Source organism: Triturus cristatus, chromosome 4_1, assembly GCF_964204655.1.
Source record: "Triturus cristatus chromosome 4_1, aTriCri1.1, whole genome shotgun sequence".
In the NCBI taxonomy this organism is placed as follows: domain Eukaryota; kingdom Metazoa; phylum Chordata; class Amphibia; order Caudata; family Salamandridae; genus Triturus; species Triturus cristatus.
In genome coordinates this window covers 4337484-4481662 of record NC_140585.1, presented here as the reverse complement: position 1 = coordinate 4481662, position 144179 = coordinate 4337484, and the positions used below count along the sequence as shown (strand labels likewise).

Sequence of the window (144179 nt, the reverse complement as noted above, 5' to 3'; positions counted from 1 at the left end):
CTGGGTCTAAAGTCGAATATATGCATGTTCACTCATGGTTATTTTTATAAACCCACTATCAAAGCATGTGCGCCCACGCCCAAGGCCCTTCCTTTGGTTAATCGCTTCTCAGCTTTGTCAGATTTAGATGTTCCCGACTGACAACCAAGAGTGAGTGCTGATCCCCCTGCCCTGTCACAGATTGAGGCTACTCCTGCTCTTTCCCCAGTACCAGTATTTGTTATTCAAAATAGCCTAGGGAGAGTTGTGTCAAAAGCGGGCACCTTAAATGTCTTAAGTTGGAACGTAGCAGGCCTCCAACAAAGGCTACGCGATCCCGGGTGGCTCAGCTTAATTTAGAGTCACGACATAATCATGCTACAGGAGACATGGGCCACTACGGAACTATATGTTAACGGGTTCCATTGCTATAACACCCTGGCAACCAAATCTAGAATGGGCCGTCCTTCGGGAGGCTTATCTGCCTGGGTTAACATCTCCGTCGGAGGCACTACCAGGGTTATACTAACGAATAACCAGAATTTCCAGGCCATATTATTCAACCAGAAAATAAGTTTCTTCCTGGTTAACTTTTATAATAATGATTTTAGTTCATCGCCAAATATAAATTTTATAAACCTTTTTAACTTTATTACTACTTTGGAATCTAGGCACGACTTTGATGATACTAGCGGGCTTGTGTTGTGAGGTGATTTTAATGCCAGACTCAATGTGGCTTGTCCACCAATGGGCCTCGGCTCTGGGTGTCAAAGGGGAGTGGAATTGATTTCCTTTTTGATCTCACACAATCTTGAGAATGCCATGGACATAATGGCTAATTGTTTGTCAACAGTCCCCCTAGTACCCACATTCAGAGGCAGAGATTGTTCATCTATTATTGACTACATTTTTATTTCTCCTGGGTTGGCCGACCGCATTAGTGAGGCTACAGTAATTCCCATGCCTCAAGGGGATCACAACCCCATTAAGGTCTGCCTAAAAGCAATCCACCGCCCGGTATACAACAAGGAATGTGGAGCTAGGAACCTCTCCATATGCTCAAATAATCTTAGATTAAAATGGAGGGGCATTAATATTAAGGGGACTTTTCAGACACTGGTTAGAGATAACTTACTCCTCTTTCTCTCATGTTTGTCTGATCTAAATCCGAATCCCGAGGCAGTGGAGGATTTTGTAAAGATCTGCTCAGCTTTCCGAGCCCAACTCATGACTCCGCGGCGCATATGTTATGTTATGTTATGTTATACAGGTTTTTTGTATAGCGTGCGGCTACTCGAAAGAGTGTCCCGACGCTTTAAATTGCACGCTAATCACAAAACACAACAGGGAAAATGAACAGAAACAGAAAAAGAAGAGACCTGATAGGACCTGAAACTAAGAAGTGAAAAGCCAAGTTTTAAGCCCCTTCCTAAAGGCCAACAGGTTGGTGGTGCTGCGCAGGGACACAGGCAATTTATTCCACAGCTGAGGCGCTAAAAATTTAAAAGAGCGGCCACCGATGCGAGCTCTCTTCACGCGGGGCACTACCGCAAAAAACAAGGCTTCAGACCTAAGCGATCTGGCAGGACGATAAAAGGACAGCCTTTTCTGGAGATATTTTGCTCCAGATGTGTGCAAGGCTTTGTGTGCCAGGGTGAGAGATTTAAAAACTATCCGCTTCCGGACAGGAAGCCAGTGCAGAGCCTCCAAAAGGCCCGAGGCTCTGGCACGGCGAGATAGTCCAAAAATAGCACGCGCTGCCGAATTCTGAACAACCTGTAATCGTTGAAGCAGGTATTCTGGCAGGCCGAGATAGAGAACGTTGGAATAGTCTATTCTCGAGCCTATCATCGCCTGCCCCGTGATCTTCCTGTGTTCCTCCGATAACAAGGGAAGGAACTTGCGGAGCATCCGGAGTAAGCCAAAGCAGGTCCCTGTGAGACCGATTACCTGCGAGCGTAGTGTGAGGCCATTGTCGATCTTAATCCCAAGGTTTTTCGCTACCTGGGACGAACTTGCTGGTGGAAACATGTTCTCAGGCCACCACACTTTCCAATCCGGGTCCGAGCTGCACCCAAAGAAGAGGACCTCGGATTTATCCGAGTTGCACTTGAGGCTGTTATGATGGAACCACTGAAACACAGCCTCAAGACAACCCTGGATCCTACCTCCATCGAAGTCCGCACCCCTTTCACAGGTAAAGAGGAGCTGGGTGTCATCAGCGTAAGAAATGATCTGGGCCCCGAAAGACTCCGACAGGGCCGCCAGAGGGGTCATGAAGATATTAAATAGAGTTGGGCTCAGGACAGAGCCCTGAGGAACTCCGACACCCAAAGGCGACATCTCGGCGGAGCAAGCAGAAGCCCAGACCGATTGTCGACGGCCTGCTAGGAAAGATCGAAACCACTGGAGCACCGTCCCTCGAAGACCAATCTCTGAGAATCTAGCAAGCAGACCCTCATGAGGGACGGTGTCAAAGGCCGCCGACAGGTCTAACATCACCAGCATCGCTCTCCCACCCGAATCCAACACCTCCTTTATCGCCTCCGAGACTTCCAGGAGGGCTGTTTCGGTGCTAAGATTGGCGCGAAAACCCGACTGGGTAGGGTGCAGTAGGTCGTGGGCCTCCAAGTAATCGGCAAGCACCTTATGCACGTGCTTTTCAATGACCTTCGCCAAAGCCGGCAGAAGCGAGATAGGTCTATAATTCGCTAACACCTCCACATCCAGACCTGGCTTTTTAAGCAGGGGAATGATCATTGCCTGCTTCCAGGACTGGGGAACCACACCCTGTGCAAGAGAACAGTTCAACAGGGGGTTCACAAGTGGATTAATGACAGCCGCCATTTTAGCCAGGAATTTTGCGGGGCAGGCATCCCGAGGGGAACCTGACTTCAGTCCCACCAACAGGTCAAATGAAGCTGTCAGCGAGAGAGGAGGGAAAGCTGCCAAGGCCACACCGGCGTTCAGTCGGGTAGCAGCGGCATTCTCCGCCAGACCTGATACCTCAGGATCCAACACAAGGAAGGAGTCCTGGATCCGCTGGATCTTGGAGGTGAAAAAGTCCGCAATCGCCCTGACCCAGGACGCAGGAGGGGGGGTCTGGGCGGGCGCTGCGCGAGAGGCTGTAAACTCCCGCACAATGGCGAAAAGCTCCTTACAGGAGTTGGAAGCGGCTTCAATTTTTCTAGCAAAATAAGCCTTCTTCTCCGCGAGGATGTTCCGATGGTACACTTTCGCCAGAGACCTGTAGGCGAGTTTCGCCGTCGCGTCGTATTTCACGCGCCAAGCTCTTTCCGCTACCTTGCATTGCCGACGAGAGGCCGCCAATGCTTCCGTAAACCAAGGGGCAGAGGCACCTTTTCCGGGTTTGCGGAGGGATCTCCGAGGAGCAAGCTCATTGAGCCTCTCTGAGAGCCAGGCCTGCAAACGCTCCACATCCTCCTCTAAGTTCCTGGTTAAGGCACAGGGGTGATCAGCGCAGGACTGTGCCAACAATTCCGGAGTAATCCGGTGAAGTGGCCTGAATCCCCCTGAAGTCTGCCGGGGGACCCCGGCAGGCTTCCCAGCATCTGAGAGATAAAATCTCACCAGCCTGTGGTCAGACCAAAGCACCTGGGTGGGGGCCAACATCTCTATAGGGATCGTAGAGAAGGTCAAATCCAGGGTATGTCCCTTCTCATGGGTCGGCCCAACATGATAAGGAACCAGGCCCATAGGGGCTGTGACCTCCAACATTTTCATCGCATCGGGGTCCGTTTCCACGTCCATATGGACGTTGAAGTCCCCGGCGACAATGCAATGTTCTGATGTAAGTAACAAAGAAGAGGTCACCAACTGGAACTCTTCAAAAAAAGAGCCCAAGGGCCCTGGCGGCCGATAGACTAGAAGACCCTTCATCGATTGGTGTGGTGAAAGGACGATGGCAAAGGCAAGGGATTCGCAATCCTTGATCGCGACCGATGGAATGATGGTGCACGTGACCCTTTTGTTAACTATTAATGCCACACCACCTCCACGCCCCTTCGGCCTATCCTGCCTGAAGATGTTATACTCAGGCGGGATAGCAGTGACAATATCTGGGTTAGACGCCTCGCCGAGCCACGTCTCAGTGAGCATTAGGAACAGGGGTTTTTCTGACTCTAGCAAATCAAAAACATCCCGAGCGTGCCGGCCCAGAGATCGAGTGTTGAGCAGTAGGCCCAGATGTTTAGCGCAAACCGCCGCCTTCTGTGGCACATCGCCAAGATGTTTCTGCGGGCGCCAGCCACACTCCGGGCAGCAATGCTTGCCCTTGTGGCGAGCAGGAAAAACCGTCCGGCAGAAACCATTAGTGTACTGCCAAGACCGAAGTTCCGGACCCGAGTAGAGTAGCATGGTGCTCAAAAAGCAAGCTAACTCGAGCCGAATGGTCGCGTCCTGCCCGTCGCCTCAAACGCCTCAGGAACGCTGACGGGCGCAGACGGGCAGGACTCCGGCACGACTCAGGCTAAGCGAGGGCTACCACCTGCGCGTACCGCTGCGCGGAGAAGGCGACTTTAAATAGGCTCTCCCGTCACCCTATGCGCGCGAGACCGCTCCAAGATGGCGTCCGCCGCTGAGAATGATGCCCCAAGCCAAAATGGCACCCAAGATCGATCCCCGGATCCCAGACCCACCAAAGTGGTGGTGCTTAGAGGCGCTAGGAGCGCTTTTTTAAATGCAGTAAGGGGCCAGAGGGCACGCGCTACAAACAGGCAGCAGCTCGAGGTAATGCAATTAAAAGCAGGGGTAAGCGCAACAACAAAATACAAACCCAAGATACAAAACGGGACAGTAGTTAAAAACACAGCGCTAGTGCAGCGCGAGCTATGCAGAGTGGTAGATGGTCGGTGGTAGGTAGTGGTAGGTGGCATAGTCTCGGATGGCCCGAGATGGTTCGACCATGAGTGTTCTCTAGCCAACCGTGACTTGCGGCGTGTTTTATCTTCCTGCCCGAGGAACCAGACCGATGTGAAAAATGCAAGGATTCGATATAAACTGGCCATTACTAGAAGGAAGGAGGAGATCCTAGAAGAGCGTTGGGAGGTGTTAGCGCGAACCGCTGATTGCGGAAGGGGGGATATCTTCTGGGCCGCGGTCAAAGACTTGCAATGCTCAGGCCAGCTTCTGACCCCAATGGGCTGCACCATTTCTGGTGCAGCCTGGGTAGACCATTTTTCTACGATCTATGCCGCCCCGCACTCAGTAATAGCTATCCCAATATTTAACAACCCCCCGTGGGTAGAAATATCATTGTCGGAGGTGGAAGAAGCTATAACCCAGAGCGCGAGGAATAAGGCCCCAGGCCCGGACGGCCTTCCTATTGATATCACTAAATCTTACCCCAACCTGTGGGGCCCTCTTTTGTTGAATGTTTTTAAAAATTTAACACTTACCTCCCCACCATCATCTTGGTCATCGAGCACAATAGTGCCTATCTTCAAGAAGGGAGATCGGTCCCAACCATCCTGTTACAGGCCTATCTCCCTCATTGACAACACCCTAAAAATACTAGGCAGAGTGCTGTATAATAAAATTTTGATCTGGGCTCAGGATAATCATATCTTAGAGAGTTGCCAGCTGGGTTTTCGAAATAAGGTTGGTACGGCAGAGCAGTGTCTTAACCTCAACCTGATTTTGGGTAAATATACTGTAGCTCGTAAATCCCCAATTTACCTCGCCTTCATGGACCTATCCACTGCCTTCGACCTCGTTAACAGGTCGATGCTTTGGAGGGCCTTACTGCAATATGGCCTGGATGAATCTTTGCTTCATTTCCTGGCCTATTTGCACAGAGATCTGAAGGCCTGCATTAGGATTAGCCAAGGGGGCGAGGTGACTGACGCGGTAAGAGTGCAGAGAGGGGTCAGACAGGGCTGTGTCTTAGCCCCTCTTTTATTTATCATTTATATTAATGGGTTACACAAGTTTTTTGTTTCTCTAGCTTGTGATGTCCCCAAAATAAAGGGCAATTACCTCCCTGCTCTGCTATATGCAGATGATGCGGTCCTTATGGGCCGCACCCCTAATGCGTTACGCACCCTAGTGAATGGTTTCGTCGACCATATGGACTCTTTGGACTTAAAGACCAATTTCAAGAAATCTTTTGTCACGTCCTGTGGCCCGAAGAAACGTCACATTGGAAGCATTGTTGTGGGGACAGAGAGATTGGGGTCTACTAGCAGTTTCCTGTATTTGGGAGTGGTCTTTGCTGCGAACAACTCCTGGAGTGGGCATATTGCCCACTCCAGGGGTAGGTTCTCAAAGGCCATTAACTCTATCCTGAGCCTCCCCCGCCCTAAAAAGACAGGCGCGTTGGCTGCCACCCTAAAAATATATAAGGCCCAATGCGTTCCGGTTGCAATGTATGGAGCTGAGGTTTGGGGAACTGCCAGATGCCCACACATTCTTGCTGAGGAAAATAGATTTTGCAGGAAGCTCCTCTGTGCCCCCATCTCCTCTCCCCACTACATATGTCATAAAGAATTGGGGTTGCACTTTATAGGGGATTTTATTAGTGCTCGCCCTGCTCTTTTTTGGCTGGCTATTTGGAAAAACCCTGCCGCTAAATTGACTAGGGACATCATAGAGGATTGCTTATGTTGTGATAGAGGCATGGCCATCCCTTGGCTTTCTGGGGTGCTGAGCGTTCTTTGTAGTGTGAACTTTCAAAATGTCTTTTCTGATCCTACCACTACCCAGCCCCCACCCAAGTCTGTACTCAAACAAGCTCTCTATACGTTGTTTAATGATGAAAGGGTTGCGAGAGAGTCCATGAAACCTAGTGTTACTAGATACCTAGCTCGCAATCTTCAAACCTATCCCACACCCAGCTATTTAACCCCTTCGCTGCCAGGCCTTTTCCCCCTCCTGTGCCAGGCCTTTTTTTGGCTATTTGGGGTAGTGCGTGCTTAGGCCCCTGTAACTTTTTGACCGCATTAGGTAGCCACACCAAATTTGCGTCCTTTTCTTCCAACATCATGGGGATTCTAAAGGTACTCAGGGTTTGTGGATTCCCCTGGAGGGGTCACAGAAAAGAGCCAAAATACAGCAAAATTTTGTTTTTTTTTGGAAAAATGGGAAAAACGGGCTGCAAATGAAAGCATCAACATTGCCCATCTCAAATGTCGCATCACTACGTTTTGGGCCCTTGCCTGTCGTGGGTACTTGGGCCTCCCACACAAGGGAGGCACCATTTTTACCGGGAGACCCAGGGTAACGCTGGGAGGTGTGAAATTTGAGTGAGCCCGGTGATGCCACAACTTTCCCACACAAAAAAGTGTGAAAAAAGTGATTTTTCCAGCTAAAATTGAGGTTTGCAGGGGATTCTGGGTAAGGAAACGTTGGGGGATCCACGCAAGCCATACCTCCCTGGAAGCCCCCGGGTGTCTAGTTTTCAGAAATGTATGGGTTTGGTGGGTTTCCCTAGATGGCCGCCGTGCCCCGGGCCAAAAAGCCAAGAGACCCCCCTTGCAAAACCAGGTGGTTTTGAGATAGGCAATGTTGATGTCGCCTCACTACGTTTTGGGCCCTTACCTGTCGCGGGTACTTGGGCCTCCCACACAAGTGAGGCACCATTTTTACCGGGAGACCCAGGGGAACGCTGGGAGGTGTGAAATTTGAGTGAGCCCGGTGATGCCACAACTTTCCCACACAAAAAAGTGTGAAAAAGGTGATTTTTTCAGCTAAAATTGAGGTTTGCAGGGGATTCTGGGAAAGGAAACGTTGGGGGATCCACACAAGCCATACCTCCCTGGAAGCCCCCGGGTGTCTAGTTTACAGAAATGTATGGGTTTGGTAGGTTTCCCTAGATGGCCGCCGTGCTCCGGGCCAAAAAGCCAAGGGACCCCCATTGCAAAACCAGGTGGTTTTGAGATAGGCAATGTTGATGTCGCCTCACTACGTTTTGGGCCCTTGCCTGTCGCGGGTACTTGGGCCTCCCACACAAGTGAGGCACCATTTTTACCGGGAGACCCAGGGGAACGCTGGGAGGTGTGAAATTTGAGTGAGCCCGGTGATGCCACAACTTTCCCACACAAAAAAGTGTGAAAAAAGTGATTTTTTCAGCTAAAATTGAGGTTTGCAGGGGATTCTAGGTAAGGAAACGTTGGGGGATCCACGCAAGCCATACCTCCCTGGAAGCCCCCGGGTGTCTAGTTTTCAGAAATGTATGGGTTTGGTGGGTTTCCCTAGATGGCCGCCGTGCCCCGGGCCAAAAAGCCAAGAGAGCCCCCTTGCAAAACCAGGTGGTTTTGAGATAGGCAATGTTGATGTCGCCTCACTACGTTTTGGGCCCTTGCCTGTCGCGGGTACTTGGGCCTCCCACACAAGTGAGGCACCATTTTTACCGGGAGACCCAGGGGAACGCTGGGAGGTGTGAAATTTGAGTGAGCCCGGAGATGCCACAACTTTCCCACACAAAAAAGTGTGAAAAAAGTGATTTTTTCATCTAAAATTGAGGTTTGCAGGGGATTCTGGGTAAGGAAACGTTGGGGGATCCACGCAAGCCATACCTCCCTGGAAGCCCCCGGGTGTCTAGTTTTCAGAAATGTATGGGTTTGGTAGGTTTCCCTAGATGGCCGCCGTGCCCCGGGCCAAAAAGCCAAGAGACCCCCCTTGCAAAACCAGGTGGTTTTGAGATAGGCAATGTTGATGTCGCCTCACTACGTTTTGGGCCCTTGCCTGTCGCGGGTACTTGGGCCTCCCACACAAGTGAGGCACCATTTTTACCGGGAGACCCAGGGGAACGCTGGGAGGTGTGAAATTTGAGTGAGCCCGGTGATGCCACAACTTTCCCACACAAAAAAGTGTGAAAAAAGTGATTTTTCCAGCTAAAATTGGGGTTTGCAGGGGATTCTGGGTAAGGAAACGTTGGGGGATCCACGCAAGCCATACCTCCCTGGAAGCCCCCGGGTGTCTAGTTTACAGAAATGTATGGGTTTGGTAGGTTTCCCTAGATGGCCGCCGTGCACCGGGCCAAAAAGCCAAGGGACCCCCATTGCAAAACCAGGTGGTTTTGAGATAGGCAATGTTGATGTCGCCTCACTACGTTTTGGGCCCTTGCCTGTCGCGGGTACTTGGGCCTCCCACAAAAGTGAAGCACCATTTTTACCGGGAGACCCAGGGGAACGCTGGGAGGTGTGAAATTTGAGTGAGCCCGGTGATGCCACAACTTTCCCACACAAAAAAGTGTGAAAAAGGTGATTTTTTCAGCTAAAATTGAGGTTTGCAGGGGATTCTGGGAAAGGAAACGTTGGGGGATCCACACAAGCCATACCTCCCTGGAAGCCCCCGGGTGTCTAGTTTACAGAAATGTATGGGTTTGGTAGGTTTCCCTAGATGGCCGCCGTGCACCGGGCCAAAAAGCCAAGGGACCCCCATTGCAAAAACAGGTGGTTTTGAGATAGGCAATGTTGATGTCGCCTCACTACGTTTTGGGCCCTTGCCTGTCGCGGGTACTTGGGCCTCCCACACAAGTGAGGCACCATTTTTACCGGGAGACCCAGGGGAACGCTGGGAGGTGTGAAATTTGAGTGAGCCCGGTGATGCCACAACCTTCCCACACAAAAAAGTGTGAAAAAAGTGATTTTTTCAGCTAAAATTTAGGTTTGCAGGAGATTCTGGGTAAGGAAACGTTGGGGGATCCACGCAAGCCATACCTCCCTGGAAGCCCCCGGGTGTCTAGTTTTCAGAAATGTATGGGTTTGGTAGGTTTCCCTAGATGGCCGCCGTGCCCCGGGCCAAAAAGCCAAGAGACCCCCCTTGCAAAACCAGGTGGTTTTGAGATAGGCAATGTTGATGTCGCCTCACTTCGTTTTGGGCCCTTGCCTGTCGCGGGTACTTGGGCCTCCCACACAAGTGAGGCACCATTTTTACCGGGAGACCCAGGGGAACGCTGGGAGGTGTGAAATTTGAGTGAGCCCGGTGATGCCACAACTTTCCCACACAAAAAAGTGTGAAAAAAGTGATTTTTCCAGCTAAAATTGAGGTTTGCAGGGGATTCTGGGTAAGGAAACGTTGGGGGATCCACGCAAGCCATACCTCCCTGGAAGCCCCCGGGTGTCTAGTTTTCAGAAATGTATGGGTTTGGTAGGTTTCCCTAGATGGCCGCCGTGCCCCGGGCCAAAAAGCCAAGAGACCCACATTGCAAAACCAGGTGGTTTTGAGATAGGCAATGTTGATGTCGCCTCACTACGTTTGGGGCCCTTGCCTGTCGCGGGTACTTGGGCCTCCCACACAAGTGAGGCACCATTTTTACCAGGAGACCCAGGGGAACGCTGGGAGGTGTGAAATTTGAGTGAGCCCGGTGATGCCACAACTTTCCCACACAAAAAAGTGTGAAAAAAGTGATTTTTTTCAGCTAAAATTGAGGTTTGCAGGGGATTCTGGGTAAGGAAACGTTGGGGGATCCACACAAGCCATACCTCCCTGGAAGCCCCCGGGTGTCTAGTTTTCAGAAATGTATGGGTTTGGTAGGTTTGCCTAGATGGCCGCCGAGCACAGGCCAAAAAGACAGTTGACCCCCTTGCAAAACCAGAACGTTTTGACATTGTTTCTACAACGTGAGAATTTCGGCACAATATTGCATGAACAATGTGACAGATATTGTGAGGTTTGCAGGACATTGAGGATAAAAAACTTTTTTGTAATGCACAAGAGAGACATCTCCATGAACTCCCATGGGTTTATGACAATATCTACAGTTGGTGGGTTATTTATACATGGAACATACACCTTGGCAGAGAAACTAAAAAGACCAAGAATCCTACACAGCCACCTATTCCTCAAACGCACGCACATACTGGTTGGATTTGGCACGAGGGCGAGTGATGGTTCAGTATATTAAATTTTATCAACAAGAGATTTCACAAAAATGAAATGCACTGTCAATAATTCAATAGAGAAAAAACTGAACCAATGACTCGCAGCTCGTGAGCTGTAAAGCCACGGCAAGGCACCAACCGCTTTACAGGCCATTCACACATCTTTCATACGTGATACACACAAGACCATTCGCACCAACAGGCACAAAAACAACACATTACAAAATTCACAAAAGGGACAAGGTACACCCTGCTTCAGAAAGGCAAATATTACTGCACAGCCATCTAATCCTCAAGCACGCACACATACTGGTTGGATTTGGCACGAGGGTGAGTGATGGTTCAGATTATACAATTGTATTAGCAAGTGATTTCACAAAAATGAAATGCACTGTTAATAATTGAAAGGGCGAGAAACTGAACCATTGACTCACAGCTCGTGAGCTGTAAAGCCACGACAAGGCACCAACCTCTTTACAGGCCATTCATACACCTTTCATACGCGTGAGACATACAAAACCATTCACACCGCCAGCCGCGGGCCCATCACATAACAAAACTCACACCAGCACACAGCGCCATTCAAGGGCCCATCACTTTCACACACCCACATTCCTGACGCAGCAACTACACAAGCAGATGGATTGCGTGGAGTGGCACTCAGCTAGCAGTGTGTGTAGTGACCAGCAGCAAGTCACTACTCACACACAGCCAGCCGAGCGCCAGTCCACGCACACCGCTAGCCGAGCACCAGTCCACGCACACCGCTAGCTAAACACCAGTCCACGCACACCGCTAGCCAAGCGCCAGTCCAGGCACACCACCAGCCAAGCGCCAGTCCAGGCACACCACCAGCCAAGCGCCAGTCCAGGCACACCACCAGCCAAGCGCCAGTCCAGGCACACCGCCAGCCAAGCACCAGTTCAACCAACACCGCCAGCCAAGCACCAGTCCACACACACCGCCAGCCAAGCACCAGTCCACGCACACCGCCAGCCAAGCACCAGTCCACGCACACCGCCAGCCAAGCACCAGTCCACGCACACCGCCAGCCAAGCACCAGTCCACGCACACCGCCAGCCAAGCACCAGTCCACGCACACCACCAGCCAAGCACCAGTCCATGCACACCGCCAGCCAAGCACAACTCCACGTACACCGCCAAAGACATGCCAGTCCACACACACTGCCAACACATTTAGGATTTTTTTAGACAAAAATAGAAACACAAACAAATCACAAATAGATACAAATCTACAAACACAAAATCAGAAACTAAACACATTGCACTAACGGCAACCTTGAAATAGAATCACATTTTTCTAAGACTACAAACCAATCAGTTAACTTTACCACTCATGAATGCTCCCAAAAATTCTTTTGAGTATGGTACGCTCTAAAACAAGCAGGGACACACAGCCCAGGTTTAGATGGACAGTCGGGGCAATACATACGAATCTCCTTCCGCGTACCTCTTTGCCAACAGACTCTGCATCTCCTAGTGGGAAAATCTTTTGCCGGTGTGGGAGGGATGAAATCAGGAAAGTGGCGATCTTTCAATCGAACCACATCCTCCACCACTCCAAATCTAGGAACACTTGCCTGTTCCACAACAACAAGGCTAGCTATCACAGAGTGCTGAAACTGAAGAAATGTCAACTTTGACGCAGGAGAACACTCCTTGAACACAATAAAAGCATTGAACATTGCTAATTCGAAGAAATGGATGGCCAACTTCTTATACCAAACATAAGCCTTCCGAATAGCAGAGTAAGGTTCCAACCTCTGATCTACTCTGTCAACACCACCCATGTGCTTATTGTAGTCTAGAATGCACACAGGTTTGCGCACTTCAGCAACCTGACCCCAAACAGTCACAGGTGAAGTTCTCTCATCATGGATGGTAGTCAGCATGTACACATCCCTCCTGTCCACAAATTTTACAGCTAGAAGTTCATCACTACGCAAGAAACTGCACTGCCCCCTCTGAAGTTTTTTGCAAACAAGCTCTTTCGGATAAGCCTTACGGTTAGAGCGGATTGTGCCACATGCAAAAGTGTCCACTTTATACAATTCCTTAAATAATTGCACAGCAGTATAGAAGTTATCAAGGTACAAATGGTGGCCTCTGTTAAACAGTCTCCTAGCAAGATCCCACACAATTTTCTCTGCAACTCCAAAAGTGGACGGACAACCTGGGGGGTCAATAGCAGAATCTCTACCAGTGTACACAAGAAAATTAAAAACATATCCTGTCCTACTCTCAGACAACATATACAGCTTAATTCCATAGCGTGCCCTCTTGCTAGGGATGTACTGCCTAAAAACCAAACGGCCCTTGAACAAGACCAAAGACACATCAATAGATATTTCTTTCCCTGGAGTATAGATCTCAGAAAATCGATCCACTAAGTGATCAAGAACGGGCCGAATCTTAAAAAGACGGTCACAGTCAGGGTGATCTCGTGGCAACGCCATAGAATTATCAACAAAATGCAGCATACGTAGCAAAAGTAAATACCGATTACGAGTCATAACTGCAGGAAATATGGCAGTTGCCAACAAGGGGCTAGTAGACCAATATGAAGCCAAGGTTGGCTTCCTTACCACACCCATCAATAAAGTCAAACCCAGAAACTTCTTCATCTCTTCCAGATATGTGGGAGTCCACCGGGTAGCTCTAGACTGGGGCCTAAGTTTGTCGCTGTTGTTCCTCAAAAACTGTTCAGCATACAAATTCGTCTGCTCAACAATCTCACCCAAAAATACATCATCCATAAACAACTGAAAAAACTGTATAGGCAAAAAGTTTTCACAATTCACTGTACACCCTGCATCACCGCTAAAGGCTGGCAACACCGGCTGCACCATGTTTGGATCAACCCAAAGTCCAGCACTTCCAGTAGGAAGCCTAGCAGCCTCAGACTGCAATCCAGATGCCTCTTGCACCATCGGCACAGCAGTTTCCTCCTCTAAGACAGGCACTTCATCCGCACTGAGAGTTGCTTCATCCACACCAAGAGTACCTTCATCTGCACTGAGAGTACCTTCATCATCCGATGATTCCATGTTGAGAGAAAACTCACTGCCAGAATCTTCCCCTCCCTCCTCTCCCTCAGACGCACTGTCAGTCTCATAATCATGCTCAGAGGAAGATTCAAGAAGCATACCAACCACCTGTTGAGCAGTCATTCTACGGCTAGCCATATTGCTTACTAATAAAGGTAACTTGTCAAACAAGTCAACAACAACAAACTCTGTAAAATAAGTAAAAAACAAAAAGCACCTTTATCAAAAACTCAAATATACTCCAAAACAATACCACTCACTTGCCAGAGGCAGCTAAACTACTCACCACCACCAACTCTGTACAGACACAGTATGGATCAACAATATCCCACTAAAAAAGAAAGAGAAAAGCAATTACACATAAGACTATGCAAAACACATCACAAAGAATTTCATGCTCAAACCACTAACTAAATATGCCGCCATTATGACATCACTTACAAAAAAATTCATTCAGACATTATATTATTACTCATTTGGTGTAAATACAACAACAAAAAATTTCTTACCAACACAATGCAACTACACAAAACTGCAGAACAGCCACCGTCGAAAAGCTTTAGACTAGAATAAAAAGAAAAAAAACGTTATTGTAACATATGCATATAATGCTCTAGACCATCACGTACTGCGCAAAATGTATTGCTTGACCCTCCCACTTTCAAAAAGGAAAGATCAATGGCCCAATCCTTTACAAGCAACGCGGCGAGAATGTGGAACTGAGCCTCAGCTCCGGACCACCCCCTCCCTCTTCCCAGTCCTTCAAAATTAACCTCAAAGTTCTCCTCCTGCAAAGACACTTCCAAACTTAATTCACACCCTCTCTATTGTGTGAAGGAAGTCTTTACATTATAGGAAATTCTGTTCTCCATGCCCGTAGAAGTGCCTACCCAGTGTGTTCCTGTGTTTTGCGTGTCTGCCATTTATTGCACTTTTATACCTCTACTTGTACTCTTTTGTAAGTTGACACCACTACAGTACACCTGCTTGTGCTAAGACATCAAGCCTTCTAAGGTCTAGTGGGGCCTTCTACGGTGTAGCATGGGAATGTGCTCCCTCAGTACAGTGGTGTGGTAGACTGGTCATGAATGCAGAACCCGGCTCCCCATTTCCAAATTCAACAGCTCCGGCAATAGGGCCACATCCCCACTGAACGCCATACTTGCCCACTGAGAGAAACTCGCACTGCCTTCAGCTATAACCTAATTGTGCCCGCTATAAACACTTGGATGTGGCTCAATTCAAATTATGCACTTGATAAGAGTAATACGCTGCCTAAAAAAACAAAAAACACTCCTAGGGAATGCAAAGCATGTGAAATGTAAGCAGAAACAACATGGTTACCTAAACGATCGCTCACTAACTATTCAGAAATCAGCGAGTGGTTTCACTGGAAAAGTTATGGACATGACTAGAGGGCCCTGAAGGGAACCGTTTCACTGTCCATTGCTTACATCCTTACAAAACATAAGCAGTATGGTAGACCACATCCATAAACACAGAACCATGGTGCACATTGTGTTTTCCAATTCACCCATCAACCAGGTATTGCAGTACCTCCAGAAATAGTACACTCTCCCACCCTGGAAACAACAATGCTGTTCAAAGGAAGACGAGAAAATGAAATTAGCAATACACTGGCAAACTCTGATGCTGGTGTACTTGGATGCAAATGAAATCAATCTGGCCACTTTGCAACCCCTCTGTCTTACTTTATTTCGCCCCCCCTGGGAACAACAATACTGTTCAAAGGAAGACAAGAAAACGAAAGAAGCACTTCACTGGCAAACTCTGATGCTGGTGTACTTGGATGCAAATAAAAACAATCTGGCCACTTAGCAACCCCTCTGTCTTACTTTATTTCGCCCCCCCTGGGAACAACAATACTGTTCAAAGGAAGACGAGAAAACGAAAGTAGAACTTCACTGGCAAACTCTGATGCTGGTGTACTTGGATGCAAATAAAATCAATCTGGCCACTTTGCAACCCCTCTGTCTTACTTTATTTCGCCCCCCCTGGGAACAACAATACTGTTCAAAGGAAGACAAGAAAACGAAAGAAGCACTTCACTGGCAAACTCTGATGCTGGTGTACTTGGATGCAAATAAAATCAATCTGGCCACTTTACAACCCCTCTGTCTTACTTTATTTCGCCCCCCCCCCCCTGGGAACAACAATGCTGTTCAAAGGAAGACGAGAAAACGAAAGTCGCACTGCACTGGCAAACTCTGATGCTGGTGTACTTGGATGCAAATAAAATCAATCTGGCCACTTTGCAACCCCTCTGTCTTACTTTATTTCGCACCCCCTGGGAACAACAATGCTGTTCAAAGTTAGACGAGTAAACGAAAGTAGCACTTCACTGGCAAACTCTGATGCTGGTGTACTTGGAAGCAAATAAAATCAATCTGGCCACTTTGCAACCCCTCTGTCTTACTTTATTTCGCCCCCCCTGGGAACAACAATGCTGTTCAAAGTTAGACGAGTAAACGAAAGTAGCACTTCACTGGCAAACTCTGATGCTGGTGTACTTGGAAGCAAATAAAATCAATCTGGCCACTTTGCAACCCCTCTGTCTCACTTTATTTCACCCCCCTGGGAACAACAATGCTCTTCAACGTTACACGAGTAAACTAAAGTAGCACTTCACTGGCAAACTCTGTGATGCTGGTGTATTTGCATACTAAAAAAAAAACAGGGCACTTTGCAACCCCTCTGACCTATTTTGTTTCACCCCCCACCCCCCTGCCAGCACCCACCGATCACAAGATGTAAAATAAATCAATCTGGCCACTTTGCAATCCCTCTGTCTAACTTTATTTTGCCCCCTGGGAAAAACAATGCTGTTCAAAAGAAGCCCAGAAAACGAATGTAGCACTACACTGGAAAACAAAATAATTCTGGTGTATTTGAATGCACATACAATCAATCTGGCCACTTTGCAACCCCTAATAATTACTTTATTTAGCCCCCCACCCCCATCCCACGCTAGCAGCACCCCTACGCTCGAAAACGACAAAGAAACGAAAACAAGCGTTTTTTTTTGTTGTAAATTGCACATAAAATCACCTGCGCTTGGACGATCCAAGCGCAGGAACAAAGCAGAGTGTTCCCAAAAACATTTCCAACCCCCCAACATTGTGCCCCCACCCTACCTACCCCACAGATGCACTAACACCCCCTCCCCAGCCCCAAAACTGACCTTTACTCTCCGACGCGCAGGAAGCAAATGGCTTCCAGCGCCTCGGAGAGCAAAGGGGAAGCCTCCGGTGACGTCAGCGCGGCTCCCAATGAGTCACTGGGAGCGAGGCCTTTTATTTCGTCTTCGGGCTGGTACTATTATATATGCTCTCAGTTTCCCGCTATGGAATTATAATGATCAAATTGCCGAGGCGTGCCCATGTGATTGCCGGAGCGATCAAACTATTTTACACTTTTTATTCTTTTGTAAATTTTATATCAAATATATTAAATGGTTTTTAACTCTGTATTTTAAAAAATCGAAACCAATTAGCCTGGACCTCGCATTTTCGATGATATTGACCCTGGATGATCATGAACTTGTTTTCCGTGTGGGCTCCATTTTAAAAACTGTGGTTCGTGCCCGTCTTAAATTACGCATGAATTGTTGTTTTTACTCTGTAAATATCCGCATATTGTATATTTGCAATGTTTACTGTATCTTGTGCTTTTATGGATTATTATTATCCGAATAAAGTTTTGAAACTTGAACTTGAATGGCTAGTAGAGTTCGACTCGCCAGTTTGATGCATTAACTCGCCGTGGATGTGAAGGAAGACTCCTTTGTTGTACATATATTTTGCTTCTCAGGGGATGTATGGTGCAGGGTTGGGGGGGAGGGGCGGGTTGTTCAGTCTGATGTTCCGCAGACCTCCTGGGGGAAAATGTTCAGTACCTACAGTCTATGAAATCTGTCATGTGCCTATATGATGCTTATTGGGTTCGGCCCACTTGGTGCTATGGAAAATCAATGAAATCTATTGTTAAAAAAAAAACTGATAACCCAGACTTTATAGTCCTATTTAGAAACGGGCTTGGCGGTGAATCCCCTACCTCAAACCTGCTAACCCAAAACCCCTGGTCTTCCAACCGTAACTTCAGATTTGCTCAAGCTAATGACCCTACCCTCCAGTTTGGATGGAAACAGGCCAAGAACAATAACTCTTGTCAATTGTATCCCTGTTTTCAGATACAGAATTACCTTCTTTATCGTATAGGGAAAAAGATCACTGCATCTCAGTTGGGTGTTCCAAAGAGTTTTCGGACCAGTCCTTTTCTTTGCCCATTCTCACCTTCTTGCAGGTCACAGCGGGACCGAGAAAACCTTACAGAACATCCTGAATTATTTTTCTGGCCAGGCATCATTGCTCACATAGTCAGGTATTGCCAGAAATGTGAAGTGTGCCAGAAGAAAAATACCTATAAACCCCCTGCTGTCCCTTTACAATCTCTTCCTATTATAGGAAAACCATTTGAAAGGGTGGGTATGAATCTTATAGGTCACCTTCCTAGGTCAAAGAAAGAGAATCAATATGCACTAGTTGTCGTGGACTATGCAACCAGATATCCCGATGCCTTTCCCCTAAGAGCCCATACTACAATAAAACATAGTAGAGAAACTGGTGCAGTTTTTCCCAGAGTGGGTTTTCCCAAGGAAATACTAACGGATCAAGGGATCCGCTTTTGTGTCACGCCTTATGAAACAGGTTTTCAAAACACTAAACATATCCCACATCAAAACCTATGTCTACCACCCACAAACCGATGGTCTGTGTGAAAGGTATAACTGAATCCTTAAGCTAACGCTGAAAAAGATGTTAGCCAGCAAAGGGAAAGAATGGTACTTACTCCTACCCCGCGTTCTATTTGTCATCCGAGGACAAGTACAGAGTAGCCTGGATTGTTCCTCTTTTAAATTGCTGTACGGGCGTCAGCCGAGAACGCTTCTAGAAATGACAAAAGAAACTTGGGAACAAGACAGGCCGGAACAAACACAAGACCTACTAGACTATACTAAGGGTCTGAGATCCTGGCTAGGAAAATTGATTGACCTAGCCTAGTCCAACTTAGAGAAGACCCAAAAGAAACAAAAGGCCTTTTACGAGAAGGGGAAGAAGTGGACACATCTCCAAGTCGGTGACTGGGTTTTAACACTCCTTCCCCCTTCTCTGACAAAAGGGAAAACCAAATGGAAGGGACCCTATAAACTAGTGGGGAAAATAGGGCAGACGTCCTATCTGGTACAAATAAAACCCAAAAAATCACCAAAAATATCACATTAACATATTAAAAAAACAGATAGGCCCCCTCCCTAAAACAACCAACCTTATCCAACCCACTCACCCTAGTGACCCCTCTACACTAGAGCACTTAGTAGTCAATGAAGACTTAACAGCCAAATAAGTGTCCGAACTATAGGAGGCTTTACGCCCTTTTTCTACCATCTTCTCAGATCTCCTGGGTAGAACATCTCTTGTAGAGCATATCATAATAACTTCCCCAGGAGAAGTGGTCAAACAACGACCTTACCGAATACCTGCTGCCAGAAGGAAGGCCATTGATGTTGAGATAGGCAACATGTTGAAAATGGGTGTCATATGCCCTTCTCAAAGTAACTGGTCTTCCCCAATAGTCGTAGTCCCAAAACCGGACAGTTTGATATGGTTTTGTATTGACTTCAGGGCTGTCAACTCCATTTCCAAATTCGACTCATATCCACTTCTCTGAATCTATGAGTTGATCGAAAAACTAGGGGAGGGACACTATATATCCACCAAAGACCTTACCAAAGGTTACTGGCAGGTTCCCCTTAGGAAAGAGGATCAAGAGAAAACCGCCTTCGCTACACCTAATGGTTTGTATGAGTTTACAGTACTCCCTTTGAGGTTACATGGGGCTCCTGCTACATTCAAGAGACTCATGGACAAAGTCCTTCATGATCACCAAAAGTACACCTCCGCATACTCAGATGATATTGTGATTTTCAGCCCCTCTTCGGAGGAGCATCTCGTACACTGTCAACGGGTTCTCAAAGCTCTTGAAATGGCTAGACTTCACATTAACGCAAGGAAGTCTAGAATAGCTTTTCAGAAAGTAATATATTGTGGTTTTATTTTTTATTTGCAGGTTTTTATAGCGCTAGAATCGACTCCAGCTGGAGTATCTCTGCGCTGCTGACGGGATAGTCCTTTATCAAGAGTGGAAGATGCGGAAGTCACTAGATCGCATTTGTGAACAACAAGGTTTGAAGTTGTTTCCTAAACATCAGGTGTTCGGAGCAGGAACGAATAGCTACAGGGAGACAATTCCACAATTTAGGTCCCAACACTGATAGTGCCTTACTTCCGTGCCTGGCCTTCTTGGCACGCGGCACTACCAGTAAATGCCCATTACTGGATCTGAGCATTCTGGATGGAATATATGGAATAAATTTCTTTTCCAGATATAGTGGACCTTGTCTATTTAGGCTCTTGTGTATTAGGCAGCAAGTTTTAAATTTTATCCTTTGGCGGATAGAGAGCCAGTGCAGTTCTTCTAAAAGTGGCTTTGATGCTGTTCTAGGAGGCGCATTAAGAACAAGGCGAGCCGCAGTATTTTGTATTACCTGAAGTCTATTCAATACTCCCTCATTTACCGAGAGCAGGGATCTCCCTGGTTATCTCCTAGGGAAGGGTGTTATAGAACCCCAAGTAGAGGAGGTCAAAGTCATTTTAAACACCCCTTTCCCTTCCATTAAACGGGCAGTTAGAGCATTTCTAGGCTGACTGGGCTACTAACGCAGGGTCATACCAGGATACTCAGATATAGCAAGTCCCCTGACTGATCTCTTAAAAAAAGAGGTGACAAGCAAAGACATGGCAAAATCCCCCCCCGAAGCCAATAGGGCGTTCACAGAATTAAAGAAAGCCATAACTTCCAGTCCCATTTTGGTATCTCTGAATTTAAACAAGCCTTTAAACCTACAAATGGATGCATCTGACATGGGTCTGGGAACCGTTCTCTCCCAGCTCTCTGATGAAGGAGTTGAATTCCCCATTTTATTTATCAGTCAGAAGCTCTTTCCCATGGAACAGAAATACCCCATTATAGAGAAAGAATGCCTTGCAATCAAGTGGGCCGTAGAGAAGATGCGCTACTATCTGGAAGGGTTCTTCTTTACGCTTTATACAGACCATGCCCCCCTTCTCTCCAACCCTTTCGGTTTGAAGTCCGTCATCGAATAGGTACTGCTAATAAAAATGCCGATTTCCTTTCCCATGTTCCCCATTTCCTCGAATGGGAAAAGTCTGGTGGTGAGGTGTGTCACGGAGTCACGGATCTCCCACAGGACACTGACCCTGATGAAACAGACGAAGACCCGTTGCCTCCTCATGCTATGCCGTTTGTTATTTTACAGCAGTTTCATCCGTTCACAGCTTCCTCCGTGCAGAACAAATATATCAGCGGGCCCTTTAAGGAGGAAGATTTCCTAGAATACAAACCTGTCCCCAAGGACTACACATCAATGTCCTCCGACCAACTTCATCCAATGACCAGCTGACGCGGAAGTCAAAGGCCGGAGTCTCCGAGGGACTGTGCGTTGCGAGAGGACTTGAGAAGACGCCGACGATTTCACTGAAGGAGACTCGCAGTACGGAAGGGAATGCCAAGACCGGGAGGACGCTTCCTGTATAGAGGACGTCAAGACCGGAAGACCCAACCCAACTTCCGGACAGACTACAGTGTTAACCGTTGCCGCAGTGAGAAGAGACAAGACAAACCAAAAACCCCACGCAGAAGCCAGCCACGTGGCTCACACAAGTACGAGACCGTTTAAGAGGTTTAGGCGGGAGGCGGGCGTCTAACGCCACTTGAGTTACCTTGGGGTAAAATACCCGAGTCAAAGACTCTATGACACTGATGAAGGTTATTGTAAGGTGTAGACATCCCATCACCCTCTCCGTGTTCCACTCCAGCCGCCGAAAGGTCACTGACTCCGGTCCCACTATTTCTGCATTTGTTTCCTGAGGCACTGAACAACGAGCACTCCAAGGAGAGACCACGCGATGCCTGTCAAGAGACAGAATCAAGACTGGCGAATTTCTTTTCTGTATTCTTAGTGAAATGAACTCACTCCATATGGTGCAATAAACTAGCAAGAAGAGAAAGAATCTTTTCGAACTTTCTCCTTATTTTGAGCCAACTTCCTACATATATGAATGTATCGTAAGTCATATTCACATCGACTTTCCCAATATTAACAAGTGAAGGAGGACTGTTAATGCATCATGATGTGATATTCTTTAAAGAGGAGCATTTTCATCTCTTTCCTATCACAATTTGCAGCTCTGACAATTTCACATATGTCTATATTATTATTCATATTACAGCGCTTTCAGCTTTGAGAATGCCCACGCGGGACCAGCGTGCTGACAAATCGAGAACAAAGGGATTTTGGCATGATCAAGGAAATCTAACAGCCGATCCTGTGTCAAACATCAGATGTTCAATTGATGGAGAGCAAAGCGCAATATAAAGTGATATATATTTAGTAATAAGTAACCGTAACCTACAGAATTGCTGCAAATTAACTTTAATTAAAAAAACTGATAAAGAACTACATAACCACAATTGTGTGACTTGGATGCTTATTATTTCTCAATATAGCCCTTTTTTGTGATTCTGTTGCAGTTCCTACATCACCACCCCCATTAAAGAAGATAAAAGCCTGGGGCGTCTGGTCACAGAGGCTCATTTACATACAAAGAGGTCGGGGCACAAGTCCAATCACAAAGCACAACGGTAACCTTTTCAGCTGGGTAGTTTGCTTCCTGGAATCAGCCTGCTTTGTTCCCATACTTAGGTCAACAAAGGTAAATTTGTTTTGCACTAAAGTGTTCTTGACTTTCCTTTAGTAAAGTGTCTTGAGCAGTAAGGCCACGCTCGAAGGTAAAGCAAAACAGTGGAAGTCACACATTTCAATACAGTGTCTTATAAAGAGACAAGGGGTTACAGATTCAAACCAAGTTTAGATAAACAAGAATATTTAATAATTAAAAGAAGTAAATGAAAAGCAGATCCAAGATTTAATGATTCATAATTTGCAAAAACAACTGTTCTAAAAAAATAAAAGACGGTCCTAGTGATGTATTCAAAACTACAAAAAAGATAAATTAGTTTTTAAAAAAAAGCAAAAAACAGATCCACTGAAACACTGTTGAACACACATAGAAAAAGGTACTTGACCGCACAAGCTATGCTCGAGGGGGCCTGTTAAGCCTATTCTCCGGTGATGATTAACACTGGATTTTGATACAAGGTTTTTGGCAGAACCAGTCGGAGAAGGTGATGAGATGCACAGAACTGGCATGAAGTGCAACATAGCCACAAAGAAGAGTTGAGTCATCAAGTCAAACCGGAATCGACAGCCATCAATATGCATCAAACGTCAGGCAATTAAAACAGCTGTACAGTTTTTGGGGTTTCCAGGTTATGGAGATGGTTCAAGGTTGATGATCCAAACCAACGCAGAGACCATGGTGAGAGAACAAGCAGCGTACAAGAGCTCACGCTGACAGTACAAACAAAATAATTGTGACCGCCAAGGTATAACACAGCAGGTTCAAAGGTCGATCCACAATTTGACCCCTATCTCAATTATGCAAGTGGAAAGGTGGAATACCAATAAAGGCAAATCAAGGTGCAGGGATTTCAGATTTTGGTCTCTCTGTGCCTACACTGTAGCCATGCAGTGAGGAAAAACAACTGTTCATCGTATAAAAAGGTACATGAAGAATAAGACCTCAGAACCATTCAACAGCAAAGTACATTTCAATGCCAATGTGGTGGTAAACACAACAAAATCAGGTGAAAGGAAGAGGAGAAGAGAAACTATAAAAGCAAATCATGATAACATGTTTAAAAACAGGGAGAAATTACCTGATCCTACTACTTCAGTATCAAATCCCTGCTACAAGAGGCCCTCAGGAGGCGAGAGATGTACTAAGTCCAGGAAAATTACATCAAGATATTCGTTGCCGCTCCTCTGTCAAACAAACACATTGGACGAGTGCCCTGGTGTTCGTGCAGGATCCTCCCATTCCCTAATAACAGCCCAAGAAACCGCGTCCACTTTAGCTTTACTACAAAAATGAAACACTCCGGTTGAGATGGGCGCCTCGAGGGCTGTTCACAAAGGTTTCTTACACCTGTGAGTACTCTATACATGCAAGGATGCTCCTAGAGTAACTTTGCTACTTTGTGCTATTCACCAATATGAGCATAAAAATAATTAAAAATGTAGACCTGCGCATCTCTATGCCTTTTAACTGAGGTGGGGCAAAAATTTACAAATGCAACTTACTACAGCTAAAGTTGAGCAATAGAAAGTGCAGCCCCACACATAGCCAACCAATGATAATGCAAAACCCTCCCTTAGAAAATACTGGAGACAGAGACTTAAAAATAGAACCCAATAGGAAATAAAGATACATTAAAATTATTTATTTAGCCTGCATATAAATTCAAAAAATGTTTACAAAATAAAAAAATAATTACTTCATGATAGCATTTTAAACTTGTAATTTAAAAAATATTGTAACTATTAAGAAAATAAGTTCAAATAATTCTATTCATAACTTTTTCTAAACAGATATGTGTAAGGCAATTTAGATATTCTGAGTACATAACAAAAAAATACAACAATTTCATTTTCGGTGTGATTTTTTACAACAAGTCTTTAAAGAAATTTTCATTTAACACATTTAAAATTAATTAAATATTTAATTAAAGTACAAATTATAAGTGTTGTAGCATTTTTCATTTTGTTCTACATTTGAAGTACATCAAATTAATTTACATTGATATTAAACATAAAAATATTTCATTTTTTTCAAGTTTAATAAACTTTTCAAATGTATCCTATGTTTTTACAGAGATAGCGCCACCCAAGTTGAATATATTAAAAATTATATATTTTATTGAGCTTAAATTAAACGTTTTTCACCTAAAGTAACATTTGCATTATGTATTAAGAACTATTAGATGAGTTGTAGAGAGATAATGATAATATGTTTAATTATACTTTATGAAGATCAGAAGGGAAGGGGAACATGGTGGCAGGTTGACGCCGGTCGCAGGGAGCTCCAGGGATTCATCCTGCTTGTCTCACACATTGCACTATCTACTACAGCTGGAGACCTACCTACATTTCCCTCCTCTCGACCATTCTCCCACCAGATCCTCACCTCTTCCTGGCCCATCAAATCTTAGAAGCTGTTGTTAACTTAATTTTTCTGATTTATTCATCTGCATCCTCTTCCCTCCCTAAGATTGAGCATCTCATTATTCCACATAACCTTCAACTTGGCGAGGTATATAAACTTAACAGAGGCTCCCAGAGCTCTTCGCTCCTCCTTTTTCATGCCCGCATAAATCCTCACCCAATTGACAGATCTCCTGCTTTGCTTTTCATTTTAAAACTTTTAGATCTTTAGCTAGGACGCTTGATCAGTCGCAGCTGGACCATATGTATTCTGCTGTGTTGACATCCCTGAGTGCTGAGAATTTTTTATGATTTGGAGAGCCAAAGTTCCCTAAACAAGTAAGGGAGAAAAGTCCCTTTGGCAGCACTCAAGGGTTGGGTGCACTAAATGAAGTCTCCTGGGATCCACTGCTATACAGACTCAGCTCCCATGGGACTCCCCTAGGACTCCTGCGTGGTTGAGGGATGAACTCAGTCTCCCACTACAAAAGGTAAACTCTAGTACCTGGGCGGATCTGAAGTCGAGACACACCTTTATTGCATGGTTGGACCTCCAGTTGTTAATGGGAAATGATATCTCCAAGTATAAATATCTGCAGCTCTGTTCATGGTGGTCAGCAAAGAGACTAGCAAAAATAGAGCCCTGGGAACACAAAACCCTCTTAAATGAGGATAAATGGTGTAAAAAGGAAGTATCTTTGCGGTGCTGAGACATGGTGGTTTCAGGGGACAAAAGAATATAGCCTCACACCAGATATGGGAGAAAGACCTGTCACAGCTGGCTGTGGAAGATCTCTGGCAAGTTTCTAGGAATCTTCTTGACAAAACAGTAAAGACTGCGAAACCATCTTTTCACTCTCCACAGAGCCTATTGGACGCCCCAGAGATTGGCTACGTTCTCCAAGGTGGCCCCAGGTTGGAAGAGGTGCGGTATGACGGGAGCAGATGACAAGCATAAATTCATGGATTGCCCTAAACTGGAACGTTAATGGAATAAAGTAGGTGACTATGTGGAGGAACTCACGGGCTGTGAAGTCAAGGTAAGGCACTCTCTGATATCCTTTGGGGTAGACTTGACATTGAATAACCTCAAAGAGCACCAAAAGGACCTTTTGTTCTTATTTGCAAGAACAGAAATTTGCAAACCCTGAATTTCTCTGGTTCTGCCACCTGAACTAGAGTGGATTAAGTCAGCAAGGTGTGTGAGTCAACTTGACCTAGTGTGTCACAATAAAGAAGCCGGAAAGCATAGCTCTCCTTTAGTAAACTGGCAAGCGAGTCCTGTTAGTCCAATGATTGCACCATAACTTTTCTGAGTTGTGGTCGGGCCGTATTGTGTATAATACCATTCAGCAAGACAAGCAGTCGTATCTACAGTAAGGAGTATCTCAGTCCGTCGTCTAGGATAACTAGAGTTGGGAAGTGACTGACCGTGGAATGAGGACAAAAAAGATAAATTATAATTTTCTAAAAATGAATGTTATATTAGGGTTTAATTTAACAAAACATCTTAAAATAATAAAATGCTTTCATTTTAGTTATTTTTGCCATCAAATTACATTTATTTAGATTTTTAGTTTATAATATTTAATGTGACATTGTTTCCTATGGGATTTTATTTGACGTCTCTACCTCCAATATTATTTAAGGAGGGTGTTGCAGTTCCAACAGATAGCCCTGAGTGATTTTGGAGTTACTCCAGCTCGGAGCTGCATTACATTTAAGACTGTTTTAGGTGCATTGTGGCTGTAGTAACTTTAGAAGTGTGCTTATAAATTGAAATGGGCTTCCTCCTTTGTCGGCGAATCTTTAGCCCGTCCCTAAACTTCTGCCTTAGCCTCTCCCCTTCATTCATAAGTATTTCCCATTTTACAACCACATCCTTCTGTCCCTCCTACATTTACTACTAAAAGGTATGCTAACATGTGGAAACTGGGCATTTGAGGCAGACAACTCCAACCAGAAAAAGATGGGAGACGTGGAACGTCCGCACGTAGGTTTGTGAACCGCATTTTGTAGTGCTTTAGTCGTCCTATTGTAGTTGATGAATAGGCCTGATTATCGGTGAGACTCTCTTGGATGTATCTGGTGTGATTCTAAAGCTCGTGAGACTGTCCCCAGCAGATGGAAAGCAGGTTTCATTTGTAGCAAAAAGGAAATGGTAAGAGGTCACTCAAGTGGATCTTTGTAATACGAGGGCGTGTCCCCTCAGAACAGAGGTGTTTAGGACTATTTATGGTGGGGTCAAGAAAGGTTTGCATAGGCCCTGTCTGTAGTTGCGCAAAGACTAGAGAATGATGTGGCAGGATGTTGCTGAGATTAACTAACAGTTGTTCCATCACCTTTAATTTATCTCAATGATTAGCACTTGGTGGCACAGGCAGTAACAGACGTTGGGCCTATACAGACCTACAACAAAGGAAGCCTTTTCTTCAGCTCCCTGGTGAGGCTCATTGAGGCTGATGACAGTTTGACGTTACTTCCATTCCAGATCATAGGGGCGTGGCCTCAAAGTTCAGGGTCAACTCGTCCTTGTGGGTTGGAGCCATAGCTGATTAATACATAGGGAGCAAAAGACACAGGATGGAATGAGTCCACAAATAGTCATAAAGAAATAAGGCTAATTCAAGCATTTCGATCCCTCGCGGTATGCTTTTCTCAGTACACAGATTGTTGGACAATCAATGGATTGATGTCTTTGTGGCTGCTTCATGTGAATGTTCTGCTATAGTGAAACCTCCTCCCCAGGGTTGACACTGAGCACCTTTTACTCTCCCGCATTGTCTTTCTCATGTACATAGGTTGCATTTATAACTGAAGTTTTCATTACATTTAGAGCACTGTTAATTTTCTTTTTTGCTGTGGGTTCTCTTATGTTGAATCAAACTGAATCTCCAGCAGACACCTCCCTGGCATTTAGAGCAATTACAATGTTTTGTCTAGTGTGAGTTCTCTCATGTTGAGCAAGAGTAGATTTTTGGCTGAAGCTTTTCTGGCATTCAGTGCACTGATAAGGTCTTTCGCCAGTGTGGTTTCTCTGGTGTTGAATGAGATGGAACTTACAAACAAAGTTTTTTTGGCACCCTGAGCACTGATATGGTTTGTCCCCCGTGTGTGTTTTCTTATGTTGAGTGAGATTACTTTTCTGACTGAATCTTTTCTGGCATTCAGTGCACTGATAAGGCCTTTCACCAGTGTGAGTTCTTTCATGTTGAGCAAAACTAGATTTCCAGATGAAGGTTTTCTGGCATTCGGAGCACTGATACGGTTTGTCCCCAGTGTGTTTTTTCTTATGTTGAGTGAGATGAATTTTCTGACTGAATCTTTTCTGGCATTCGCTGCACTGATACGGTCTTTCACCAGTGTGAGTTCTCTCATGTTTAATGAGACTGGCCTTATAACTAAAAATGTTTGGGCACTTTGAGCACTGATAAGGTTTGTACCCAGTGTGTGCTATCTCATGCTTAGTGAGATTACCTTTATGACTGAAGCTTTTCTGGCATTCAGAGCACTGATAAGGTCTTTCTCCAGTGTGAGTTCTCTCATGTTGAGCAAGACTAGATTTCTGGCTGAAGCTTTTCTGGCATTCAGAGCACTGATAAGGTTTTTGCCCAGTGTGGATTCTCTCGTGTATAATGAGATTGACTTTACAACTAAAACGTTTTTGACACTCTGAGCACTGATAAGTTTTGTAGCCAGTGTGTGTTATCTTATGTCGAGTGAGATGACTTCTCTGACTGAAACTTTTCTGGCATTCAGTGCACTGATACGGTTTTAGCCCAGTGTGAATGAGCTCATGTTGAATGAGACAGGATTTCCGCCTGAAGCTTTTCTGGCACTCTGAGCATTGATAAGGATTTAGCCAAGTGTGGATTTTCTCATGAGAAATAAGACTGACCTTATAACTAAAGCTTTTTTGGCACTCCGAGCACTGATAAGGTTTGTACCCACGGTGAATCCTTTCATGTTGTGTGAGATTACTTTTCTGACTGAATCTTTTCTGGCATTCAGTGCACTGATACGGTCTTTCACCAGTGTGAGTTCTCTCATGTTTAATGAGACTGGCCTTACAACTAAAAATGTTTGGGCACTTTGAGCACTGATAAGGTTTGTACCCAGTGTGTGTTATCTCATGCTTAGTGAGATTACTTTTCTGACTGAAGCTTTTCTGGCATTCAGTGCACTGATAAGGTCTTTCTCCAGTGTGAGTTCTCTCATGTTGAGCAAGACTAGATTTCTGGCTGAAGCTTTTCTGGCATTCAGAGCACTGATAAGGTTTTTGCCCAGTGTGGATTCTCTCGTGTGTAATGAGATTGACTTTACAACTAAAACGTTTTTGACACTCTGAGCACTGATAAGTTTTGTAGCCAGTGTGTGTTATCTTATGTCGAGTGAGGTGACTTCTCTGACTGAAACTTTTCTGGCATTCAGTGCACTGATACGGTTTTAGCCCAGTGTGAATGAGCTCATGTTGAATGAGACAGGATTTCCGCCTGAAGCTTTTCTGGCACTCTGAGCATTGATAAGGATTTAGCCCAGTGTGGATTTTTTCATGAGAAATAAGACTGACCTTATATCTAAAGCTTTTTTGGCACTCCGAGCACTGATAAGGTTTGTACCCACGGTGAATCCTTTCATGTTGTGTGAGATTTCCTTTTAGACTGAAGCTTTTCTGGCATTCAGTGCACTGATACGGTTTTAGCCCAGTGTGAATGTGCTCATGTTGGATGAGACAGGATTTCCACTTGAAGCTTTTCTGGCACTCCGAGCACTGATGAGGTTTGTGCCCAGTGTGGATTCTCACATGTTGAATGAGAGAGTATTTGTGAGTGAAGCATTTCTGGCATTCAGGACCCAGATACCGTTTTTGTCTAGTGTGAGTTCTCTCGTGTTTAGTGGGGTGGGATTGAGAACTAAAGCTGTTCTCACATCCATTACTCTTATTCGAGTTATGTGAATCTCCATGTTGCTCCTGGACACCGGCCATCTTAAGACTGAATCTGATTCCAGAGTCTGTACTTGTTTATGTTACACTCAGCATTAACTTCTAAAAAAAACTGCAGATGCTTTTATTAACATTTCTATTTAACTAATTATAGCTTTTATCTGGAGATTATTTCCGACTTTTAAAGGCAGCCTGTCTAACCTGTTTTATAAACTTTCACTGAGGAGCCCCTTGTATTTGGTGAGCTGGATTCATTTTCTCCAAGTTATGCCTGCGTGAGTTCTCTCAAGTTGAATTAACTCATTTTGTCACTCCAGTTTATCAGATTTGATTTAGGAGTTTTAAAGGTCTTTGGGGTTTAGTTTCTGCCGTTTAAGTATATTTGTTCATGCAAGTAATGACAGGTGATTAGGGCATGCCAGAGTGGCTTTATGAATTAGCAATACATAGCACTGTCCCCTTCTAAACTTTGTGCCAGTACATGCTTTGTAGCTCTTTGGCTAAGGCAGGTACATGATCGACTTTGGTGGTCCGGGACACTTTGAAACTACTCAGATCAACCCAAGAGACAGCGTTGGTGGGGATAATGTTTTGGTATTGGAAAGAATAATCCAGCGTCTTTGCTGAAATGAGAAAGAGCATTTACAATTAGTTTTTTCAAACAATGTATTCTCCCTAACAATCACTTGTGACGTAAACAAAAGCTCGCTTTTTTAAACTGCTGTTATTAGTCTTTCTGAAAATTCTGTCACATCACGGTCACGGATGCTGTTTTTTAGGAGGTGTTTGGGTCTCCAGGGCTTTTCTCATAAACCATCAGACAGAATTTACAACATTGATTATTCTCAAATGCACTGTGTGGGCATCGATTGTAGCCACTGTTCTTTGTTCAACCAATCTTGAAATGTTTCTTTTAAGTGAAAATATTTTTACAATTAGTAGATGCAGATTTTTAATTCACCTCTTAATTCCATTCATATTTCAGAGGCTCTTCAATCACAGTAACTGACTCTTCATAAACATTTATCGTAATTTTTCTTTAAATATTTGACAACTTTCACATTCAGCAGTTTCTTCCACTCCAAATTTATCATCATTCCTGGCACTTAGAATATGTTTTTCCTCTAGAGCTCGAGAATGTTTTAACTTTCCTTGAAATAATCCTTTTTATTGTGTTTCACAAAATTAAAACCTTCTTTTATCTATTCATGCTTCGGTCACCTGGAGAAATAGAGTTAGATATTGTAAATGAACACGAAGAACAAATATTTATGATTTTGTACTTTGCAGAAAGAAAGCATTTATAGAAGCAAGAAAGGAAATCAGTTTGAGTTGCATTTCTCATAGTGATGAAACAGATCTGGGACACAGTGTAGAAAGGGAGCTCGGAACCACTGGAACTCAAGGTTGTGAAAGCAAAACAAGTTAATATTTAAGACAGAATCACAAGTTAGACATATATTCTGACACAGATTATCAGACGCAGCCAACATATTTATAATACTTTTAATGAATTATCAGATGCTATTTATTCTACTGCACACTGGGAGTGTTCATTTATTATTTTTTTCCTGTGATCTAGGAAAGGGCATTTAATAGAACAAAGGAATTGCCCTATTTTAATCACTGCTTCAAATGCCACCATAGACTGAGGCCATGTCCAGTTAGCTCCGTGGAATTCACCATTTCAAATTGTGGGGATGATAAGGACTTACTTTGTGGCCTGGAACTCATCACACTCCTCCGACAGGGCCCAGGCACTGCAACACCTGACAAAGGAAAAACATCACAACATTAAAGGAAACCAAAATGGGCAAGAAAAGAAAAAACACAAAACAAACAGACGAATGAGAGAAAAAATAGACTATCTTCCACTCTCACCACAAGTACCCAACACAATCCCTGAAATGCCAAGACAGTAAAGGGCTGGATGGGAGGACATAAAGAGGTGGAAGTCAGATCCAGAGAGAAAAGACACAGAAAGAACAGACAGAGGGAGGATAGTATCACGTGGTGTAGAGGAAGAGACAAATGCACCAATTGTAAAGGAACTGCTGGGCAAAACAGGAGGCAAGTGCTCACAGCCCAGTGCATCCTGACCTGATAAGGAACCTGACCTGCACTAGGTGCCCAACATGTTCCATCAGGTTATTATTGGAAGTCTGATAGCAACAAGAATAGTGTATGGACGGAGTCAAATACTGAAGTTGGAGAGACATAAACCTAGATCGAGAGAGTGAAAAGAGAAAGAAGAAACAGGAAACTAGGAAACTTAGGGTGCTAGGAACACTACCTGACAGTTATTTGTTTCTTCCTCCAAGGGTGTCAGCCTCACCTCAAGCATTGCCTGATCATTCCAGAATACCTTGAAAGGAAGTAAAGAGAAGATTTTACATCAGACGACAATCGCACTTTATCCCATCTTATAAATTACTGTCCTGAAATAGCAAAACAAAATGAACTGTTGTTCTCTGAAAACCACTGTGAAGCAACTATTGTTATGAATATCCAGACCATGATCTATGATCCCACTGCTGGGAAAAGTCCCGGTGCATGTGGAGCGCACCCACAGTCTCAGAGAACAGACCCCAACAACTCAGACCCTTCTTCATAACTCCCATCTGTCCATTTACAGTTCATGAAACTTGCGAAGCAGAACAATCTGGTTCACAAACGGCATGCTAAAGTCCTTCTACATAATTCTGCCCACAGTCCATAAGTCGGTCAACCGCACTCTTAGATTTATACAAACCATGCTCCCTGAGAAACAGCAACTCAAGGTCAAGCTGATGTAGTGTGGGAATACTGAGAAATGGAAAAGCAACAAGGCATCAATGTGTTGGCGCTTTTTATTTATAAATTATCTAAAGGGATGATGTGGAGGGTCGGTGTCTTGTGAGCCCCAAAGGATGGCGACTCAAGAGCTGGAATTTGGACTCAAACCTTCGCAGGACAAAGCTTAGAACATTGGAATGTTGAGATCTCCATTGAACACAAGGAGCAGCAGCCTCTAAAACCAGATACAGGCCCGCTGCACTCAACATTAAAGTGTCTTCATACACGGCCTCTCTCTTTCCCCTGCCTCTCCGAAATATATGGATTGGGCAGAGAAAAGCAAAAGATAGTGCCTGTGCTGTCGGGCCCCAGGAGCCTTCCACCCTTCTTCTTCCCGTAGCTCGTAGTGTCACTGGTGCTTCAGAAGGAGAGAGGGATTACTGCTCAGCTCCTGCATCTCCCTGGATCACCTGAACGACGAAAAGCAGTTTAGCCGAGCCCAGGGAGAACAAGGTGTGGACTCCAGCCCCTTTCATAGCTACTGCTGTTAATGTTCAATAATTAACCACCGTGGCATTGCACGCAGCTCCTAACTGTTGAACATTCACATCAACAGCTGTCAAACGAAGGTTTGGAGTCGCAGGGGTATCTCATCCCCCTCGGTCTTGGTCCCCTTTGTTTTATTAATTAACACATTCTGCCCACCTTAATCAAGTGATGTAATGGACCTATAGTTCCCCTGCAGCAGGCTATACCAGCCATTAAAGGACCGCTCCCTAGTTAAAGGCCTTTGCCTTTGGAGCTGTAAGGCCATATTAAAGAATTAAAGATATAAAATATTAACAGTAGTCAGAAACATGGTTACTCTTTCAGAGAAATAATCATTATAGTATTTGCAAGAGGATCACATAAAGTATATCAATAGACAGACTAACACAACAACTGTCTGCTAAGAAATGGAAAAAGGTTCTTCTATAACATCAAATAGCAAATTGACAGAGTCTGCTTAGTTAAAATGAAAGAATAGTTCTTAAGTATAAAATTAGGGGTGGGGCGTAAACTCCACTCAGCCTGCAGATTTCACAGAGTTTTGCCTTTCCACGTGACAGAGTTTACTGGCACCCATCCTTACTTTTCAGATGATTTCAAGGCAAGGAGGCCCGCTGATGTGTCCAAAGCAAGGCGGTCCAGATTGATGATACTTGCACCATATCTATTTTTGTGAATAGGACTTATTTATGCATTTGTTGCAGTGCACAGCTCCTCGGCCCCCAGCACAGGTACATGTGCCTCAAATGTTATCATTCCACCCAATACCAATCCAGTTCGTTATCAGAGTGGGAGTTTTCAGTGACAGATGGGCACAACAATGTAAACTCCTCGGCCAGAAGCGAAAGGGCTACTTCTCCAACGAGAGGGGATAGCCAGTGTGTGGGAGCCCCGTACCACTTGCTGCCCATCCCAGCCAACCAGAAAGTCCATTTGGGATCACATGCCTCAGAGTTCTCAGACAAAGAAGATTTCACCCCCATCCTCTTTCCTTGAGTCTACCGTCCGCCACCTTGCAATATCCCAACAAAGCCAAAGAAGGGGGCAGCTGGCACTTGAGTGGACTGTGAAGCTCCAGGGTATATGAGCAGGTCCCTTCTTTACCTCACTCGGTGTCTAGCTGGCGCTGTGCAGGCAGAATGCTGGGACTAAGACTGCCGCTGCTCGATGTAATTTTTGCTGTCAGATCTGTGCTGCTGCTTGGGTCATCTCCCTGCTGCGAGGAGTGGGAGCCCTAATCATCCCCAATCAATCTCTGGAGAGCTGGGCTTCTACGGAGATGGGGGTAGGGAGAGACACGTCCTGCACAGCCAAAGAGAAGTACTGGAGTGCTGTGGTAGTTATGGGCTTAGAGCTGGAGTTTGTTTCCATGTCACATATTGTGCTTTCTCCATTCTGTCCAGAACACAGTATATTTTGCGGGATGGCACTTTCATTTTGAGTGGGTAAGGCTTACAGTGGTTCGTGAACATGGGGTAAGAATTTTTATTTGGGGGTGAGCCTTTGTTGAGGTTTATTTTGTTTGACTCACATGGGGCTGTTGCTGTCAGTGCCCCTAAAGGGCCATTTGTTGAAACTGCTGGGCAGGGAAGTGTGAAAAAGATTGTTTGTTTGTAAATCGCACTGCCCCGCATGTTACTCTTTGAGGTTTTGCTACCAGTTCTTAAGGGTCAGTCTCTGCAAAGGTGAGGGGTGTTAGTCGAATAAATTGTGAGGTTGAGTCGATGGTATGCATGCTTCTGTTAAATTCTATGTAGAGTGCTATTTGAGCTCCTCCTCACGGTTACAGAACGTTTTCAGAATCCTGGAGCCCCCACTTTGGCACCAGCATATGTTCTTTGCAGAGGGACTAAACTTTCTTGCCCTTTGGAGCCATCAGAAAACGTTGGAGTCAAAATTGTGAGTTTTCAGAAGTTTCTAAAGGTTATTTTAAAAAAAGTTAAAGGGTTCCATAGCGATCCTTCCTGCAAGGAGACAGGCTACACTCCCTATGTTGACAATGTCTTGCGGTGCCTTAGCCCCTGAAATGGAAGGGGTTGGGGGCAGGATTGAATGATTAAAAGATCTAAAGATGTGCCCTTAACACATGGTGTCCCAGCGATTTCTACCCAGAACAGTGACGCGCCTACTGTGCGTAGGCTAAATGTGCAACCTTCGTACGTCTTTGGGCTTAGAGTTGGACTTACCGATGAGTGTACTCATACAGAAAAGAATCGGCCCTCTAATGTCCCCTTGCTCTCAACACCTCTTGGGAGAATGGGTGTGAGGCACCAGGATTCTACCACTTGCACTGACATCAGGTGTCCAGCTTTTGGTTCCTTTCGTCTGTTGTATGGTTATCAGGTAGGACACAGGGTGTTCCCTAATGGCCTCATTTTTGTCATGTTGTTCCCTAGCAGCTCTCTGCTTCCCACCGAAAGCAAGACTTATTATACAGGGAAAGGCAGGTTTTCCCCTCTGATTCATGCAGTATTTTATTCCAGCCATATCTTTATTGTGTTTAGGTGCTGGTCTGCAGCATGGTGTCCTTGCAGCTTCTGGCGTGTCAGGCAGCATGCAGACATGCAGTAAATCACAGGTAACAGACTATGGCAAGTGGACTGCTAGTTGGCCTTCTGTGTGAACCACGAAGCCCATGAGTCGGGGTAGGGGGCAACAACTCTTTGTTTCTTGGGTGGCACTGTGTCATAGTCAGGGTGGTTGAGTGGAACTCCCTGCAGAATCTCGCAGAGTTTTTGTAAATCTCACCGGAATCCCGTGGAGAAAAACTCAGTGAGTTTCGCCCACCACTATAAAAAATCTGTAAGAGGACTGGCATGAAGTCCACCTCTTGGAAAAGGGTACAAACATTCCAGCAAATATCCCAAAAACAGTACATTTTAGAAGTTTTCACATTATTGACAGGCTTCATGATGAGGCAATAATAACAACAACCAATTAAAGTTCATGAAAAGATAGCGACACAAATTGCAGTTATACAAAACAAACCTACAAAATTAATAATTAATTGTGACTAAAAGCAAGGGGATGACAATGGATATTGCATGGTCTACAATACAATATATCAACACAGGACAACAATATTACTTTTCTCAGGTGCTGTATTATCCTCAATTTCCCACTTCTTTTTTTAAATTCCCATGATTGCAAGGGCTCCCTAACACTCCTTTTAGAATGCCCTGCTCAATCATTTTATCAAGCAGAGGTAGACTTCCCTCCTCTACTTCTCTTGTAAGGTTGAACTGAGGTGTGTGTTGATACACTGCAGTAGGTTTCACTGTGGTTGCACTGAGGAGTGTGTGGATACACTGCAGTCGGTTTCACCGTGGTTGCACTGAGGAGTGTGTGGATACACTGCATTCGGTTTCACCAGGGTTGCACTGAGGAGTGTGCAGATACACTGCATTCAGTTTCACTGTGGTTGCACTGAGGAGTGTGTGGATACACTGCAGTCGGATTCACAGTGGTTGCACTGGAGAGTGTGTGGATACACTGCAGTTGGTTTGACCGTGGTTATACTGAGGAGTGTGTGGATACACTGCAGTCGGTTTCACAGTGGTTGCACTGGGGAGTGTGTGGATACAATGCATCCGGTTTCACCCTGGTTGCACAGAGGAGTGTGTGGACACACTGCGGTCGGTTTCACCGTGGTTACACTGAGGAGCGTGTGGATACACATAAGTCGGTTTCACCGTGGTTGCACTGAGGAGTGTGTGGATACACTGCAGTCGGTTTCACAGTGGTTGCACTGGGGAGTGTGTGGATACACTGCATCCGGTTTCACCCTGGTTGCAATGAGGAGTGTGTGGATACACTGCGGTCGGTTTCAACGTGGTTGCACTGAGGAGTGTGTGGATACACTGCGGTCGGTTTCATCATGGTTGCACTGAGGAGTGTGTGGATACACTGCGGTTGGTTTCACCGTGGTTGCACTGAGGAGTGTGTGGATACACTGCGGTCAGTTTCACCGTTGTTGCACTGAGGAGTGTGCGGATACACTGCGGTCAGTTTCACCGTGGTTGCACTGAGGAGTGTGTGGATACACTGCATTCGGTTTCACCGTGGTTGCACTGAGGAGTGTGTGGATACACTGCGGTTGGTTTCACCATGGTTGCACTGAGGAGTGTGTGGATACACTGCGGTCGGTTTCACCATGGTTGCACTGAGGAGTGTGTGGATACACTGCAGTCGGTTTCACAGTGGTTGCACTGAGGAGTGTGTGGATACACTGCGGTCGGTTTCACCATGGTTGCACTGAGGAGTGTGTGGATACACTGCGGTCGGTTTCACCATGGTTGCACTGAGGAGTGTGTGGATACACTGCGGTCGGTTTCACCGTGGTTGCACTGAGGAGTGTGTGGATACACTGCAGTCGGTTTCACAGTGGTTGCACTGAGGAGTGTGTGGATACACTGCAGTCAGTTTCATCGTGGTTGCACTGGGGAGTGTGTGGATACACTGCAGTCGGTTTCACCATGGTTGCACTGAGGAGTGTGTGGATACACTGCAGTCGGTTTCACCATGGTTGCACTGAGGAGTGTGTGGATACACTGCATTCAGTTTAACCGTGGTTGCACTGAGAAGTGCGTGGATACACTGCAGTCGGTTTCACTGTGGTTGCACTGAAGAATGTGCGGATTCACTACAGTCAATTTCACTGTGGTTGCACTGGCTCTGCACTGTCAACCAATCCAGTTTATTTTCCTGTAAAATTCCAGGCCTCTTACTTTACTGTGTAATTTTAATCTAGAGGTAAATCCTCTCTTGTAAAGACTGGGAACAAATGAACTCTTGACTTCTGTGATTGTAATATAGTCTCCATTTTGTGTCTGATTGACAACAACATCCGGTGTACAGTAAATTACACAATTCATGCAAAGAAGGTAACGCCCTGACAAAAACACTAGACTTGTCTCACTTAGTATAAATTTGTGGGCATTCATTATCGACCCAATTTGTACAGGAACATTTGCTGACAGCTCATTAGTCATCTGTAGGTCGAAGTGCCTACAACTTGTACTTCTTTTCCCAAGAGGAGTAGGTTGGGAGCTTCCGGCAGTCTGACTGTGAAACGAAGGAGCACCTTCACAGATTAAAAGTTCTGCTAGATGCTTCCACAAAAGGTTCACTCTGGTGTGCCTCTAGGACTGCACCAAGCATGCAATCCTTCGCCCATCTCAGGCACCGTCATTGTGTCTGATTCTGTTCAGTAGTAATTCCCAGTGTAGGTGTAAATTGAGCAAAATCATTATTAATAACTGAAGGAATTTTTTTAAATCTTAAATTTGTTGAGAATTCGGCATTCTATATTGCATTAGGCTGTGGGGTCTCGGGAATGAAGGCATGTTTCAATTTAACTGCCTTTGATTCTGCATGTTCGACACAGAGGCCAGTTAGGCTGGGGCCATTGTCTAAGACCCCCCACTCTGTGCCATCTGATTCATGTTCTGTGAATCACTCTGAAACCAACACTCCCAGTTACTGCAAATATGGCAGGGAGTGTTCCTTATTCTGCACATTATTAGTATTTGGGGTGAATACTCCTCATGCACTGCTAATTACCCCACATATTACATCACTTATGACATCATCTATCACATTTTTAATAATATCAGTGCAACATTTGTTGTAAAATTATTGATTAGAAAACTGTGCATGGTGGGGGCGAGAGTTATAGTTACCCTAGAGCACAAGTTATAGTTATTTGGCAATTTCCTAAGTTTAATGTCCCTGTAACCTTTGTTTTTTTTCAGTGAATTTCTACATTTTTAATGCTATTTTTGGGAGGGAGTTTTCTATAGCGTGAACTCGACCCGAAGGCATCAGAGCACTTTACATGAGCACCGGTTGCATTACAGATGGACACATTCACTCTGTTAAGCACAGAAGGATTAAGTGATTTGCCCAGAATCACAGGATGTTGAGTGCCCTTCATGAGACTTGAACCCGGTTCCCCAGCTTCCAGGTCGACAGCTCTAGCTGTTAAGCCACATCCGCATCCTAACTATAATCTCCCTGTAACCTTTGTATTTTTTAGTGAATAAATGTATATGAATATCCAAACAATGTGATTCAATCTCGGCTCGCATAGCAGCGGGTGCAGGCGTGGGGCTTAACCAAAGCCCAAATTCTATTTTGTAAACAAAAATACACAGCACTCGGTAAATCCTACCAATCTATAAGATCTGGGTGCTTGTTGGACAACATAAACTAAGGGCCTGGTGTCAAGACTGATTTCACACAACCCCACAGGATATGTTGGCCTATGTACCAGCTAGCTCACAGTGCTGCCATAACCCCCTAACCATACCGGGAAATGAATGGTTTCTGGCAACCACTGAACATGACAACCCTGACCCCTCACGGATCGTGGAAACAGTACAGTACCTTTCGCTCAGTCACTCAAGCTCACTTATTTTCAGAGAGGTATACAGAATACACAGTGGGGTGGTTCAATATATTTATTGAGCCAATATTATTCTTGTATAAAATGCATGTGCTGCGATAATCAGGAGACAGAAGCAAATGAAAGTGATTACGAGCACCAAAAGAGTGGACAGTAGATACATTTCTACTATGGTGTTAAAACATTAAATATGTGCAGGCATATTAAAAGACAGTAATCAAGTGGACTCCTACGATGCGAACGCTACTCTAAGTGCTTTTAGAGTGTGTGTAGGTGTGTAGCCAAGAATCCTGCCTAGGAACGATTCGACCCCATTACCTAATGGAAGAGAATGAAGGACCCTGTCTTGGTCACAAGTTGGACACCCCTCACGGAATGTCAGACCGCTGTGTGGTGAAGTCTCAGCATGCAGGGACCCTCGAAGTCAGCGGAAGTGCCGCCTCTGCTAATCTATCAAGTGCTTGGTCCCAGGACCTCACTCTCCCCGGCAGCTCCGTGGTGCTCTGCTTCGCCTTGAAGCCAGCCAACACCTCCGCACAGGGTTCGAGGCCACCCTCGATCCCGTTTTTGGTCTAAGTTGTTTTTTTCCCGCAAACTGTGTTCTCTGAGCGTCTTTTTCTCGCTGTTATCTGCCTGCTTATTGTTATTGTGTTATGTACAGTATTGTGCTCGTCTTTGCTCTCTAACTTGTTCAGCTGTGTCCCTGTCTCCCCCAACGTTTGCCCTCCGCCACTGACCCTCCCCTTCCGCCCTGCTCCCGCCTCACTGCTGCTCGTCCCTCCCCCCCCCCCTACAAATGCCGGCCGCTACGTGGTCGCGCATTGGGCGGGCCGCCGGCATGCCGTAGGCGTGCAAAGGCAAGCCCGTCTGCGCCCATCCGTGCCAGGCCCACGCCCAGCACCAGACCCCCTGGCTTCCACGAGCTCTACAGGACCCAACGCTGCTATGACGCAAAGACACTCCACACACTCAACGCCGGCCGAAATCCCACATGCTTCCAAGCCACCTCAAAGCTCACCCACGGACCCTTCACCTGCTGGAAATGCAACTACATGAGCCAGCGCACACCAGCACGTCCTGCCCACCCCAACAACGCAGACCACAACCATCTCAGCTGCATACTACTCAACACCCGCTCAGTCCACAAGCACGCCGTCGAACTCTGGGACCTGCTCGACTCCTCCGCCCTGGACGTTGCCTTCCTGACGGAGACCTGGATGAACACCTCATCGACTCCGGACACAGCCATAGCTATCCCGGACGCCTACAAGATTACATGCAGGGACAGGAACAACAACAAACCTGGAGGAGGAAACGCCATCGTCCACAGGAACACCAGCAGAATCTCAACCAGCACCAAAGACGCCCTCAGCATGGCCGAACACCTACACTTCCAGATCCACGTCAATCGCAACACCACCCTCAGAGGAACCCTCGTCTACAGACCCCCGGGACCCTGACTACAGTTCAGCGAATCCATCGCCGACCTCATCAGCACTCACGCCCTCGCCTGCAGACTACATCATCCTCGGAGACCTGAATTTCAACCTCGAGAACGCCAATGACAACTCCACAACACTGATTGACAACCTCGCCAACCTCGGACTCAAACAGCTCGTCACGACACCCACCAACTCCGCTGGACACACACTCGACCCCATCTTCTCCGCCAGCAACCACGTCACCTTCAGCCACACCACCGAACTCCACAGGACCGACCACCATTGCATCCACTTCTCCTTCAAGAAATGCACCGCACACAACCAACCGCTACGCATCCCACACCACAACTGGAAAAAAAGTCACCGAAGACCAGCTCATGACCACACTCACCCGAGACCCACCACAGGAGCTCACCGAGACAGACCCAGCAGCCCACAACTTCAGACAATGGATCGACGACTGCACCAACACCCTCGCCCCGATCAGGAAACCCTCCAACAGGTGCACCAACACGAGAGCCATCTGGTTCAACGCCAACCTCCAGAATTCTAAGCACACCTGCAGAAGACTTGAGAAGCAATGGCGCAATGACCAGACACCAAACAACCACGCAGCCCTCATGAACACAAACACCACCAACTCATCCGATCCGCCAAAAGAACCTCCTTCAAGGAACGCATCGACAACAACGCACACAACAGCAAAGAGCTCTTCAACATTGTGAAAGAACTCGCCACCCCCAGCTCCAGCTCAAATGACGTACCGCCGTCGCAAGAACTCTGTGACTCCCTGGCTACCTTCTTCCACCGCAAGACTGCAGACATCCACAGTAGCTTCAACACCCAGACGCCAACGACAGACGCTGACACCCCGACTCAACACCCACCAAACACATCGACCTTCTGCTCTCCTGGAACAACGTCAACAACAAAGACACCATCAAAATCATGAACACCATCCACTCCGGTTCACCGTTCGACCCATGCCCCCACCACATCTTCAACAAGGCTAGCTCCATCATCGCACCCCAACTCAGGAAGATCATCAACAGCTCCTTCGAGACCGCCACCTTCCCGGAGAGCTGGAAACATGCCGAGATCAACGCCCTCCTCAAGAAACCCAAGGCAGGCCCAAAGGACCTCAAGAACTTCTGATCCATCTTCCTACTCCTGTTCCCGGCAAAAATCATTGAGAAGACAGCCAACAGACAACTGACCCACTTCCTGGAGGAGAACAATGTCCTGGACTCCTCCCAATCCGGCTTCTGCAGCAACCACAGCACCGAAACTGCCCTTATCCCCCCACTGACAACAAAAGGGCCATACTGGGCAAGGGCAAAACCGTGGCCCTCATCCTCCTGGACCTCTCGGCCGCCTTCGACACCGTTTGCCACCACACCCTGTGCACACGTCTCCACGATGCAGGGATCCGAGGCAAAACCCTGGACTGGGTTACCTCCTTCCTCGCCGGCAGAACCCAGAGAGTCCGCCTTCCCCGTTCCGATCCGAAGCCACCACGATCACCTGCGGCGTACCCCAAGGATCATCCCTCAGCCCGATCCTGTTTAACATCTACATGGCACCGCTCGCCAACATCGTCCGAGCACACCACCTCAACATCGTCTCATACGCCGACGACACCCAGCTGATCCTCTCCCTCACCAAGGACCCGGCCACCGCCAAATCCAACCTCCACGAAGGAATGAAGGCCGTCGCAGATTGGATGAAGACCAGCCGACTGAAACTGAACTCAGACAAGATGGAGGTCCTCATCCTCGGCTCCACCCCCTCTGCATGGGATGACTCCTGGTGGCCGACCACGCTAGTAGTTGCCCCGACACCCATGAACCACGCACGCAATCTGGAATTCATCCTGGACTCAACGCTCTCTATGACCAAGCAAGTCAACGCTGTTTCCTCCTCCTGCTTCAACACCCTCTGCATGCTCTGCAAGATCTTCAGATGGATCCCCACCGAGACCAGAAGAACAGTCACCCAAGCACTCGTCAGCAGCAGGCTGGACTATGGCAACGCCCTCTACGTAGGAACAATGGCTACACTCCAGAAGAGACACGTGGAGAAGTGTGGCTCAATGGTTAGAGCGGCAGATCCTGATGCAGAGTTCTGGCCCGGGACCAGAGTTCAATTCCCCGCCTCGGCGGGTCTTGGATTCAACTTCCTCGGACCTGATAATTCTTGCCTCGGTGCCTATTCTAATCATGGGTCCCATGCTGCAACTCTGGGCAATAGCTTGCTTAATCTCCACAATGGCCCCAGTAGCGCTGGGATGCCTGGCTTCACCATGGGGGTGCCCAGGAGTGGAAATTTCACAGGGAAAGGCCAGGAAGGGTTCCACAGCGGTATGAGTAAAAGCACCAGGATACCCCCGTTGGGGGTGGCAGTGCACTATACAAGTACAAACACATTTACACCAACGCAAACAAACTGCCTCCCCACGCCTCATTCTCGGACTCCCTCGCCACAGCCACATCACCACCCACCTAAGAGATCTGCATTGGCTCCCGGTCAACAAGACGATCACCTTCAAACTCCTTACCCACGCCCACAAAGCACTCCACAACGCCGGTCCAGCATACCTTAACGAACGACTGTCCTTCTACACCCCGAACTGCCTGCTTCGCTCCGCCGACTTCGCTCTCGCCACCATCCCACGCATCCGCCGAGCGACCACAGGTGGAAAATCCTTCTCCTGCCTCGTCAAAGAGACATGAAACACCCTCCCCGCCCACCTGTGCCGGACCCAGGACGTGCTGACCTTCAGGAGACTCCTCAAGACCTGGCTGTTCAACCAGTAGCTGCCTCCCCTTCCTCCCCAATTAGCGCCTTGAGACCCTCAGGGGTGAGTAGTGCGCTCTACAAATGTCTGATTGATTGATTGATTGATCAAAGCTGTTGATCTTTCATAGTAGAAAGTGGTCTTATGATGTGTTTATCGATTAGTGATGTTATGGATTGTGGATAGCCCTATCACCCTTGGATGAAGACAACAATGACATTTGTACATGGTGTGGCTAGATCTTCTACGCCATGTACAGGGGATTATGATAATGTTGTCAGAAGCCTTATGCATAATGAGTTTGGATTTGAAGCAACATTGTCAGGTACCTAACTGTGCAAAAGATCACCGCTGAAAAAGTTATTATGAAAAAGGCAGGCCTATGTTAGCAATAAGATGCTTCGCTGCACGGGCCTGACTAGGGGATATAACAGTATGAGTGGTTCTCTGACTCAGAGTAGATGTATCTGTGACTGTATGAGTATGTGAGAGGGTGTGCGAGTGGCTGTATGGATATGTGACTGAATCTACGAGTATCTGTATGGGTGTGTGAGTGGTTTTCTGGGTATTTGAGAGGCTGTGAGAGTGGCTGTACAGGTGAGTAAGTGGTTGTGTGAGTGTGTAAGTTGGGGAAATTCGATTTTCGATCTCGATCGTATTCAGCAACCATTTTGTGTTCCGCCGCCATTTTGTGTTGCCCTCAATCAGGCAGCAGGGCGAACAAAGTTTTTCTGCTGGTCCTACTGCAGCATGTCAAATAACCTTCTGCCGCTGTTTACGAAACCGGTGTCAGGGACTGGCCGAGTCCACTAATCCTCATCTAGTTTGACTAATCCCTGTCTCGACTATCTGTTGGTTTGCACCATTCTTTCCTGACTTTATCTTATCTTCTGGCCTTCGCTATTCTCTCCTTGTATTCTCTCATTTCACAACTGTCCTTCGAGGCATACAAATGTGTCCCGCCACCTGCAAGCCAGATTGCAGATACAAACACTGATTAACTTGCAGGGTGGGGTGACAAACAGTTGGAAGAGGGGCTTATTTGGGTTACTTGATATCTTGTTTTCAAACTCTTCTCATTGGTTATATCTTGTTTTCAAACGTTTCTCATTGGGTAACCGTGTATGCATTGGGAGTGTTCTTCGTTAATCTTATACTATCTATGTGCTATAAAAGATTGTGCGCCACGGATTGAAGGGGCAGTCTCCTGAGAACATACTGTGTGTACTTCTGGGACAACTGTGCTTAGCTGCAGCTAATAAACCTGATCTTCTACGCCCAACAGAGTGTCCTGTGTCTCTGTTCAACAAGGCAGGTGAACTCAGGAGATTAAGGCGTACCCTGCGCCGCCAGGCCCATAAGGCCGTGGTTCTTTAACTGGCACCCAACGTAGGGCGGCTTCAGAGGTAGCGGTTCTGCCCGAGGGTCGTGAGGAGCCCCGCAAGAACATTCCGGAGGAATCGCGAACCACGTCAAGCGACCCCTGTATGTCGAAGTGGTCCAAAGGTCTTTTGGTTGGAACTCCCACTTATGAGCTTTATTCGAAACATGGTGTGGGCCCCATTGCCTTTAATGAGGCATGGATCCGATACACAAAGAACGATGGTGTTCTACAGTGGCCACAGAATGGCAGTTTTGAGCCTGATATATTAGATAATTTAGAGGCAATTTTGTTTAAAAGAAAAGCCCGGCCGGCAATGTTTGACTCTTTCCGCCTGGCGTAAGGAAGCCAAACAGAGAGATATTAAGCAAGCAAAACGAGATAGGAAAGCACAGGGTATGACGATTATACAGGCTGCCCAGCAGTTTAAAGATTATGAGATTGATCATGAAATGGAAATTTCAGAGAGACAGCATCGTATGGCGATAGATAAATGCTATCCGGTGTTGCCTACTTCCCCTCCTGATAAAAGTAAGGATCTGGAAGAAGATCCCTTGATGTCTCACCTATTGAGATTGCCTCCGCCCTATGTACAAGGTGCTAATGCACCCCCGTTATTACAGCCTGTTCAGCCGATAGTTACGCCTCCGCCTGCTCCGGTTCTTCCGCATTTGCCCCTTCCGGTGTTGCCGCCTCTACCTCCTTTGCCACCGACTTCTCTGCCTTCGTCCTCTGGACTACAATCTCCTTTGCCTTCTGCTCCCCCTATAATTACCAGTTCCTCTTCTGTTAGTCCGCCTAATACATTGTCCCCTATCCTTATGTCCAAATCTCCATCTGTACGTAAACGACTGACAGACACTGTCTCTGGTTTCTTGTCCCCTTTCTTTGAGGCTTTAAATGTGCCTCCAGCGTTTTCTCGAAGACAGTCTCGTAGTCAACTTCCAGATTCTGACGAACGGGTGGCGTTGGACTCTCTCGCTCGCAAATGGATCGAGAAGGGTTCCCAGTATAGTGTGCCCGATATTATGTCCACCTTTTGTCAGTGGAATGCGTCCACACAGAGATATGTTTTCAATGTTATGTGTGACACTCTCAGAATGGGAGGACATGGATTTGGGTTCAGTTCCCCAGGGTTTGTTAGATGTTCAGGCAAATTTCGATAAGGGACTCATTGTGGGTTCTAAGGTTGAGGACGCCGTAAGGACACTTGTTACTTTTAGATCCCTATTTTCCTCACAGACTTTTCATGATTCAGATCCTTCTGTTAGGCTGACATTGAAAAATGATCCAATGAGAGAGGTTCCTCCAATATGGAAAGAAGCGGTTGCGGCAGCAGCTGGTGTTCAAGCTGTTCCCGCTCACTTCCAGCGTATATGGGTACATGTTCCCTGGACGAGATCTGATGTTTTGGCTCTTAAACAGTCTCTACCGGATCCCCGTAAAAACCCTGCTGGTTATTATAAAGAGTTGTCCCAGACTGTTGATGCTTGTATTATGAATTTGGCTGATATCGACATGTTAATGGGAAATGTAGTTCCACAAGCATTATGGGCTCGGATTCGTAGAGAGGATCACGCTCAAGAATTGGGTGGTACTTGGGCAGCTATAATTGCAGCAGACGCAGCCCAAGTGGGTGGCGCTAAGCCTGAAGTGTTGGTTTCAGAACTCCCTGGTAGGATTATTACTTTAATGAAAACAATCATGCCCGCCTTGCGAGTTAATTGGGATAAACTAGCTGCGTGTAAACAGAAGAAAGATGAGAGTGTCTCTGATTTCTTCTCTCGTTTTGAGGAGACATTTATCGATCACAGTGGTCAGGATATGACTACGGAGGGTGGACAGCGATTATTTGTAGATAAATTCGTATTTAATTTGCTTCCAGAGTTGTCACATAAGTTGAAAGATTCCGAGAGTTCATGGGCTGTTTCTTCCTCTTCCCAGATATTGGCTACTGCTCAATATTACGAGAATAGGGACAAGGAAGAAAAAGAAAAGCAGGAGAAAAAGACTAAAGAATTGAAAACGAAGGTTCTTCTGCAGCAGGCTTATCCTCCTCGTTATGCTCTGCGCCAGTTTCAACAGCCTCCCCAGTTTCAGAGGGTGTTTCAAAAGCCTGAGCCTTTTATTCCGCGACCTTTGTTAGGCTTTAATCAATGTGCCTATTGCAGGGAGGAAGGTCATTTTAATAATGGCTGCCCGGTTTTATTACAGCGTAATGAAGGACTATCTGCTCCACGAGGCCGTGGTGGCCTCCAGTCAGCAAACAGGGGTAGAGGTCGAGGTGTTGCCTCAGGAACAGCGTGCCCTTCCCCCTCCAAATTTTACGAACTACTTTGATCAGCAAAATACTCAGTCTACACAGTACTACAATGATGACTGCTATGTTGAAGGTGAGAATGAAGGTCTTCACGCTAACTAGGACAGCCATAGACAAAGTGAGGGAGTTGTATCGATTCCAGTAGATCAGAATGGGCCTTATGTTAATGTCACTACAATGGGTGTTTCAGAGCCATTTCTTTTAGATACTGGGGCGATGAGAAGGTTTATCATTCATTCTAAACTCCCTGGGGCACCTTTGTCTGGCTTAACGAATTCATAATCCGTTCTCTTGCCCTTTGCCTATTTCAATTGGCCCTTATGATCTGGAAGCTCCGCTTCTTTTGACGAATGGGTGCGGCGAGAATCTATTGGGTTTAGACTTATTGAAAAGAATGCATGCAACGATATATTGTTCTCCTTCTGGTGTACATCTTACTTTGGGCCAGAAACTGACTTCCTCAATGTATCTGTCTAAAGATCAATTTCCACCTGAATTGCTCTCTCTCCCTGAAACGCTTTGGGCTACGGGTCTAAATAATGTTGGTTGTCTTGAGATCCCACCTTATGTTGTTATTCTCAAGCCCAATGTTAAATTGCCACGCATTCCTCAACACAGAATTTCCAATGAAGGTGAAAAAGCGCTTTTGGATATCATTTATGATTTGGTTCAGAAGGGTGCGATTGAGGAAATGAGAGGAAATATATGCAATAGTCCTATTCTTCCTGTTCTTAAACGCACCGATCCTTACAAACCTCCTGTGTATCGTTTTGTGATTGATCTTCGGGAGGTTAACAAAATTGTTGTACCTCAATTTCCTGTTGTCCCAGATATCACTGCCCTGTTAACTATGATACCTGCCTCAGCGGCTTGGTTTTCTGTTATTGATCTGAAAAATGCTTTCTTCAGTATTCCTATTGCCGCAGAGAGTAGGGATATTTTTGGCTTCTCTCTAGGAGGCCGAAGTTTCCGGTTCAAACGCGCACCCCAATGCTATTGCGAGAGCCCCTCCATTCATAGTCAAGCTCTGAAATGTCAGCTTGATACTTTTCCTTTGCCGCCAGGTGCTACTCTTATCCAGTATATGGACGATTTGTTAATTGCTGCTGATTCAGAGGATATCTGCAAGAATGTGACTGTTGCACTGTTGCGTCACTTGTCTGATCTTAATCATAAGGTTTCACCTTCTAAACTACAATATGTCTGCCAAGAAGTTACCTATTTGGGTAATCTCCTATCAAAGGAGGGAAGGCGATTAACCCCAGAACGTATCAAAGCAATTGCGCAAATGTCTGTGCCATCCACACAAAAAGAGGTGCGTGCTTTTCTGGGTATTACTTCTTATTGTAGGCAGTGGATTCCGAATTTTTCCTTGTAGGCCAAACCTTTGTTGGCACTCACTTTGAAAGACACACCCCAACCCCTTCCTTGGACTGACGAATGTCAGAAGAGTTTTTCTGATTTACGTACTGCTCTGTGCTCTGCTCCTGTGTTGGGTACTCCAGTTATTATGGGCAAAAATACAATCCCAACCAAAGGCCCTGCAAAGCATTATGGGATGAGATTAGCAGTGGGCAGTGAATATTATAGTATCTAATATCAAAAAAATTCTACAAAGAGCTGCAGTTCAACTCGCCGTTACTAGATCTCCCTCATGAGTCAAATGCAAAAGCATTGAAACCCTTTCATGAAGCTGCAGTTCAGCTCTTTGTAGAATTTATAGTATTAGCTCTCAGCTCAGGGTTTCAGTGCTTTTGCATTTGACTCCTTGAAAAGACGAGTTGAACTGCAGCTCTTTGTAGAATTATTTTGATATTGGATACTATAATATTCACTGCCCACTGCTAATCTCGTCCCATAATGCTTTGCAGGGCCTTTGGTTGGGATTGTATTTTTGCCCATAATAACTGTGCTTGGGTTGCTCCTAAGAGGATGGGACCATCGCTAAATCGTTCAGCAAGATGTGCTCTTTGTTTTCAAGGCATCTGCTTGGTTCTCTCCCTAGGTTAGGGAGGATCCCAAAATCATCACCTCTCTCACTGCTTGCTAAACTTTTATTTTCACTTTTGTGAAATGACTATATGCATTTTAGCATATAAAGAAAGAGATACTTGTAATTTTACCAAAAATATATGAAGTCTCTGTTCACGGAGCGAAGATGCGGAATTCACAGAATTTTTGTTCGTGGAGTTCTGCGTAGTAGTACTTCGCCAACTATGCCTACCCTTAGATCCGAGGATCCTTGTGAGTTAAAATTTAAATCTTTTTGCACAATTTCTTGCCCATAAGGGGTCCAACACAGACCTTTCCATCAGTCCATTGGGGTCAGGATACCTCTACTCTGATCCCTTATACACTATTTCTACTTTATTTCCATCCCCCGCCCCCGGAACCATGCCCCGATTCACGAAATGGCACGAAATGGCAGCTGCAACTTTTCACTCAGGTTGGATCTATTTCTCTAGATATAAATAATCCTTGTTTCTTTCAAAGCTCCAAAACTACAGAACAGATTTACACCACATTAAAACATGCATTGGCAAATCCAATAGGTCCCAGCAATGCCCATGCTTTGAGCTATTGGCGTTGTGAATTTGAATGCCACAATTAGAAGAAAGGCGCACATAGTGCAAAAAAATAGCGCTGTTACACAGGCCCAAGGTATAATAATGGGGTGCAATTGTTGGACACGCACGTTGTTTTACACAGAGCTGCATTAAAAATTATTAAAACCATGATATTTATAGACATGCTCGTCATTTTAGAAACAAAACATTTATGTCCACCAATGGGCACGTGTATGACTTAAGTCAAACGAAAGAATTCCATTGGATATTCTAATATCTAAAAAAATCTTAGCACACCAAATAATCAACAGTAATAAAGAAGAAAAGAAAATAGAAAGATACTAAGGTATTTTGCCTAAGCAATGAACTGAGCAACAAGTCACCAATGTAAATCAATACAAAATGTATTACCACAATTCATTTGTTGTACATACAGTCAATGAAACATAAATACAGTCAATTTATACAAGAATTTTTTTTTAAAAACAAATAAAAGCTACATAATTCATGCATATGTTGATGTGCTCAGTAAAAATGCAGAGAAGTCTTAAGAAAATATGTTAAAAACAATTCTTGAGAGAAAAGAAGATTAGACACTATATTAAGTCATTGTAAAGAACACATTCGTCTAGGAAAAATTATTTATTGGAGCTTGATACTTGTTCCTCCTGTAGTATCTAATGAACCAAGTCAAACAACGAATTGTGTATATAATTGCGTCGAAGTGTTACAATGGTATTAATAGATTTAGACCATCTTTATCAAGACATTTATATTATTCTCTCGATGTAATAATTCCTGTGTATAAAAAACATAAGTCAAAAATCCATAATCTATATTATTAAAACAAATTAAAAACACTGCCAATGTTATCTTATCTATATCACTCACAATTCATCATTGGTAAAGTATGCAGTACATTGATAGGGCTGGAGCAAAAGGAGATTTTAAGATAAGAGAGAAGAGAAAGATACAACATGCTCATACAAAAGTCTAGTATTAAAAACCCTCAGGCAAACAGGCATACCAATTCTAAATAGCCTGCTTATATTATTGATGACTTTATACTCTCCTCTATTTGAATGGCTCCTTCATTCTGTTACTGAAATGAGCCTCTATTTTTACTCTTAACAAGCTTTATAGAAATAAGCAGCTAAGGCAGTTTTGCCAGTATTACATCAATATATTAATTTACTTGATATAATATCAGGTAAGCCTGTCGAGTTATTTAAGGCTTAAAGCATAAAATGTATCTTTGCTGGCTATTATGATTCAGGTACTTCTAGACCAACAGCTAAGAAGATGGACTGATATGAACATTTATTTTGTATCTGTTATAGATTCAGATTCAAATTCTAATTGACTCCAAGGGAGAACAAGTTTATTCATCCTACCTTATATTGTGTCCGCTTATGTATAGAATACCACCATATGTCCAACAGCTATAGTTAAGCAATGGAAATGCCCCACTCAAACTGATCGTGTTGTTGTGTCTATGCTGACCAAGGAGGAAAAACGAAAGGAAATTTATAAGTTAATCCATCCCTCCTTTTATCCATTTAAATAGGTGGTATCCCCTTATAATTGTTGAGAAACACCTACCAAAAACATGCATGTCCGGCTGCATTTAGGATATCAAAGCAACGTTGTTCGGATATTTATAATATTCCCGCCTTAACCTTATATCATTGGGCACATAACTTCCAATGTCTATATGTAATTGTTAGGTTTCAGTTTGCGCCATTCATAAATTAGGCCTATATAAAGAAGGGGTAAACAAAAGAAAAACACGAGGAAATCCTCATTAGTTAAAGACTCTGGAAGTGTAGAATGTTTTAAAGAAAGCCTACTTGCGATTTTCCCTCTCTTACGTTGTATGCCTTTCGAAAAACTATATCACGTCCTCGAGGAACTCCTCTGAGTAGCCAGCCTTCTTTCCAAATGCGAGGATGGACTGCCTCTTTATATATGTTGCTTAATTAAGACCTAGTTGTCTAAATTAGAGCTAATTAGTAAGAGGGCATACCCATAATGCTATAGGTAAACACATTTTATTACGTTCTGTGCTGACGTTACTGGCTTCAACCCGGAAGTATAACCTGTTTGGTCTCTGGAAGCGATATGCTGCCAACAAAGACCCGGAAGTACACTGCTGCCATTGGTAAGAACCGGCCGAGTGGATCGTCAGGTTAAAACACCACTCGTAATGTTATCACTGAGTTGAATGTCACATTAAGTCACTGTGAATGAAATATAATTTAAGGCTGTTGTTTGTAACTATTATTTTTTGTTTATTGTTTAATATTGAATGTCTAATTTAATTACAGGCCAACTTAATAGGTACATTCGATTGAAGAGCAACAGTTCGTTTTAAGATAATATGCGCTAAATCTTCACAGGGAGTTGACTCGTGAATCAATAAAAGGAGAGAATTGTTTGCATGAAACAAGTCCTATTGATTTGGGATATGTGACAAGATTATGAACAAAGAAATTCTCAAAATTCTTTTACATGGCATAACAAATTATCTTCCATTGCCATAAGGACAATTTCTCTCATGGGCGGAATATTCACGGAACTTAACTGGCCTACTATCTAAATCCCACAAAAATGAGAGTATTAGATATAATCTTCCCAGTACACAGTCCTATTAGCAAGGGGTGCTAGAATGAATGTCATTTAAATATCAGACAATAAATTTCATCCATTCTTCTCTAGAGTTCAATCCTTTTTTAATTGTATTTAAAAAGCACATAAACCACTGCTCTCTCATTTTTCTTTTAAAATCAATATCACCGCCTCTTCTGTCTATTATAACTTTTTCTAGAATGAACCATTGAAATTACGTATGGTCGTGATTGGCCACCAAAAAATGTTCGGTCAAAGGTGCATTTTCTTTCTTGTTTCTTAATGCTGATCTATGTTCTGTTTATCTTGTTCTTAATTCACGACTCGTTTCCCCTACATAGCCCAGTCTGCATGGGCAAATAAGGAGGTATATCAAGTTTTTACTTCGACAGTTCTTAAAGGTGGTGGGCTTAAGTGTTTTACCATTGAAATCTAACTTCTTGGACTCAATACATTGAGGGCGTATAGTACATGTGCCACATTTGTAGTTGCCTGTTACTTTATTATTATCCAGTGTCATCTGATGACTTTCGTTAGAGTTTCTATAGGTCTTCACTAGAAGGTTCCGCAGATTTTTATTACATCTAAAGGAGAAAAGAGGTTTTTGAATGGGGTCAGTAAATCCATCATTTAGAACTTTCCAATTTCTATTGATAACATTTTTTTATTTTATTACTAGTATCAGAAAATTGACTGACGAAAACTATTCTATCTTTGTTGGCCTGTTTCTTTTCTTCAGACATATCCCATAAATGATCTCGATCATAGAAGCGAGCCCTTTTAAAAGAATGTTTGATAGGCTTTTTGGGATATCTTCTCTCTCTAAATTTTTTCTTTGTGTTTTCTGAGTGATGATAGAAATCCGCTAATGTCGTACAATTACGGCGAAGTCTCAAAAACTCACCAAAGAGAATGTTGTCCTTCTGAGACTTAGGATGATTACTTCCATAGTGAAGGAATGTATTCTTATCAGTGGGTTTAGTATAAAGTTCTACTTGCAATATTCCCTCTACATTCTTCACGCAGATGTCTAAAAAGTTTATACTAGTGTCGCTCCATTGGGCTGTAAACTTCAGATTCGGATCATCTAAATTAAGCCATTCAAGAAACTCGCCAAGACTACTGTCTTCACCATTCCATAAAAAGATGATGTCATCTATGAAGCGGAGCCAGCATGTCACATTTTCATAAAAAGGTGCCAGCTCATTATAAATATGTTTCTCCTCAAAATTATTTACATATAAACAGGCCAGACTTGGGGCACAAGTTGCCACCATGCTGGTACCCTTAATCTGTTGGAACAACTCGCCTCTAAAAAGGAAAACATTATTCTTAAGCACCATAGAGACACATGAGAGAATAAAATCTTTATTTCCCCCATTAAGTTCTTCATTGTCTAAGATGGTTGAGATAACTCTAATAGTATCATCTTGAGGTATATTAGTATATAAAGCTTCAATATCGAGGTTGACTAGAAGCTGCATCACCCAGTTGAAGCTCTGACCTTCCAGTATTGAGATTGCATGAGCAGAATCTCTAACAAAAGATTTCTGCTTCTGAACTAATGGTCTCAAGAAAAAGTCAGCATATTTACTTAAAGGTTCAAGAATTGATCCTATACTGCTCACTATAGGTTGCATCGGTGGGTCACTCACATCTTTATGTATCTTGGGCAACCCATATATCGCAGGAGTGACAGTATTGCTATTGAGCATGAATTTATATTCATTTTCACAAATATAGTCTTCTCTTATTCCTTCTTCTAAAAGTTGGTGTACTTCCCTTTTTAAATCCTCAAGTTTAGACATGTTGATTTGTTTATAATGTCATTGAGAAGCTTCCTCATTCTATTGTCGTAATCTGATGGATCCATAATCACTACTCCTCCGCCCTTGTCTGCTGGTTTAATCGTAATTAAGTGATCTTCTTGTAAAGCTTTCAGGGCTTTTCTATGTTCTACTGAGAACTTATTATTGTGATGCGATTCTGAGGTTAATATTTGTTTGACCTCTATATTTTTATTAACCTGGCCCAGAGTGGGAGTAAAGGTCGATTTTGGTCTGAAGCCAGAAATATTTGGTCCAGGTTCATATGTTTTATTTTCAAAGAAGTTATTTAACCTGATTTTCCTAAAAAATGATCTAAGATCTTTCTCTAACTCAAATTTGTTGACCGGAGAAGTTGTAGCAAAACTAAAACCTCTGCGTAATACTTCCTTTTCTGATGTAGTCAGGCATTTATGAGGCAAATTAATAATGGGAAGTTCTTCCCTTACTACCTCCAGTGTCTCTGGTTTATGGTTTTGAGATAATCCTGGGGTTGGTAGTTCCTTGTTTGTTCCTCTCTGCCAAAATTCCTGCGGTTCCTTTGTCCTCTTCTCTGTTGGCATGGGCCTAAAAAAGATTCACCCTCAATGTTTTGTATTGCTCTTATGGGTTGTTCACTTATTGGTTCATCTTCCCCACTACTGGAACCTGAAGTCTCAGAAAAAGTAACCCTTTTATTGCCCCCCCACGGGAGTAAATAGGTCTTTGGTATTGAGGTTTCTCCCATCCTTGATCCCTATGTGAAGTATAATAATCTTTCTCTAAATAGGGATATACTCGTTCTTGACTGAAGTTTTCTATATCTTTTTTTTAGTTTATTTGTCTTTTTATTGATCAAGTATTCCCTATATCCCTGTGTTTTTTGTTCTAATTCTTACCGCTTTTTTTAGCATCTTCTACAACTGAATTTTCTTTCAATAACATTTCTAATTCTTCAATCTGCTTTTTTTCTAAAATAATGATCTCTTGTGCTGTTTCAAATATTAACATTAGCCAGTCTCTACTGCACCTATTGGCTATTAGAGTCCAAACTTCTAAAAATGTTATGGCTTACACTTAAAGCAATACGTCCCTTACAAGCGTCCTGCGTGACGCTCTGATCCAAATAATACAATGGGAAACACTTTTTCAGGCAGCGGGAATCCAAATTAAAACACGCTTGTCACTCGAGAATACAGTCGAATAAAATAACCCAACCACAGAACGAGTAAATGAAATGAGGTAAACCGTTGTAACATCAATGAGAAACCCGCACACATACAAAACTACCCTTTATTTTCTGACTCGCCTGCCTCTCAGAATGTACGATGTTTGTCAAGGGATCTTATCTCTTTGTGCGAGAGACATTTAGTATGCAATTCCACTAGCTCCGATGCTGCATACTATAAGCTAGATTCATAGGCTGGGGGATGGGTGGGAACCTGCTGATTTAATTTTGTCACGATCAGCTAATGTGAAGCGTAGCCTCACTTCAGCCAAAATAAATGCGCACCTTAAAACATAGATCGGATTGTCGTGTAGTTCCTACAAATCTATAAAGGATCTGCACGTTTAGGCAACATAAACTAAGGTATTGGTGTCCAGACTGATTCCAGACACCCCAAGGATACTTTAGTCTGCAGACCAGCTATCTCACAGTGCCACTATGAGCCCCTCCTACCAAGGAGCAAATAGTTCCTTGCAATTATTGAATATAAAAACCCTGATTACTCAGGAATTGTGGCAACAGTACAGTACTTTTCGCTCAGTCACTCATGATCACTTGTCAGAAAGATATACATAATAAAATATGGGGACTTTTCAATAAGCATTTATTGAATCAGTGTCATGCTAGAATAAAATGCGTGTGCTGCAACAACCATAAGACAGTAACAGATGTATACGGTTATAAGCACCAATAAAGTAAATAGAAGGTGAAATTCTACCATAGTGCTAAAACAATGAATATATGCAGGCATATAGATACATAACTATAATAATGCGTACTCCTAAGAGGCAAACCTAACTAGATGTACCTAAGGGTACCTAGCATGTATGTGGGTGTATAGCCAAGAATCCCTCAGGAAAGAGCCAACCTTATTACCTGATGTGAGAGAGCAAAGGACCCCGTCTTGGTCTCTAATTGGACACCCCTTGAGAGATGTCAGAGATGTGCTGGAGTGTCTGCGGGCAGGGACTTCAGCTTCTCCTGTCCGCATGTCAACATGGAAGTTTCTTCTCCTATGGCTGCCTAGCAGAGATATGGTGCTTATATACCCAAACGGTACCCTCAGGGGTTCTACCTAGATGTGTCATGGTACTATGGGCATGTCGGCCAAGGATGACAATAGTGGTGACCCTTATACAGAGTTATTATGCAGAAGATGGTAATCCTGCTGTGATACTGAGAATCCTCATGCATAAAAACGAGGCTAGTTTTCGGAGAAAACCACACAACATTTATGCAGCACCTAACTAAGTAAAGGGTAAACACCAGTACCGTTATGTAGAACAATGGTAAGACAAATGTAGGTAAAAGGTCGTGCAACTACCTAGGCCTATATTGGGGTATATTGGGGTTCATAACAGGATCTGTTGGCGGCAGCAATAGAAGAAAAAAATATTCATGTAGATACGCCTCCAGAGCTTCCAATCCGGGAGATGTCATCGATTCCCAACTAAGGAAACAACAGTGGTGGAAGAAAAGCACAAGTGACAAAGACAATTAATCTATTTCGTGCAAATAGTTTATTTACCATACTCAGAGAAGAACATGATGTGTGATCATTTTTATTGACAATCGTGTTAAAATAATAAAGGATTGTTGAAGGGATTCTGCTCTGGAACAGAACGATGCTTGGGACCATTGAACATCAGCATGTAGAGACTGAGTCACCAAACCACCTCAGTATCATGTAATCATCTATATGATAGGACATGTGCACATAAACAACAGCTGCATTCTTGTGTTATATCTAGGTGCTAGTGCCTGGCCAGAAAGAATAACATGGGGCAATATTGTTTGGCCTTGTTGGTTGCATGCAGACTAAATCCCAGGAAAAGAACAGAATGCAAAAACATTTGCAGGTGCTGCATGAAAGTACAAGCAAGCATGTTTATATAGTAACGTGTGCAAAGGAAAATGAGGCCTATAAAGTTAGGCTAACATAGGGAAAAATAAAGTGTCCCATGCAGGAAAGACTTGAGAGGAAGAGAGGCTAGTTTTCACTTCCAGGGGTGAAAAAATATTTTCACATGCACTTGGAAAATATGACAAGTTGTTTCTGAAAACCGAAGTGTTCAACAAAGCAAATTTGTGCTGTTGTGGGTTGAAAACGCATTACTAAGCTGAGTCCTGCACATCTCCAAGCAACAGCCACATGGCGTGAGGGAGGGGATGAGGTCACGGAACAAGTGCCCTCTGAATACAGCATCTGACATTTGATCTCAGTGTTTGAATGCTCAGCAAATGTGAAGAGATAAGAACAAGCTTTACAGGCCTGTTCACAGAAACTGAATCGAGTAAGTGAAAACAGGACTGATCATGTAAACTGCAGTTCAACAAAGTTAAAAAGCAGTTCCTAAAACAATGCTAAAATTAAACAAGTGGATTGATATAGTGATTGCCCCATGCTCTGGGGGAGGGCTAAGCACAGGAAAAGGCATGACGCATGCATGCCATGGACAAATGGGGAGAAAGACAAGGAGGAGAGCCATGATGGAGCCAGCAAATGGGAAGCCTCTGGGCGAAGAGATAGCACAAGCTTTCTGGACCAAGATCTAGATTTCTGGAAACTGCATGGGGACCGCTCGAAATTTGGGATCCCTCCTTGCATGCATGAGTCGCTGCCACTATTGTACTTTTACAGCAAAGTTATCGGTGGCATGGTTTGCATCAGCAAACTCGCCGTTATGTCCTATGTTGTGACATTTGTCAACAGATTAAGTCTTCTACTGTGTCCCGTCCACCTGAAACACAGCTCTATCTTTCAAATCAGCCGTTTGGCTGTATTTATTTTGACCATTACAGTCCCCTTGTTTCCGATAATGCATGTTACTTGATGACATCCATGGGGGTGCAGGTGCAACTTTCATCTCCATATAGGCCTGAGGGCAATTCTGATGTAGAGGCAATGAACTGTGACTTAAAGCAGTCTTTAATGGCAAAGGTATTAGGTACGGGACGTGGCTGGTTGACTCATCTTTATGGGGGTCAACGTGCACTTAACAACCTCCCTAAAAGATTTCTGGGTGGGAGGAGCCCACATAAAATGCTCTTTGGCTTCGAGATGTATGTTCCAGACCTTGAAGGTCTAAACATTATGGCCGCAGCCGCACCCTTTGACAAAGATAATCACTGTACTGTCTTGCAGAATCTACAAAAATGTGGTGACTCTCTGGCGAATGCACATTTGCCTTCGACTCTCTCATCGGATGCAGCCGTTCTGATTCCTGTCTCTGGCTGGCTTCCTAAAGTTAGTGATCTGGTTCATGAAAAGGTGGCAATCAAGAAAGAATTTGGTCCATCTTACTGTGCTCCTGTTCCAGGGCTTGGTCTTCAGGGTACCCAAACTGTCATTCTACCTCCTCTTTCAGGATTCAAAGACAATTGTTTTGTTTCCATTCAACAGGTGAAGTTACACCATATGGCCGATTCTAAATAATATGCCTAGAAGTGTCCCACTACAGAATGTCGTTTTGCAGCAGTTAAACACCATCATCCCTGCTTCTCTCCGGCCACCAGAGGGAAACGTCGGGTCTTCAGTTGACCTGGTACCGGTTACATCTACTTCACATTCCACAATTGAAATAGTTTATTCTGATCCACCCCTCAAGACCCCTTCAGTTGTTCCGAGCTTCAAGTTCTTATCCAGACTCACAGCCTCCTCTATTCCAACTGAGTTCTTCAGGCTACTATATTGATCAAGATAAATTAACTTTCCACAGTTTTGCATCGTCCTCAGTTTTGCATCCCCACCAGTGTTGATTTGTGTTTTCATCTCCTGCTTAAAACGCACTTATCTGGTTCCACAGTGGATTTATATGTGGATAGTACTCTCCATGGTATTTCTGTTCATATGGATTGGATTCGTGACAGTTTTTTACCTTTCAATTAATGGCCATTACCCCCCAGAATGCTCTGTTACGAAACTGGTAGACAGGCTGTTGGCTCCACATTCATCCTTGCATAAAATGAAATGAGACTAGTCCCTTGTCAACATTTCAGCAGTCCCAGTCACTGATGGAATTGTATCAGATAAAATAATATTTGATGTGTTTGGTCCAACGGAGACCCTTCAGATACCCTATGTATTCAGGGTTTCCATGGGTGATGTTATAGTGCAAAGCTTGCAATCGGATGATTGGGACGTTGATAGTATAAATTTGATTTTTTTAGAATTAGAATATTACACCGTTTTTGAATCTGAAGATTTATTTTGGAATTCTGCTAACTATGCCGAGTTGTTCTGTTATCAACATTATAGACATCATTTTCTGCATAGAGCAAATGGACAGCGTCCCCAATATAACTAAACTCAATTGGAGCATTGCCCAACTCCGCCTCAGGTTAGCTCCGAAACACACAAGATGAAATATACATATTTCACGAGTTATGATGCTTCTGACCCAAGATCATACTATTTTAAATTGGTTCCCGCTACTTAAAAAAGTATATGTTTTTTTAAACTAAGTTACTATATACCGCCTTGACAACCTAGTCCTGAAAGTCTACAATTATTGGAAGGATAATATTGACTTGAAATCGATTTGGGGCACTAAGTCCTGGCAAGTCCAAGGTACAGAATCTCTATTTCATGCATGTCTGATTCCCAGGCAAATTATTTTTCTGAACGATACTGTCCGGCAAACAACTTTTCTGGGATTGGCAACAACTAAATACTTGAATACTCCCAATATTCCATCCCTAGCCCCCTTTCTGGTTGGCAGTCTTACACAAAATAAACTGAAGACCAAATAAATGTTACAATACAAAACAGTACCTTTAATTCTTCAATCATGGCTTCGGGTGAGTGGTTATTATGGCCAATAGACACAAATGTTTGTCAGTCTTGTTTTTTAAACAGAAAATCTGAATTCAAATTAAATAGACCTGGTCCCCGATATTCACAAGCCATACACTCTAACACTGTAACAGCATATTCTGTGTGTAAATTGTATCAACAGCAGTTAAAACATTACACTTTATCTGCAGTGAAACAACATCTTTCTCTCAAGTCTGAAAAATTGGATCTATCTGATTCCCTTTTGGGTCCAAAATCACCATGCTCTAAATGATTTATTTATGCTGCTTACAATGAACTTTGGAAGTTGTTGCAACTGGAGGCTGAAGTACGTTTACGTCAAATTGACAGAGATAATTTAGATATTGCTGTGGTGGACAATATTAATACATTGTCATCTCGTATTTATACTTTCCATAATATTGTATCATCTGTAATTGATGTTGTGCAAAATTGTATCATGGTCAGAATCAACTTAGATCAGTTATGCAATTTAGCTGGACATTACAAACACTTAAGAAAGGTCGCGTTGGAGGAGGAGCCTAGCGCGCACCCAAGATGGCCGCGTAGGTGCGAGGCTCCCGAGGACCTCAGCGACCTCCTGCATAAATCCTGACCGAATCCTGTCCTAGATGAGGGGACAGTGTTTGTGAACCCGAGTTGAGGTGACGCCCGTTTTCCGTTTTCAATTCGGACCTCGGACACCGGCGGGAGCACCGATTAAGGTTTGCGGCCTTCTCCACGCCGGCCCCCCGTACTGGAGTTGTGGGGCGATCCGGCGACAAAGTGAATAACAGCGGCGGGCAAGGCTGGGCGACTCGCGCACCCCGCACTTTCACTTTCGCTTTTGCGCCCTCCTTGCTGCCAGGCGAGGTAGGGTCGCGAAGCGGTGTGCGGTGGTGTGGCCTCATTGGGGTGCCCTGCCGGCCCGCCGGCTGCGGTCCGTCCTGCGGAGCGGTGGTCGCCCCCCCCGGAGCCCTTGAACGGGATTGTCTACCCCCTCTTTGAGGAGATTGGCTCGATTTGGGACCGCGACCATGGCCACAAAACAAGATGGCGACCGGGCTAAGGTGAAGTCGACCCGTCGTGGCGCGGCCCATCAATCCAACAGTATGGACCGCTACACCCTCCAGAAGGGATCTCCAGAGGCGCTGCGTAGATCCCCTACGGGCCCGACTGACGCTCCTGCTCTGCCCACGGACCTGACCCTCCGAGACGTCATGGGCGCCATCGCCGAGATGAAGGCCTCGGTGGACCAGCGCTTTGACACTCTGGCGCAGAAGATCGACTCGGTCCTCGTGGATGTGGGCCTCGTGAGAGCCGATCTCTCCAAAACAAATGACCGGGTCGATTCTTTGGCCCACTCTACCTCGGGCCTCACATCCGACGTGGCGGCCCTCCAACAGGAGGTGCGCAGGCTTGGCCAGGCGAGCGCCCTGATGCATCGTCGACTGGAGGATTCCGAGGGTCGGGCCCGGAGGAATAATGTCCGCATTATCGGGGTGCCGGAGGGACGCGAGGCAGAGGCAGCGGATCTGTTTGTGGAGGACTTGGTCCTCACCCATCTCCAGCCTCGGGGGCTGAGTAAATTCTTTGCAGTGGAACGTGCCCACAGGGTCCCCGGGGGTAGGCCCAAGGCCGGAGCCCCTCCGAGGCCTCTCATCGCCCGGATTTTCAATTTTCGGGACAGGGACGCTATCCTGCAGACCTCCAGGCTACAAGGGCCGGTCAGACTTGACAATATGGATATCAATTTCTATCCTGACTTTACTCCGGCGGTCCAAAAGCAGCGACTGAGTTTTCTCGGTGTCAAACGTCGCCTACGGGACCTGAATCTCAAATATGCGATGCTTTTTCCGGCTAAGCTGAGGGTGGAGGTGGATGGCCGCACGCGCTTTTTTGATCGTCCCGAGGCGGCCGGGGACTGGCTGGACACTCTGCCCGGAGATCGGGGCCGGGGGGGTGGGGGGGGAGCGGTTGGTGGGGAGGGCCCGCCGGATCAGGACTGAGGGACTAATGGTAGGCCTTGCTCTGGACTGTGTTATTGTCACCAGTGACTGTTAGGGTAAGTTCCCCTCCCGTGGAGGTCGTGTGGGGTCTCTTGGGGGATCTCCCTCCTCCTCTGGGGGACTAGTTAGTTTTCTTTCCATGGGGCGACAGGCACACTGCACTTTGGGGGGGCTGTTTGGGCTCATGCAGGGGTGCAGGGTGGGGGGAGTTCTGTTGGGATGGGTGGGTTGGGGTGGGGTGTGGTTCGTTTTTACCGCAAGGCAAACCCTTTATTGTATTGGATTTTTTGAGATGCTCTCGGGGGGACAAATGATGGCTTCTGTATGTGATGGGGGGTAGGGACTTGACTTTGTTGTCCTGGAACGTTAACGGACTGGGTGATAGGATTAAGCGGGGTGTGGTCCTGCAATATCTGAAACGGATTTCGCCTGATGTGGTCTTTTTGCAGGAGACACACCTCATTGGTAACTCCTATTGTGCCATGAACCGACGTGGTTATCGTTTGGTGGCCCACTCGGGCTTCACATCGGGCTCACGCGGGGTGGGCATTATGGTCAAGACCTCGCTCCCGCTAGAAATAGACGAGGTGCGCCATGATGAGAGGGGACGCTACACTGTCTTGGTGGGGAGAATGGAGGGCAAGGTAGTCGTCTTTGTCTCAGTGTACGTCCCACCGGGGTTACAGTCCACCACCTTTGCGGACCTGGGACGCCTCCTGCTTGACCTTCCGGGGGGGCTTCTGGTGGTTGGGGGGACTTCAATGCGGTGGCTTCTGGGACTCTGGATCGCTATCCCCCTAGGGACCTCCCCCGGGCACAAGCGTGGCTGTCTGGCCTTTTGGACACGCTGGGATTGGTGGACTGTTGGCGTCTAAAGCATCCCGATCGGCTGCAGTACACCTTCCACTCCGGGGCCCATGGTAGCCTTTCGCGGCTTGATTATGTCCTTGTCCCTGCGGCCTATGCCGGGAGAGTGGGGGAGGTGCGCCATCTGGCGCGGGGTATTTCAGATCATTCCCCACTCCTGTTGCACTTTGATGTCTTCCCGAGGGGGGAGGGCAGGGTAGCTCCAATCAATGCCTGGTACCTGCGCGACCCCACTATTCGTGCTGATTTGATTAAATCCTTGCAACGGTATTTTGAGGAGAATGTGGGGTCTGTCCCGTCTGCCATTTCCCTGTGGGAGGCTTTCAAGACTGTGCTTAGAGGGGAGGCCCTCTCCTTTATCTCCCATGCCCGGAGGCGCGCACAGGAGGAGGTGACCCGGGTGGAGGCCGAAATCACTGAACTGGAGGGTGATCTGGGGAGTGGGGTGACTGACGCTGCGCTGCACGTTCTACACCTTAAGCAGGCGGCCTATAGGTCCCTCGTCACGGAGGCGGCCAGGGGCCTCAGCAGAGAGCAACAGGGGCGATTGTATGATGTGGGCGATAAGGCTGGTAAGTTGATTGCGTGGTTGGATAAGAAGGAGAGAGCTAGTCGTGTGGTCCCGCTGATTGAAAGAATGGATGGTGTACGTGTCACTGAGCCGGAAGGCATTGTCTCTTGCTTCGCGGATTATTTCCGCGAGGTATATTCCCCGGTTTCTCCCTGCCCGGAGGAGGATTCCCATGCCCTGCTGCGTGACATCGCGCTGCCCTCCCTCTCAATGGAGGACAGGGAGTTGATGGATGCCGCCCCCACCTCGGACGAAATTGCCCTCGCCATCCGCTCGGTCGCTTCTGGCAAGGCCATGGGCCCGAACGGCATTCCTATCGAGTTGTATAAATTGCGACCGGACGTACTGGCACCCCACCTCCGCGCTATGTTCCTTGCGGCTCACTCGCGGGGCTCCCTCCCGCCGGACCAGCGTCTGGCTACCATCGTGGTTATCCACAAGGAGGGCAGACCGCGGGACCGGGTTACATCCTACCGGCCTATCTCGCTCTTAAACGCGGAGCCTAAAATCCTCGCCAAGGTGCTCGCTAACCGGCTGGTCGGCGTGGTGGGCGATTTGGTCCACCAAGACCAGTCCGGCTTCATTCCCCATCGCAATACGGCCCTTAATCTGCGGCGCTTGCACGGGGTGCTCGCGCGTGTTCCGTTCGTGCGGGAGCCGGCCGTCTTGGCGTCCCTGGACGCCACCATGGCGTTCGACACGCTCGAATGGCCCTACATCTGGGCGATGTTGGCGAAATTTGGATTTGGCCCGGGATTCATCAGTTGGGTCAAATTGTTGTACTCGGACCCATTGGCACAGGTGGTGGTGAATGGTCGAGTCTCGGCCCCATTCGTGCTGGGACGGGGCACGCGACAGGGTTGTCCCCTGTCGCCGCTCCTTTTTGCATTGGCCCTGGAACCCCTGGCGGAGTGGCTGCGGTGGCACCCTTCTATCCGAGGTCTCCGTTGGACCCCCGAGTATGAGGACCGCGTGTCCCTCTACGCTGACGATATCCTTTTGTACTTAGCCTCCCCGCGCAAATCACTGATTGTCCTGGTCGATGTTCTGCGCTCCTTTGGCCGTAATTCAGGCCTTGTTATCAACTGGGCTAAATCCTGTGTCTATGTGCTTTCCGGGGAGGCTCCTGTCCTCCCTCGGGGCTGTCCGATCCAGATTGCCTCGCAGGGATTTCGATACCTGGGGGTCTATATTACGCTGGACCCGGTGGCCCGCTACGAGCGCAACTTGCTTCCCCCCCTCCAGCGCTTGAAGGAGGACGTCGCGCGCTGGCGGCGCTTGCCGCTCTCGCCGCTCGGCCGGGCGGCATTGTTCAAGATGATGTCATTGCCGCGCTTTTTGTACGCTCTTCAGAACACTATGGACTTGGTCCCGGCGCGCTACTTCCGTGAGGTGGAAAGCTTACAGCGCCATCTGTTTTGGGACGGGCGGCCGCGTATAGCCCTGGCAAAATTGACGCTCCCGTGGTACGACGGAGGGATTGCCCTCCCGGATATTAAGCGGTATTACTGGGCCTCCCAATTAGCTGCAATTAATCACGGCTTCTATGGGCCCGCCCTAAACCCGGTATTTGAAATGGACAAAATGCTCCTGCCCGGTGGCGACTACAATCGAGCGCTCTACTCCAGCGTGCCCGATTCCCGCTTGACGGGACCCACGCGTGTCATGGTGCGAGTATGGCACGCGGCTAATGCAGCTATGGGATGGAAGGACCGTTTGACCCGGGCGTCACCGTTGTATGCGTCGGAGAGGCTTGGCTCCTTGTGGACCTCGAAGGGCTTCGAGAGGTGGGACATGATAGGCATCAGTACAGTGGGAGATCTCTGGACGAGGGGAGGATTCAAGACATTCGAGACGCTGCAGGCGGAGTTTCAGCTGCAGGGCAGTGAATACTTTCGCTACCTGCAGGTCCGTCACGCACTGGGTTCCGTCTTCCCAGACGTGGCCTCCATCCCGGAGTCCTCCCCCCTGGAGGATAGAGTGCTAGATGGCCACGTTCCGGACAGCACGATCTCCCTCATTTATAAGAAATTGATAAATGAACGCTCGGGCTTACTGACTGGCCTCCGCGAGGCTTGGGTTGCCGATGGGCTGGAGTTGGACGACGAGGACTGGATTTCCGCGGTGGCCTCCCGAAGGAGGTGGCCATCCCGGCTCGCCTTCGCTTCGTCCAGCTTAAGATACTCCACCGGGTGTATATGACGGGGCCTAGGCTTCAGCGTATGGGCTATGCCGAGGATGGATTGTGTAAGCGTGGGTGTGGTGCTTTGGCGACTTTTTTACACATTCTGTGGGAATGTCCGAGGGTGGAGCGATTCTGGCGTGGTGTGCATGAGGTCCTGCGAGCGGTTACGCACGTCGCGCTGTTGCCTGAAGCGAGGAGATGCCTGCTGAATGTGTGGGAACCGACTGATTACTCGGTTCCGCAGACGCGATGGGTGACTCTGGGATATATGATAGCTAAACGTGACATTGCTCAGCTGTGGGGATCTCAGAGACCCCCGGCGGTGTCGGCTTGGAAAGAACATATGGATTGGTGCATGTTCCGAGAAAAGGTGGTATATGTGGCGCGGGGTAAGCCTGGGGCATGGGTGAAGATATGGGGCCCCTGGAACGCTTACCGCGGGGGTATTTGCGAGCCGCCGTTGTTGCCTCCCGCTTCACCAGCTCCATCCCCATAGTTGACCCCCTCCCTCAGCCCTGGGCACATGGTTCTCCCAGTCCCGGATCAGTTTCCCTCCCCCTCTCTGGATTTCTTTGGATGGTTGGGGTTCCCCACTTGAGGAGCACATGTCGTCATTTTCGATCGTGGGTTGCCTTGCGGGTGTGGTTTTATGTTGTTGTGTTGTATAAAACGAAACCGTATTGTGGGTTCAGAGTTATGTGGCCCACGTGGTTGATACCTCCTGCTTTATTGTCTATGCAAAGCCAAGTGCCTTATTGTATGTATGTCATTTGCTTTTGTCACTTTAGCGGCCGGCCGGAAGGTTGTAGGCCCATACTTGTATATATTTGAGATTGCAATAAACGGTTTCAAAAAAAAAAAAAAAAAAAAAAAAAAAAGAAAGGTCGCGTTCCTTGGCATTATCTTAACAGTACCGCTTTGTTCTTACCCTTTTATTGACACAAACACAGCAATCAACGGCAATGAAAGACACTAGTTACACTATGTTTCGCATAAAGAAGCTTGAACAACTCCCCTTCACTGTAGCGGCAACGCCATCAGCAGTGTTGTTAACAAACGGGGTTATCTCATTGCACATCTCAACCTTTCAGTTCACTGCCTGCATGAAACTCTTCCCTATAGGTAGATACGAAGCCCTTGGGAGCAGCTACATACATAAGTTATGGTCCTTGCCCTTTACCTGTCGTTGTCAACATGCTGAAAGAGAAGTCTTTCTTACAGGACAGGAGTGTGACTCGTGTGTCAGTCATTCCCTTGGATGTCAACATGTTAAAATTCACGGCACCTGTAATGTTTCGACCCTGCTCCCCTGGACAGGCCTCACCTCCTTTGCACCCCGGGACAGGCCTCAACTTCTCTGCAGCCACCTGGACAGGCCTCACCTTCTCTGCACCCCCTGGACAGGCCTCACCTCTTCTGCACTCCCTTCCCCACCTTGACAGGCCTCACCCCCCTGCAGCCCGGGACAGGCCTCACCTCCTCTGCACTCACCTGGACAGGCCTCTCCTCCTCTGCACCCCTGGACAGGCCTCTCCTCTGTACCCCTGGACAGGCCTCACCTCCTCTGCACCCGTGGACAGGCCTCTCCTCCTCTGCACCCCCTGGACAGACCTCACCTCTTCTGCACCCACCTGGGCAGGCCTCACCTCCTCTGCACCCCTGGACAGGCCTCTCCTCCTCTGCACCCCCTCCCCCCCTTGACATGCCTCACCTCCCCTGCAGCCCCGGGACAGGCCTTACCTCCTCTGCACCCTCACGGACAGGCCCCACCTCCTCTGCACCCCTGGACAGGCCTCACCTCCTCTGCACCCAGCTGGACAGTCCTCACCTCCTCTGCACCCCTTGACAGGCCTCTCCTCCTCTGCACCCCTGGACAGGCCTCACCTCCTCTGCACTCCTGGACAGGCCTCACCTCCTCTGCCCCCTGGACAGGCCACCCCGACTCTGCCCCCTGCACAGGCCTCTCCTCCTCTGTACCCCTGGACAGGCCTCACCTCATCTGCACCCCTGGACAGGCCTCTCTTCCTCTGCACCCCTGGACAGGCCTCTCCTCCTCTGCACCCCTGGACAGGCCTCACCTCCTCTGCACCCCTGGAAAAGCCTAACCTGCTCTGCCTCCCTGTCAGGCTGTCAGCAGCGCAAGATAAACGGGCAGGCCACTAACCTTTTCGTAACAGCCAGCGGGGACGACAGCCAGTAGAGAGGCCTCCCTATTCGCCAAGATATTACCTCCCACCGAATAGGATGCACTCGTATGGACGGCAGCACCCCGGGGAACAGGGAAGGGAGTAGCCGATCAGGAAATGCTGCGGTTTCGTGGGGCTGGTCTTGTAACCTAGCATCTTTCTTCTATGAGTGGACTGCAGAAGGACAAAGATAGGGACATGTGTAAATACCATACATGGCAAACAACTAGACACAGGCATGAATATACATGTATATATATATAAGGACCACTCACAAGGAACATTAAGGTGGTTGTCAAGGATGTAAAGGATTCCCACTCCCTTCGAATGGTTTCTCAGCGCCAATTGCCAGGAAAACGTAATTGTCATGGACCCCCAAGAGGTAAGTGCTGAATCGGCAGTTGAGGCACCTGGCTGTTAACACCACAGCCTGTGTGTAGGTCGTTAATCCCTGCGCAGATTAGCCAGTCATTACCACTGTGGCAAGGAGTCCTAATCACCTAAGAAGGGTCGCGAGAGGAAGGATAAACGAGAGCGACCTAGCGCTAATACACGCTGCTGAGCGATAAATCCGTGAGCGTTCTGATGTGTGTTGCAATTCATGCACTTCGCGCTCCTTACCTGCGTCCCTTGCAAGGGTCCGCTCCGATATCGCAGGAAGGCTAGGTTTCAGATCCCCAGAGCTCTGTGGGTAGGATTCCGCACCCCGAGTCGGGAAGGAAACCGTCCGCCCTCGGAATGTTGTAGCAACGCCTCCCGCCTCTCCAGCAGGAAGGAAAGCGTCCGCGCACGGCGGAAGCGTTGAGCTCAACTTGGCAGTTAATCCAGTCCTTAGCGGGAAGGAAAGCGTCTGCGGAACTGGAGGACGAGGTAATGTGGCCTAGAAAGCGGAAAAGAAGCGTCTGCTACCGGCCCGGATCGTAGTCGGATTGTCAAGCACTCACCTTCTGTGGAGGCGGTGCTTATATGGAGGCAGGGTACTTCCTGTTCCCCCGTCTGCATTGGCTGGGCCCCGTGGTCTTATGGGAGTTGGAGTGCAGCAGGCTTTTGCACCACTCTCGTCTGCGCCCATGTGCACAAAAGGACTTATAGGGGGGCTCACAGGTTCTCCTACCTGACTACGCCTTGAGGGCAACGGCTTCATTTCTACCAGCGCCGTGAGGGGAACGGCTTCACTTTCACCAGCTCCAGCGCCGTGAGGGAAACGGCATCCTGCTCCCTCCCCTGCACGCCTCACATCGCGCCGTGAGGGCAACGGCTGCAGCTGGGGACTACATCACCCAGCTGCCACAGGGACTGGCGCACCAGTGACGACATCAACGCGCCCAGAGGCGCCTTAAGTGAAGGGAGCGCCGAACGCTCCTGGGGCTCACAGGTTCTCCTACCTGACCACGCCGTGATGGCAACGGCTTCATTTCTACCAGAGCCGTGAGGGAAACGGCTTCACTTTCACCAGCTCCAGCGCCGTGAGGGGAACGGCATCCTGCTCCCTCCCCTGCACGCCTCACATCGCGCCGTGAGGGCAACGGCTGCATCTGGGGACTACATCGCCCAGCCGCCACAGGGACCGGCGCACCAGTGACGACATCGACGTGCCCAGAGGCGCCTTGTTGGACAGGCCTCACAGACGGCTCGCGCCCTCCCCGCTCGACAAGGCCAGGACTCCGGGCCACCTGGCATAACCCTGCGACAAGCACCTGTACCCTGTCCCCCGACGGACCCTCTGCCCTCGGACCCCTACTCATCACGGGGTCCGGCCCCACCGGCTTTCCCGGCCGGGTCAAGCCGCCATCTTGGACCCTGTACCACGCGGCCGCCTGGCCTCCCCTCGACCCTAACCCCGGGCCTGGCCGGCCCCGACATCCCGGCACCACTATCCACCCAGGAGGTGAGCGGACCACTTGGCAGGTCAATGGGAGACCGAAGTGTCAAGGGCTCTCCCCCGCCAGGTGCCGATCGCTCCCAGCTCCCCCAGGCACTGGCTCCACCCCCTGCTGGGTGTCTGGACACCTTCATCCCGGACCCTCCGACCTCCAAGTGCGAGGGTCCGGACATCAAAGGGCACCAGCCCTATAACTGAGGCAGCTCCGGAGCAGGAAGGCAGTTGTATCCTGGAGTCGAGAGACACCGAGTGAACTCAACCCTGACGGTCTACTGGCGCTGCCGTAGCCCGCTCTTGTGAACCATCGTCCTGCCTGCTGGCGCTGCCGCGGCCTTCTGCAACAGTCATCTTCCTGGGACCTGCTGGCGCTGCCGCGGCCCGTTGTACCGACCATCCTCACCGGGACCTGCTGGCGCTGCCGCGGACCGTTCATCCTCCAGGGACCTGCTGGCGCTGCCGCGGCCCGTTGTATCGACCATCCGCACCGGGACCTGCTGGCGCTGCCGCGGCCCATACCACCTAACCACCAAGCTCGAGGATTGTGAGCTCATCACCATCTCATCCGAATTACCTGATTGGTAAATAGACTGTTCCGCTACCCCCTTCCCTACCTTACGAGACTCTAATCGAGGGGACCCCTGAGTCCAGACCTCCTTGTACCATTTTACCGTACCTTAAATAAGTGCCTATAAAGATCACTGAACCTTATCCGTGTGTGGTATTTGTCTGTGGGGGGGAAGTTACTTGTCTGTACGATCGCTGGAGACGGCTCTCCCCGGAGACCTCTCCTCCTGACCCCGGCCGACCCTCCCGGGCCGTCTACCTTTTCTAACATTGGTGGCCAGCGGCGGGATCCGAATCAACGCGTAATCGTACAGAGAGTAGCTCACCCCACGACAAAGCACGATGTCGACCAAAGATAGCAGCTCCACCGAGAAGTTCCAAATGGAGAAACTAGAGGAGTACAACCACCGCGAACTGAGACAATTTTGCATAGAACTTGGCATTGCTACCACTGGCCTGAGTACCAAGGATGACCTAAAGCACGCCCTTGAGTCGTGGACAGAAACGGGGGTCGCAAGACCCTCCGACCAAAGCAGCGTCACACCAGACCAAAACAGCGTTACACCAGAGGGGAACGCCACGACTCCCGAGGAGCGGGGAACGGGCCTCTCACCGGAGGAGATACGAGAAAGAGACAGAGTCAGACTGCACGAATTAGAGATGGCACGACTCAAGATGGATGGGGAGCTCAAGTTAGCTGAACAGAAACTCAACCTCGAGGATATGCGGATTCGAGAGGAGCGAGAAGAAAAACAGAGACAGAGAGAGCTGGAAGAGAAAAAGATAACGCTCGAGCACGAGCGCCAATTGGCAGAGATAGAACTGCGCAAACAGCATAAGGACTTGGGGGTGCCTGAAAGACCACACACCCCGGGACCAACTGAGAAAAAAGTTCACATCCCCAAGGATGTGGTCCGCGAGTATGTCCGAGAAGACGACATACAACAATGGTTTAAGGCCTATGAGATCGCAATGACCTCCCACCGGATCGACCGGAGTGATTGGGGAGCCGGACTTTGGGGGAGATTTATCAACGAGGGTCGCGATGCCCTGCTGCAGCTCCCCGATCACCAAATGTCGTCCTACGACCACATGAAGGCTGCCCTCCTCACCCGCTACGGCCTCACGCCCGAGATGTACCGCCAGAGGTTCAGGGATTGCACCCGGATCCCAGGTACCACTTGGGTGGAATACGTGAACTATTTCAGCCGGGCCTTCGAGGGTTGGATCAAGGGAAGTCAGGTCACCACCTACGAACAGCTCTTCAACCTCATGGTATGGGAACACCTGTCAAACAACTGCTTCGTCGAGCTCCGGCAGCACCTACTCGACAGTAAGCTGACTGACCCCCGGCAGCTCGCCGCCGAAGCTGACCGGTGGGAGAGCACCCGAGTGGGCCGGAAAGGGCCACACGACCAGAACAGAAGCAACCAAGGCCAGCACCGTCCTCGGGGAGGAGGAGGAGGCCAGGGGCGGGGGAGAGACGCCTTACCAGCAACAACCGTGGCCAGCACCCCGCCGCCGGCCGGCCGGGGCAACCCCCCGTTGCGGCCTGGGTACCGAGCCAACGTCACGTGCCACAGATGCCAGCGACTAGGCCACTACGCCAACGATCCGAACTGCCCGCTGAACCAAACGCCCAAGCCCCGCCAGGTAGCTGCCGCTGCCCTGGGGGAGGAGCAGTCGTTGGAGGGTCCCGAGGAGTGTGAGCCAGACCAGCAAGGGTGGGAACCGGCCGCCATGGTCCTGGCATGCTTAGGGGGAAGAGACATGGTTCCGCGGGCTCCCCTACCCGCCAACACCAGGAAATACGGTCAGTGGGTGACCATTAATGGACAGAGAGCTGAGGCCTTGCGCGACACCGGCGCCAGCGTGACGGCCGTCCGCTGTCACCTGGTGAAGCCCGAGCAGATCTTGCCGAACATTCTCTGCCCCGTCCGCTCGGCAGATAACTCTGAAAGCATGTGCAAGATGGCCTGCGTCCCGTTTGAATGGGGAGGGGTCTCCGGCCTACTGAAAGTGACGGTCCGGGACGATGCCCCCGTGGACTGCCTCCTGGGGAATGACCTCGAGAGTTCCCCGTGGGCCACCGTCGAGAGAAGAGAGCACTTGGGGATGCTGGGCCTCCCGGACTGGGCCTGCATAACCACCCGATCCATGGCCGGCCGGGCAGCCCCCCGATCAGAAGAAACCGAATGGCCGGCACCTCCGCCCCCGGTTGCCCCCGTAGAGGACAACGGCGAGGCCGACCTCCCAGACCAGGCCCCCGAAGAAAACGCGCAACCCCAGGACCTTCCGGGTCTGGCTCAGTGGCGGCGAGAAGGGGGGCCCACCCAAGAACAGTTCCGCCAGGAGCAAAAGACCTGTCCCTCCCTCGAGGGACTTCGCCAACAAGCCAGCACCCAAGCCGCCGGGGACACCACCGGAACCCACTGGGTCTACTGGGATAACGACCTGCTCTACAGCGAGCAAAGAATCGCCGAGCTGGGGGCCAGTCGAGTTCTGGTGGTACCGCTCCGCTTCCGAGACTTTCTACTCAACCTAGCCCACGATGTCCCCCTGGCTGGGCACCTGGGCCAAGATAAAACGTACAGTCGACTGGTGACCCACTTTTTCTGGCCAAAAATGAGGAATGACGTCCTGAACCACTGCCGATCGTGCCCCACATGCCAAGCAAGCGGGAAGAGTGGCCGGAAGCTTAAGGCTCCTCTACAACCCTTCCCGGTGGTCACCACCCCGTTCGAGAGGGTGGGGATAGACATTGTGGGCCCGCTGGACCCTCGCACGGCACAAGGACACAGGTTCATCTTGGTACTAGTGGACCATGCCACCCGCTATCCCGAGGCGGTGCCCCTACGGACCGTGACCGCTCCAGTGGTTGGCCGGGCCCTGATGGGGATCTTCTCCCGGGTAGGCTTCCCCCGAGAAGTCGTCAGCGACCGAGGTACGAACTTCATATCGAAGTACATGAAGTCCCTCTGGCAACAATGCGGGGTCACATACAGATTCACGACCCCCTATCACCCCCAAGGAAACGGACTAGTGGAGCGGTTCAACCGCACTCTCAAAGGGATGATTGGGGGATTGGAAGAGCCTCTCCGTCGCCAGTGGGATGTACTGCTCCCGTGCCTCCTCTTCGCCTACCGAGAAGTACCCCAGAAGTCCCTCGGCTTTAGCCCCTTTGAACTCCTATACGGACACCCTGTGCGAGGGCCCCTCAGCCTCGTGAAGGAGGGCTGGGAGTTGGCCCCCCTAACGACCCCTCCAGACGTCTTCAAATACCTCCTGGCCTTACGAAACCAGACCCGGCGCTTCAGGGAGATGGCCAAGGCGAACCTCGAGGCCAGCCAGGAAGACATGAAGAGGTGGTATGACCACAATGCCTCCTCCGTGGAATTCGAGCCGGGGCAGCAAGTATGGGTAATGTCCCCCACCGAACCGTGTGCCCTGCAAGATAAGTGGACGGGGCCCTTCAAAGTGGTCGAGCGCAAAAGCCCCGTCACTTATCTCATCGACCTGGGGACCTCCCGGAACCCCCTTCGGGTCCTCCACACCAACCGGCTCAAACCGCACTTTGTGCGCTCCGAACTAAGCCTCTTGATGGCTACGGACAGTGGCACAGAAGAAGACTCCGAGCCCCTCCCGGATCTCCTGAAGACTCAAGAGAAGGACGGGTCCGTGGATGGGGTCCGGCTCTCTGACGCCCTCACTACGGAGCAACGACAGGACTGCCGGGACCTCCTGCTGCAGTTCGCTGCCCTGTTCTCCCTCACCCCCGGGGTCACCCCCTGGTGTTTGCACGACGTAGACACCGGGGACAGTCCCCCTGTCCGGCACCGGGCCTACCGCGTACCAGATCGGGTACGGGCCTGCATACAGGAGGAAGTGGCCAAGATGCTCACGATCGGGGTCATCGAGCCCTCGGACAGTCCCTGGGCCAGTCCGGTCGTACTAGTCCCCAAAGCCGCTGCCCCCGGCACCGCACCTGAACTGAGATTCTGCGTCGACTACCGGGGCTTGAACGCTGTCACCCGGACCGACGCTCATCCCATCCCCCGAGCAGACGAGCTGATCGACCGGCTGGGGGCCGCCCGCTACCTTAGTATCTTCGACCTAACGGCGGGCTACTGGCAAATCGGCCTCACACCCAGGGCTCAGGAACGGTCGGCCTTCTCCACCCCCGATGGCCACTATCAATTTAAGGTCATGCCCTTTGGCATGAAGAATGCCCCCGCCACGTTCCAACGCCTTGTGAACCAGGTCTTGGCGGGGCTTGAAGAATTCAGCGCTGCCTACCTGGACGATATCGCTGTGTACAGCCGCCACTGGTCCGACCACCTCCGTCACCTCCAAGAGGTCCTACAAGCCCTCCAGCGGGCCGGCCTCACCATTAAGGCCGGCAAGTGCCAGATTGGCCAAGGGTCTGTGACCTACCTTGGGCACCAAGTGGGGAGCGGGCTGGTGGCCCCCCTACAACTTAAGATTGCTGCCATCCAGTCCTGGCAGCCCCCCGTCACCCAGACCGAGGTCCGAGCCTTCTTGGGGCTCACCGGCTACTACCGGCGGTTCGTGAAGGACTACGGCAGCATCGTGGGGCCCCTCACGGGTCTCACATCCAAGAACCAGCCAAAGCGGGTCAATTGGACTCCTGACTGTCAAGCGGCCTTCGAGGAGCTGAAGGCCGCCCTGTGCACCGCCCCGGTGCTCCAGGCCCCCGATTACAGTCGGGAGTTTGTGGTGCAGACCGACGCCTCCGACCACGGCATCGGAGCCGTCCTCTCTCAGTTGAACCCCGAAGGTCAGGACCAGCCGGTGGCCTTCATCAGTCGACGTCTCCTGGCCCGAGAACAGCGTTGGAGCACCATCGAGAGGGAAGCCTTCGCAGTGGTGTGGGCCCTCAAAAAGCTCCGGCCCTATCTCTTCGGTACCCACTTCCGGGTACAGACCGACCATCGACCCCTGCAATGGCTGATGCAGATGCGGGGGGAGAACCCAAAACTCTTGCGCTGGTCCATTTCCCTGCAGGGAATGGACTTCACTGTGGAGCACCGACCGGGCCGAGACCACGCCAACGCGGATGGCCTGTCCCGCTTTTTCCGCCTCGACGAAGAGAGTCCCCAAGGGGATGGGTGACTCTCCCCGCCTTCAGCTGGGGGGGACGCATGTTGGACAGGCCTCACAGACGGCTCGCGCCCTCCCCGCTCGACAAGGCCAGGACTCCGGGCCACCTGGCATAACCCCGCGACAAGCACCTGTACCCTGTCCCCCGACGGACCCTCTGCCCTCGGACCCCTACTCATCACGGGGTCCGGCCCCACCGGCTTTCCCGGCCGGGTCAAGCCGCCATCTTGGACCCTGTACCACGCGGCCGCCTGGCCTCCCCTCGACCCTAACCCCGGGCCTGGCCGGCCCCGACATCCCGGCACCACTATCCACCCAGGAGGTGAGCGGACCACTTGGCAGGTCAATGGGAGACCGAAGTGTCAAGGGCTCTCCCCCGCCAGGTGCCGATCGCTCCCAGCTCCCCCAGGCACTGGCTCCACCCCCTGCTGGGTGTCTGGACACCTTCATCCCGGACCCTCCGACCTCCAAGTGCGAGGGTCCGGACATCAAAGGGCACCAGCCCTATAACTGAGGCAGCTCCGGAGCAGGAAGGCAGTTGTATCCTGGAGTCGAGAGACACCGAGTGAACTCAACCCTGACGGTCTACTGGCGCTGCCGTAGCCCGCTCTTGTGAACCATCGTCCTGCCTGCTGGCGCTGCCGCGGCCTTCTGCAACAGTCATCTTCCTGGGACCTGCTGGCGCTGCCGCGGCCCGTTGTACCGACCATCCTCACCGGGACCTGCTGGCGCTGCCGCGGCCCTCTGCAACCTTCATCTTCCTGGGACCTGCTGGCGCTGCCGCGGCCCGTTGTACCGACCATCCTCACCGGGACCTGCTGGCGCTGCCGCGGCCCTCTGCAACCTTCATCTTCCTGGGACCTGCTGGCGCTGCCGCGGCCCGTTGTAACGACCATCCTCACCGGGACCTGCTGGCGCTGCCGCGGACCGTTCATCCTCCAGGGACCTGCTGGCGCTGCCGCGGCCCGTTGTATCGACCATCCGCACCGGGACCTGCTGGCGCTGCCGCGGCCCATACCACCTAACCACCAAGCTCGAGGATTGTGAGCTCATCACCATCTCATCCGAATTACCTGATTGGTAAATAGACTGTTCCGCTACCCCCTTCCCTACCTTACGAGACTCTAATCGAGGGGACCCCTGAGTCCAGACCTCCTTGTACCATTTTACCGTACCTTAAATAAGTGCCTATAAAGATCACTGAACCTTATCCGTGTGTGGTATTTGTCTGTGGGGGGGAAGTTACTTGTCTGTACGATCGCTGGAGACGGCTCTCCCCGGAGACCTCTCCTCCTGACCCCGGCCGACCCTCCCGGGCCGTCTACCTTTTCTAACACGCCTTAAGTGAAGGGAACGCCTCCCGCCTCGCGGGACGCGCGCGGGCCGCACCGGGCTAAGCCCGGGCAAAGGGCGGGCCGTCTGTGGCCGTCCGAGGCCGGACGAGGCAGGGCTGGGCCACCCCTTTAACATCCAGAAGAGGCTGCAGAGAGCTCACCAAGGTACAGTTTTGTTGTTAAAAAAAGAGGCGATTGTGGCCCCCTATTACCTCGCAGTTAACATTCGATAATTGGGCCCCCTGGATTCTTCTTGTAAGGGACCACCCAGCTTCAAGTTACGCAGTGACACTGACATTATAGTGTATCAGTAGAATGGCTGCAAAAGTACAAACTCGATCTGCCAAATTGAACAGCAAGGGCCATTTAAACTTAAGTCAAACGAGCAACTCAAAAGGAACTCCCCCCCAAGTACCAGCGCAGCAGACCGCAATTGATAGAATGTTGCTCAAGGCTATCAGCGAAGTTTCAAACGAAATTGAGCGTACTGAAAGACGGCTCTCACTAACCCCTCAATTGAGCCAATTTTCGTCCCCTGACACCAATATGCCAATGACCATTCATGATTTGCCTCTGGAGGCCCCGCTGACAATTATTACCCCTGTACAGACAACTCCCATTAGGGGCACAGATGTAAACAGTAAAGGGGTTAAGATACGAGCTGCCAAGAAAAAGGGGAACAGTAAGAGGCAACCTGGGTATAAAAAGGCCAGAAACCGTCTGGTCTCTAACCACCCAGGTGTTGTAGCCGCAGAAGATAGTAGGGACCAAGTATTGGACACACAGGTACCCCCTGGGTGGGTGTCCCATATTATCAGTGGCCTACAGTCATATTTTGAGCAACTTATCAATGCTCAGACGAAATTAATCCTGAGTAGGTTGGATAAAGTTGTCTCTCTAGTGAAGCAAAGGGGGGGAGGAGTAGGCAATACTCTCTTACCACTATCGACCAATAATTTGGTCACAGAGTCAATGAGTACAAACCCATTGACTGCACAAATAACTAAAACCACAGAAGAAGAGCAGCCTAACAAAAATACGCCCACCACCCCATTAGATAATTCCGTAGCAGGGCCCTCTAATGTTAACATAAGACCATCATTATTGCCAATCCCGAACCACTCACATAGTGATAGAACATACACAGGCCCTCCTTCGAACATAGCCTCTGCAAACTTGGCGCTACCGCACAATTTGTTGGGCCCACCCCAACCTAGAGAAACACCTTCTATTAAACCCGTCAATAATGGGTCTTGCATAAATTTACCCCCAGAGGTGGCCCCATATGTCATCATACTCACGGGGGTCCCAGAGTTAAAACCTGGTTATACAGAATTGCATGACGAGCTTAAAAACAAAGTCACGCATTGGCTGAACAAGAACAGGCCATTGCCGAGGGACGCACAGGGGGAAATTTTGCATGTAAGAAGGGTAAGGTGGCTGGGGAACAGGCAAAAGAATGCAGTAGGCGACTGTGTGGTGGTATATTTTAGGGACTATAGAATAGTCGATCACATACTAAGTTGGGGCCCGGCTGTTCACAGTAGCAATATTAGTTCTTTACCTTTGGGGTCCTTCTATGTTAATGGAAGAAGCACACTGTTTGGAAACTGGGCCCATCAAGACACAGACGAGCGTTCTTGGGGTGGCAAGGATTCCTATGGAACAAAGTCATATGCTCTCCCGGGGAGCCAAGGTAGATTAGCCCTGAGGAACAGGTTTGATCCCCTTATGTCCCTGGAGGAGTTGGACTGACTGCACGGGGCGAAAGATCATGTTGAGCAAACTCTCGTAGAACTGAATACTGCTCAAATTACCTCCACAACTATGGCCCCTTGTCACCCTAAGACGAGTAAAATCTGCAATCATTACCCAATTGGGGGGAGGATCCCAGATAAAACTATTGTAACTGAATGCACAACAGGAAATATGTTGGGTAGCTCTGCATGCTTACAGGAGGACAAGATTACTGAGGTAATAGCCCATGTGTCCCCACAAATACAGCACCCACAAGCTGTTCAGACTATGCTAGCGATCAATATAGATGTAAGCACTGGAGTATCTGACCACACTACCTATAATAACCTTGGCCCAAAAGGGAGACAATCACAAGAGGGGATTGAAATGGTCTCATGGAATATAGCTGGGTTGTCCTCCAAATTTCATAATCCGGAGTGGAGGCAATATATCACCAGATTTCATGTAATTTGTTTGCAGGAAACTTGGGTGGTGGACCACAATCTCTTTCACTTAGCAGGGTACAAGTGTTTCTCTGTTCCCGCACAGAAATTGGCCCCGGGAAGAGAAACGGGAGGGCTAATTATTTATGTGGATCTGCAGCTAGAAGGAGTGTGGACCGATTTAAATTGGAACTCAGCTAACACGCAAGCTATTGGGTTTCACGCAAGCAGGCTAAATGTCATCTTGATTAATGTATATAATGCCATAGCAGGGTGTGGGAAGGGGCGAATAATATATGACCTAGATAATTGCCTGACTCGGGAGTTGGATCCAATGAAGACAGCTATGGCCCCGTGTGTGGTTTTGGTGGGAGACCTAAACTGTCACCTGTGCCCTAAATTAAGATCGCTGGAGGGTGTTTGGTCTGGTTGCACATTGGCAAAAGGGCCGCATTTTGAACACACTCTGGAATGGCTGGGGTTAGAGAGGGTCCTGAAAAACCACGCGTTAAAGCACACATTAGAGCTGGTGGGTTTCAAAGATGGCTGTGAGGTCACTCCAACATTTAAGGGAAGAGGGTATTGCTCCATTATAAATTACATAGCTGTCTCTCATCTATTCCGGGATTGGATAAATGAGGCAGACATTGAATGGAGCATATTCAGTGACCATAACCCATTAGTATTGAAGATTAAGAATTGGTCTTCCCGTAACGCAAAGAAAAGGGTCAAGGCAACTAGCACAGTGAGGGCAACCGATCAAGGGAGACGCCTCAGATGGGCAAAAGTGGATGGGGATGCATTCTATAGATCCTTAACGGAGAAAGGCAAAGAGATGATTGGGGTGTGCTTAGATCCCTCAATGGAGGGACCTGTTGTGGTTAAATCTTTTGAGTCCATGGCATATCTCATAGATGGTCTATTAAAATCAACCTCGAAAGTGGAAGTCAAATCCTCCCCCAGATGGTTTAACAAAAACTGCTCCCGGGCCCACAAAGAGTTAAAAGAATGTCTAAAAATAGTCCCAAGAGACAAGATGCGTATTGCACAGTGCAGGATCGCATACAAAAAAGCAATCAAACAAAGGAAACTGGCACTCCAATTACAGGCATGGGAAGATCTACGGGACGCAACAGATAGAAGAGATTCAAGTGCATTCTGGAAAATAATAAACAAACCTTGTTTCCAGGATACTGCTGCCCCAGTAATTGGTACAACCATCCTCCCGGAGCAATGGTCTGACCACTTTGAATTACTGTATAATTATTCAATTGAGAACTCTAGGGGTGATGGGAGACTCTGCCCATGGGTGACTAAAATCGAATTCACATTGGAGGAAATGGTAGTGGGCATCCAAGGGTTGACACAAAATAAAGCCCCAGGCCCGGACAGAAATCCCCCAGATCTCTACTTAAGTAGGGTTGATCTTTGGGCCCCAATCCTAACAAGGGTAATAAATACAGCGATTGCAACGGGTATGCCACGATCCTGGTCCGAGGCTATAATAGTCCCAATTTTCAAAAAAGGAAAAAAGGATGATCCACAGTGTTACCGACCCATATCTCTAATTGACGTGACGGCCAAAGTCCTGGGGCGAGTAGTTTTAAATCGCCTATTAGACTGGGCGGAAGAACACCAAATAATTACGGACTTGCAATATGGGTTCAGGACCGGAAAATCAACTACAGACCAGTGCCTGAATCTTTATTTATTAGTGGCTAAATACACCCTTGCAAGTGATCAGGCTGTATACCTGGGGTTCATGGATCTCTCAGCAGCTTTCGATCATGTTGTTGGACAGGCCACACAGAGGGCTTGCTTCCCCCCCGCACGACAGGGCCCGAGCTCCGGCCCACCAGGCATACCCCCGTGACAAGCACCTGTACTCCGTCTCCCGACGGACCCTCTGCCCTCGGACCCCTACTCATCACGGGGCCCAGCCCCACCGGCTTCCCCGGCCGGGTCAAGCCGCCATCTTGGGCCCTGCACCACACGGCCGCGTGGCCTCACCTCGACCCTAACCCCGGGCCTGGCCGGCCCGACATCCCGGCACCACCATCCACCCAGGAGGTGAGCGGACCACTTGGCAGGTCAATGGGAGAACGAAGCGTCAAGAGCTCTTCCCCCGCCAGGTGCCGATCGCCTCCAGCTCCCCCAGGCGCTGGCTCCACCCCCTGCTGGGTGTCTGGACACCTTCATCCCGGACCCTCCGACCTCCAAGTGCGAGGGTCCGGACATCAAAGGGCACCAGCCCTATAACTAAGGCAGCTCCGGAGCAGGAAGGCAGTTGTATCCTGGAGTCGAGAGACACCGAGTGAACTCAACCCTGACGGTCTACTGGCGCTGCCGTAGCCCGCTCTTGTGAACCATCGTCCTGCCTGCTGGCGCTGCCGCGGCCTTCTGCAACCTTCATCTTCCTGGGACCTGCTGGCGCTGCCGCGGCCCGTTGTAACGACCATCTTCCCGGGACCTGCTGGCGCTGCCGCGGCCCGTTGTAACGACCATCTTCCCGGGACCTGCTGGCGCTGCCGCGGCCCGTTGTAACGACCATCTTCCGGGGACCTGCTGGCGCTGCCGCGGCCCGTTGTAACGACCATCCTCACCGGGACCTGCTGGCGCTGCCGCGGACCGTACATCTTCCGGGGACCTGCTGGCGCTGCCGCGGCCCGTTGTATCAACCATCCTTACCGGGACCTGCTGGCGCTGCCGCGGACCGTACTGCCTAAACACCAAGCTCGAGGATTGTGAGCTCGTCATCATCTCATCTGAACTACCTGATTGGTAAATAGACTGACCCGCTACCCCCTTCCCTACCTTACGAGACTCTAATCGAGGGGACCCCTGCGTCCAGACCTCCTTGTACCATTCTACCGTATCATAACTAAGTACCTATAAAGAACACTGAACCTTATCCGTGTGTGATCTCTGTCTGTGGGGGGGGAAGTTACTTGTCTGTACGATCGCTGGAGACGGCTCTCCCCGGAGACCTCTCCCCCTGACCCCGGCCGGCCCTCCCGGTCCGTCTACCTTTTCTAACATTGGTGGCCAGCGGCGCGATCCGAATCAACGCGTAATCGTACAGAGAGTAGCTCACCCCACGACAAAAACACGATGTCGACCAAAGAGAGCAGCTCCACCGAGAAATTCCAAATGGAGAAATTAGAAGAATACAGCCACCGCGAACTGAGACAATTTTGCATGGAACTTGGCATTGCTACCACCGGCCTGAGTACCAAGGATGATCTAAAGCGCGCTCTGGAGTCATGGACAGAAACGGGGGTCACAGGACCCTCCGACCAAAGCAGCGTCACACCAGACCAAACCAGCATCACACCAGAGGGGAACGCCACGGCTCCCGAGGAGCGGGGAACGGGCCTCCCGCAAGAGGAGATCCGAGAAAGAGACAGAGTCAGATTACACGAGTTGGAGATGGCACGACTCAAGATGGATGGGGAACTCAAGTTGGCTGAACAGAAACTTAACCTCGAGCAGATGCGGCTTCGAGAGGAACGAGAAGAAAAGCAGAGACAAAGAGAGCTGGAAGAGAAAAAAATAACGCTCGAGCACGAGCGCCGACTAGCGGAAATAGAACTGCGCAAACAGAATAAGGAACTGGGGGTGCCTGAGCGACCACACACCACGGGGCCAAGTGAGAAAAAAGTTCACATCCCCAAGGATGTTGTCCGCGAATATGTCCGAGAAGACGACATACAACAGTGGTTTAAAGCCTATGAGATCGCAATGACCTCCCACCGAATCGACCGGAGTGATTGGGGAGCCGGACTTTGGGGGAGGTTTATCAACGAGGGTCGCGATGCCCTGCTGCAGCTCCCCGATCACCAGATGTCGTCCTACGACCACATGAAGGCTGCCCTCCTCACCCGCTACGGCCTCACGCCCGAGATGTACCGCCAGAGGTTCAGAGATTGCACCAGGATCCCAGGTACAACTTGGGTAGAATACGTGAACTATTTCAGCCGGGCATTCGAAGGGTGAATCAAGGGAAGTCAGGTCGCCACTTACGAACAACTCTTCAACCTTATGGTGTGGGAGCACCTGTCAAACAACTGTTTCGTCGAGCTCCGGCAGCACCTACTCGACAGTAAGCTGACCGACCCCCGGCAGCTCGCCGCCGAAGCTGACCGGTGGGAAAGCACCCGAGTGGGCCGGAGAGGGCCCCACGATCAGAACAGAGGCAACCAAGGCCAGCACCGTCCTCGGGGAGGAGGAGGGAGCCAGGGGCGAGGGAGAGACGCCCTACCAACAACACCCGTGGCCAGCACCCCGCCTCCGGCCGGCCGGGGCAACCCCCCGTTGCGGCCTGGGTACCGAGCCAACGTCACGTGCCACCGGTGCCAGCGACTAGGCCACTACGCCAATGACCCGAACTGCCCGCTAAATCAAACACCCAAGCCCCGCCAGGTAGCGGCCGCTGCCCTAGGGGAAGAGCAATCATCGGAGGGACCCGAAGAGTACGAGCCGGCCCAGCAAGGGTGGGAACCGGCCGCCATGGTCCTGGCATGCCTAGGGGGAAGAGACATGGTTCCGCGGGCTCCCCTACCCGCCAACACCCGAAAATACGGTCAGTGGGTGACCATTAATGGACAGAGAGCCGAGGCCTTGCGTGACACCGGCGCCAGCGTGACGGCCGTCCGCTGTCACCTGGTGAAGCCCGAGCAGATCCTGCCGAACATTCTCTGCCCCGTCCGCTCGGCAGATAACTCTGAGAGTATGTGTAAAATGGCCTGCGTCCCGTTTGAATGGGGAGGGGTCTCCGGCCTACTGAAGGTGACGGTCCGGGACGATGCCCCCGTGGACTGCCTCCTGGGGAATGACCTCGAGAGTTCCCCGTGGGCCACCGTCGAGAGAAGAGAGCACTTGGGGATGCTGGGCCTCCCGGACTGGGCCTGCATAACCACCCGATCCATGGCCGCCCGGGCCACCCCCCGATCAGAAGAAACCGAATGGCCAGCACCTCCGCCCCCGGTTGCCCCCGGCGAGGGCAACGGCGAGTCCGATCTCCCGGACCCGACTATCGAAGCAGACGCACAACACCAGGACCTTCCGGATCTGGCTCAGTGGCGTCAAGAGGGGGGGCCCACCCAAGAACAGTTCCGCCAGGAACAAAAGACCTGTCCCTCCCTCGAGGGACTCCGCCAACAAGCCGATACCCAAAACGCAGGGGACACCCCCGGAACCCACTGGGTCTACTGGGACAACGACCTGCTCTATAGCGAGCAAAGAATCGCCGAGCTGGGGGCCGGTCGAGTTCTGGTGGTACCGCTCCGCTTCCGAGACTTTCTGCTCAACCTGGCCCACGATGTCCCCCTGGCTGGACACCTGGGCCAGGACAAAACATACAGTCGCCTGGTGACCCACTTTTTCTGGCCGAAAATGAGGAATGACGTCCTGAACCACTGCCGATCTTGCCCCACGTGCCAAGCCAGCGGGAAGAGTGGTCGGAAGCTGAAGGCCCCTCTGCAACCCTTCCCTGTGGTCACCACCCCGTTCGAGAGGGTGGGGATAGACATTGTGGGGCCTCTGGACCCCCGCACGGCACAAGGACACAGGTTCATCTTGGTACTAGTGGACCATGCCACCCGCTACCCCGAGGCGGTGCCCCTACGGACAGTGACAGCTCCGGTGGTTGGCCGGGCCCTGATGGGGATCTTCTCCAGGGTAGGCTTCCCCCGAGAAGTCGTCAGCGACCGAGGTACGAATTTCATATCTAAATACATGAAGTCCCTCTGGCAACAATGCGGGGTCACCTACAGATTCACGACCCCCTATCACCCCCAAGGGAACGGACTAGTGGAGCGTTTTAACCGCACTCTCAAGGGGATGATTGGGGGATTGGAAGAGCCTCTCCGTCGCCAGTGGGATGTGCTGCTCCCGTGCCTCCTCTTCGCCTACCGAGAAGTCCCCCAGAAGTCCCTCGGCTTTAGCCCTTTCGAACTCCTGTACGGGCACCCTGTGCGAGGGCCCCTCAGCCTAGTCAAGGAAGGTTGGGAGATGGCCCCCTTAACGACCCCTCCCGACGTCTTCAAATACATCCTGGCCCTACGAAACCAGACCCGGCGCTTCAGGGAGATGGCCAAGGCGAACCTCGAGGCCAGTCAGGAGGACATGAAGAGGTGGTATGATCACAATGCCTCCTCCGTTGAATTCGAGCCTGGGCAGCAAGTATGGGTGATGTCCCCCACCGAACCATGTGCCCTGCAAGACAAGTGGACGGGGCCCTTCAAAGTGGTCGAGCGTAAAAGCCCCGTCACTTACCTCATCGACATGGGGACCACCCGGAACCCCCTGCGGGTCCTCCACACCAACCGGCTCAAACCACACTTTGTGCGCTCCGAACTAAGCCTCCTGATGGCGACCGACAGTGGTACAGAAGAAGACTCCGAGCCCCTCCCGGATCTCTTGAAGACTCAGGAGAAGGACGGCTCCGTGGATGGGGTCCGGCTCTCCGACGCCCTCACTTCGGAGCAACGCCAGGACTGCCAGGACCTCCTGCTGCAGTTCGCTGCCCTGTTCTCCCTCACCCCCGGGGTCACTCCTTGGTGTTTGCACGACGTAGACACCGGGGACAGTCCCCCGGTCCGGCACCGGGCCTACCGCGTACCAGATCGGGTACGGGCCTGCATACAGGAGGAAGTGGCCAAGATGCTCACGATCGGGGTCATCGAGCCCTCGGACAGTCCCTGGGCCAGTCCGGTTGTATTAGTTCCCAAGGCCGCTGCCCCCGGCACCGCCCCTGAACTGAGATTCTGCGTCGACTACCGGGGCTTGAACGCTGTCACCCGGACCGACGCTCATCCCATCCCCCGAGCAGACGAGCTGATCGACCGGCTGGGGGCCGCCCGCTACCTTAGTATCTTCGACCTAACGGCGGGCTACTGGCAGATCGGCCTCACACCCAGGGCTCAGGAGTGGTCAGCCTTCTCCACCCCCGATGGCCACTATCAATTTAAGGTCATGCCCTTTGGCATGAAGAATGCCCCCGCCACATTCCAACGTCTTGTGAACCAGGTCTTGGCAGGGCTCGAAGAATTCAGCGCTGCCTACCTGGACGATATCGCTGTATACAGCCGCCACTGGTCCGACCACCTCCGTCACCTCCAAGAGGTCCTCCAAGCCCTCCAGCGGGCCGGCCTCACCATTAAAGCCGGCAAGTGCCAAATTGGCCAAGGGTCGGTGACCTACCTTGGGCACCAAGTGGGAAGCGGGCTGGTGGCCCCACTACAACTTAAGATTGCTGCCATCCAGTCCTGGCAGCCCCCCGTCACCCAGACCGAGGTCCGAGCCTTCTTGGGGCTCACCGGATACTACCGGCGGTTCGTAAAGGACTACGGCAGCATCGTGGGGCCCCTCACGGGACTCACATCCAAGAATCAACCGAAGCGGGTCCACTGGACTCCTGATTGGCAAGCGGCCTTCGAGGAGCTGAAGGCCGCCCTGTGCACCGCCCCGGTGCTCCAGGCCCCCGATTACAGTCGGGAATTTGTGGTGCAGACCGACGCCTCCGACCACGGCATCGGGGCCGTCCTCTCTCAGCTGCACTCCGAAGGTCATGACCAGCCGGTGGCCTTCATCAGTCGACGTCTCCTGGCCCGAGAACAGCGTTGGAGCACAATCGAGAGGGAGGCCTTTGCAGTAGTGTGGGCCCTCAAAAAGCTCCGACCCTATCTCTTCGGTACCCACTTCCGGGTACAAACCGACCATCGACCCCTGCAATGGCTGATGCAGATGCGGGGGGAGAACCCAAAACTCTTGCGCTGGTCCATTTCCCTGCAGGGAATGGACTTCACTGTGGAGCACCGGCCAGGCCAAGACCACGCCAACGCGGATGGCCTGTCCCGCTTTTTCCGCCTCGACGAAGAGAGTCCCCAAGGAGATGGGTGACTCTCCCCGCCTTCAGCTGGGGGGGACGCATGTTGGACAGGCCACACAGAGGGCTTGCTTCCCCCCCGCACGACAGGGCCCGAGCTCCGGCCCACCAGGCATACCCCCGTGACAAGCACCTGTACTCCGTCTCCCGACGGACCCTCTGCCCTCGGACCCCTACTCATCACGGGGCCCAGCCCCACCGGCTTCCCCGGCCGGGTCAAGCCGCCATCTTGGGCCCTGCACCACGCGGCCGCGTGGCCTCACCTCGACCCTAACCCCGGGCCTGGCCGGCCCGACATCCCGGCACCACCATCCACCCAGGAGGTGAGCGGACCACTTGGCAGGTCAATGGGAGAACGAAGCGTCAAGAGCTCTTCCCCCGCAAGGTGCCGATCGCCTCCAGCTCCCCCAGCCGCTGGCTCCACCCCCTGCTGGGTGTCTGGACACCTTCATCCCGGACCCTCCGACCTCCAAGTGCGAGGGTCCGGACATCAAAGGGCACCAGCCCTATAACTAAGGCAGCTCCGGAGCAGGAAGGCAGTTGTATCCTGGAGTCGAGAGACACCGAGTGAACTCAACCCTGACGGTCTACTGGCGCTGCCGTAGCCCGCTCTTGTGAACCATCGTCCTGCCTGCTGGCGCTGCCGCGGCCTTCTGCAACCTTCATCTTCCTGGGACCTGCTGGCGCTGCCGCGGCCCGTTGTAACGACCATCTTCCCGGGACCTGCTGGCGCTGCCGCGGCCCGTTGTAACGACCATCTTCCCGGGACCTGCTGGCGCTGCCGCGGCCCGTTGTAACGACCATCTTCCGGGGACCTGCTGGCGCTGCCGCGGCCCGTTGTAACGACCATCCTCACCGGGACCTGCTGGCGCTGCCGCGGACCGTACATCTTCCGGGGACCTGCTGGCGCTGCCGCGGCCCGTTGTATCAACCATCCTTACCGGGACCTGCTGGCGCTGCCGCGGACCGTACTGCCTAAACACCAAGCTCGAGGATTGTGAGCTCGTCATCATCTCATCTGAACTACCTGATTGGTAAATAGACTGACCCGCTACCCCCTTCCCTACCTTACGAGACTCTAATCGAGGGGACCCCTGCGTCCAGACCTCCTTGTACCATTCTACCGTATCATAACTAAGTACCTATAAAGAACACTGAACCTTATCCGTGTGTGATCTCTGTCTGTGGGGGGGGAAGTTACTTGTCTGTACGATCGCTGGAGACGGCTCTCCCCGGAGACCTCTCCCCCTGACCCCGGCCGGCCCTCCCGGTCCGTCTACCTTTTCTAACACATGTCAATAGGGAAAAGCTCTGGGATCTGATGATCAGACTAGGGGTAGATCAGGGCCTAGTTGACATCTTAAGAGCACTCCACTGGAACAACTCTGCTAAAGTGCGTTTTAATCTGGAGGGTGATACTACGGCACCCTTCCCTTGCACCAGCGGGGTGAGACAGGGATGCATTCTGGCCCCGTTCCTGTTCTCATTGTACATAAATGAGTTAGAACAGGCATTATGTAAACTGAATGTAGATACCCCTAGAGTGGGCTCCAGACCGGACCCCGTGTTGTATGCTGACGATGCAGTACTTTTAGCCCGCACACCCAAAGGTCTTCAGAGTTTGTTAGATGGGTTCGTCAGCTTTATGGCCAGTTTAGATCTATCGGCCAACCTAACTAAGTCCTATGTACTGCTGGCTGGATCTAAACCTTGTAAAAAGTTCTTATATAAAATAAGCACATACAAAATGGAACAGGTTAAGACCTTTTCCTATCTGGGTTTACTTTTTGATGGGCTTCTAAATTTTAAACTTTTAATTGAAGAGCGGAGCTCAAAATTAGTGGCATCCACAGGGGCCATAATGAGCTACGGGCGTAGGCTGGGCAGGTGGTCTCCAGAACATATACAGCTCAATCTGCTGCCCCAAAGTAATGTATGGGGCTGAAGTTTGGGGTTTTGCATGTACCCAACAAATACAGATTGAGGAGAACAAATTCCTGAGAAAGATCCTCCAAACTTCACAAAGTACACCGGCCCACATTACTCATGCTGAATTGGGAAGGGTACACATGGAGGATCTGATTAAGGTTAGACCTCTCATGGCTTGGCTAAGAATTTGGTCCAATATGGAGGCAGGTCTGAGCAGACAAATAATTAGAGACTGTATGGACAGAGATAAGGGAATGTGCATTCCATGGCTGAATTATGTAAGGACTGCTCTGGAGGGATTAGGTTGTAAGGACCTTTTTTTTAACCCAACAACAATAATCCCCGAGGACAAACTTAGAATTAAAAGAATTTTTTACGCAAAACAGACTGCACGTAGAGCGGCTCTTGAAGAAAGCAAACCCACAGTTCGTGCCTACAGCACGGTAAAGACAGTAGAAGGTATGGAACCGTACCTCGCTCTTATGCAAAATGCACAGGATAGGTTTTTAATCACTCGATTTAGGCTCAACCTTTTACATCACTTGTTGGCTGATCCACTTGGTTTTACTGTTACAGTTGAGCAGACGGGTACCTGCGGCTGCGACAATAGGTCTCCGCAGGCACCCAGACGTAGCTTTTTACTAAGGATTTTAAAACAAATGAAGTTTATTCACGCCAAGGTTGCTCTTTTATACTTACAAAGGTCTGAGAACCCACTGACATTGGCTTGTACCATGAATTTTATCAAAGTTGCAATAAGACTTAGGAACACTAGGGGGCAATATTGAATGAATTGATGATAAATGTACTTTGCGAAGCCCAATGTAATTGAAATGCACTGAAATGATGTTTTTTAAATGTATTACTGTACTTTTATGATATTTTTTAAATATCGAATAAAGGATTTGAAATGAAATGACTTATAGGGGTGAGAGCAGACCGGGGCATGCGTGTAGTAATGGAGAATCGCTACACTCCCCCTGGACAGACCTCACCTCCTCTGCACCTCTGGACAGGTCTCAACTCCTCCGCCTCCCCCTGGACAGGCCTCAATTCCTCTGCACCTCCCTGGACAGGCCTCACATCCTCTGCACCCATGGACAGGCCCTGGACAGGTCCCTCCTCCTCTCCACCCCTGGACAGGCCTCTCGGTGCTTCTCACAGGAGCTCTCGGTGAAGGACTCTCATTAAAGAAAGAGGAGCCCAGAGTTCATTCCACCCCATACAGCGCCTCTGACTCCCCCCGAGCTTCAGGCGCTATGCACAGACCCCACAGAGAGACACTGCTCCCCTCGACAGGCCTCACCTCCTCTGCACCCCTGGACAGGCCTCACCTCCTCTGCACCCACCTGGACAGGCCTCCCCTCCTCTGCACCACTGGACAGGCCTCTCCTCCTCTGCACCCCTGGACAGGCCTCTCCTCCTCTGCACCCCCTAGAGAAGCCTAACCTCCTCTGCAACCCTGAACAGGCCTCAACTCCTCTGCACCCACCTGCACAGGCCTCTCCTCCTCTGCACCCCTACACAGGCCTCACCTCCTCTGCACCCCTGGCCAGGCCTCACCTCCTCTGCACCCCTGGACAGGCCTCACCTCCTCTGCACCCACCTGGACAGGCCTCACCTCCTCTGCACCCCCTGTCCAGGACTCACCTCCTCTACTCCCCCTACCCCTCCTTGAGCAGCCTCACCTCCCCTGGAGCCCAGGTCAGCCCTCACCTCCTCTGCACCCCCCCTCCCCCCAGACAGGCCTCACCTCCTCTGCACCCACCTGGACAGGCCTCTCCTCCACTGTCCCCCTGGACAGCCCTCTCCTCCTCTGCCCCCTGGACAGGCCTCACCTCCTGTGCACCCACCTGGACAGGCCTCCCCTCCTCTGCACCCACCTGGACAGGCCTCACCTCCTCTGAACCCCTGGACAGGTCTCACCTCCTCTGCACCCACCTGGACAGACCTCACCTCCTCTGCAACCCTGGACAGGCCTCCCCTCCTCTGCACCCCTGGACAGGCCTCTCCTCCTCTGCACCCCTGGACAGGCCTCTCCTCCTCTGCACCCCCTAGAGAAGCCTAACCTCCTCTGCAACCCTGGACAGGCCTCAACTCCTCTGCACCCACCTGGACAGGCCTCACCTCCTCTGCACCCCTGCACAGGCCTCTCCTCCTCTGCACCCCTACACAGGCCTCACCTCCTCTGCACCCCTGGCCAGGCCTCACCTCCTCTGCACCCCTGGACTCTGCACCCCTGAACAGGCCTCTCTTCCTCTGCACCCCTGGACGGGACTCTCCTCCTCTGCACCCCTGGACAGGCCTCAGCTCCTCTGTACCCTTGGACAGGCCTCTCCTTCTCTGCACCCCTGGACAGGCCTCACCTCCTCTGCTCCCCTGGACAGGCCTCTCCTCCTCTGCACCCCTGGACAGGCCTCATCTCCTCTGCACCCCTGGACAGGCCTCTTCTCCTCTGCACCCCTGGACAGGCCTCTCTTCCTCACCCCCGGAGAGGCCTCACCTCCTCTGCACCCCTGGACAGGCCTCACCTCCACTGCATCCCTGGACAGGCCTCACCTCCTCTGCACCCCTGGACAGGCCTCACCTCCTCTGCGCCCCCTGGAGATGCCTCACCTCCTCTGCAACCATGGACAGGCCTCACCTCCTCTGCAACCATGGACAGGCCTCACCTCCTCTGCACCCCTGGCCAGGCATCTCCTCCTCTGCACCCCTGGACTCTGCACCCCTGGACAGGCCTCACCTCCTCTGCTCCCCTGGACAGGCCTCTCCTCCTCTGCACCCCTGGACAGGCCTCATATCCTCTGCAACCATGGACAGGCCTCACCTCCTCTGCACCCCTGGCCAGGCATCTCCTCCTCTGCACCCCTGGACTCTGCACCCCTGGACAGACCTCTCTTCCTCTGCACCCCTGGACTCTGCACCCCTGGACAGGCCTCTTCTCCTCTGCACCCCTGGACAGTCCTCTCTTCCTCTGCACCCCTGTATAGTCCTCTCTTCCTCTGCACCCCTGTATAGGCCTCTCCTCCTCTGCACCCCTGGACAGGCCTCTCCTCATCTGCACCCCTGGACAGGCCTCAGCTCCTCTGCACCCCTGGACGGGCCTCACCTCCTCTGCACCCCCGGATATGCCTCATCTTCTCTGCACTCCTGAACAGGCCTCGACACCTCTGCACCCCTGGAGAGGCCTCACCTCCTCTGCACCCCTGGACAGGCCTCTCCTCCTCTGCACCCCTGGACAGACCTCTCTTCCTCTGCACCCCTGGACAGGCCTCTCCTCCTCTGCACCCCTGGACAGGCCTCACCTCCTCGGCACCCCTGGACAAACCTCACCTCCTACGCACCCCTGGACAGGCCTCTCCTCCTCGGCACCCCTGGACAAACCTCACCTCCTACGCACCCCTGGACAGGCCTCACCTCCTCTGCTCCCCTGGACAGGCCTCACCTCCTCTGCACCCCTGGACAGGCCTCACCTCCTCTGCACTCCAGGACAGGTCAAGCCTCCTCTGCACCCCTGGACAGGCCTCGCCTCCTCTGCACCCCTGGACAAGCCTCATCTCCTCTACACCCCCTGGAGATGCCTCACCTCCTCTGCAACCATGGACAGGCATCACCTCCTCTGCACCCCTGGCCAGGCATCTCCTCCTCTGCACCCCTGGACTCTGCACCCCTGGACAGGCCTCTCCTCCTCTGCATCCCTGGACAGACCTCTCTTCCTCTGCACCCCTGGACAGGCCTCTCTTCCTCTGCACCCCTGTATAGGCCTCTCCTCCTCTGCACCCCTGGACAGTCCTCTCTTCCTCTGCACCCCTGGACAGGCCTCTCCTCATCTGCACCCCTGGACGGGCCTCAGCTCCTCTGCACCCCTGGACAGGCCTCACCTCCTCAGCACCCCTGGACAAACCTCACCTCCTACGCACCCCAGGACAGGCCTAACCTCCTCTGCACCCCTGGACAGGCCTCACATCCTCTGCACTCCTGGACAGGTCAAGCCTCCTCTGCACCCCTGGACAGGCCTCGCCTCCTCTGCACCCCTGGACAGGCCTCATCTCCTCTGCACCCCTAGATAGGCCCCACCTCCTCTGCACCCCTGGGCAGGCCTCGCCTCCTCTGAACCCCTGGACAGACCTCGCCTCCTCTGAACCCCTGGACAGGCCTCGCCTCCTCTGCTCCCCTGGACAGGTCTCACCTGCTCTGCACCCCGGACAGGCCTCTCCTCCTCTGCACCCCTGGACAGGCCTCTCCTCCTCTGCACCCCTGGACAGGCCTCTTGGTGCTTCTCACAGGAGCTCTCGGTGAAGGATTCTCATTAAGGACAGAGGAGCCCAGAGTTCATTCCACCCCATACAGCGCCTCTTACTCCGCCCTGAGCCTCAGAGCGATATGCACAGGCCCCAAAGAGAGACACTGCACCCCTGGACAGGTCTCACCTCCTCTTCACCCCTGGACAGGCATCTCCTCCTCTGCACCCCTCTGGACAGGCCTCACCTCCTCTGCACCCCTGGACAGGCCTCACCTCCTCTGCACCCCTGGACAGGCCTCACCTCCTCTGCACTCCTGGACAGGCCTCATCTCCTCTGCACCCCTGGAAAGGCCTCGCCTTCTCTGCACCGCTGGGCAGGCCTCACCTCCTCTGCACCCCTGGACAGGCCTCACCTCCACTGCATCCCTGGACAGGCCTCACCTCCTGTGCACCCCTGGACAGGCCTCACCTCCTCTGCTCCACTGGACAGGCCTCTCCTCCTCTGCACCCCCTGGAGATGCCTCACCTCCTCTGCAACCCTGGACAGGCCTCCCCTCCTCTGCACCCCTGGCCAGGCATCTCCTCCTCTGCACCCCTGGACAGGCCTCTCCTCCTCTGAACCCCTGGACAGACCTCTCTTCCTCTGCACCCCTGGACTCTGTACCCCTGGACAGGCCTCTCCTCCTCTGCACCCCTGGACAGGCCTCTCTTCCTCTGCACCCCTGGACAGGCCTCTCCCCCTCTGCACCACTGGACAGGCCTCTCTTCCTCTGCACCCCTGGACAGGCCTCTCCTCATCTGCTCCCCTGGACAGGCCTCTGCTCCTCTGGACAGGCCTCACCTCCTCTGCCCCCTGGACAGGCCTCTCTTCCTCTGCACCCCTGGACAGGCCTCACCTCCTCTGCACCCCTGTGACAGGCCTCCCCTACTCTGCCCCCTGCACAGGCCTCTCCTCTGCACCCCTGGACAGGCCTCTCATCCTCTGCACCCCTGGACAGACCTCTCTTCCTCTGCACCCCTGGACAGGCCTCTCCTCCTCTGCACCCCTGGACTGGCCTCACCTCCTCGGCACCCCTGGACAAACCTCACCTCCTACGCAACCCTGGACAGGCCTCACCTCCTCTGCCCCCCTGGACAGACCTCACCTCCTCTGCTCCCCTGGACAGGCCTCACCTCCTCTGCACCCCTGGACAGGCCTCACCTCCTCTGCACTTCTGGACAGGTCAAGCCTCCTCTGCACCCCTGGACAGGCCTCGCCTCCTCTGCACCCCTGGACAGGCCTCATCTCCTCTGCACCCCTGGATAGGCCTCACCTCCTCTGCACCCCTGGGCAGGCCTCGCCTCCTCTGAACCCCTGGACAGGCCTCGCCTCTTCTGCCCCCCTGGACAGGTCTCGCCTCCTCTGCACCCCTGGACAGGCCTCACCTCCTCTGCACCCCTGGACAGGTCTCACCTGCTCTGCAACCCTGGACAGGCCTCTCGGTGCTTCTCACAGGAGCTCTCGGTGAAGGATTATCATTAAGGACAGAGTAGCCCAGAGTTCATCCCACCCCATATGGCGCCTCTTACTCCGCCCTGAGCCTCGGAGCGCTATGCACAGGCCCCGAAGAGAGACACTGCACCCCTGGACAGGTCTCACCTCCTCTGCACCCCTGGACAGGCCTCACTTCCTCTGCACCCCTGTGACAGGCCTCCCCTACTCTGCCCCCTGCACAGGCCTCACCTCCTCTGCTACCCTGGAGAGGCCTCACCTCCTCTGCACCCCTGGACAGGCCTCTCCTCCTCTGCACCCCTGGACAGACCTCTCTTCCTCTGCACCCCTGGACAGGCCTCTCCTCCTCTGCACCCCTGGACAGGCCTCACCTCCTCGGCACCCCTGGACAAACTTTACCTCCTACGCAACCCTGGACAGGCCTCACCTCCTCTGCCCCCCTGGACAGACCTCACCTCCTCTGCTCCCCTGGAGAGGCCTCACCTCCTCTGCACTCCTGGACAGGTCAAGCCTCCTCTGCACCCCTGGACAGGCCTCGCCTCCTCTGCACCCCTGGATAGGCCCCCCCTCCTCTGCACCCCTGGGCAGGCCTCGCCTCCTCTGAACCCCTGGACAGGCCTCGCCTCTTCTGCCCCCCTGGACAGGCCTCGCCTCCTCTGCTCCCCTGGACAGGCCTCACCTCCTCTGCACCCCAGGACAGGGCTCACCTCCTCTGCACCCCTGGGCAGGCATCTTTGTGCGCTCAGAACTCAGCCTCCTGATGGCTACGGACAGTGGGGCAGAGGAAGACTCCGAACCCCTTCCGGATCTTCTGAAGACTCAGGAGAATGACGGCTCCGTGGACGGGGTCCGGCTATCTGACGCCCTCACTTCGGAGCAACGCCAGGGCTGCCGAAACCTCCTGCTGCGGTTCGCTACACTGTTCTCCCTCACCCCCGGGGTCACCCCTTGGTGTTTGCACGACGTGGACACCGGGGACAGCCCCCCTGTCCGACACCGGGCCTACCGCGTACCAGATCGGGTACGGGCCTGCATACAGGAGGAAGTGGCCAAGATGCTCACAATCGGGGTCATCGAGCCCTCGGACAGTCCCTGGGCCAGTCCGGTGGTATTGGTTCCCAAAGCCGCTGCCCCCGGCACCGCACCTGAACTGAGATTCTGCGTCGACTACCGGGGCTTGAACGCTGTCACCCGGACCGACGCTCATCCGATTCCCCGAGCAGACGAGCTGATCGACCGGCTGGGGGCCGCCCGCTACCTTAGTATCTTCGACCTAACAGCGGGCTACTGGCAGATCGGCCTCACACCCAGGGCTCAGGAACGGTCAGCCTTCTCTACCCCCGATGGCCACTACCAATTCAAGGTCATGCCCTTCGGCATGAAAAATGCCCCCGCCACGTTTCAACGCCTCGTGAACCAGGTCTTGGCGGGGCTCGAAGAGTTCAGCGCTGCCTATCTGGACGATATCGCTGTATACAGCCGCCACTGGCCCGACCACCTCCGTCACCTCCACGAGGTCCTACAGGCCCTCCAGCGGGCCGGCCTCACAATTAAGGCCGGCAAGTGCCAAATTGGCCAAGGGTCTGTGACCTACCTTGGGCACCAAGTGGGAAGCGGGCTGGTGGCCCCGCTACAACTTAAGATTGCTGCCATCCAGTCCTGGCAGCCCCCCGTCACCCAGACCGAGGTCCGAGCCTTCTTGGGGCTCACCGGCTACTACCGGCGGTTCGTGAAAGACTATGGCAGCATCGTGGGGCCCCTCACGGGTCTCACGTCCAAGAACCAGCCGAAGCGGATTAACTGGACCCCCGATTGTCAAGCGGCCTTCGAGAAACTGAAGGCCGCCCTGTGCACCGCCCCTGTGCTCCAGGCCCCCGATTACAGTCGGGAATTCGTAGTACAGACCGACGCCTCCGACCACGGCATCGGAGCCGTCCTTTCTCAGTTAAACCACGAGGGTCATGACCAGCCGGTGGCCTTCATCAGTCGACGTCTCCTGGCCCGAGAACAGCGCTGGAGCACCATTGAGAGGGAGGCCTTCGCAGTGGTGTGGGCCCTCAAAAAGCTCCGGCCTTATCTCTTCGGTACCCACTTCCGGGTACAAACCGACCATCGACCCCTGCAGTGGCTGATGCAGATGCGGGGAGAGAACCCAAAACTCTTGCGCTGGTCCATTTCCCTGCAGGGAATGGACTTCACTGTGGAGCACCGGCCAGGCCAAGACCACGCCAACGCGGATGGCCTGTCCCGCTTTTTCCGCCTCGACGAAGAGAGTCCCCAAGATGATGGGTGACTCTCCCCGCCTTCAGCTGGGGGGGACGCATGTTGGACAGGCCACACAAAGGGCTTGCTCCCTCCCCGCACGACAGGGCCCGAGCTCCGGCCCGCCAGGCATAACCCACGAAAAGCACCTGTACCCCGTCTCCCGACGGATCTTCTGCCCTCGGACCTCTACTCATCACGGGGCCCAGCCCCACCGGCTCCCCCGGCCGGTTCAAGCCGCCATCTTGGGCCCTGCACCACGAGGCCGCGTGGCCTCGCCCCGACCCTAACCCCGGGCCTGACCGGCCCCGACATCCCGGCACCACCATCCACCCGGGAGGTGAGCGGACCACTTGGCAGGTCAATGGGAGGACGAAGTGTCAAGAGCTCTTCCCCCGCCAGGTGCCGATCGCCTCCAGCTCCCCCAGGCGCTGGCTCCACCCCCTGCTGGGTGTCTGGACACCTTCATCCCGGGCCCTCCGACCTCCAAGTGCGAGGGTCCGGACATCAAAGAGCGCCTGCCCTATAACTGGGGCAGCTCCGGAGCAGGAAGGCAGTTGTATCCTGGAGTCGAGAGACACCGAGAGAACTCAGCCTTGACGGACTACTGGCGCTGCCGTAGCCCGCTCTTGTGAACCATCGTCCTGCCTGCTGGCGCTGCCGCGGCCTTCTACAACATCCATCCTCGTCGGGACCTGCTGGCGCTGCCGCGGCCCGTTGTAACGACCATCCTCACCGGGACCTGCTGGCGCTGCCGCGGCCTTCTACAACATCCATCCTCGTCGGGACCTGCTGGCGCTGCCGCGGCCCGTTGTAACGACCATCCTCACCGGGACCTGCTGGCGCTGCCGCGGACCGTACATCGACCATCTCCATCGGGACCTGCTGGCGCTGCCGCGGCCCGTGCCAACTAAGCTCGAGGATTGTGAGCTAATCATCATCTCATCCAAACTACCTGACTGGTAGACAGACTGTCCCGCTACCCCTTACCCTGCTTTGAGAGACTTGAATCGAGGGGACCCCTGAGTCCAGACCTCCTTGTACCATTCAACCGTACCCTAAGAAGTGCTTATAAAGAACCCTGAACCTTATCCGTGTGTGGTATCCGTCTGTGGGGGGGGGGAAAGTTACTTGTCTGTACGATCGCTGGAGACGGCTCTCCCCGGAGACCTCTCCTCCTGACCCCGGCCGACCCTCCCGGTCCGTCTATCCTTTCTAACACATCTCCTCCTCTGCTCCCCTGGACAGGCCTCACCTCCTACGCACCCCTGGACAGGCTTCACCTCCTCTGCACCCCTGGAAAGGCCTCGCCTCCTCTGCACCCCTGGGCAGGCCTCGCCTTCTGTGAACCCCTGGACAGGCCTCGCCTCCTCTGCCCCCCTGGACAGGCCTCACCTCCTCCGCCCCCTGGACAGGCCTCACCTCCTCTGCACGCCTAGACAGACCTCTCCTCCTCTGCACCCCTGGACAGGCCTCACCTCCTCTGCACCCCTGGACAGGCCTCTCCTCCTGTGCACCCCTGGACAGGCCTCTCCTCCTGTGCACCCCTGGACAGGCCTCACCTCCTCTGGACCCCTGGACAGGCCTCTCGGTACTTCTCACTGGAGCTCTCGGTGTAGGATTCTCATTAAGGACAGAGGAGCCCAGAGTTCACTCCACCCCATCCAGCGCCTCTGACTCCGCCCTGAGCCTCGGGGCGCTATGCACATGCCCAGAAGAGAGACACTGCTCCCCTGGACCTGCCCAGAGGCCCCGGATGCAGCTGTGGCTCGGACCGGAGGCGCTTTAATACCAGGGTCTGCGCAGCATTGTTAAAACCCTCAGTTTAAAGCTCACTCCAGATACTAAGCGCTACACACTTGACAAGTGTCACTCAGAGTGATGGAAGTGACAGAAATGTCCTGATTCAACCCAGGTCCGTGATCCGGTGATGTCGCTGCAGCCGCTTCAATTAATTATCCATCTCCAAAGAAGTGACCTTTGACCCAGGAAAAGCCTTCTCCTGGAGTTGGCAGATCTCTGCCCGTGTCCTGTGCGGGTGACACTGCACCCCACTACTGTCTGTACCTCTAGGGGTGTTAGTTATTCTGTGTGTATCTCTTCTTGTGAATAACTTGTGATAATAAATGTTTAATACGAGGCGCCTTGACTCCCCCCGGCCTCGTTCACGCTTTATAAACATCATGAAATACATACAGAATAACCCCCCCCCCCCCCCTGGGGGGACTGCTGCTGCCTCTCCCTGGAGACCCATATACTACATTTGGAGGGGCCCCTCTGCTCCCCTTTGTGGGAGGGGCCATAGGAGGGCCTCCTCTGCTTCTCCTTATCGGAGGGGCCCTAGCAGGGGCCCTTCTGTTTCCCCTTGTGGGAGGGGCCCCCTCCTTGTAGGGGCCCCTCTGCCGCTCGTTTTCGGAGGGCCGCCCTGGTTCTGTTTGTGGGAGGGACCCCTCTGCTACTCCTTTGAGAACAAGCACTTACAATGCAACGGTCTCGGCATTGGTAAAGTTAGAGCTATTGGCATTGCTCATGACAATGTCGTTTCTTTAAATGTTTTAAAAACAAAAACATAAACAAAAATAATGTCATGAGCAATGCCAATAGCTCTAACTTTAACAATGCCGAGACCATTGCATTGTAAATGCTTGTTTCATACTTTGTGCTAATAGCTCAAGGCAAGCAGAAACGGAGGCAGAGGGCTGCCACTAAATATCTTTAGGAGACTAACGAGGCCGAGGAAAGACGTGATGAAGTCACAAACTAGGGGCGGAATTAAGCCGATGATGCAAGGGGCGGACCTAACAAAAAATTAAAATACGAAATGCCGAGTCGGTGCTCTGTCTCTCTGTCTCCGAGTCCTTGTCTTTTTTTTGTTGCAGTTTTATATAAAGCGAACTCGACGCGATGGTATAGGAGCGCTTTACACGAGCAAAAGTTACATTACACGAGAACACATTTTTGTTAGGCTCGGGGAGAATAAGTGATTTGCCCAGAATCACGGGATGTTGAGCCGACGCTTAGGTTTCTCACGCGTGTCCTTCAGTTCGGCATGTCTACTCACACAAACCTATTAAGAATTCACTGTTCAATGACACCAGCTTTGACAGAACTACCTCGAGAAGGGGTGGGGGAGCCGAATTTTATTCGTGTAATTTTACGTGCCCAGGTGGAGGAAAGAGCGAGGCTAACACAGCTCAGCCGCCTTTGTCTGTATTGATTATTCTCCAGCCTGGATCGGGCGCACACAGGAGACAGGCGCCCTCCCGGTGCACCCCCTGCTGCCCTAGACATGTCCTTAAAAGCCGCCTCGAGGACAGCCACTGACTGGGGTTCGGAATTGAGCAGCGCGCGCACATTCCATCAGTGCATCCGTACTGAAGTCATAGCGAAATGTTCACGCACACTCTGCCCAGTACTTCAAGATATATTCATTTCTGCTCCCGTCCCATAACTCGAATTGGAGCCAGACGCGGTTGGGGGCAGTTGCAGACAACGGACACACTCTCCTCTACTCGGAGATGGGAACCTCACACAAATATTGAGCACAGCTACTGATGGAATACGTCTTCCTAACAAGGATTGGGCCCCCCCCGTCGATTGACTGTATGACCTGGAATTATCGTCATACATAAATGACTGTTAACTATACAGTGTTCAGCCGTGAACAAGTCGCATGTACAATAATACTAGAGGCGACGAAACACGTGTTGGCTTGGGAACCACTGTGAAGACTGCAAACTTACTATGAGAACTTGAATATTAAATTGAAGAAAGAAACGGAGATTCACTTATTGTGTTACATGTTCTAATTAACGCATTAATTTTTGTAAACTTTATTTCTGCGTGTGCTTGGGTACCTTTGTTGTTGACTTTTGTGGCTCTGATCACAATCCTTTTGGGAGGCTAGTGGTTCTCCCCTACCCTTGAGCACCGCCACTGATTCAGGACGTCACTAATATCAGGTGTACTCGCTACAAGCGCCTAGTCTCTATTGAAAATACCACTGCCTAGTCTGAAACTGCTCCCGTCCCATAAACTACGCTTAGATTGAAGCAGCAGTAATGTTAACTGCATGGTCTGATCTTGTTAGTTTTAATCTTTTCGCAAACACTCAGCGTGAGGCTACTAGCAGCAGCGTCTGACTGACTGCACGTCACTGGAAGCACGCGTGCACACTTTAAACGCTCCGTGCATTTCTGAGAAGCATTCAGCCATCAGTTCCAGTGCATTCCGGAAAGATGGACTTGAGGGGCAGCAACGCCGACTCACTGCTTGTTGTTGCTTCGCGCACTGCGAGCCGCAGGCGACTGGGCTGATTTTTAGTTTCCCTTTCAAAGCCTCCCAGAGAAGCTTCCTTCCCTTAAAGGAACAGTAACCGCACACATCGTTCACAGAAGACAATTCAGAAAATCAACACATTTGTTCGGGTCCCCTCTGCAATTTACAACAGTTTAATAGACGTTCTTATGCGGCATAGAAAATGCAAAAACATAACTGCTTGATAACATTATCAGGATCTGGGTGGTTTTGCTTGCCAAGTATTTGTGTTTATTATTTCAAAGATCTAACATAAAATCTCGATAGAAGAATGCCGGAGGACGAATGAGCTAACAAGCACACCACCGCTTTTCTCCGAGGCGAAGCAGAAATGCCTCGGAAAAACGCAGTGGCGTTTTCGGATTCGGGGGCGTGTTTTGCTTTTATCTCCTCTTGCCATTGGCTGGAGGAGATAATTAGACTTTCTGAAAAAAACACGCCGATCCGAAAAGGACGGGGCCTAATCGGAGTGACTGACCTCTTCTCCAATGGCTGGCCAGCATTCAAGAGGCCATCCAATGGAGAACAGGGGAGAAGAGGGGCGGGTTCAAGCCCCTCTTCTCCAAGTCATTAAATCTCCGACTTCCGGTTCTGCCTTCAGCAGACCGGCGTCCTCGACCTAAAAAGACAGGGAGGAGAAAAGGGGAGGAAGAGGAAAGAGGTCAGAGAGGGAGGGGGAGGTAGAGAGAAAGCAATTGGAGAGGGAGGAGAGAATGGGAGAGGGAGAGGAAAGAGTGAGAGGTAGAAAGTAATAAGAGGGGGGAGAAGGGGAAAGAGATTGGTGGATGGATAGAGAGGGAGAGAAAGAGGGGGAGGAAGAGAGAAAGCGATCAGAGAGGGAGGAGAGAAGGGGAGTGAAAGATGGATGGATGGACAGAAAGAGAGATAGAGGGATGAGGGGGAGAAAGAGTGAAAGGGAGTGAGGAGGGGAGTGAGAGATGGATGAATGGATGGATGGATGGAAAGAGAGACAGAGGGATGAGGGGGAGAAAGAGTGAAAGGGAGTGAGGAGGGGCGAAGAGAGAAAGCGGTCAGAGTGGGGGGAGAGATGGGGAGAGAGATGAATGGATGGATGCATGGATGGTGGATGCATGGATGGTGGATGGATGGTGGATGGATGGTGGATTGATGGATGGGTGTATGTATGATGGATGAATCGTGGATGGATGGTGGATGGATGGATGATCAATGGATGGATGGATGGATGGATAGATGGATGGATGGTGGATGGATGGAAGGATGGTGGATGGATGTAAAGGGAGAAAGAGAGAGAAGGGAATTTTACATGAAGCTTAGCAGGCGAGACGACAGGGTGGTTTAGGACCTCGCAGTCAAGGGGGGCCCCTGTGATACACTCCTTGACCTCGAGGCCGCTGTGGCCTCTTCTGATAGTGAGAGCATGCCGGATGATGGAAATGATGGTCCGCAGGCGGCCGGGGGAGGAGGGCTCCAGTTAGGGGCGTGGCTCGTATGGAGTGCCGCTGTGCAGAGGGCGACTGTCTTCTGATTGGGCTCTCAGAAACTGTGGACTGGATGATTGGCTCTTGATGTACCTCCCCTGTAATATTCCTGCTATTTTACATGTCTTATAGACTAACAAATGCTGCAGGTTTGTATGATATAAAACTGAAAAATAAAGGTTTAAAAAAACATACCGCCTCCGAGAGGTAGGACATTGGGTGCTGCACCAACGGAGAAGTGTCTTCCCAGTAAGTGTACAGAACTGTCATGCTGTGGTGTTTTTGTCTACAGCACCTGACCCCAGAAACCAGCCCTCTTGAGGTAATATCATGGTGGCCGCAATCCTGCGGAGGCTTTCGCGTGCGACGTCTGCGACTTTCTGCCGGAGCGACCCGGAAGTAACTATTCTGGTTCCTGTCAAGAGGATCCCTTGCTTAGTGTCTCATTTCTCTTCCTGTGTGTTTTTGAAAGCCAGTGCGTCTCCTCTGTGGACTCCTTCGGGGTGGTCACTCTTGGGGTACGAGCTCCAAAGGTAAAGTTTAACCAAAAGTCCAACTTAGACCAAAAGTCTAACTTTACTACTTTCCGTCATTCACAAAGGGACTTACGAGTAGTATCTTTACGCCTGTAGGGGTTCCACACTCGGGGTAGCACCTCCGCACTCGGACGGAAGGTCGTCACTTGGGGCGGGAAATGTGTCATTACATACTCTGCAGATAATCAATGCCACCCGCAACCCACGCACTGCAAACCACATAAAAGCGGCACACATCCAAGACTCTGTTTTTTCAAACACATTCTTGACCTGGCTGCCTTGCTTCTTCGTGCCCTCTGTCAAGTGCCGGTACGTTGAGTGTGAGGAGGAAGAAAACCTTCACAGAGAAGAAGACAGAAGGCAGCCCTATGTCAGCAGTTGGCTAAGGCCGTCAGTGCATTGGGGGAGGATGTCCAGTTTCAAATAGAAGTGGCAGGATGAGAGGAGACAGGTGAAGGAGAGGTTCACCAGGATAGAGGTGGCCAGAGCGCTCCCTGGTGGGCAAACCGCAACCCATCTCTGTCTCGCTCCACTTGACAAGGACGTACTCTCCACCATGCACCCCCAAGGCTGCATGTGCTGCCTGTGACTGACCGCCTTGTTACAGTCTCAGTTTGTTGGAAAGTAGGTTATTGGTCGGGGCAAATGTGGGTCTGCCACTGGCAATAAGGCCACTAACACATCATAGGACTCAGCATAGGTCTTAGAAAATTATTCCTATGCTCAACCCTTGGTAACAAGGCTGCGAGCAGACAGGCTTAACTTCAAAGACAGGTATGTAAAGCATTTAAAAACACCATTTCAGTAAATAATTAAGACACAACACAAAATAAAAACCCGACACCAATTTATAAAAATAGGTAATATTTTTTATCTTTTAAATGACACCAAAACGAAAACAAATCCACTGTAGGGAACCTGAGATATGAATTTTTAAAGATTAGTCACTTTCTTGGGCTTAGAAACCAACAGTGGCCCTTTTAGTCATTTCATTTTCTCTGACAGGGACACACCTTTAGAAACTGTTCTGGAGAATATCTCACCACTGTGTTGTGCCGCCTTCTCCAGCAGGCGGGTCCAGTTAGAACTCATTCCTGAAGTTCTGCTTGCGGGTCCCAAAGTATCCAACGCACAGTCCAAGGTTCTAGAATCTCCAAGAGGGTCCTTGAAAGTGTGAAACTTCAATTCCGCAATCCACTTGAACAAAACCCTTACAAATCCCCTGGTACTCCAGGCTGGGAATTCTTTGTGGGGCTGTCCAGGTGAGCTCTGTTAACCTGTAGCTTGCAGGGAGTTCCACTCTTGAGTCCTTTGGCAGCAAGGTAATCCACAGGGCTGCAGTTTCACTTGGTGCAGTCTTCTGAGGTCAGGCCTTAGAGTTCCTTGCACAGCAAAATCTTTTCAGCAGGGCACTTCTTGCTTCATTCAGTTTCAAGCAGCAGATCTGGAGGGCTCTGCCCCTCTCAGATACTTATTCAAAATTCTCTGGGTCAAGCACCAGGTCACTTCTGACCAATGAGAGCAGGGCAACTCCTCATAGTTATGACCACATCCTGTAGAGCAGGGGTCTTCAAACTGTGGGGCGCGACCTCCAGGGGGGCCGTGGAGTGATGCAAAGGGGGTCGCGCCTTCCCAGTCACACTTCTGCACAGGCGCAAGGGCTTCAGCCCCCCCCCCCCTCTGTCTTCCCCCGTCCTGTGTCTCAGCCCGGGCTGCTGCAGTGAAACTCGAGCTGCTGGGGGGCTCAGCTGGGCAGTGTCTGGAGTCTTATCTCCGGCACGCCCGAGTTTTTCACAGGTCTTTAAAGACCATTTGCATTTTTACATGCCTTTGGAAACTGGTTACAGAGGCTTAGGTTTTATTCCTGGTTCCATTACCCCCCGGGTCCCCACTCAGCCTATTCCTTACACTTGTATTTTACATTTCCTGCTGTAGTGTGAGAATGCATTTCATGGAAAGGAATAATAAGTAGGGTTGCCAAAAGAAAAATGCCTGCTGTGTTTTGTTTAAAGAGCCTGCAAAGATCTCCTCTTGGCACTAAATAGACTTAGAAATAAAAAAGTATGTATGCATTCGTTATGTGACTTTTCTGTCTTTGTTCTCTTTAATTATCAGTCATGGATCATTGAGGCAGCCCTAGAACACAATTAAAAGTGCTTTCTATTTATATTTGCTGTTCGAAGTATGCACAGATAAGTACTGAAAATACAGCTTTAGGTGACTGCTTTTTTTTGTACCGACTGGGCCATCAAAATAATCTGCTGGAATTTCAAGACACTGCAATTTGTTCACTGGATACTGAGCAGAATGGAATACCACTCACTGGCCCCAGGCAACATCAGCGTGGTTCCTCTGGGCTTTTTTTTATAAGCCTGGCGTCCAGGGAAAAAGGGTCCCAACTAAAGATTCTGGCTATAAATACTCCGTACAAACATACAATCGCTACGAATCCCGACCTTCCTTAGAAGAAGTAGATTGACGCAGTAGTTCGGATAAGCTAGGGGGTAACTTGGTTCAAGACCTTGGGGAGGCGCCACATGCCAAGAATAATGAAACTTGCCTGGCGGAGCCTGTAAATAATTTTACGCGAAACGGTACTCACAATGTGATCTGGGCAAAAAGAAGCTGTAAGGCTTGTACTACGCCTTCCCTCCCTGTTATAACTGACAGATCCAGTCCTGATCTTATGACCCCCAAAAACCCTTTTGAGAATAATAATATGACCCCGGGTTTGGGGTCTATACCTGCTTCACAAATTCATTCGCCTTTACTGATACCTTTAACAACTTTGGGATCTGGTTGCGGGGTGAATAACTTAAGAACTAGTTCCGAGGGACTTCAAATTGCTTACTGGAACATCGCAGGTTTAAAATCGAAGTTGTTAAATGACATATGGTTAGATTTCACTCGGAATTTTGACATTTTTTGTTTACAGGAAACCTGGTTAGTGGAGACTGTTCACCTGGCAGGATACAGAACCTTTTTCACTCCAGCAGTTCCGTCTCCCTGTGGTAGAGCAAAGGGAGGCCTTTGTATTTACATTTCAAACCTGATGAACTATGATAAATGTAATTTTTTGGACGGCCCCCATTACCAAGTTATTGGTCTAACCTGTGACTCATCTACAAAGCTGATTATAGTCAATTGTTATAACAATGTCCCTCAGCTACTGTTCGCAAGTATCCTGAAGTCTTTAACAGATAGATTAGTGTGGCTTCAGGATTCAACGGACAAGGATGTAGTTATATTGTGGGGGGGAGATTTTAATTGCTCACTATGTGAACATATAGGTAAAGGGATATGTGGCTTAACGCACGACAATAATGATGAAGATTGCCTTCCGCATTTTGCACATACTACCCAAGGGGATCTTTTTAATGACATATTATTAACACATGATATGGGCTTCTGCAATATGTTAACAACTCCTATGATAGCTTTTTCCCCAACTTTTAATGGTCGTGGTGCCTCCTCTGTAATAGATTTTATCTTGCTGCATGACAGGCACTCCTCTAGGGTAATGAATTTCTACACACACGGTCTAGTTTTAAGCGATCATGTTCCACTAAGCATAAGCCTGATGACGCAATGTCAAACCATTAGAAAGAGGGGTAGAAACATTAACGATATCGACAACATCAAACTCAGTAGGCAGAATGGATACGCGCTAAGTTGGGAGCGTGTGAATCATGAAGAACTCTTGAGTAAAATAGTCGGAGATTGCTATAGCAATATTGTGCACTGCTTAAACGAACAGGGTGATCATAGAGGCATTGTGAAGAATTTTGCAATAATTGCAGCAACCATTAAGAAGGCCCTCTTTGTTGAAACTAATAGAAGCAAACCTATGAAGTCAGGATGGTTTGACCATTCGTGCACTCAAGCGTATTCAAAGCTGAAGCACGCGCTCCATGCCGAAATTAAAAATCCATTTGACATTAGTAAAGCCAGGAGGGAGTATAAATTAGCATTGAAAAATAGGAAAAATGAGTTAAAAAGGATAATGTGGTTAGCACTGCATGAGGCAGCTTTGTTGAATGATTCGGCAGCTTTTTGGAAGGCCGTTCATGCTCCTTTTTTAATTAATACGGACAGAGCTAACATAGAGGTTGCAATTCCTGAACATGACTGGATTAGTCATTATACAAATCTCTATAATTGCCCAACCGTTGCCTCGGACGCTTTAGGGTCACCGGCAACTGAGCCGCTACCCCAGGGACTAGAATCTCAAAAGCATCTGGTTTTCGACCTTCAGGAAGTAAATGAGGCTATATTAGCTAGTCAAGGGGATAAGGCACCAGGCCCGGATGGCAATCTCGAGCTATGGGGACCACTTTTAACTTTACTTTTTAATGCATCTAGTGTGTATAGTCTTCCTCCAACCTGGTTAGTTTCTATTTTAGTTCCCATTTTTAAGAAAGGAGATAGCGCTAACCCGGAATGTTACCGTCAGAAACTGGGTAGGAGGCCCCCGTCTGAGCTGTTAAAAATGTATAACGCAAAATGTGTTTCTGTTGCTACTTACGGAGCTGGTGTTTGGGGGATTGTTGACGTTATCTCTTTGCAGACAGTGGAAAATAAATTTTTAAGGTTTTTACTGGCTGTCCCAGATTCCATCTCAACTTACATATGTCACGTAGAACTAGGAATCGGTTACCTGGTAGATACTATTAAAATACAACCGATACTTGAATGGCATAGGATTTGGTCCTCGGAAAATTTGGCCTTGAATCGCATTATTATTATTGACCTTTTGAAGCTGGAAGGGGTGTCAAGGATTAGATGGCTTGCATATAGTAAATCCTTTTTCTGTAATTTTGACCACCGCGAGTTTTTTGATGACCCTACCACTTTATACCTGATTGTGAGAAAGGACTTGAAAAAATTGTGCTTGGACTATTTAAATGATCGCAGACTGGCAACAGAACTGAAGAAAACTTCTGTTCAGGCACATCAGTTGATTTCTACCCACTTAACAATTCAACCGTACATAACTGTCGTTGGTAATTTTGATAGGTTCTTGATAGTCCGCTTCCGTTTGGGAATCATTCATAGGTTATTAAGGTTTCCTGAACGGAACGATTGGTCCAAATTTCTATGTAATTGTCCATGTGATGATGTATCGATCCAATCTACACTACATGTTATATTTTTATGTAAATTTTACACCATTCCTAGGAAAAGATGGATCCTGCCAGTATTGAAATCTTATGGACTTAGGCACTGTCGACCTGCACTTATAGCCTTGCAAACGTTAGACTCAATCCATGTCGTAGCTTCTGTTAATGCTTTTTTAAAATCCGTTTTTAAATCAAGGAATCAACTTTTAATGTAGTTTTGTTTACTGTCTTCCTATGTATTGCGTATTATTGCTTTTATGATTAATTATTTTAATCGAATAAAGCTGAATTGAATTGAATTGAATGGAGAGACAAGGTGAATGAGAAGTGCAGATGGGGACGGGAGGTGACAGGGCCAGAGAGGCCATGAGATAAATGTGAGAGACTGTTAGAGATGAGGGCAGTGAAAAGACAGAATGGCAAGAGGTGATTAAAGGTGAAGTGAGAGGTTGAATGGGGAGAGTTCAGAAGTTGTAAAAAGGAGTGAAAGAAAATGGCCTGCAAAGTGAGAGAGGGATCCGGGGTTAGGAGAGGAGAGAGGGATGGAAGGGAGGGGGTGAGAGGAAAGCTGCATGGGTAAACTGTTTAACTGCACAAAACCGCCAGGGTTTTAAGGGACCCCTGCTTCTCCCGGTCAGGGCCAGGTGAGCTTCTAATGTGGCAGCACGTATTGCTGCAGAGTGGAAGGCCCTTCACAAAGGTTGACTTGAAATCTTTCTGATGATAATTGCTGTATTTTGGCTATAAATGGGTACTGATTGGGTGAAATCTTTCCTCGGTGTTACTGTGTGTAAAAAATGTCAAAATAATGAAGCAATGCTATCCCAAAATACGTGGCATCACATAACCTCATTTACATTTTCATCCCACACAATTTAGTCAACAGGTTTAGAAATATTTGTCAGGAGGGGGTCCTTACGCCACAAAATGTCACAGGGGGGTCTCGGCATCCAAAAGTTTGAAGAACTCTGCTGCAGAGTGTGGCATTAGTTTGTCCCAGAGTGCATCATTCTTCCAAATCCATAATGGCTGATTTTCCAGCAAGGAGGTAAGAGCTGGCTAAACACACCCCCTGGGATGGCTAATTTCCATGGACTCTCCCCCTACCATCTGCACATACCTTCCTTAAGCCTAGCCCTGACTCTGGGTCAAGAGTGTCAGAGCGAAACTAAAACCCAGGCCTCCCCTCTGCCTTTGAAGAGCATAGTTTACGACTCCACCTCCTGGCCTGGCATTCCGATAGACCAGCACACTGCCCTCCCAGCAGAGTGGCTCTTTATCACCTCTTCAAAGCAGCCTGGCTAATCCACTTAACTCTGACCAATCAGGGCAGACCACTGGAAGGCTGAATTTGGAGTCACAAACAAGAAAGTCTTATAACTTATTGTATGTACACTTTAGGAGAAATTCAACAATATAATATTGTTGGATTTACTACTACCATTCTGGGAAGTCTTTGAATGGTCCGGCTAGTCCTCTCCTATCAATATTTATTAATCAATAACTTCCTACTATGTTAACCTATGGGCCATGGGGTTTGCAATGGGGAAAATGACTCGGGCCAGTTTTCTAGCACCAGGGCTTATAAAAACATATTTTATAATTATTTCCCTGATTTCTGCAGGACCCCCACCCCCTGTGCAACTAAGGGAGACTTTAGGGGTTCTGAATCTGCAGAAATATTGCAGATCCTCCTTACCCAGTTCTTCTAGTATCAAAGTCGAATTTGAGCAGTACTTTCATACAATGTGGGGAGTGAAATGTAAAATTTCACTTTACCCAGGCATATAAAAACTCATTTTATAAGGGCGTACCTTATAGATAACTGACCCCCCACCCCTGGGATACCGAGGGGTGACCCTGGGGGCCCCTAATATGCAAAAACATTGTAGGTTTTTAATTTTTAAGTGCCCCTACCCCCAAAGTCGAGTTTGGGCACAATTTAAGGTTTAAAAGCAGTCCTGGCAACCAGTGCTGCTTTTAAACTGACCTCAGGCTTCAGCACCGCACACATGCTGGTGCAGAAAACCTGCTGGCCTCTAAACTGCCATGCCCCAGGATACTGGGGACTTCTAGGTAGTTTCAATCCCCTGCCCTATTATATACTAGGGGCTTATGGGGTAGGTCATGCCAATTACAGGGGTACCCCATCATACCATAGTGTACGCTAGTGTATGTTGGGTGTCTTAACTGTATTCTAATGTGTTTCTTTTAGCTTGTCACTGGCCCTGGGCCTGGTTAAACAGAGCCCAGGGTCAGTCAGTTACCACCAGTTCCAGTCAGCAAAAAGTTGGGGGGTGACCAGGGCACAGGAAGACTTTGCAACATAGCCCCCCCAAACGAAAGGTGATGGGTTACTAACCTACACCCTGGTAGACCTCATCAGCTAAGTGGAAAACCCTGGAAAGTCCATCTGCATTGGCATGGGTAAACCCTAGGTCTGTGTTCCACTGTAAAGTCCATTCCCTGTAGGGAAATGGACCACCTTAACAGCTTGGGATTCTCCCCTCTCATCTGCATGAGCCACCTGAGAGGCCTATGGTCAGTTGGAACACGAAAGTGAGTCCCAAACAAATATGGACTCAACTTTTTCAGTGACCACACCACAGCAAAAGCCTCTCTTTCAATGGCACTCCACCTCTGCTCTCTGGGAGGAAGCCTCCTACTAATAAAGGCAACTAGCTGATCAAGGCCCCCTTCATTTAACTGTGACAAAACTGCCCCAATCCCTTGCTCTGAAGCATCTGTCTAAACTACTAAGTCTTTTGTGTAGTCAGGGGCCAGTAACACTGGTGCTGAACACATCGCAGCTTTCAGAGTGTCACAAGCCTTCTGACACTCTGGGGTCCAAATCACCTTTTTGGGCCTCTTTTTAGAAGTCACTTCTGTTAGGGGCCCCACAATGGTCCCATAATTTTGAACACACCTTCTATAGTACCCTGTCAGTTCAAGGAATGCCCTGACCTGAGTCTGGGTAACAGGATCTGTCCAATCCAAAATAGTTTGGGTTTTCGCTTGGAGAGGCTGAACATGGCCCCCATCTACCAGGTGGCCCACGTACACCACAGAACTCTGCCCTGTTTGGCACTTGCTTGCCTTGATAGTCAGGCCTGCCTGCTGCACGGCCTGAAGCACTTCCCTTAGGTGGCTTAAGTGATCCGCCAGGTAGAACTGTTTACAGCTATATAATTCCAGGTAAGCTGCACTGAACTGTTCCAACCCAGACAAGACCCTGTTCACCAACCTATGGAAGGTGGCAGGTGCATTCTTTAATCCAAAGGGCATTACCTTGAACTGATAATGTCCTTCTGGTGTGGAGAATGCTGACCTCTCCTTTGCTCCATCAGTGAGGGCAATCTGCCAGTAACCTGAAGTCAAATCAAATGTACTCAGGTACTTAGCAGCCCCTAACCTATCAATGAGCTCATCAGCTCTAGGTATAGGGTGAGCGTCAGTCTTTGTGACTGCATTCAAACCTCTGTAGTCCACACAGAACCTTAACTCCTTGGGTCCCCCCTGAGGATTAGGTTTAGGTACCAGCACCACTGGACTGGCCCATGGACTCTCAGACGGTTCAATTACCCCCAGTTCCAGCATCTTAGCAACCTCAGCTTTAATGCTGGCTCTGACATGGTCAGAGAACCTGTACAGTTTATTTTTGACAGGTAGGCTGTCACCAGTGTCAATGTGGTGCACACACCACTCAGTGATGCCTGGGGTCAAAGAGAACAGGCCAGCAAACTGCTCCAGCACCTGCTTACAGTCTCTGTGCTGCTGGTCTGTCAATTTGGGAGAGAGTACAACTCCCTCCACTGACCCATCTTGCACATTAGTGGAGAGGAGGTCGGGCACAGGCTCAGTTTCCTCCTCCACACCCTCATCAGTCACCAGTAACAACGTCATGTCTGCCCTGTCATGGTGGGGTTTCAAACTATTCACATGCAGGACCCGGTGAGTGTTCCTGGGGGTGCCAAGGTCAACCAAATAGGTAACCTCACCCTTCTTTTCTAAGATTGGATAGGGCCCACTCCACCTGTCATGGAGGGCCCTGGGAGCCACAGGCTCCAGCACCCACACCAACTGTCCTGGAGTATACTCAGGCATAGAAGCCTTTTGATCATACCAGTGCTTCATGAGCTCCTGGCTGGCCTCCAGTTTTCTGTTTGCCTTGTACATGTACTCTGCCATTCTAGATCTCAGGCCTAGCACGTAAACAAGCACATTGTCCTTAGCTTCTTTAAGAGGCTTCTCTAACGACTCTCCTAGCAGGCTCAATGGCCCCCTCACAGGGTGTCCAAACACCAGCTCAAAAGGACTGAAACCAACCCCTTTCTGTGGCACCTCCCTGTAGGCAAACAGTAAGCATGGGAGGAGAACATCCCATCTCCTCCTGAGTTTCTCTGACAACCCATTTATCATGCCCTTCAGGGTTTTGTTGAATCACTCAACAAGACCATTGGGTGATGGAGGTGGTGAACTTGTAGTTGACACCCCACTCATCCCACATAGCAGTCAGATAGCTGGACAGGAAGTTTGTGCCCCTATCTGACACCACCTCTTTTGGAAAGCCCACTCTGGTGAACACACCAAGCAGTGCTCTAGCCACAGCAGGAGCATCAATGGTTCTAAGAGGTATGGCTTCAGGGTACCTAGTGGCATGGCCAACTACCACTAAGATATACCTATTGCCTGATGCAGTAGGTGAGTCCAGGGGACCAACAATGTCCATCCCAACCCTTTCAAAAGGAACCCCAACCACTGGCAGTGGTATTAGGTAGGGGAGCCTTTGTCTTGCCCCCTGCCTTGCCACTGGCCTGACAGGCGACACAGGAGCTGCAAAACTCCTTTACCTTTTCAGACATATGGGGCCAGTAGAAATTGTTCACCAACCAGTTCCATGTCTTTGTCTGTCCCAAATGTCCTGCCAAGGGGATATCATGACTCAAAGTCAGGATGAACTCTCTGTACTCCTGGGGCACCACCAACCTCCTGGTGGCCCCTCCTTGAGGTTTCTGGCCTCAGTATAAAGCAGTCCATCTTCCCAGTAGAGTTTGTGACACCCCCTGTCATCCCCCTCCTCTTGCTTAGAAGCAATCCGCCTCAAGCTATCAAGGGTGGTACAGTCACGCTGTCCCTGACTGAACTCCTCTCTGGAGGGTCCTCCTGCTCCTGTCAGTTCTGCCAAATCTGCCAGCTCTGGCAGGGATGGAGTCCCTCCCTCAGAGGCCAGAGCCTCCCCATCAGGGTTATATTATTCCTGCACCTCTGGAGTTCCCTGGGCTGGCTCACCAGGCCCAGTGCCATTGTCCTTGGATGCTTGGCCCCTTTGTTCCAGGATCCAAGTGTCCAGCCCCTCCCTTCTGGCTAGTCTGTGACCTAGTCACAGCACATACCCACTCAGGGAGCTCCAGTATTTTCAGATGGAGTCCTCTCTCCACCTCTGACCACACAGAGGCTTCAAGATCATTGCCCAGTAAACACTGGACTGGGAGCACCTTCGACACAGCTACCTTCATAGGGCCTGTCACGCCTCCCCATTCCAAATCCACCACAGCCATAGGATGGCGTTTGGTAGTGCTGTCTGCATATGTCACCTGGTGAACATCACCAGGTAACATCCTCTCTGGAGGCACCAGTTCATCCAGGACCATAGTTACATGAGCCCCAGTGTCTCTGATAGCCTCAACCTCAGCCCCATTCGCTTTAGGCCTCTGCCTGCACTTGTCCATGTTTGGAGGTAAGGCAGCAAGGGTTGCAATATTCACCCCACCCAGGGACACTAAGGTTGCTTCCACCACCGGACTACCCCACTCTGGGGCACCACTCTCCACGCTACACTGACACTGGCAATCCCTGTGGATGGCCCCTTAGGGGGGAGCTTCTTGGTGCAGACAGCATCTCCCTGTTTGTGCCCTGGCTGGTTACAGTCAAAGCACTTACCCACCTTAGAGGGATGAAAGAACCTACCAGGCTTTCCCTAAAACCCCCTCCCTTTGAATTTGGGTTGACTCGGGCCCCCCCCCCTCCTTGTGCAGGTTTTTGTGGGTCTTTGGAGGACTCCTTAGGTTTTTGACCTTCATTTCCCTGGTGTGAGAAGTTGGCCTGGCATATGCTGGTCACTAGTGATAGTGGCCACCTTGCACCAGTCCAATTCGACTCTTATGGTAGATAGGTTTAAGACAACCTTTAAAGAAAGCTATCCTAGTGGTAGCTGTGGAGAGCAGCCTTCAGGCTAAGTCTTGAAGGAGTGTTAAGCTTATTGTTTTACCATAGATAACCTCTTGAATGACCAAATGAAAGAGTATTCCACACAGGTATATATATAAAATATATGTATTTATTCTAAACAGAATCCCACAGTCTCTTTATGAGGCTAAGGCAAAGTTACAAATCAAACAAGCATTGATAGATACAAAGAAATAGCACTGTTAACATTGGGCCCCAGGGGGGGGGACCAAACCATATACTAAAATAGTAATATAAGAACCACGAAAATTCTACAGACAATGCCTAGGGCATTTAGGATCGCTGGCCCCTTTAGAATCCACCCCAGGTTATGAGGAAGGGGACCCACGGGAGGCGCTTGCAGTGGAAATAGCTGCTATCGGGATCTCTATTATAGCCTATAGAGAATGTCGCGGGTGGAAATAAACAGTTTTAACATACTTCTAGCAGGAGTTCAAAGTTAAAACTTTGGAGTTAAGCTTTTGAGGAGCCCACTACCAGGAGAGTACCGAGGTACCACTGTTACCTGCCCCAGGGAAGCCAGGTGCATAGGTCGATTTCGATGTCGGGTCGCGGGCTGATTTTCAATGGGAAAATAGTCAAAAGTTCTGCTAGTCAAAAGCGTCGATGATTCCGTGAAGATCAAAGATGTGAAGATTGTAGAGAAGAACCTGAAAGCAGAGGGGACAGAGTCTGGGTCACGGCAAAGTGACCAGGAGGCTCAAAGCAAAGAGCCCTTCGATGTCGGGTGCTTCAGGTGGAAGGTGGTGTAGCTTGGATCTGCAGCCACGGGCTCCGGGAGGCTTTAAGGAAAGCCAGCTTCTGAAGGGCGACTGTCCCACGTTGGATGAGGGTCGCTGCGGTGTTAGTGTCCGGATTGGATCCACTAAGCCTTGGCAACCGCAACCCATGCAAGATGAACAAATCTGCTACGGTGCAGACCCACGAGGTCTGTGAGAGGTCTCTTTTGGGGAGACTGTAGAGCAGGCCTGGAGCAACCAGGGGAACTCTTGATTGTCGAGATAGACCTCCGCTAGGGCCCGCAAGTTGAGAGACAAGGGACCGCGGGAGGCGGCAATTTGGAGTGCATAAAAGGGCACCCACGGGCCACCGGAGGGGGCTAGGGCGCTGGTCTTTGGCAAAATTGCTGTAGAGTGGTTGGCTCGGAAACGGGCCAAAGCACAACTTCCCCACTGGTCAGGGTCGTGTGCTATGCAAGAGTTGGCCGGTGTCCTGGGGTATTGGGGATCTCAGCACCCACGCAGTCCACGGTGCCCAAACTCGTTGAGCACACTCACTGGCCTCTGGGATGCGCTGGAAACCCACCTCAAGGGTGCTGGAAGACGTCGAAGTCCGCAGGAGCAGCGAGGTTCCAACTGGGTCACTTGCAGTGTTTCAGGTGCCTGCCAAGCAGGGGGATAACTCCTTTATCCCAAGGGAGATTTCTTCAGTCAGCTGGGCAGCAGCTCGTCGAAGGTCAAGTCTGTGAAGTCCAAGATTAATCTGAGGCTCTGGGGCCACGTTTTCACCTTTATCCCCAAGATTAGGGGAGAGTCCAGAGTAGTGTCCACAAATGAGTGGTGAGGCGGGAAAGGGTGGCTACACCCTCTCCCCTTTGTGTGTTTCCCGCCTGGGCAAGGGGCAGGATGCCCCTGAACCGGTTCCAAGCGGTGTATGCAGAATGCAGGCGCTGGAGCTGCCTACGTGCTCTGAAAGGACATTTGGTGCACCCACCCTGTTCCAATCCACATATCCTGTCTGGGAAGGTGCTGGCACCTCCCTGCCACAGGAGCCCTATTGTCCAGCTGCCGAGGCTGGGATTTTCCCCATCAACAGGCAGCCAGAGTTGTGTGGGTGGCCGGTAGCATCCATTTTGTACTACGTGTGCACTTTTAAATTGGTGTCTAAATTCTGCCGCTTTTCCCATATCGCCCCTCTAGCAGGGGGGAATCGTGCCCTCATGCCCATGGCTGGACTGGGGGTATGATTCCTACATGTTTGACACCAAACACGATATGGTTCTGTGTAGCCATTCTCAAGTTATTGCGTTATCGCGATTGACTTATAATGCGGTTAAGAGTATATGGTATGGCTACACTACAAACAACCCAGCAATGCGTTTACGAAGATTGCAGAGGGGCCCTACTCAGGTAGGGGTCCCCCCTCACACATACCTCAGCACCCTGCCTTGTAGGATTACCAAGGCCTGCCATAGGGGTGACCTATGAGAGTACATGTGTTGTAATGTGGTGGGATATAGGGTACCTATATCCCTGTAAGGGGTGCTAGCACCACCTTACCCAGACTACAGTAGTGGTCTGGTGGTGTCATTTTGTATGGCTGTCCCAGGGTGGCACAATAAATGCTGCAGCCCTGGTAGGCCTACTGAGGGACCCATGCCCTGGGTACCTAGGGTACCATCTACAAGGGACTGCCAGGGTATCCTCAGCATCCAATTGGTTTGTACCTAGGGTACACACATTAGTTTTTAGGGAGAAAGCAGATAGGCTGGGGTCCTGGATAGCAGGATCCCAGCCAGACTAGTCAAAAACCACTCAAATACCAGGCAAAAAGTTGGGGGATACCATATAGTCAGATTCCACCTTCCTACATAACCGCCCCCGCCCCCCCCAAACGAAAGGAGATAAGGCTAACCTTGTCCAGATAAGCCTTTATTTCCTGAGTGGCCATATAAGGAAGAACCTGCACTAGCATGGTTGCTCCCTGTCTCATGGTCCACTTGGGAAATCCTACCCCAAGGGGTTTTTGAGTTTCTCCAAAGTCTAGGGAAATTACCTGTATTGGGTTTTGGTGCAGAAGCAGGCTGGTGGGGTGGCTGAGTCTGGAAGTGAGGCCCTATTTGGGGTGGTCTCAACCTCCTCAGGTCACTGGTCACCATGGAAGCCTGTCTGCCCATGACTGAGTCATATCTGGCCCTAAGGATCAACCTCTGGCTGCCTACAGCTGGGGGTTGGAACCCTTTGGTTGGAATAATGGAGGGCACTGGAAGGTTTGGGGCAACTATGCCCCAGGTTTCCCTGGGCCCAACAACATCCATTTGAGGGGTACCTGTACCTAGGGGTAAGGGGATCCCTCAGTTTGTAGAGGAATATTCACCTGGCTAGAACTATTCTGCTGGGTGTCCCTAATCTGCTGATGAGGGGGTTCCTCTGGACAGGGGCCCATTAAGGGTCCACTGACCTCCCAGACCTCTGCAGCCCTGGGCTGACTGAGGCAGAGAGGGGCAGGATACCTGCTCCAGACTGGGTACCACCTTGGAAGGATCCCCTGCCATCAGAGAGGTGACCAGGCCAGGCCTGTCCACTTCTGGGGCAGTTACTTCACAAGCGGGCAGGATCAGTTCCTTGAGAAACTTTACCCTTACCTTTAGTCTGGTGGGGGGAGGACTGTTCCTCACCCCCTATGCTCTCTGTTTGGGTGGAGTGATCCATAGTTTCAGGCTTCACTCCCTTTAATTTCTCCTGGGGTGGAGGTGAGGCCCTCAGGGTCTCATCCACTCTCTCAGGGATGCCTAACATTTTTAAATGGGCCTTGTGATCAATCTCAGCCCAGGCTGAGATTTCCAGATCATTCCCCAGTAGACAATCTACAGGCAAGTTTGGGGACACTGCCACTCTCTTTGGGCCAGTGACCCCTCCCCAGCTGAGATTTACCACTGCCATGGGATGGTCTGTCCTAATTCCATCAATATTGGTCACCTGGTAGCTAAACCCAGGTAAAAGCTGTTCTAGGGGCACTAGTCTCTGGGTCACCATGGTGACACTAGCCCCTGTGTCCTTGTAGGCCACAGCCTTCTGACCATTGATCATAGGCTCTTGTCTGTACCTGCCCAGGATACTGGGACTCATGGTAAAGTTGGCAAACCCCATGCCACCATCACAGACTAGAGTTGCTTGTGTAGGGGACCTGGTTAGGCCAGAGTCCACCTGAGTTCCCCAAGAAAGCCCAACTAAGTTTTTGGGTGCACTCCCAGCACCTGGGGGATTACTACTAGTAGCAACAGGAGGTGTTGGAGCTGCAATGGGAGGAACATTTTCTTTATTGCCATTCCTTGGACAGCTGGAGTCAGTTTTCTAGTGGCCAGGTTGCTTGCACACATGGCAATATGGTTTCTTGTTAGAAGAGGAAGGATTTTGGGACCCACCCCCAGAACTGGGTTTTTGGGGCCCTTCAGAGGACTTTTCTGTTTTATTATCCCCACCTTTCTCTTTGGGCTTAGTGGAATCTTTCTTCTGGTCACCGCCTTGGTTCTTGGGCCTGATCCTGGTTCTGACCCATTTGTCTGCCTTCTTTCCCAATTCTTGGGGAGAGGTCAGATCAGAGTCCACCAGGTGCTGGTGTAAGAGTTGGTTTTGACAATTATTAAGAATCTGCTCCCTCATGATGAGATTGTACAATCCTTGATAATCTTTTACTTTACTGCCATTTAACCAGCCTTCCAGTGCCTTGGTAGCACAATCCACAAAGTCTACCCAATCTTGATCCTGTGCTTTCTGGGTGAACTTAAGTCTGTATTGATCAGTGGTTAAGCCAAACCCATCTATTAAAGCATCTCTCAAGATATAATAATCATCTGCATCCTCTTCTCTTACAGAGAGGAGCTTGTCTCTACCTTTGTCTGCAAAGGAGAGCCACAAGATTGCTGCCCACTTCTCTACTGGGACCCTCTGAACTTTACAGGCCCTCTCAAGTGCAGTTATCCGTTTGTGGATATCATCCCCTGACTGATAGGGGGGCACAATCTTATGGAGGTTCCTATTGTCAGGAGCTTTCTCTCTAACTCTAGGGATATCACTGCCACCAGGAGTCTCTAGACCCCACTTTCTTGAAGCTTTCTGAAGCTCCAGGGCTTCCCTGTCCAATGCTAACTGTTCTCTCTTAAGCTGTAACTTAGCCTGCTCAAATTTGATCAGTCTGCATTTCCTCTCGTGGGAGGATTCTCTTCTCTGAGAAGAGGCAGAGGTCCCTTTGGATCTCACAGAATGGTTGGACCCCTCTGAGGGGGATCTGTTCCTTCTGTTTGGATCCACCATTCTCCTCTTAGGGATGGAGAGAGTGCCTCTTGGGCCATCATCTCCATGTTGTGAATGGTCTTGGTCATCCAGGTCAAGTTCCTCTTCCTCTTCCTGGTCCTCATCAGATTCCACTCTGGGAGTGTCCTCTTCAGAGGGATGCCCACCCAACCTGTCTACCCCATCAGACCCTAAAGTCTGCTTAAAGTCTGCTATGAGCAGGATTTCCCTGAGACGTTGAGTGTTGGCACCTTTGTTTGTCTTAAGTTGCCTAGAGGTGCACATCTTCCTAAGCTCAGCAAAGGAGAGATGATCATATTTGTCGACTGGGACCCTATGGGGTCCTTCCAGAGCCTTATGGGCACCTGAATGCAAAGACATTTCTAGTGTAGTGGTACTGCTGTATCTACCTACACTAGGTGTGGCCTACTGAACACTCTCTTGAGTTGTAGTCAAGGTGTGCTAAACCCTCTACACACAACTCCTAAGTTCAGTAGAACTTATTGAATTCTAAGCTTGAATTGTATATGTACCTTTGGTACCTAGTGGTTTTCACTTTAGAAATTCAATTTATTATCTGGTAAAACAATGGCAAGCTTGAATCCAACCGCTGCACACCAATGTGAGAAGTTGGCCTGGCATATGCTGGTCACTAGTTATAGTGGCCACCTTGCACCAGTCCAATTCGACTCTTATGGTGATAGGTTTAAAAGACAACCTTTAAAGAAAGCTATCCTAGTGGTAGCTGTGGAGAGCAGCCTTCAGGCTAAGTCTTGAAGGAGTGTTAAGCTTATTGTTTTACCATAGATAACCTCTTGAATGACCAAATGAAAGAGTAGTCCACACAGGTATATATATAAAATATATGTATTTATTCTAAACAGAATTCCACAGTCTCTTTATGAGGCTAAGGCAAAGTTACAAATCAAACAAGCATTGATAGATACAAATAAATAGCCCTGTTAACATTGGGCCCCAGGGGGGGACCAAACCATGTTCTAAAATAGTGGTATAAGAACCACGACAATTCTACAGACAATGCCTAGGGCATTTAGGATCGCTGGCCCCTTTAGGATCCACCCCAGATTATGAGGAAGGGGACCCACGGGAGGCGCGTGCAGTGGAAATAGCTGCTATCGGGATCTTTATTATAGCCTATGGAGAATGTCGCGGTTGGAAATAAACAGTTTTAAAATACTTCTAGCAGGAGTTCAAAGTTAAAACTTTAGAGTTAAGCTTTTGAGGAGCCCACTACCACGAGAGTACCGAGGTACCACTGTTACCTGCCCCAGGGAAGCCGGGTGCATAGGTCGATTTCAATGTCGGGTCGCGGGCTGATTTTCAATGGGAAAATAGTCAAAAGTTCTGCTAGCCAAAAGCGTCGATGATTCCGTGAAGATCAAAGATGTGAAGATTGTAGAGAAGAACCTGAAAGCAGAGGGGACAGAGTCTGGGTCACGGCAAAGAGACCAGGAGGCTCAAAGCAAAGAGCCCTTCGATGTCGGGTGCTCAGGTGGAAGGTCGTGTAGCTTGGATCTGCAGCCACGGGCTCCAGGAGGCTTCAAGGAAGGCCAGCTTCTGGAGGGCGACTGTCCCACGTTGGATGAGGGTCGCTGCGGTGTTAGTGTCCGGATTGGATCCACTAAGCCTTGGCAACCGCAACCCACACAAGATGAACAAATCTGCTACGGTGCAGACCCACGAGGTCTGTGAGAGGTCTCCTTTGGGGAGACTGTAGAGCAGGCCTGGAGCAATCAGGAGAACTCTTGATTGTTGAGATAGACCTCCGCTAGGGCCCGCAAGTCGAGAGCCAAGGGACCGCCGGAGGCGGCAATTTGGAGTGCGTAAAAGGGCACCCACGGGCCACCGGAGGGGGCTAGGGCGCTGGTCTTTGGCACAATTGCTGTAGAGTGGTTGGCTCGGAAACGGGCCAAAGAACAACTTCCCCACTGGTCAGGGTTGTGTGCTATGCAAGAGGTGGCCGGTATCCTGGGGTATTGGGGATCTCGGCACCCACGCGGTCTATGGTGCCCAAACTCGTTGAGCACACTCACTGGCCTCTGGGATGCACTGGAAACCCACCTCAAGGGTGCTGGAAGACGTTGAAGTCCGCAGGAGCAGCGAGCTTCCAACCGGGTCACTTGCAGTGTTTCAGGTGCCTGCCAAGCAGGGGGATAATTCCTTTATCCCAGGGAGATTTCTTCAGTCAGCTGGGCAGCAGCTCGTCGAAGGTCAGGTCTGTGAAGTCCAAGATTAATCTGAGGCTCTGGGGCCACGTTATTCACCTTTATCCCCAAGATTAGGGGAGTGTCCAGAGTAGTGTCCACCAATGAGTGGTGAGGCGGGAAAGGGTGGCTACACCCTCTCCCCTTTGTGTGTTTACCTCCTGGGCGAGGGGCAGGATGCCCCTGAACCGGTTCCAAGCGGTGTATGCAGAATGCAGGCGCTGGAGCTGCCTACGTGCAACTCTGAAAGGACATTTGGTGCACCCACCCTGTTCCAATCCACATATCCTGTCTGTGAAGGTGCTGGCACCTCCCTGCCACAGGAGCCCTATTGACCAGCTGCCGAGGCTGGGATTTTCCCCAGCAACAGGCATTCAGAGTTGTGTGGGTGGCCGGTAGCATCCATTTTGTACTACGTGTGCACTTTTAAATTGGTGTCTAAATTCTGCCGCTTTTCCCATATCGCCCCTCTAGCAGGGGGGAATCGTGCCTTCATGCCCATGGCTGGACTGGGGGTATGATTCCTACATGTTTGACACCAAACACAATATGGTTCTGTGTAGCCATTCTCAAGTTATCGCGTTATCGCGATTGACTTATAATGCGGTTAAGAGTATATGGTATGGCTACACTACAAACAACCCAGCAATGATTTTACGAAGGTTGCAGAGGGGCCCTACTCAGGTAGGGGTCCCTCCTCACACATACCTTAGCACCCTGCCTTGTAGGATTACCAAGGCCTACCATAGGGGTGACCTATGAGAGTACATGTGTTGTAATGGGGTGGGATATAGGGTACCTATATCCCTGTAAGGGGTGCTAGCACCAACTTACCCAGACTACAGTAGTGGTCTGGTGGTGTCATTTTGTATGGATGTCCCAGGGTGGCACAATAAGTGCTGCAGCCCTGGTAGGCCTACTGAGGGACCCATGCCCTGGGTACCTAGGGTACCATCTACAAGGGACTGCCAGGGTATCCTCAGCATCCAATTGGTTTGTACCTAGGGTACACACATTAGTTTTTAGGGAGAAAGCAGATAGGCTGGGGTCCTGGATAGCAGGATCCCAGCCAGACTAGTCAAAAACCACTCAAATACCAGGCAAAAAGTTGGGGGAAACCATATAGTCAGATTCCACCTTCCTACACCTGGGCTTTCCCCTGGGGAGGGACCTGTCCTCCTTTCTTAAGGTCACCCCCCTGGTGCTGAATGGAAACCCGGGTTCTCACCCACTCATCAGCTGATTCCCCCAGCTCTCTGGGGTCTGTGAGTGTAGAGTCCACTAGATACTGGCGTAACTTCTCTTCTGCACAATGTGTCAAAATGTATTCTTTCAAAAACAAATTATACAATCCCTCATATGTGTCAACTTTGTTACCAACAATCCAGCCTTCCAGTGCCTTTACTGAAACGTCCACAAAGTCTACCCAAGACTTTGAACTCAATTTCTGGGTGCCTCTAAACTTCACCCTTTACTGTTCTGGAGTCAGACCAAATCTCTTGACTAAGCATGCCTTCATCTGCTGGTATGATTCTGCATCCTCTCCCTTCAGGGTCAGGAGCCTATCTCTCCCAGCTACTGGAATCAACTCCCACAGGAGTGCACCCCAGTACCTAGAGTAGACTCTACTCATTTTAAGGGCCTTCTCAAAAGCGGCTAGCCACCTGTCATTGTCATCCCCCTCAATGTACTTGGGTACTATGCCCTTGGAAAGTTTAGATTAAATTCTGCCACCCCTGGACATCTCAGCCTCTTCTTCACTTTCGCTGCCACCATTCCTTTTCACCTCCTCCCTCTCCCATTTTCTCCTAGCCAATTAAAATATCTCCTTCTCCAAGGCAATCAACTCTAATTGAGCCTGAAGCTGTCTCTCTGCAAGGGACAGTAGTGGTACCTGAGTAAGGGACCCTTCCCCACTCCCACCACCACCTTGATTCACCTGGCTAACACTAGTCACAATGGGAAAGGTCTCATCCTCACCCCTCTCTCGGGTAAAGTTGGGGGAAACATCTTCCCACCCCCCTGGGTTGTCCTCAGCTGCCCTGGACAAGGCCTTTAGGGACTCAAGCAACCCTGCCTTCCTCAACTTCTTGGCAGCACGCAGCCCCCTAAGCCTACACTGTTCCCTAAGATCAGCCATCTTAAACTGGGACAGTTTAGCCAGGTCCAGCTCCATGGTTCCCTAGTTTTGGGTCACAAAAAACTAGGCACAATAGACTTAGAACAATTTGGAAAAATCAAAATAATGTATTAAAAACAGTTTAGTCCAAATTCCAAAAATCAACCTCAAATGTTTTGTTCTAAGGCAATTTAGAGGATTTGTATAATCTTAAATAATTCACTGAAAGGTGTACTTTTTAAACACAAGTCCTCATCCACACTGCTGAGCACCAAATGTTCGAAAGTGGGTTATTGGTCGGGGCAAATGTGGGTCTGCCACTGGCAATAAGGCCACTAACACATGATAGGACTCAGCATAAGTCTTAGAAAATTATTCCTATGCTCAACCCTTGGTAACAAGGCTGCGAGCAGACAGACTTAACTTCAAAGACAGGTATGTAAAGCATTCAAAAACACCATTTCAGTAAATAATTAAGACACAACACAAAATAAAAATCCGACACCAATTTTGTAATATTTTTATCTTTTAAATGACACCAAAACAAAAAAGAATCCACTGTAGGGAACCAGAGATATGAATTTTTAAAGATTAGTCACTTTCTTGGGCTTAGAAACCAACAGTGGCCCTTTTAGTCATTTCATTTTCTCTGACAGGGACACACATTTAGGAACTGTTCTGGAGAATATCTCACCACTGTGTTGTGCCGCCTTCTCCAGCAGGCGGGTCTAGTTAGAACTCCTTCCTGAAATTCTGCTTGCGGGTCCCAAAGTATCCAACACACAGTCCAAGGTTCTGGAATCTCCAAGAGGGTCCTTGAAAAGGTGTAACTTCAATTCCGCAATCCACTTGAACAAAACCCTTGCAAATCCACTGGTACTTCAGACTGGAAATTCTTTGTGGGGCTGTCCAGGTGAGCTCTGTTAACCTGTAGCTTGCAGGGAGTTCCACTCTTGAGTCCTTTGGCAGCAAGGTAATCCACAGGGCTGCAGTTTCACTTGGTGCAGTCTTCAGAGGTCAGGCCTTAGAAGTCTTTGCACAGCAAAATCTTTTCAACAGGGCACTTCTTGCTTCATTCAGTTTCAAGCAGCAGATCTGGAGGGCTCTGCCCCTCTCAGATACTTATTCAAAATTCTGTGGGTCAAGCACCAGGTCACTTCTGACCAATGACAGCGGGGCAACTCCTCATAGTTATGACCACATCCTGTAGAGTGTGGCATTATTTTGTCCCAGAGTGCATCATTCTTCCAAATCCATAATGGCTGATTTTCCAGCAAGGAGGTAAGAGCTGGCTAAACACACCCCCTGGGATGGCTAATTTCCATGGACTCTCCCCCTACCATCTGCACATACCTTCCTTAAGCCTAGCCCTGACTCTGGGTCAAGAGTGTCAGAGCGAAACTAAAACCCAGGCCTCCCCTCTGCCTTTGAAGAGCATGGTTTACGACTCCACCTCCTGGCCTGGCATTCCTATAGACCAGCACACTGCCCTCCCAGCAGACATGTTAACCCCATGGGCTCTTTATCACCTCTTCAAAGCAGCCTGGCTAATCCACTTAACTCTGACCAATCAGGGCAGACCACTGGAAGGCTGAATTTGGAGTCACAAACAAGAAAGTCTTATAACTTATTGTATGTACACTTTAGGAGAAATTCAACAATATAATATTGTTGGATTTACTACTACCATTCTGGGAAGTCTTTGAATGGTCCGGCTAGTCCTCTCCTATCAATATTTATTAATCAATAACTTCCTACTATGTTAACCTATGGGCCATGGGGTTTGCAATGGGGAAAATGACTCGGGCCAGTTTTCTAGCACCAGGGCTTATAAAAACATATTTATAATTATTTCCCTGATTTCTGCAGGGCCCCCACCCCCTGTGCAACTAAGGGAGACTTTAGGGGTTCTGAATCTGCAGAAATATTGCAGATCCTCCTTACCCAATTCTTCTAGTATCAAAGTCGAATTTGAGCAGTACTTTCATACAATGTGGGGAGTGAAATGTAAAATTTCACTTTAACCAGGCATATAAAAACTCATTTTATAAGGGCGTACCTTATAGATAACTGACCCCCCACCCCAGGGATACCGAGGGGTGACCCTGGGGGTACCTAATATGCAAAAACATTGTAGGTTTTTCTTTTTTATGTGTGTCTACCCCCAAAGTTGAGTTTGGGCACAATTTAAGGTTTAAAAGCAGTCCTGGCAACCAGTGCTGCTTTTAAACTGACCTCGGGCTTTAGCACCGCACACATGCTGGTGCAGAAAACCTGCTGGCCTCTAAACTGCCATGCCCCAGGATACTGGGGACTTCTAGGTAGTTTCAATCCCCTGCCCTATTATATACTAGGGTCTTATGGGGTAGGTCATGCCAATTACAGGGGTACCTCACCATACCATAATGTACCCTAGTGTATGTTGGGTGTCTTAACTGTATTCTAATGTGTTCCTTCTAGCTTGTCACTGGCCCTGGGCCTGGTTAAACAGAGCCCAGGGTCAGTCAGAGTCAGTTACCACCAGTTCCAGTCAGCAAAAAGTTGGGGGGTGCCCAGGGCACATGATGACTTTGCAACACAGGTACGATGTGATGGGTAAACAATGGGCTCAATTCACAAACATCCTTTGAACTCTTAAGCAGAAATTCTGCAATGAGAAGCTGCAGATCAAAGATTCGGCCACAACTGCGGACGCTCTTTGTGAATCTGTCCCAAGGACTTTATTTGAAAAATGATTAATATGAGGTGCAGATATGAGTATGGGTGTCAGTTCAAGGTTTTTGAAATATTCATGGCTTTATTCTCCTCTCTTGCGTTTATATCCTCTTTCACACTACAAGTCCCAGAATCCTATGCACTGCACATTTTAACTTCGAATTTCTTCTTAAGAAACAGTTGAGCATCTCTGCTGGAGGTATCAATTATGTTTTGAAACTGGCACGTTAAATTGTGTATGAATTAGTAAACATCATAGTTGTATGTAAATGAAATTAAGTAACTATGTTAAAAATTGTACACAATCATCATTTGTGGTATTTGACTGTTGACTTCTTCATTTAATTTCCACAGGCAGCCAGAGTGGATCCCCCAACCGGAGCAGAGGGTCCTGCCCATGCACGAAGGCAACGTCATGGGGCACATCGACCGTTACTGCTACGTAAATATTTCCAGATGTGGGTCCCATGTACTACATTATTATCAGACAATCTATAGATACTTTTCTTAAACTCCATCATTTGTTTCACGCATGTGATCTTGATTAGTATATGTTGGTTTTGCTAGAAATTAATGGGTTGCGGTTGCACTCTCTGGTTTCAAATCTTCGTCAATTAATTCTTTTTTCTCCTTCTTCGGTTCTGATGAGTATCACATTATGATCCGTGTGGTGTGTGATACTATATAGAAGAAAGAGCCCTTCAACAGGGTTAGAGCAAACTCAAATAGCACTCGTGGCGACGTGTTTGTCGCTTTTCAAATTTTTAATCACTTGAATATTCAATACCTTAAATAAATATTCAGTCTGATTGTTTCCTCATGAATATTGCATTTATTATTTCTTCAATTTAGTGGTTCATATGATTCTTCTCATATGCGTTTAGCAATTGTATTGGTCATCAGATTATACAGGTACCCCAATGCATTTCGGGACTCTGGCCTTCATCAGGGGGTGATTCCTACAAGGAATGTTACATACGCTTTATTTACAGAAGCCAAGAACTGGCGAATGCATACAACAATACTTAATGTGCTAAAGTGTGTGAAAAAATGTGTAAAAAAAGGCAAATACGGAATCAGTGAAAAGTGCGATCAGAAGTATAAAAGCAGTTTCTAAAACAGATTGCTCAATGTGACCCCGCTCACCAAATGGCGAAGTTCCCATGTGGAAGTGAAAAAAGAAGGTTGCATTAACCGTGCGCGCTACCTTACAACCAAAACTCATGCCCATGATCTTGTGTACCAGAATGCATGTCAGGTCTATGAGCTGGATGTATGACGTTACAACGCACACTTTTACAACGCATGCACTTACAACGCATTTTTTACAACGCATAATCCATTACAACGCACTACACTTACAACGCATGACACTACAACGCATTTTTAAAAAATACCTTTACAACGCATACCATTACAACGCATAATATTACATTGCATTTAAGGTAAGTATTAGATAGTATAGGGGTAAAAATTACTATTCTAACTCCAGGGGGTGCAACAGTAGGGTAAGTGTTGGATAGTATAGGGGTAAAAATTACTATTCTAACTCCAGGGGGTGCAACAGTAGGGTAAGTGTTGGATAGTATAGGGGTAAAAATTACTATTCTAACTCCAGGGGGTGCAACAGTAGGGTAAGTGTTGGATAGTATAGGGGTAAAAATTACTATTCTAACTCCAGGGGGTGCAACAGTAGGGTAAGTGTTGGATAGTATAGGGGTAAAAATTACTATTCTAACTCCAGGGGGTGCAACAGTAGGGTAAGTGTTGGATAGTATAGGGGTAAAAATTACTATTCTAACTCCAGGGGGTGCAACAGTAGGGTAAGTGTTGGATAGTATAGGAGTAAAAATTACTATTCTAACTCCAGGGGGTGCAACAGTAGGGTAAGTGTTGGATAGTATAGGGGTAAAAATTACTATTCTAACTCCAGGGGGTGCAACAGTAGGGTAAGTGTTGGATAGTATAGGGGTAAAAATTACTATTCTAACTCCAGGGGGTGCAACAGTAGGGTAAGTGTTGGATAGTATAGGGGTAAAAATTACTATTCTAACTCCAGGGGGTGCAACAGTAGGGTAAGTGTTGGATAGTATAGGGGTAAAAATTACTATTCTAACTCCAGGGGGTGCAACAGTAGGGTAAGTGTTGGATAGTATAGGGGTAAAAATTACTATTCTAACTCCAGGGGGTGCAACAGTAGGGTAAGTGTTGGATAGTATAGGGGTAAAAATTACTATTCTAACTCCAGGGGGTGCAACAGTAGGGTAAGTGTTGGATAGTATAGGGGTAAAAATTACTATTCTAACTCCAGGGGGTGCAACAGTAGGGTAAGTGTTGGAAAGTGTAGTGTAATATTATGCGTTGTAATGGTAGGCGTTGTAATGGAATGCGTTGTAATGGTAGTTTTTAAAAATGCGTTGTAGTGTCATGCGTTGTAAGTGTAGTGCGTTGTAATGGATTATGCGTTGTAAAAAATGCGTTGTAAGTGTAGTGCGTTGTAACAGTTGCGTTGTAAAGGTTGTTCCCCCTATGAGCTATATATAACAATTATCTCCAATGAAGACCCAAAGAGATTACAACCCACAGTGTGTGTGGGAACACAAAATTCATCTTATAAACCAAAGAAATATTCACACAAGAGTGTGCGTGGCTATAAAAAAAAAAATCTCGTACATAAGCGAGTGTACAGATAGTGCGTGCTCATAAAATAAAGTTAACCCAAGGAAACCAACCTATCCTTCTCTGTCTCGCACATACCTGCTATACTCCCTTGTAAGTTTCCACCATTGGCCGTCTCCATTCTACTCGTCATCCAGGAAGTAAATACTATCTCCCGCCGGAAATAGTCATAGACACGAACAACAGGCTATGCCCAAATAATGAAAACAAAGGGGTTCTTCAGCTAGAAGAAACCAAGCGACTATAATACAAAAAATTTATAAAAGATAACGGTCAATCCATAATTTGAGTAGTTCAACCAGGCGCGTGCTGGTGAAAAAAGTGACTATTCAAAAATGAGATAAGAACTGCCACGATCAACCCTGAAGTAACAAAATTCAGGATGAGAAAACTTTATTGAAACTAACAAGCCCAATAAAAAAAACGTTGTGTGCAAGGTCAGAGGGAAAATAAACAAAGTGAAAAAGTAGACACGAACAACAGAGTATGCCCAATTAATGCAAATGAATGGGTTCTTCAGCTAGAAGAAACCACACGACTATAATTCAAAAATGTTTTAAAGATGTCGGTCAATCCATAATTCCAGTAGTTCAACCCGTAGCATTCTGGTAAAAAAATGTAACTATTAAAAATAGAGCTGAGAACCGCCACGATCAGTCCTGAAGTGACAAAATTCAGGAAGAGAAAGCTATATTTTAATACGAACAAGCCGAAAAGTCGAAGAGTGAATAGGTAAAAGCCCAATAAAAAAAAACATTGTGTGCGTGGTCATGGTGATAGTGAAAAATAAGCAAAAATAAACATCATAAACAAAAATAAACAACAGATGAATACACACATCATTTTTTAACCCCTTGTGTGCCACTCCCTTTCCCCGCCCTGTGCCGGCCGTTGCATTAGCGGGCGGGGTTCATGACGAGCTGGACTCGTCATGGGCACAGCGCAACCGCGGCCCATGACGAGTCCAGCTCGTCATGGGCACACAAGGGGTTAATGCTACTCAGTCTTCAACGTATTTATAAACAACAACTATATTCTAAACGTTCATTTAACCTCTTCGAGTGTATGGAATTGAGTTTACTGATCCAATTAAGTTCACGTTGTAAGAGATGTTGTTTATTATCTTTCCCTTCTTTTTCTTGTATCTGTTCTAGCACCATGCACCTTAGCTGACTGATATTGTGATTCATTTCCATGAAATGTGCTGCTACTCTAGATTTTTGGTTTTTAGTCCGAATGTTACTTTTGTGTTCCGTAAGACGGGTCTTAATTTTACGCTCAGTCTTATCCACGTATGGTAAACCGCAAGGGCACTTCAGTAGGTACACTATGTTGTTAGTATCGCAGGTAGCTGTAACTCTCAGTTTGATAGGGATACCTTGAGTGGGATGCCTGATGGTGGTGCCCTTTATAATATTGTTGCAACTTCCACAATTGTGACATGGAACTGTCCCTCTGTAATTCTGCTCATGTTTACTGATTTTTCTATTGAGTAGTTGCTTCAAGTTCCTAGTTCGCTGGTATGCAATAATCAGATTTTTTAAAAATATTCCTTTAAAGTCTGGTTTTACTTCCATCAAAGGCCAATATTTATGAATTATTTGTTTGATCTTACATCTTTCAGTAGAGTATTTTGACACAAACACCATAGTTTCATCTTTGGTAGCGCTAGTAATTTTAGGGGTTAACAACTGAGCTCTATCTTTCAGCTTAACTCTGTCAACTGCTTCCTGTATAATGGGTCCTGGATATGATCTTTGTTTGAATTTCTGTAACATTTTTGTACTGTCTTTGCTGTATATCTCCTCAGAGGATGAAATCCGTTTAATCCGAAGCAATTGCGAGTAAGGGAGATGTTGTTTTAAAGACTTCTGAGGGAAACTGGAAAAATGCAGGACATTATTCCGATCTGTAGATTTGGCAAACACAGTAGTAATCAGTTTTTTGTCTTGTATCATAATGTCAACATCCAGAAATGAGATCCTTTCAATACTGATGTTGTGCGTGAATTGAATTCTATCACCAATAGAGTTGATGTCAGTTATGGCTTGTAGCCATTTAGATTGAGGTCCTTTCCAAATTAGAAAAATATCATCTATATACCTCTGATAGGTAATCAAATTCTCTTGGTATAAAATGTGATCGAGCTTAAACCGATGCATAAAAAGATTAGTATACGCAGGAGCTGCGCAATTTACCATTGATGTGCCCGATAGTTGTGTGTAGTATAGGCCTGGGCAAAAATTTTGTTCCGTTCGCGGAAATTGCGATAATTTGACATTTTTGCGTTCCGCGGAGAGCGCGAAAATGTCAAAAATTCCGGTTTCCGCAGCTTGGCGATAATTTGTTTCTTGCTCGCGCTGTAAAATGATACATTCTCGCGCGCGCGCGATCGCCTTACCTGAATCCCTGCGTTCGCCGACAAGTTTTCTTGATCCGGTTGCGTTCTCCATGAGATGTTGTATTGTTTTTAGCCATTTGCGCTGTCTCGCGACAGTTCGCGCCCGCAGTGACGTCATGCGTCGCGCGATCACGTCTTTCTTCTCGCGATCATGCACCGCGAGAACAACTCAAAACAAGATGGCCGCGCCCGCAAGCAACCACATGGGTAAGTTGGCGACCCGCAACCATGCAGAAAATCTCGCGAACATGCCGGAAAAAAACTTCCGCATCTTCGCGATATTTCTGCTTGTTTGCGATAATTTTAAACATTCTCGCGATAATTTGCGAAGGTTAATTCCGCAAATTCCGCCCACCCCTAGTGTAGTACCCTTCATTCCATGTGAAGTAGCTATGATATAGCGTGAAGTGCATCAATTCTAACAAGAATATTTGGAGGTCTTCGTCTTTATTGCTGTCGATGAGGAATGATTCCATAGCCTGTAATCCCAGATGAGGGGGAATAGAGGTATTCAAAGACTTTACGTCTATAGTACATAAAACAGGTTGAGTGTGTTCTTCAATCTTGATGTTGTTGATTTTAATGAGAAAATCAGTGGTATCTTGCAAATACGTAGACATGTTCTGAACGCAGGGTTGTAAATGACGATCGATGTATTTGCCTATAAGTTCATGTATCGAGTTTCTAGTACTGACGATGGGTCTGAATGGCGGTTTTTCTAAGCATTTGTGGATTTTTGGAATCATATACAGGTAAGGTGTGCTTGGGTATTCTTTTATCAAAAATTACTTGTCTTGTTCATTAATGGTTCCTTTTTCGAGTGCAGTATTCTCTAGTTGGGTTTGAAATAAGTTTCATGTAGATATTCTGATCCATTACATGTTCTTCTACATTTTGGAGGTAAAATTCTGTATCAAGAATGACTAACGTGCCACCTTTATCTGCCTTGCAGAACATGATTTCTTTATCTGAGGCCAGTTGAGTAATCAGGTTACGCTCCTTTAAGGTCAAATTGGATCTTCTTTGTTCATTTCTTTAAAAAAGATCATGCAACTCTTTCCCAATGACAGTTTCAAATGAACACAAAACTTTATGGCTCAGAGGTGCCATGAATTTGGTTTTAAGTTTAAGATCCTGTAAAGTACCTGTTTCTTGACTCGGTTTGGGTTCAACAATGTTTTTGAAAAAATGTTGTAACCATAGACTTTGCATGAATTTAAACCAGCATACTTGAGTTTCCAATTCGTTTGAGTTATAAGGAGGAATGAACGACAATCCTTTTTGTAACGTTTGCATTTAAAAAGGAGATAGTTCTTTTTTCGAAATGTTAATTACGAGGCTGTCTGACTCCTGGTGGATTTTGCTATAGGTACTTTCTTTTCCTTTGAACTTTGCCCTGGTTCGATGAGTGTTCTCTGGCCTCGTCCTAAAAAAGGTACCAAATCTGTGTTGGCTGTACTCAAAGTAGATGGTGTGTTCTCTTTACTAAATTGCATGTTCATATTTCTGGGTGGTATTCCTCTTTGTTGTGATTCATATGAGGATGATGTTTCTCCCTCTGTGGATCTGTTGGTAAATGGCCTTTGTTGTCTCCGTGAGGCATAAGCCTCAGCCCAACTGTAAACCTCTCCAAATTTATAGTCCACAGTGTCTCTCTTGATTTTTTGTAGTTTTTTCTCATTAATTCTTTTGTATATTTATCCAACCGTGAATTAATGTCTTCTAGTGTTTTCGTCAATTTGTCGCTGCTCATTTTGTCACTCAGTTCCTGTTTGAGTTGTGACACCTCTTTATTGAGTTTTGTAAAGACATAAGTTTTTTTCAAGAGCACAGAGACAAGATGAGGATATAGCGTCCTACGTTGCTACATTGAGAGGTTTATCATTGTCATGCCGCTTTGAACAGTTAACGGATTCCTTGATTAGAGACCAGATTGTTACATGCACAAATGACAAAAGAATTAAAGAGAAGTTGTTGATTAAGGATCCTAATCTGGAAGAGACTATCAAGATTGTTAAAGGGATGGAGCACACAACGATGTGGTTGAAAGAAATGGAGAATACAGGATATGTGAAGAAAGAGACTAATGTTGATGAAGTGGGAGTGGTGCAATCTAAGGAAAAGCATAATGTTAAGGGTAATGATATAAAGAAGACTGTTGAAGTAAGGAGCAAGGGAGAGACGGAGACGAAAGAAAGGACTAGTGACTGGAGGGAGTTAAAGTGCTTTCGATGTGGTGCTCCTGGACACATTGCATCAAGTGTGCGATGTGCTGCCAGAAGTGTCATTTGCAGGAAATGTGGTAAAAGGGGTCATCTTGCAAAAATGTGCAGGACTAGAATTGAGTTCAGTGGTGCAACAAGAGTCCAACAAGTTGATCAAGAATTGGATAATGCTGAAGAATTGATTTCAATGGTTGAAATCATTTCTGTGGTGGATGATGAGGTACAGGTTGGAAGTAATGGTGGAAAGTTGGATGCGTGTGCCGTAAAATTGTAAAGTACATATAAACTGGAGAAACCTCATTGTCATGTGTTTCTGGATAAGTGCCTGTGAGTGTTTTGGTTGATTCGCGTAGTTTGTTCACCTTAATCTCCAAGCAAACATTTGAAAACAATTGGGAGAATATGGATAAGTATCAATTGAGTAAACCAGATATAAAAACTGTAGGATATGCTGGAAGGAAAATAGAGATTTTAGGTACGATGTGGATGACAATTACTTTTAGAGAAAGTAAGGTGCATGGTAGAGTCTATATTACCGATTATGGCTCAAATTTATTAGGGTGGCGCCATCAGCGTGATCTTGGGATTGTTATAAACCCCAATGCTGTTGAGCCAGTTATGTTAGCTGATCATGATGAAGTGAAGGACGTTTGTGATGAAAAGTTGTAATGATCTGAAAAGGTATCCAAAGGTTTTTTCTGACAAATTGGGCTTACTGAAAGGATTCTCACACAAGATCATTTTAAAAGATGGTGTAAAACCTATTGTGCATAACGTGAGGAATGTTCCTAATGCTGTGAGAGTGCTATTAAAAGAAGAACTGAATAAGTTGTTACAACAGCAAATAATAGAGCCGGTCGAAGCTTCTGAATGGTTGGCGCCCAAGTCGATTTACATGCACAATCTAGACATTTAGCATCGTTTGTCACTCCTTTGGGTGCGTTCCGCTACAAAAGAATGCCGTTCGGGCTTGCCTCAGCCTCAGCGGTATTTCAGAGAATTATGAAAAATATATTTGGTGATTTAAAGCATGTGTTATGTTTTCAAGATGGCATACTCATTGTGGGAAGGAATACCTCTGAACGTGACAAATTATTTGAAGAAGTAATGATGAGACTACAGACTGTAAAAAGAGAGAAGTATCAAATCCGTATGAGTAACTTACTTGGGACATACTATTGACGCTAAAGGTATCAGTCCAAAAAAAAGCATTGTGCCTGCTATTGAAAAAACGTCTAGACCACAAAATAAGGAGGAATTAAAATCGTTTTTAGGTTTAGCGGAATATTGTGCTAAGTTTGTAAAGGAATTTACTGAAATTGTAGAATGTTTGAGGAGAATATTGAAGAAAGGAGTTGAATTTGAATGGAGTGAGGAATGTGACGTTGCATTTTCCCAGATACAAAGCTGTATTATTGATGCTCCAACGTTAGGTCACTTAGATGTTTCGGCTAAGATGTATGTGACAACTGATGCTAGCAAGGCTGGCATTGGTGCGGTGTTGACGCAAAGTCAAGAATGGAGTAGAAAGCATAATTGGTTTCGCGTCTAGGAGATTACAAGTTGCGGAAACTACGTGTTCCATAATTGAACTTGAGGCTCTAGCTTGTTGCTGGGGAATACATCGTTTTAGGTTCTATGTATGGGGAATCCCCTTTAGACTCAGAACTGATCACAAACCTCTAACATACATTTTCAAAGGTGGTAGAAGACTGGAAGGAAATGTTACGCCATGCATTACTAGGTGGCTCTTGTCAGTGATGGACTATAATTATGAGATTGAATTTGTGAAAGGCAGCAAAAATGTTGTGGCCGATTACATTTCAAGGATGCCGGTGGAGGTAGAGTCTGAAGATGTCATTGCTCAGGTTGTACCAAGAGAGAGTGTATTTTTGAATGAAGAATTAGCTATTATTGCAGAGAAATGGGTGGTTGCAAAACAATAAGATGTTGTTATGAAGGAAGTTGAACGGAGAGTTGTGTGTGGTTGGGAAGAGAATGAGAGATTGAGTCGTGAAATGCTTGAGTATTTTAAGGTCAGGGAGGAGTTGAGTGTAGCCGGTGATAATCTTATGAGAAGAAGTCAGTTTGTTCCTCCTAAAGGGATTCGGAGGAGAATTCTTGATATTGTTCATGAGCGACATTTGGGCCGGGGAATTGTGAAAAGAAAGGTGAGGCAGTTGTTTTGGTGGCCAGGGATGGATCGGGATGTCGAGGAAAGGGTGAGGAATTGTGTAGCTTGTGCTAATAGTGATAAAACCAAGGTGACTAGAGAACCACCTCTAGAGGTTGTGGAGTTACCTGAAATACATTGGAAGAGATTGGCTGTGGATATTTTGGGACCTGTATCCAAGTTGAGGTTAAGAAGCAGATTCATCATAATCTTGGTGGATTACCATACCAAATGGTTTGTGCTCAAGGCTGTTAGTGAGGTAAATTCTTCAAATGTTATTGAATTTTTTTAGGTAGTTTTCATGGAGGAAGGTATTCCTAAAAGTATTGTGTCGGATAATGGGGCACAATTTGTTTCAAGAGAGATGGAGAATTATCTTTCTGGCATGGGAATTGTACACAAAAAAAGTGGCTCTTTTCAGACCACAAGCTAATGGGTTGGTTGAGAGACTAAATTGATTGGTGATGGATAATATACAGCTTTCACTTGCTAACCATCTTCCGTGGTGAAGGAGTTGAGAAGGATGATGTGGGTGCACAGGACGACTCCCCCATTCTGTGACAGGAATTTCTCAGTTTGTTTCCTTGAAGGGAAGACAACCTGGTGTCAAAGAATGTCCTGTACGGTCGAGGGGAACTGCTGGTAGTGCAATGAGAATTGAGGTTGATCGTGAGGAAATCAAAAGGAATGCTTTGAATTCTCAAAATGGGTGATTGGATGGTTGTGAAAAAAAGAGGATTTATTTGCAAAAGAGAGAGCAGATATTCAGCTCCATGCAGAGTGAGAGGAGTAAAACGTAGTGTTGTAGTTTTGGAGAGCAGTGCCATAAGGAGTATGGGTGACATATCTAAGGTTTAGAATTCTTTAGTCTAATGCTGTATGTAAATTTCAAATATGTTATTTTTCTGTTATTTTATTTATTGTTCTGTTTAAATTCATAAGAAGGAAGATATGTACTGATCTGTAATTGTTGGCAGCACAGAATGTTGTGAGGTCACTGCTGACCTAGCACAGAATGTTGTGAGGTCACTGCTGACCTAGCACAGAATGTTGTGAGGTCACTGCTGACCTAGCACAGAATGTTGCCAGGGATTTTGAACAGTTGAGAGCTGGGAAGCATTGATTAAACTGGGGATGTGGTATTCAGAATAAATCATATTCAAACTACTTGAGAAAGGCTCATCTTTACAGCATCCCACTCAAGGTACCCCTATCAAACTGAGAGGTACAGCTACCTGCGATACTAACAACATAGTGTACCTACTGAAGTGCCCTTGTGGTTTACCATACGGGGATAAGACTGAGTGCAAAATTAAGACCCATCTTACGGAACATAAAAGTAACATTCGGACTAAAAACCAAAAATCTACAGTAGCAGCACATTTCACAATATCAGTCAGCTAAAGTACATGGTGCTATAACAGATACAAGAAAAAGAAGGGAGGGATAATAAACAACATCTCTTACAACGTGAACTTTATTGGATCAGTAAACTCAATTTCATACACCCGAAGGGGTTAAATGAACGTTTAGAATATAGTAGCTTTTTGTAAATACATTGAAAACTGAGTAGCATTAAAAATGATGTGTGTATTCATCTGTTTAAGATGTTTATTTTTGTTTATGATGTTTATTTTTGCTTATTTTTCACTTTCACCATGACCACGCACATAATGGTTTTTCTTATTGGGCTTTTACCTATTCATTCTTCGGCTTGTTCATATTAATATAGCTTTCTCTTCCTGAATTTTGTCACTTTAGGGCTGATCGTGGCGGTTCTCACCTCTATTTAATAGTTACTTTTTTTACCAGAATGCTACGGGTTGAACTACTAGAATTATGGAGTGACCGATATCTTTAAAACATTTTTGAATTATAGTCGTGTGGTTTCTTCTAGCTGAAGAACCAGTTCATTTGCATTAATTGGGCATACTCTGTTGTTCGTGTCTACTTTTTCACGTTGTTTATTTTTCCTCTGACCTTGCACACAATGTTTTTTATATTCAGCTTGTTAGTTTCAATAAAGTTTTCTCATCATGAATTTTGTTACTTCAGGGTTGATCGGGGTGGTTCTTATCTCATTCTTGAATAGTCAAATTTTTCACCAGTACGCGCCGGGTTGAACTACTCGATTTATGGATTGACAGTTATCTTTTATACATTTTTTGTATTATAGTCACTTTGTTTCTTCTAGCTGAAGAACCCGTTTATTTTCATTATTTGGGCATAGTCTGTTGTTCGTGTTTATGAGTATTTCCGGTGGGAGACAGTATTTACTTCCTGGATGACGAGTAGAATGGAGACGGCCCCTGTTGGAAACTTACAAGGCGATGTCACCGCAGTATAGCAGGTACGTGCGAGACAGAGAAGGATAGGTTGGTTCCCTTGGGTTAACTTTATTTCATGAGCACGCACTATCTGTACAGTCGCTTGTGTACAAGATTTTTTTTCTTATAGCCACGCACACTCTTGCGTGAGTATTTCTTTGATAAGCTGAATTTTGTGTTCTGACACACACTGTGGGTTGTAATCTCTTCGGCTCTTCATAGGAAATAATTGTTATATATAGCTCATAGACCTGACTTGCACCCTGGTACACTAGCTCACGGCATGAATTTCGGTTTTAAAGTAGCGCTCACGGTTAACGCGACCTTTTTTCTTTTTCACTTCCACATGGAAACTTCGCCATTTGGCGAGCGGGGTCACTTTGAGCAATCTGTTCTAGAAACTGGTTTTATACTTCTGATCGCACTTTTCACTGATTCCGTATTTGCCTTTTCTCACACATTTTTTCACACACTTTAGCACATTAAGTATTGTTGTATGCATTCGCCAGTTCTTGGCTTCTGTAAATAAAGCGTATGAAACATTCCTTCTAGGAATCACCCCCCTGATGAAGGGCAGAGTCCCTGAAATGCATTGGGATACCTGTATAATCTGATTACCAGTACAATTGCTAAACGCACATGAGAAGAATCATATGAACCACTAAATTGAAGAAATAATAAATGCAATATTCATGAAGAAACAATCAGACTGAATATTTATTTAAGGTATTGAATATTCAAGTGATTAAAAAGTTGGAAAGCGACAAACACGTCGCCACGAGTGCTAATTGAGTTCGCTCTTTCCCTGTTGGAGGGCGCTTTTTTTCTATATGTTGGTTTTAACATGTGTCAACTAGAATCATAATGAAATTATACTCGCGCCCTTTTATGCCGTGGCCTTGACAACAAATACTACGGTGACCTCTGCTCCGCGCACGAGAGTAACAAACGGTCAAACGCCACACACTGGGCAGATGGTGGACCCAGGTAAGGGCACTGAAATATAACTTTATACAATGCTCATAGTTTAATATATTGAATGACATGTTAGCAGTATGTGTGTGTGTGTGTTAAATATCTCTGTTGCCACCAATCTCCATAGGCTCAGATATGGTTCATAAGAGCAGAGACGTTTTAAGGCATGGGCAAAATGGGCTCTGGCCCAGGGCCCCAGCTTTTCAGGGGGCCCCGTTAGAGCCAGTTCTGTTCTGCAGAGTCTTGCTCTCATGACCTTGAATAATTCTTAAACAGATTGTTTTAAATAACCTTTTCCTTCAATTCCTTTTTAATGTCAGTGAGGTATTGGAAACTATTACATACATTTTGTAGAGAAATGTCTTTATGTTTCATGCAACATCCATAAAAAAGTTTCTTTTAGATCAAAACAGGATCGCACAAATGCGAAATAGGAGGGTGTCACAAGGATTATTTGCAGTAATATTAGTGAAATGCTGCTGTGCTGCATTATTGAAAACACACGTCACTATTTCCTGAATACTAGAAGTAAAAACATTTCGAATTTGAATGAGTGTGCTGTGCACTGTCAGTGACCTGGTCAAAGAGGCCAAGAAAGAGATGAAATTCAATCATAAATTCAAAGCTGGCCCAGACAAGGGCCTACAAAATATACTTGTCGCGGGACTTCAAAAATCTTCAAGATGTCCCCGTATAAGAGTATACTACTGAGTAACATGTTGGCTGATGAAAGTATGACTCAACATTATAATTGAAATATTAACGTATACACCTACTTGCTTATATTGTATTATCTAAAGAAAAGAAGGGCTAACTGTGCTGAAAGCGTTTTCTTATGGCTAATGCACATCAATTAATACACATCATCCTCTGTATTGTAATATGCATAAGTTTGTTTCATAACACCTGCTGTCAGGAGGACCTCAGTGTTAGAAACGGGGTTGTTGGTTAAGCAGTAACCACAATCCTAGTCAGGGTGAGGCATCAGCAAACCCCATAGTAACCTGTGCTCAACCCTCTGGGAGCTTGTCACAGAGCACTCAGGCTTAACCTAAGAGGCAATGTGTAAAGTCTTTGTGCAACACTTACAACAGTAAAACAGTGAAACCACCACAAAAAGATCCCACGGGGGGCGTGGCCAAGATGGCGGGGTGAGCGGACGCTTCCTCCCGTAGCTTCTCCGGCCCGGCCAAGCTTGAGCCCTTTTCTTATGCTTTTCTCCCCCCGCTGAGGCTCAGCGTGGAAGAGGAGCGTGGCGGAGCACCTGGTGCGCACGTTGTTGCCGTTTTGGTTCTGATCGCCTCGGGGGAAGCCCCCAAAAAGTCCGATCGAGCTCGAGGAGCGAAGGAGGGCCTGAGAGGCGGAGCGCATCGGAGTGCTGTCCGGGCGCCTCGGCTGGGCCTGGTGCTGAAAGTTGCGATCTGGAGGGAATCTGGCCCGTCGCTCGACGGAGGGTGAAGGAGCCCTGCGGGAGGGGACCCGACGGTGCGGAAGACTTAGGACGGGTGCTTTGGCACTCGGACCTGTGTCGGCGACACTTCGCACTGTGTAGGCCCCTGTCCCTTGGCCGAAGTATGGCGGACTCTCTGTTGGGGTCGGACCATCTGGGCCCCTGCGTGTGACAGACTGAAACCGGCGGTGGAACCTATTTGATTGCTGTGCGTTTTGGGGGCCCCGGTGGTGTCGCCGGGCCTGGTCGCTCTGCCCTGCCTCGCCCTGCCGCCATCTTGTCCCCGTGGGATCAGTGGTGTTGGCCTTCGCCGGAGCCCTTGCTGGCGGATGTACGTGACCGCCGCTGCTGCCGGGCTGACTTTTTGGGGGATGTGCTGATGAGGAGCCCCCCACTGTAGCTTCCATTCCTGTCCCGGATGGGCACCCGCGGCTGGCGGTGACCGGGCTGGACCGCCATTTTGTCACCTGTGACGCAGCGACCCTGCTTGTGGGGGGACACCCACGTCGAGTGCTTGCCAGCAGCTGGGCATCCCTGGGGCGGCTGGACCAGTGCCCGACCGTAGTGCTTGCGATGTCTGGAAGAGGAGGCTCGAAGAAGGGGGACCGCACCCTGCCGGACATGCTTGGCAGGGCCCAGCAACTGCGGGACAGAACACAGCCTTCGCCGGGGACCTCCCAGGCCTCGGCGGACGTGACTGGGGGGGAGCCACCCGTCACGAGGACCTTTATGGAGGAACTGTTTAGCTCCCTCAGGGAGGACTTCCAGACACTGAAGCGGGAGGTGGCCAGCGAGGTCCGGGAAGTGCGCAGGGAAGTGGAGGGCCTTGGCGAGCGCGTTGAAACGGTGGAGACGGAGGCCCAACGCCGGGAGGAGGAGATAGTCCATCTTCAACAGGACGTTCTCCGCCTCCGGGAGCAGTGTGTTGAGCTCCAGGCCCACTCTGAGGACCTTGAGAACAGATCACGGAGGAACAACATTCGAGTGCGTGGTGTGCCGACTGCAGACGAAGGGTCCGATCTGGGGAGCTACCTGCGGGACCTGTTCCGAGAGATCCTGGGGGAAGCTGCGGACTTCCCCATTAGCATTGATAGGGCACATAGGGTTGGCCGGCAGCGCCAATCATCGGCACCTCCACCGGACATTCTGGCCTTCCTGCCCGATTTCCCGCTGAAGGAACGCATCATGACTGAGGCCCACAGGAAACATCCCCTGACTTTCCGGGAACGGCCGGTGGCGCTTTACCAGGACCTCTCCGCCATCACGCTGCAGAAACGCAGGTCCTTCAGGATTGCCACTGACTTTTTGCGCGAACACGAGACGCCGTACTCTTGGGGTCATCCCTTCCGCCTGATCTTTCGATGGAACGGGGTGCTACACCAGCTACGCTCCTTGCAGGACATTTGTGGAGTCTTGGGGCTTACGGCGGCGGAGGAGGAAGGAGCTACACCGTCGTGGAGGGCCTCGGAGAGACGGAGCCGGCGGAGGTCGGCGAGGCGACGATCAGCGGCCAGCGCAGGGCGTCCTGATTCCCCTACCATCAGGGCGGACATGGCCGACGCTTTGAGGGCAGCGGCCAGGGACTCGGCCGGCTCCACTGGCGTGGCCTTGACGGCCTAATACTCACTCCGGGGGGAGATGCCTTTAGCTTCTTTAAATGCTGGGTGCGGGGCGGGGGGGTTGGGGGGGAGCGGCTGGAGGTGAGTGGCTGGACGTCCACTTCGTTCCTTTCTACGGACTTGCCCGTTTTGGGGCTTGACTGGGACAATGGGGTGTTTGAGTTTGCGTTTGGCTAGTTGCCAGGGTTGTGTTTTGGGGGGGTGTAGGGGTTGTTATGGGGTTGGGGAGGTCCCGTCCGATGTTGTCCATGCCCACGCTTGGTATGTTATGGCTTGTCCTGTTGAGGAAATATGAATTTTGTGATCAGTTATGTCCCCTATCGTAGACCCCAACGGCTCCATGTGCATGCTATAAGTACATGTATGTTCCCTCCAGTTCCAGTTTTGAAGACGCAAATACATGTGCGTCCACCGTCAACATGTCCTCTTTCAGATCCGCCATGAATGGGTCAGATATTCCATTCCTACGTATGAAAGGCCACCGACTTTATATGGTTCACTTTCCACATTTTACAGATTCAGGCGAGTAGGCCCAGAATTCTGTCATCAAGTCTTTTCCTGCCTTCTGCCTCTGAAAGCTCCAGTCTGAGCCTGCATCTGTATCCATGAACTTTGTCCTACTCCCTGCGCGGCTAACGGTGCCTGATCCAGCCTGTTGCCTGCCAAAAACTGTATTTCACCTTCAAGATTATCTACTCCGCTCCTCATCCGATGCATTCCTGTCTAGTAGTTTAGGTAAACATTCCTCCAGCTACCGTGCAAAGGGCCAGGCCTCGCTGTCCACATGCAAGTAATTCATAGCCCCCGTTACCATGGAATATTCCTACCCCCTCGCATCTCATGTAGACACTTAGACGCTTGTACACGCACTAACAGTCAGTATAGAATAGATTCTATCCTAGAGACCTTTCCTTTTGGATAACACAGTTCTTTAAACATAGGATATTAGATATGATTTGGGATTAGGTTGACATGACCCCCAGACTTCTGTCTCCACATGCAGAGCTAAATGTCAAGTCCCCTTCACCCTCTAGTTGCACGTCAATCACACGTCATGCGGCTGCGCACGCATCTC

At 48.9% G+C, this 144179-nt stretch overlaps 1 protein-coding gene across 1 annotated transcript; it reads right to left on the bottom strand.

The window, feature by feature from the left end:
- Nucleotides 1-24609: 24609 nt before the first annotated feature.
- LOC146839259 (uncharacterized) lies at nt 24610-99196 on the bottom strand. The gene is made up of 4 exons (XM_085651300.1): nt 99068-99196; nt 32393-32464; nt 31815-31868; nt 24610-31320 (listed from the first exon to the last, which is right to left on the bottom strand). The coding sequence occupies exon 4, from the start codon at nt 30139-30141 to the stop codon at nt 28036-28038; it is 2106 nt and encodes a 701-aa protein (XP_085507426.1). The 5' UTR covers nt 30142-31320; nt 31815-31868; nt 32393-32464; nt 99068-99196; the 3' UTR covers nt 24610-28035.
- Between the last annotated feature and the right edge of the window lie 44983 nt (nt 99197-144179).

Excerpts from the sequence above, each read along its gene's own strand:
- LOC146839259 (XM_085651300.1), bottom strand. The coding sequence starts at position 30,141 with ATGGCCGGTGTCCAGGAGCAACATGGAGATTCACATAACTCGAATAAG.